General features: G+C 45.2%; 4 protein-coding genes and 1 long non-coding RNA gene across 9 annotated transcripts; 3 read left to right on the top strand and 2 right to left on the bottom strand.

The window, feature by feature from the left end:
- Nucleotides 1-15,480: 15,480 nt before the first annotated feature.
- Nucleotides 15,481-57,919, top strand: LOC116943225 (phosphofurin acidic cluster sorting protein 2-like). 3 transcript variants are annotated; one of them, XM_032955908.2, is made up of 25 exons: nt 15,481-16,013; nt 28,991-29,078; nt 30,743-30,823; nt 32,169-32,294; nt 33,045-33,207; nt 33,979-34,064; nt 34,561-34,635; nt 35,231-35,290; nt 35,884-36,032; nt 37,399-37,492; nt 38,210-38,284; nt 38,962-39,083; nt 39,902-39,976; nt 42,327-42,450; nt 44,936-45,040; nt 47,337-47,443; nt 48,667-48,821; nt 49,530-49,640; nt 50,107-50,209; nt 50,515-50,557; nt 50,708-50,750; nt 51,088-51,268; nt 51,858-52,117; nt 53,388-53,501; nt 54,296-57,919. In XM_032955908.2, exons 1-25 carry the CDS (start codon nt 15,895-15,897, stop codon nt 54,412-54,414), a joined length of 2,778 nt encoding a protein of 925 aa, XP_032811799.1. In that variant the 5' UTR covers nt 15,481-15,894; the 3' UTR covers nt 54,415-57,919. The 3 variants fall into 3 exon arrangements, with proteins under 3 accessions (XP_032811799.1, XP_032811800.1, XP_032811801.1); XM_032955909.2 differs by having other exon boundaries at nt 37,399-37,483; XM_032955910.2 differs by lacking the exon at nt 39,902-39,976.
- Nucleotides 57,920-62,394: 4,475 nt separating this feature from the next.
- On the top strand, nt 62,395-85,538 carry LOC116943222 (kinesin light chain 1). 2 transcript variants are annotated; one of them, XM_076067695.1, is made up of 16 exons: nt 62,395-62,714; nt 65,937-66,204; nt 68,488-68,718; nt 70,584-70,662; nt 72,963-73,191; nt 73,673-73,760; nt 74,315-74,416; nt 75,688-75,861; nt 78,019-78,118; nt 78,802-78,863; nt 78,966-79,033; nt 79,940-80,048; nt 80,641-80,796; nt 81,397-81,530; nt 82,684-82,750; nt 83,032-85,538. In XM_076067695.1, the coding sequence occupies exons 2-16, from the start codon at nt 65,956-65,958 to the stop codon at nt 83,110-83,112; spliced, it is 1,929 nt and encodes a 642-aa protein (XP_075923810.1). In that variant the 5' UTR covers nt 62,395-62,714; nt 65,937-65,955; the 3' UTR covers nt 83,113-85,538. The 2 variants fall into 2 exon arrangements, with proteins under 2 accessions (XP_075923810.1, XP_032811796.1); XM_032955905.2 differs by having other exon boundaries at nt 62,396-62,714; nt 78,814-78,863.
- A 304-nt stretch (nt 85,539-85,842) lies between these two features.
- Nucleotides 85,843-90,901, bottom strand: PDCD2 (programmed cell death 2). Of its 2 annotated transcripts, none has more exons than XM_032955906.2 (5): nt 90,567-90,901; nt 89,052-89,613; nt 88,455-88,558; nt 87,650-87,763; nt 85,843-86,486 (listed from the first exon to the last, which is right to left on the bottom strand). In XM_032955906.2, exons 1-5 carry the CDS (start codon nt 90,759-90,761, stop codon nt 86,295-86,297), a joined length of 1,167 nt encoding a protein of 388 aa, XP_032811797.2. In that variant the 5' UTR covers nt 90,762-90,901; the 3' UTR covers nt 85,843-86,294. The 2 variants fall into 2 exon arrangements, with proteins under 2 accessions (XP_032811797.2, XP_075923811.1); XM_076067696.1 differs by lacking the exon at nt 90,567-90,901 and adding an exon at nt 89,959-90,330.
- Nucleotides 90,902-93,294: 2,393 nt separating this feature from the next.
- On the top strand, nt 93,295-103,882 carry LOC116943224 (rho-related GTP-binding protein RhoU-like). Its single transcript, XM_076067697.1, has 4 exons — nt 93,295-95,041; nt 97,997-98,055; nt 99,547-99,735; nt 101,810-103,882. The coding sequence occupies exons 1-4, from the start codon at nt 94,690-94,692 to the stop codon at nt 102,122-102,124; spliced, it is 915 nt and encodes a 304-aa protein (XP_075923812.1). The 5' UTR covers nt 93,295-94,689; the 3' UTR covers nt 102,125-103,882.
- A 19,428-nt stretch (nt 103,883-123,310) lies between these two features.
- Nucleotides 123,311-130,024, bottom strand: LOC142924838 (uncharacterized). The gene is made up of 2 exons (XR_012941933.1): nt 128,971-130,024; nt 123,311-126,126 (listed from the first exon to the last, which is right to left on the bottom strand). It is a non-coding gene; the product is annotated as an uncharacterized LOC142924838 (long non-coding RNA).
- Between the last annotated feature and the right edge of the window lie 4,651 nt (nt 130,025-134,675).

A 134,675-nucleotide genomic window follows, 5' to 3' on the forward strand; every position in this document is an offset into this window, starting at 1 on the left:
AAGCCATAAGTATCTGGGACGTGATGTCAAACGATACATTCCCACCTGAGGTGGCTGTGTAACGCGTCATTTTTGTTGATGTAACGTAATGGTCTTGTTCTGCTTTATTTTATCACGATAAAGGTTTAAAAACAAATTGAAGACGTTTGCCTCAAATGGGTTATTTTCATTGATTTCGCAAATCTGCTATGTCGGCTTTTGATGTCGTTTATATTATCTCGCAAAAAAAGTGTGCTTTTGGAAACACTCGGCCACAAATGTCCTGAAACTAGTTACTTTGTTCTTCTGTTTGTCGATTTTTCTCTGAAACATCTCGCAGAGTTTTAATGAACCCGATGCGAGTGGGGGGGGGGGGGTAAGCCTCTAATCCAGCACTTTGGAGGCGTGGGTTGGTAGATCACGCAGGTTTGAGAAACTCCAAAATCCACTGAGTTGTGAGTTGGTCAGAAAATGGCAATCCAGCAAGTGGATTGAACCAATTAATTCTAGATTTGAAGTTGTCGCGACTGCAATAATCCACACTCTTTGGTTCTTTCGGTAAAATTACGTAGGTAAAAATAAAATAAAGTTAATCAAATAACGACGTTTCGGAGGCAACACAATCTTCCGTCATCAGGTGTAACTAGCACAGCAAAATTTATTATTATTTTTACCTACGTGACTTTACCGAGAGAACCAAAGAGTATGAACCAATTAAACAGTTGTCAGTGTTCCATAATAGAGGTTTTTTGGGGGGTTAGATCGTGTAAATATAAATGTGTCGTTAAACCCACCACCACCCGACACAAATTCGTTACGAGTACAGAACACCGGTGTGTCGGAGAGTAAACCCACAACATTTACTATTCGAGTGCAACGTTTCGCCAGTTTTAAGTGTTATCTCCTCGTATTAATGGGTTTTTCTTTGGGAACTCTGGTTTCCTCAGTGATGCTTTGCTGGATGAATAAACGGCACTCTATACTCTTTGGTTCTATTCAGTAAAGTCACGTAGGTTAAAAATAAAACAACAAAAATCACGACGTTTTGGCCACAACACAAGTGGCCTTCATCAGGTGAAGGAACCAGACTGTCTCGAGGACAGCGCTGGAGTGAACACAGCCAAGCTCAGACCACGACCTTTAGGCTGTGTGAGAGGAATTAAGGTGCCTTGACAAAGGAATTAGCATAAAAAAATAGCATTTAATTGGCGGACTTAGCATGATGAACGGTGTAGAGGGGGTGTACATGTGCAGGTCGGCGAGGAGGGGAGGGGGAGTTTACTTATTGATGGTGTGAAAAGGGAATTTTTAAGAGCTGCGAAAGTTTGTGGTACCACTACTTGAAAAAATATACTGTACCATTGAAAATTAGTTTAATGTTTAGTTCGATTTAGAACATCTTTCCAATGGTTGCTTAATTTGAAACCATCTTCTCCGTTGAAATTGTGTCTGTGTTTGTAAATCTGAATTGCCTCGTGAACAAATCTCTGATAAAAACCCGTGGGTTTGCAAAGAACCTTGGTATCGGAGAAAATTATGTCGTGATTACCCACAGCGTTGTAACAGTGATCAGCTACGGCAGAATAATTCGTTCTGCCGTGTTTCAAATCTGATTTGTGCTCGCGAATTCGGTCAGAGACATGTCGCTTCGTCTCCCCGATATAGCAATCACCGCAGGTACAACTCAATTTGTAAACCCCGGGGTACTGTAAGTCAGGAATGACATCCTTCACGGATGGGAAGGATGACATCCTTCACGGATGGGAAGGATGTCATTCCAAGCAGACGTCGCGAGAGCTGAAATAGCTACTATTCTTAAGAATGCTAAGAAACCCGTTAGCAACATCAGCAAAGATGAATGCTCTGAACTCGCGAAATTAAAAGGGAGACATGATATAGTCATCCTCTCAGCCGACAAGGACAATGCCACTGTAATTATGGATAAAAACTCATACAACAATAAAATTCAGGACCTACTCAATGATGGTAGTTACTCAAAAATTAAAAATGACCCTACTAATAGCCTAACTATAAAAATCAACAAGATCATCACAAGTTCGACCTCCCTAATCGAACCAACTAAGCGTGCCTCCCTAAAACCTTCTGCTGCAAGACCCCCTAGATTCTATGGTCTTCGAAATATTCATAAAGAAGGCACTCCACTACGCGCTGTCCTCGAGACAGTCTGGTCCCTTCACCTGATGAAGGCCACTTGTGTTGTGGCCGAAACGTCGTGATTTTTGTTGTTTTATTTTTTACCTACGTGACTTTACCGAATAGAACCAAAGAGTATGGATCCTTGCAGTCACGAAAACTTCAAATCTAGAAACGGCACTCTAGTTATTAATTAGATATCTTGCACTGTGTTATATGTCACGTTGAATAATACAATATTATTTTCGGTGAGAGATGTTTCCAGTTTCCTCCGTTGTTGATATCGGTGTAAATCGAACAGCGAGCCATATGGGACAGTTACGTAAGCCTAATTACTCTAGACGTGTCGTAGCAATATACATTGATTATGCTAATAAACAACAAATCTTATTGTCTGGTATCTATGTATTTCCTTCTAGTGGGTCCGTTAGCTTATAAAAGCGAACATCACTCATTTTGTGCTACCTGATTTCAGCTAAAATTTTCTTATTAGCTTGACACAAATTGTACAATTGGTTATAAACAAGATAAGGCATCTTGTAGCAAGTAGCAGCAATATTTCATGTGTAACCTTTTTACATTTGTATTGCTGTGTGTTCTCCATAATTGGGCTTTTGTTGTTGTTGTTGTTAATTGCCCTCATTGCATCAGAGGGTGCTTAATGTCCCAGAGAAAGCTGCTGAAAGCTTGCATTGTTATTTCCATTTTCCTTCCTGCAAGGCCATCCCCGCTTTTTTTTTTTAAAGCTAATTTATGTTTTTTTTTTTGCCCACGAAAGAAATTACTCCCGGCATGTTTAGCTTTGCGTTGCACGTTGGTTACAGATTTTTGTTTAAGACGTACGATGGAAATGGGTGCGCGCTCTCACCACGTGTCGCGAGTGCGCCTCGATTGTTTGAGCGCACTCCAAATTCGCGGAGCAACATTTTGTAGCCACGACTTCCCTGACCTCCGACAACATCCCAAATTCATACGCGGTATGTCGTGCATGCCTTTGTCCCTCCCATGGGCCACGTCGGTGCAGGGTTATGTACAATTGGAAGAATAAATTATTTGCGCTGATGTCAGGCAGGGCCAGAGGAATTGATTACGCGTGTAAATTACGAATCTTATAAATGTAAGAATGGAACACTGGTAATACCAAATGGTAATGTTTTTAATGTCCCATAGCTTCGTGCCATTTTGTGCATTCCTGCCGAAGCATCCCATTTTCATTAAGTAGACACGGTTAATGGCTATTTTCTTATCTTCGGCCTTGTTCTTACATTTGCAAAAACATCTGCAAGTGCATTCATCATCATCAGAAGTAGCAACAACAATAACAACGATCGCAGCAACATCAATTTATTTGTAACATTTGTTTCAACAAAACATATTTTAAAGTGCGTTGTGAACATAAACATGCATATTGAAAATGTGCTGTTTAAAGGAAAACCTCAAACACATATTCTCCCTCTGACTATACAACTGCAGTACTGACTTGAAAATATTAATTTTCCGTAGATAATTAACAATAAAAAATATTCATTTATGGGCATGATAATCAAATTTCCATCGAGTTGGCCAGGTGGCTCAGAGGTCAAAAGTCAGTGAGCTAATGGTCTCAGCCCAGTCGCTAATAACTGTGCGCAACAAAAATTCCCATTACATTGAATTTGGGGTTACACTCGAATTTGCTACATTCCTGCTCTATAATTAAAATAAATCAAAACATGCATTCTCGTTTGCCACATAACGCGACAATATATTTTCAGAATGCATGGTAAATTGCTACCCCTACTGCGTTAGAATTTAAAAAGCATATTGATGGACTTTTCAGAAGTCCGGCGAACAATATTTCACGTGGGCCATTCTGTGTGGCACGTGGGGCGAATTATTTCTTGCACAAATGGAAATTAAAAACAGAGATTCAAAAAAATATAATCGTGCACAAACCTGCTGATCTGGACGAGTGTGATATGAAGGCAATTATTTGGATTGTTGAAAAAAAATCCTGTATTCATTTATTAAGATGAGACTCCACTGATATTATTTTTTTTAGCATTAAAAAGATTGAGTTTTAATTGCAGAGTAGGCAATTAATCACATTTCCAATTGTCTATAAAATACTTTTTGACAAGAAATACAAAACTAAGTATCCATTAGAAACTCGTCATACTTGTGCATGTTATATGCTCCTTTAACACGTGAATACCTAAAGGTATTTTTTTAATTTAAAGCTTTCGTGACTGCAGGGATTCATATTCTCGGTTCTTTCGGTAAAGTCACGTATTATTATTTTATTGTTTCCCTTCTACGTGACTTTACCGAAAGAACCAAGAATACATAAAGGTATTGTTAACGAATATAAAAAAAAATGCACAATTGGGCTTTTCTCAACAAGTTTAGCAAGAAACAAGCCAATTATGCGACGTGCATGGGACTCTACCGCCCTCTTGTGGAGACGCGTACGTAACCATCATCATCACATTTAACGACATCATCAGCTCTAGATTTAAAGCTTTCGTGACTGCAAGGATCCATGCTCTTTGGTTCTATTCGGTAAAGTCACGTAGGTAAAAAATAAAACAACAAAAATCACGACGTTTTGGCCACAACACAAGCGGCCGAAACGTCGTGATTTTTGTTTTATTTTTTACCTACGTGACTTTACCGAAGAGAACCAAAGAGTATAGACATCATCAGCCATGATCTATCTACCGTTGGATTAACGGTTCCCCAAGCCGTAATAAAATATATAATGTATCTCTCGAGCGCGTTCACTCCTTTAGCTGCCATTCCGTGGTCAGTCTCCATCATCAGCCATCATTCATTCTAACGTGTCCTGCTCAAGCCCACTTCTTAAGTCAATACGATGTCTCAAGCTTGCACATCTTTGATCCACGTATTCCTTTCAATGTCTCTCAGTGTAACACCAAGGAAACGCCTCTCCACGTTTGTCCGTGCACTCGTCAGCATTTGTTGCAGTTTATTTGTCAATGTTCATGATTCTGATCCGTGTGTTATGATAAATGGCTTTATTATCGCGACACGTTGGTATCTTTTTTATCTGATTTATCAAGTTTAGTTTTCAATAAGTCATATTTTCTTTTAACTTTTTTAAAAACACGCTTTAATTAAATGTACCGTACGAGTATTGGAGGAACTCCACGACTCCAGGAAGTGGCCCCGAAGCTTGCCATAACGTAAGGGACTGTGGCCAATTACAGCCAACGTAAAGCCGAAACATAACATGTAAAAAATAATATTTTAAAATACGTTTCTTTTAAAAAATTTATGATAGAATATAGTATTGTCATCAGTATGACATAAGTATACCAAGTTTGCAGTCGATACCACATTGGGAAGTGGGTTAAAATTGAGTTACAAGATTTGAGGATACAACAACAACAGTGAGTTAAATACAAGCGTGTAATAAAAAAAAAACACTCAAACCTGCGCTCGTTTGCCTCTTATCGTTCATCATTTGGATCTCGGTCCGTCTTTAACGACACAAGCTGCATTTGGCGTGAGAGCTGCGTCTGTCCTGCCATTGAAGGCGACAACAGAAATGGAGAAAATATAACATAACACATTAAAATATCAACATCAACCATCTCAAAATTCATGACAGCCACTGTCATCTACAATAAATTGCTCAATAACTTAACTACTTTGAAAAATAAAGACGGCTGCAAATTAATAACGCTGGGGTTAAGATCGGTGTGAGCATAACAAACGTGGTGTACTGCAGGGTTCGCTAAACAATTATACTGGTAGGAACCTCCCGGTTACACCAGCCCACAGGGGATTATTGTGTCCGTCCGTCGTGCATCCAAAAATCGGAGGGGTGGGGCTGGGTGGAGAGGGGAGGGTGGGGAGGGGAGGGGAGGGGCTGGGTGGGGAGGGTGAGGCTGGGTGGGGGGTGGGAGGGGTGGTGCTGGGTGGGGAGGGGCTTGTCACCCCGTGGTGCCCTTATAAAACTCAACGTTTAACCTACTCACGCCGGCTTGTGCCCGCCCTCACAGTCGGGCATATTTGCGGAATACACCACGTGGTGCCGCCGTTGACCCTGGCCATTGACCGAGCAACCCAACGTTCCTACCAGCTCCCTCCGCAGGAATGTGTTTAACATCTGTAGGAGGGACCCTCTGCTTGATGCAGGTTCATGAATATTTTTTCTTCAACAATCCACGTTTTAAATTTTGATTTAAAGCTTTCGTGACTGCAGTAATTCATATTCTTAGTTTTTTCGGTAAAGTCACGTTGAAGAAAAACAACAAAATAACAAAATATAAAAAAAAAATTATCACGACGTTTCGACCATAACTCAAACGGTCATCATCACCTGATGATGACCGTTTGAGTTATGAGAATTTTTTATTGTTTTATATATATTTTGTTATTTTGTTGTTTCTCTTCAACGTGACTTTACCGAAAAAACTAAGAATATGAATCCACGTTTTGTTTTACTTTGTGGTGAATAACTGCCCCTTGTGGCTGGCGCGTTCACGTGAACCCATGTCGTCCAACATTCGTTTTTTTTTAATGCATTCATTCCTACGCAAGTGACTCCACGCTTGTAATGTATCACAAACTTAATCATCAATACCAATCGATTAATAATTACACCACTAATAATGCAATGTTTTTGGGGTTGGGAGCGTTCTGTTTGTACTGTTTAAGCACGAGTGACTGATGATCGTGATCGTAATGCTGAGTGGTAAACAACATAATCCACAAAACAGGTTACGCACAGTGCAAAGTACGGTGACTTCATCACTAACTTCCGCGACAAGAAAGGTTGAGGCGACGGTAAATACCACTCCATAGGTCATGCACTGGCTTCGCTCGAGTCATCACGTGCCTTGCCTTTGCAATCGTCCCTCATTTGACACCAGACACGACTCACCTTTGGCCACTTGCACATTGGGCACTCAAACTCACCACTCACCGGATAACTACTCACCACTCACCAGACACCGACACTGGCCAGGCACTCACCAGACCGTGCACCACACACTCGGTGGTGGTGATGGGTCGGCGCCGGGCAGCATCGAATCAAACATTTTACACGAGGAGTTGTTCGGCCTTCGGCCACGAAAGTCACACATAAATTGCACACGAACGACGCGTTCACGCGAGCACCCGATGCTCCGTTTTTGTATTTTAAAATGAAACATCTTTTAATTGTATTATGTTTTGAATTAGATCATTTGATTTCTTCATTAAAAGATTATATCATCCGGAAGACTTCATTGAAAAGGACATTTCGTGTGAATTTTCTCTCGTCGTTAAGTAGATGGCCTTGCTGGGGGTTCGGTTCGATGCGGACTTTCACCTGTTTGGGATTGCGGGATCGAGATAAGGCGACGTGGAGCTGCATGGCCGTGCGAGAAGACCGCCGTCTGCAGATCGATTCCAATGTAATCGAACGTCTGTCCCTGCGCCTCCGTCGTTCATGCAGTGGGCGCGCGTAGGTTTGCAGCGCCCCCTGCATGAAAACGACGGAAAGTGCAGCGTTCATCACAGATAAAGTTGTGCGCTTATAACAGGTCCCTGCAGGGTGGGCTGGTAGGACAAGTCTCTGCGCTGTCTATTGCTGATTTTACACCCAACAGCACGAGATTTCACTTCGTTAAAGTATTGAAAGGGGACGGACGGACGGACACATTAATCTATTGCAGGCTGGTACACTCAGTTTACAACTTCGTTCCTACCAGTATAAGAGTATTTCGCAAAGGCAGTCTTCAAATCAAAGCATTACATTTCTCAGTTCACGTAAGCATCTGTTAATCAAAACATTATAATTCCCACTGCACATAGGTCCCGCACCAAAGTAACACCTTCGTTTTCGACTTCACGTAAAGCAGCTCCCCAAGCATAACAATTCCCATTTCATATAAGAGTTTATTTCATCTTTCGCCCCGTCTTGATGGGTAATTCAAATCCGGTTAATTTGTGGGAGGGGGGCATCTTCATTAACACTGACCAAAGGGCTATGAAGAAGGGCCATTGCCCAAAACGTCGCCTTTTATATACTATTTATTTCAAGGCCACAGCGTTATTGATGAATGTAATTGAGCTTTTGCATTACTGTGGGTGATGGGGATGGGGAGAATAGGCGGAATGGATAGTTGTTTTTACAAAATACAGATTATAACCTATTGTCTTTTGCCAAGAGAAAAGGTTTAAAGACAAGTTTTGCAAACAAAACAAAAGATCCATTCTTTAGACTATTTTTTCATGACCAAATGATAAGCATTTTTTTACTTATTCTTTGGGTCTTTCGGTAAAGTCACGTAGATAGGTTCAAAGAAAATAACAAAAAATAACACAAAAACTACGACGTTTCGATCGCAACACAAGCGTTCGTCATCAGGAAGAAAAAATAGGGGGGCAGCTGCTGAGGCAGACTGTTTACTTGTTAATGTCAATTCCTCTCACGTGTGCTCATCGGGCGTAGAAAGCATGGAATTCCCGTTTAATGGCAGCATTTTGGACACATTTCTAACCATGTACTACTTAATGTCACGTTCAGCCTCCGTCTACTTATCAGAGCGATTCGTCCTGATTAAAACAAAGTGTTTGTTTTCAATTTTGTTGTATCTCCTCGGTGAGGACCGCACGAGGCACGGCTAAATGTACCGATAATGAAAATAATTTGTTATCTGCTGCTGGCCAGTGTCAATTTTGCCTAATTGCCATTCGCGTGACCTTCAGCGAGGCTAATGTGAACGTCAAACTCGACACTGTCCTCCTACTTTCCCGTGGGTTTGCTAGTCGGTACAGAAACTTACACAAAAATAAAAATAAAACTCAACAAAATTCGTCAACAACACTGTGGTTCATAATAAAGGTTTGTTTTGGGTTAGAACGCGTAAATATATAAATGTGTCGTTCAAACCCGCCGCCACCCGACACAGCCAACTAGGAAGGGTTGTCACGTAAACTGAACATGCGGCTGTTAACGACACATTTATATATTTATGCGATTAAACCCAAAAACCTCTATTATGGATGATATTGGTTTTAAAATTGTAAAAATATATAACAGGCAACGTTTCAGGCAACGACCCTTCATATCGCACGTAAAATAGTGCTACGAATATGGGCCATTACCATCTTCCTGCATACGTGTTCTTTACGAATGTTGAGGGTTTCTGTTGTTGTCGTGACTGTACACCACTGCCAACGCAGTGTGAGAGAATGACTCACCGAGTACAGAGATTCAAATAGCCGACGGCAAGAAGTGAGTACATGACAGGAATGACACAACGCCAAAGAGGCCAACGAATTCACAGGACACTTGAATACAACGCCGCACATCATTCACCACCCGAATTCACCGATTGGAAATGGGGGAAGTCTTCACATGAGAATTGTAATGGTTGCATCTCAGTGTTTATTTCCCAGAGGGGCATTAGAAATGCCACGTCACTGCTTGCACACCCGACACCAGATGGGATTGAAACGACGATGTGAGACACAACTTTTGAATTGCAAGCGCAGTAAATGTGTCACTTATTTGTGGCGTCTTACTGTTCACAGTTCGAGCTACGGTGTTGTGAACAAATCAGTAATATGAGGAGCACAGACACTTCAGACGCACAATGAAGTTTGTGTCTTGTCGGCAGCTGCCCACTATTTTTTTTTTGGCAGAGGCAGGGCCAAAGAAGGAAAAACGCAGGTGGCATTTTAAAATAATATTAATATTTTAAAAAATCCAATACTTGTACTATATACAAGTTGCGTGGTGAGCAGCAGAGGGCAGTCCTTGCAAAATATATTGTTCTTGAGTATGTCGACGCTTTTGCGTATTTGCTCTTTCTCTCTCTCTCTGCATTCGCAAACTTGGCTGGCCAGAGTGCTCATGACTGTACCGTATGGCGAAATAATCCACATACGTGGGTATCCCGGCTCTCAAACAGCAGTGGATCAACAAAAGGCCCTACACGTACACGCCGTGTATTTTTCAACAGACAGTACATAAATAAAGTAAAATGCGTGTACAAACCCGACTTGGTACGATCAGAAACGACTGTATGAGGATGTTGTTACCTTGGAGAACTTGAGTTTTCCCAACAGTCATCAACAACAACAAAAAAGTATATTGCGCGTTTTGTTTGTACGCTGCCCTTCCTGGAATAACCTTCACGGGCAATTAAAATTCTTGGAAGGTAATTATGCTTCGTTTTAAGAGCCAGCTCACAAAACCTTTTTTTTTCTTAATGAGTACCCATTTTGAAGGAAGCTGCTACGACAACCTGTAATGGCTTGCAATCGTCATGTGTCATGTGCCAAACATGTTGCACGGCGTTTCACCGCACCTTTCTCGACAATGCGTTGCAATGCGTACTGTTAATCCGATCAATGATTGTCATATGAGCCTACGATTTAACGAGGGGGTGGCGCTCTTACGTTTTTCCAACTCTTGCCAAAGGGATCGAATATTTAAACAGTTAATTGACCCTTGATAAACAAGGTTAATTATATGTCACGTTAAAGCTGCGGCTCGTGTTTGTTGGGAGACGGGGAGTGTTTAGCACGCTGTGCAGTAAACTCAGGATCCGAGTTCAAATCAAGTTCATTTGTTTGTATGTTGAACTTCTTTCGCATCGCACGTAGCCAACCGTGCTAATAGGATATTCGGGGGAAGGGCAAGAAACTAAACACAAAAAGGAGTTCTGAAAAGTTTTAGATCTAGATGATTATTTTTAAACCCATGCAGTGACAACTCAAGCGACTATAATAGTCTCATTTCCAAGAGTCAGTGAACTGGGTCACCAACATGACAAAAGCGCGATAAAATGAAGTTACTGTACTCTACAGCAATGAAGTAAATGGAATTCATAAACAACACAAAAAACTAACCGTCGCATGAGAATTAAAAGAAAATTAATCATTTTGCGCACAGTTCGATTTCAGGAAATTGCTAACAGCAGTTGTGAGTGAGATCAAGCACTTGGCCCAAGGCAACCGCACCGACTTCACCAACCTGTTTTGACCATCGTGGTGAAGTATGGCCAGACAGCCTCGATGTCCAACATGGCATGAAGAGGCCTGTCACCCAGCTGTGGATTGACGAAGGGCTGTAAATGATAAGTTAATGATATTATATTTCTTCATAAATTGGGTACACAATATGCGAACAACTGTAATTTTCTGGGAAATTGATCGTGAGGTAAGGTGATCTTAATAATTGCAAGTCAAGTGCTCAAGACACGGAAATGGAGGGATTCATTTCCCACTGAATATTTCCCGGGTCGCTGGTCGGAGGTGGCACGTGTCCTCAGCCATCGCTAGAGGTCAACTGGATGGGGTGGACTGGGCACTGATATATTTTCCGTATCGCCAACCCGAAAAGGCCCGGTGAAAATGAAACCCTGCATTCATATCCATCATCGATTTTCATGGATTCGTTTTGATTTCTTGAGGGAATAGGATACCGTTCACTCGTACGGGGTAACACGCTACCCTGGTAGGCAGTTGCACTGCAAATGTGCCATTTGATCTCTAGGTGGAGTCACAAACCACACCTCTCGTACACTTTATCCTGCGACTATGCAACCGCATTAGAATTTCAGATTCAACACGAAAGAACTGATCATCATCATCAGTCGTGATCAATCTGCTGCTGGATGAAGGCTTCCCTAAGCCGCCATGGTCATCTCTCACGGTCTCGTGAGCATATTTCATCGCTCCATCTCTATTGTGGATGTTATTCCCTCGGGCGTGTTCACTCTTTTGGCTGCCACTCCGACGTGAGCCTTGCCTGCCGACGGCCTTAAACAGATTGGCCAGGGTACGTACAACTGCTTACCCTATTGTGAGCCCCATTGGCCTCTGAGAGGCTCATCTGCCTTAAAGGTATCGTTAGTAATACACCAGAGCTCCCCTTAGCCATCACTTTCAGAAGACCTGCTCATTATGTTTTCCATCTCCCACGATGATAACAGGGGGTTGGAATTTGGGAGGCGTATTACGTGTATTTAATACTCCTTATATACCACCTAAATTATCTGAATCTGTGTCTTCATTCAGACTAATTTCTTTTATTTCTTCATTAGCCGTGCGTTGGTCTTTTGTTGGTAGGCATCATCACGTCTGATGATTTTCATCCACTCATAGTCATCATCACGTCTGATTATTTTCATCCACTCGTACTCATCATCACGTCTGATTATTTTCATCCACTCGTAGTCATCATCACGTCTGATGATTTTCATCCACTGGTAGTCATCATCACGTCTGATGATTTTCATCCACTGGTAGTCATCATCACGTCTGATGATTTTCATTCACTGGTAGTCATCATCACGTCTGATGATTTTCAACCACTCGTAGTCATTATCACGTCTAATGATTTTCATCCACTCGTAGTCATCATCACGTCTGATGATTTTCATCCACTCGTAGTCATCATCACGTCAGATGATTTTCATCCACTCGTAGTCATCATCACGTCTCAAAAGCTTGCCTTTACTTATTGTCATATCTATAAATCACTTGGAAAATGTTTAACTTTTCACGAAAAAATATTTTGATTTAAACGAAATAGTTTAAAGTACGTTGCGTTAAGGTTACCTTTTGTGATTCTGTCACATGTTCATACCCCACTTCTCCTTAATTGCTCTCTCTCTCTATCATAAACTAGGTTGCTGTTTTTGCAGATGTTGGGAGTTCTACTCTTTGCTTCTCAACAAATGCAGTCCAACTTTGTCCCAATTTATTTATCTGAATTCTGTCTCCAGTTCGATTAAGTTATCATTTTCAAAATTGGATCCACATTTTGTATTTAATATTTGTCAAACCAAGGCGACTTTATTCTCAGTAATGCGTAATACCCATACTCTTTCAGCTATCGTACAGGTGTCATATTTCATTACTGCGTAAACATTTACACAGTAATGACATTTTGTCAATTATAAAATGATGCTTCAAACATCCTGCTGTTAAAAATCGAGATAAAACTTAAAAAATGACAGACCCATGAGCCTCCTGTCATACATATGTGATGGTTCTAGAAAACAAATGGACCTTAACAGAGATTTAAATATCAGAGAACATTGATTTTGTAGCTATTATTGGTCCATGTTCAGTATAGAGAACGAGCCAGAAAATAATATTCTAGTTGGGTTTGTACCAAATGCTGAAAATCTGAAAATCAGACATCGTCCTATCAGCATACTTTTGACGCGACAGAGCACTGAACTGAAGGACAATCACATCTTGAAAGTGTGCGGGAATAATGCATCATGGGCAACGTTTAAAAGTTGTACTGCAGCATCTTATAATTGCAGAAAGTATCCTGGGGTTGACCCCAGGTCAGGGTGGCGTGAGATTGTGGTGGATGAGGACAACATCAAGGTTGTGCAAGACATGGTTTTCAAAGATCACCACGTTACTATTGCACAGTTAGCCGACACCTTGGGCATTCGTGTAGGGGCAGTGGAAACAATCTTTTAATGACCGTCTGGGAATAAAGACGGTGTGTGATAATCATATTGGGTCCCCAAAATGTTGACATTCGACACAAAGAGGGAGCGTGTGATAATGTTTCATGGCAATCTTGGACAGATGAGACCTGGATTCATCATTGCGACCCCAAGCTCAAACGCCAGTCAGTCAATGCCGCGAAAATATCCAACATTTTCAAAACGCAAACAAATTAAAGTCAGAGTACTCACCAGGAAATATTATATTCACAAATTGTTGGAACGCTAAAGGTATGTTGCATATTGACGTCGTACCATGCAAGATGGCCAAATGTCAATATTACACAGACTTGCTCCATCAACAGCATGTTCCCGACAAAGTTATTCACGGTGACTTAAAAAAATGTTTTCAATGAAAATTGGATTGGAGAAATAACGGCATAAACATGAATTCAACGATATACATTCGCAGAATGTCTGATGACCCAGTCATTATACACCAATGAAAATACATATTTAAAAAATATATACAGTGTAGAGTACTGAATAAGTGCTTATGGAATGTCAGTGCAAAAATAAATCGTGTTTCAAACTACAATAAAGTGTAAAAGCACTCAGCGTGAACTTGATCTCATTTCATTATGCAAAATAAAAACAATGAGCGGTTCTGAAAAAGTACATTGTGGTCCCATTGCCTTCGGTCGCCATCAACATTGATTTGAGCAGAAGTGAGCGACAGCAGCGAGACATAGATAACTGTGGACCGGTTTGATCCTTATTAGGACTCATCAGCACAGAAGTCACCAATGCTCACAGCTGTCAAGGCTGCCTCTGGGGAATCATTATACGGTATGTAGAGTTTTCACTTCCGTACTGTGGGGCCCATTAGTTTGGCTAATGCCAACACGTATCAAATCTGTAAATTACGGGGCAAGAAACAATACCAGAAAAACCGTGAAGGCCGGAATTTTTTTTACAATAAGATGCAAAAAATGTGTAAAAATCGCACAGCAATTGTGCAGTATGTAAAAAAAATAAGCATTTTTCTGAAGATCTGCATTGTGTTCGTCTGGCCGGAGGCCACACATGTTTGTGTTGTTTTAACCCTTTGGTTTTCCGGTCAGCACTAGTATTGCGTTATAATGTGGGGACAGGAGGGGTCTCGTCATTGACAGATCCCATTGTCATTGAATTTCAGTGCGACAGGTGGGAGGCTGTGTGAGCCAGTTATGTCGGGAGCAGCAGGAGCATAAAGGGGACCGCCCTTCCTGCAGCAGGGGAGTGACCCCTCCCCCGTCCCTCCTGCAGCAGGGTGGCCTGACCTCCCGACTGCAGCAGGACACACGCTCCAGGAGGGGGCCTGGCCTCCCTCTTGCAGCAAGGGGGCTTGGCCTCCCTCCTGTCGAGGGCTGGGGGGGGACTCACTCCTGCAACAGGGGGGGGGGGGCTGGCCTCCCTCTTGCAGCAGGGGGGGGCCTTGGCCTCACTTCTGTAGCAGGGGGGGGCTGGCCTCCCTCTTGCAGCAGGGGGGGCTGGCCTCCCTCTTGCAGCAGGGGGGGGGGGCCTTGGCCTCACTCCTGCAGCAGGGGGGGGGGGCTGGTCTCCCTCTTGCAGCAGGGGGGGGCCTTGGCCTCACTTCTGTAGCAGGGGGGGGCTGGCCTCCCTCTTGCAGCAGGGGGGGGCCTTGGCCTCACTCCTGCAGCAGGGGGGGGGCTGGTCTCCCTCTTGCAGCAGGGGGGGCCTTGGCCTCACTCCTGTAGCAGGGGGGGGGCTGGCCTCCGTCCTGCTGCAGGAGTGAGGCCAGCCGCTCCAGCATGGGAGGCCTCAGGCCCCTGCTGCAAGCAGCACCCACGCCCACACCTCGCGCGCGCAACTTCCGCCCGCGAGTCTCCATCATTTCCGGTGGGAGGGGTCGAACTCTCGCGGGGGAGGGGCGGGGCCGTGTGCACGAGGCTCCCGCGCGCAGTGACCTCCTCCTCCACCACCACCACCTCATCCTCCTCATCACTTGCTGCTGCTGTTGTTGTTGCTGTGCGCGGGAGACCATAAGAGAGGGCGGCAGAGAGAGAGAGAGGAGCAAAAGAGGGGAGCAGCAAGCAGCCGCACGCGCTCTGTTGTACTGTGCTCCTAGGAGCCCCGCGGCGCATGTGCACGCGCGGCACACGCTCGGCCACCTCGGGGATTGAGGCGGCGTGGCGTTGCGGGGGGCGGGGTAGTGGTGGTGGTGGTCAATTCAGGTCAGGGCTAGGTCAGGGCTGGGGTCAGGTGTAAGTGGGGGGGTGGTGGTGTGAAGCGAGCCAGGCTGGAGGAGGTGAGGGCCACCACGACGGCGGCGGCGGCGGCGATGATGATGATGGCGGACAAGACGCGAAGTGTCGCCGCGGGCCCCGGCGCCAAACCCGTGCCCATGAACCTGTACGCGGCGTGGGAGGTGGACCGCGCCTCGCCCAGCTGCGTGCCACGGTGAGCGTGGGGGGTGGTGGTGGTGGTTACCGGGGATGGGTACGGGGGGGGGGCAGCGAATGGAGACTGTATCGAGAAATGAGGATGAGTGGTTATAACGAGAGGCGTGTGGGATACGTGAGGAATTGGTGGACAAGAGATGCCGTAGACTGTCGAGGGATGAGAGGACAGTAAAAGGGTTATGATGGGACAGGAGGGCAACTGGAGCGGCGACACGGTTCGGCGACGTACGGCGCGAAAGAAGTTCTACAGACGGTACAGGGATAACGGGATGGACACGGGGAAATAAAGATTGGAATACGGGTAGACAATGACAATGGGGGGGGGTTGGGGGTCGGGATACTTTAGAGGGTTCCTATCGTACCAAAGGGGAATATTGTGTGGACAGAAAGATGGAGGAGCCGTTGACAGGTGATAGAAGTCCCTGGGATGGAGGGACAAGGCATGTAGCAAGCAAAGTAAGGCGCACTCTGAGACAGCGATGTGGACAGGGAGTGAAGAGGTGTAAGTTGATGGTGCGGGGAACAGGTGAGAATAGGGAGATATGTGGGGATCTCGGGTAGACCTGAGATTAATTACAATTGTTATTGTGAATGTTCACAATGAATTGCAAGCACAAATGATAAATGTAAACAAAAATGCTGCTCTATTTGTGATTATTCTTGACCCCAGTTCTGATATGGGGAAATGAATTGTGATTCAGGAAATAAGGGACCCTTGGGCTGAGGTTCGGGGATTCTAGGATAAAAGTGGGACGGAGCTCGGGACGTCGACCTGGTAAAACTTGTACTTGTGGACGAACATAGAGATACAAGAACGAGGAGATAAGACGGTGGGCCAAGGGCAGACGTAGAGGTGAGAACCTTAGGAGCGAGAGAGAGTTAAGGATTCTGGAAATAATGTTCCCTGGGAAGAATTCGTGGTTGGGTGTCCTTGGTGAGTGACATGGAGGGACCCTGGTACAGAGAGAAGAGGGACGAAGGGGGGGGGGGCCCTGTGGGGCCGAGGCATTCGGTCAGGAGCTGCACAAATCGAGGGGCTCGTTAAGTTATTGCGCGGCCACTTAATTGATATAGTAAAATGGCTTTTTAAAAAAATGCTAAATTATTATGATGGGCAATGCGTAACCGTTTACACGAACTCACAATTTTTCGACGTGGATTTTAGTGTATTTACTTTTGACTGGTTATACTGTGCGCGTGCAATTGTTCCCTATGTTATTATTGTGTATGCAGTGTATAGTGTATCTGCATGTACTTTTGCCCGTGCCCTCAGTGTGCATTGTCCTGCCATGGGCAGCGTCTAGAGCTTATTATATATTTTGTGTGCTGAATATGAATCAAAAGTGTGCAATGATGCATTGCACGAGGATGGGCCCCATCAATCCATGACTCGTGCTCTTGTTGCAAGGCTGAATATCTCGGTGAGCAAGGAGATTAATTTTGATGGGGTTTTTTTTGGATGTGTTCTTTTGAGATTGTTGTCTTGCCATCTTCAACCTACTGCCGTTTATGCCCGAAGTAAAGTGTGCAGCTTGATATTTGGAATGGTTATTAATGCGGTGCTGGTGCTTGCCTTCGACGGGTGTTGCAGGCTTTCGGGGCCACGACTGTGAGCAGAAAGGGGCCCATGCAGGAAATCAAATGTTGTACTGTACTTGTATGCTCCCACGTCTGTGGTTACCTTGTCTTCACCAACCTGCATGCAATGCGTTGGATTGACAAAAAGGCTGTAAATATACACGATGGTCTGTTTAGCACGTAGGCTTTTGCGACCAATATCATCCATAAATGAGATCACGTAAATAGCGTAAATATAAATGCGTCGTCATCACGTCCATCCCTCTATTTAAGGAACGAAACAGGAGGATGTCTCCACAAATCTGGCTGTCGCCTGATGAAGCTAGTTGTAATTATTGGCGAAGCGTCGTACTCAGAGTGTAAATGTTTTGGATTTGCCCTCCAACACACCAATGTGCTGTAATAATAACGAATTGACATGTTCTGTTTATGTGACAAACCTTACTCATTCGCTGTCGAGTGGTGACGGGTTTATGTGTATATTAATGTATAGTCATGCGATCTAACAAAAAAACTATTATGGATACACGATGGTGATAGTGACGTTGCTTGGTTGGATTTTGACTTTTTACGATTAAATAATTGCGGTCTGATTAATCCCGCAATATAGGGATTTCCATTATTTCAGGTGTATCCGGTATGAGTCACCTTGAAAAAAAATTGACATTACTATTCCGTATTGGTACGGACATGCTTTTACCGCGTTTAAGTACATTGTTTGCAGCTGTCTTGCAAAAATAGTACACGTTTAATTTATGTACGTATGCATTCATTTGAATCTTCATTTGTATTGTACGTGCTATTAATGTATTAATTTAATAAGTACATTTGACAGTAATTTACCATTACTTCGTGGATATTATGAATTTGTAATTAGATGTTCTGCTTGCCTACGTTCATTATTTTAAATTTCTACTCGCTGTGTGTAGTTCACGATGTGGCTTACATATTTAGTACAGCAATGTGGTGTATGTGGGCCCTTGTGTTTTTAATATACAGTATGTAACACGGGCCCTGCCTTTAACTTGTGACCATACACTTTACGTGTATTCAAGTGGACACGATTAATAAATTGTGCAATTTGTGTGGCTATGCCTCGTCCTTTGTAGTGCATTAGATGGACAGTAACAATGTGATTGCACTCTGGAGCTTGTAATTGCCACATTTCAGAATTTTTCTCTTTCCAGTACTCCGTTTTTTTTTTGTCTGATTACAGTGCTTTATGCAGGCCCATCTATGCCCATCATTTCACGTGGCTCAAGTACATGTAACAGCCCTTATTATTTTTGATCGATCCCCTTTATTACACGCTTTTATTGAACTCTCTGTCTGTTGTTGTTGTATCCTCAAATCCTGTAACTCAATTTTAACCCACTTCCCAATGTGGTATCGACTGCAAACTTGGTATACTTATGTCATACTGATGACAATACTATATTCTATCATATATATTTTTTACATTTTTTTGGATAAAATTCTGGGGATTGTGAGGGTATTTGTTCCATGGCGTTCGGGTCATGTGCTTTATCTTACTTCCCTTCACCTGTTCAGCGCAGGTTGGTGAGGGCAGGGCACAGAGGCATTACAACGCTTCAGTTTGACACGTAGGCTTTCACGACCAATATTGTTCATAATAAATGTGTTTTTTTTTGGGTTAGATCACGTAAGTGTAAAATGTGTCGCTAACCCGCCACCACCCGACACAGCCAATTCTGGCAAAATCACCCAATGGTGCTGGATGTAATTACCAATGCAACGTCACAGTACAGATTGTGTAAACGTTGTGTATTCACTCTCCCAGCACACCGGTAACTAATCGGCACGTTTTGTTTACGTGACAAACCTTACTGGGTTGGCCGTGTCGGGTGGTGGCGGGTTCACGGACACATTGTTATGGATTGAAACGCTTGTTCATTGCGGGTTGTTGAAGGTGTTGGGGCATGAGTACAGTAACAACAGTGGCTTTTGTAGCACAGCTCTCTGCTTGCAACATCGCCCTCCTCCCCGCAAGAGCCTGTTTCACGCATGGTCATTGCTAATCTGAAGCCTCTCCAACCTCAATCCTGCTACGTTACGTGACATCTGATGAGACAGAGGGGGTGGGGGCGCATTCCATGCGATATGTTTTGTTGCGGTGAACAGGGTGTGAGATGCTGCAGAGATTGCTGTGCGTGTCATCCCTGAGCACAACCCCACGGAAAATGTTGTTGGAGGTCACGCACCAATAAGGCTGTTGTCGATGGAAGTTTCGCTTCGCTTGATCTCTCTCACACACATCTAGCGCGAACTTTATAGTGCCCCAGTATTGTTAATAAGCTCCGCTTCACGGGAGCTTGTTGAAACTTTAAAGGGGAAAATTTTTTTAAACTGGCGTTTGAGATTAAGTAAATTATTAAATAACTTCACGGAAAAATTACTTCCCTAAACATACAATGTATAATGCAAATGTGTTTTAGTTGTACATACTGGTAAACACTAAATGTAAGACAGGAAATATTGTATAATACAGCATTGTCGAGCACTCCTTGCTGACGCAGCTAAGTTAATGTACATCGTTGTATTCCTAGTATTTATTATTTGCTAAAAACAGTCTTTTGGCGTCTTCTGGTCCAACACCAGTGGAGACTAGGCTCTAAGAAAAGCCGTCTCGGGTGTGGACCAATCAAATTCAAGGACGGTGCATATTATTATCAGAGTTGTCTCTTTTGTTTGCATTTTGACTGCTTGTGTTGTGGTTATTGCAAACATGATGCCTTGAATAAAGGTGTCAGTTTTTTGTGCCAGTTAAAAGGGTAAAACCTATTACTATTAATTTTTTTTACTCAAGGAATCCGATGAGCTATGAAGCTCTTCTTACACAGATGTCCAGTTGGGGTGGGTTTTAAGCGATGGTACTGGCTGGGTATTCCGAGAAATGGTTGAGCTTCTTCCGAGAGAGAGAGAGCCAAGGAGTGTGGCGCAGCTAAAACGCACACTTTTTTTTTACAAACCAGGGCCAGCGCATGCACGCACAACCGCGCACGTGCGCGACACGTCTGCTCGTCTTAATGTCGCGGATGCGTAACGGTGGGTCAGGGGAGGGGGGTCTGCGAGGATCGCTGGGCTTTCCGCACGGCTGTTGCTGTTGCACGCCCGCCTGTCTCCCGACGGAATGATTCCGAGTGAAAGAGCGATAGAGAAAGAAAAAATCCAGATGTTGGCCCACTTGGCCGATCAGCATGCTCGGCTTGCATTTTTGAGAGAGACACAGAGCTTGAAAGAAAATGCCGTTGCTGCCTTGCTCTGCGGCTATTTTTGTTTGCGTTCAAATTATGAGATCCAAATTAGTTGCGTGAAATTTGGTTTCACTTACTTTATTTGTTGAACGCGCGTTTTCGTTTTTTTTTCAAAGGCTTACGGGACCACGATCACAGTCATGTGTGTCTCTTAAAATATTTGGTTCTTCTGCTTGGGTTACTGTTTTTGTGGTCATTCTCAGCTGTGCATATGGGGCTGTCTGGTTGTATCTATGTGATTGCCTGAAGCACAGACTATAGATAAAACCAGAACAGACCAGTTCCTTTGTGCGGCTGTTCGTACATTTTCATTGGCCAGGTGTCTCGGATGGTTTTTTAGCGCTCAAGTCTGTATCCGATACGAACTCGGTGACAAGCGTGAAATTTCCACTTACGGCCAACACCAGTGACGAGTATCTCAACCAGTCCTGGGCCTCCCCTAGGGACGGTGTGTAATCAACGTCGCTACTGGGAAGACAAAAGCGGCCATGCGTGGTGTTGTCCACCCACCCCCTCGTGTGCCGTGCCAGCCTTCATAGGTGTTCGCTAACAGCACTCGCCCCAACAGTCTGTTCAGGATTTACGGGGGAACTTTGTCTTTGTGTATCCGATGAACTGAAGTACATGTTCATGTTATTACCGCATCTATTATTGATCATTTAATCCCATTGTTCTATATTGAGTCAAAGTGTGTGACATTGAAATGTGATTAGGATTCATGAGCACCAATTAATGGACAACATTAATTCTTAAAATTAAATTTAGTGTTGCAAGAAATATTTGCAGGTTAAGTTATTTCTGGCACTATGTAAAGGCCATTTATACTAACTATTGTACTGATTAATGTAGAGATTAAGTTACTGTTATATTTTTGTATTTCTCACCTCTGATTAGCACAGTTGTCTACGTACGGTGCAAAAGAGGTTCAACATATATACACATTTGTTTTCCAAGCAGCATATTGATTGGAAATGCAAACTTTTATATTTCTGATGTGCTGCATTTAACGTGCTGGAGCTTTCACAAGGACTATTTAAAAGTGATTTGCTCGCATTAAATTGTTTACAATCGCAGTGAGTACGTGAGTATAGCTCTGTTACACGCGATTCAGTACTGCAATTCGTCGAGATCCCCACAATTACATTGAGAGAATGAGAGGCCACTTGGATTGGGAACTAAAACAGGAGGAATCGTATTGACTTCAGAAAAGCAACCAGGTTTGAGCAGGATACATTGCAGGGAAGGGATGATGACAGATGGACAATACGAGTGATGGAACGACAGCCGACGAAACGATTTCACCTGAAAGGATGACTGTAGCAGTGATGGCGGCTATGAGATTAGCCCAATGCGAAAGTGAGATGGATCGTATCATTGCAGGATCGTAAGGAATGGTGACGGGTTGGGGAGGCATTCATCAAGCGTTGGATAGACGTCGGTAGACAGTGGTGATTGTGGTGATTGCGTGGCATTTGTACGCATAGTTATACTCAAATTGCGTTTTTCAGCAGAAAACAAATGTAGATTTGAGTGATTTAAGTGTTCTTGTCATTATTTGTTTCTCATACTGTACCAATATATTTTTGTTATGTAATTTATTCCTTGAAAAAAGTCCCGTAGCATTTCAATTTCTGTGCATGAATATACCTTTGCTGTTCATTGCTGTTTTCTTTCCTTGATGTTAGTGGTTTTACATATTTTCTTAGAACACGTCAGGTGTGCATGTTCATGGAATGTAATACACATCACTGCATGTGGCTTATTTTAATTGCTTTTGTTATAATACGCTATTTTTGGTTACCTAAATTTAATTAAATGGCCTTGGGTTTAGAATATTGTATGTTGGGATATGAAAAATATGTATATGTGTGCACTATGTCTACAATAAATTATTTACTATTGTAGAGGGAACATTTTTCAGCTGCGTACTCTTATTTAAATTACATGAAAAATTCTGAAATAACAGGCTTATCCTGTAAATGCCAGATGCCATGTTTGAATTCCAATACCTAGTCATTCCAGTGGTGCAGATTTAATGGAGGCTTTATATCGGAGAGATCCAGTGATTTTCTTACGTGGTCGAGTATAATTGAATGCGTTTCTTCAGGGTTGAATCTTGTTGTGATTTATATTCTCTGTAAAAATGAAAAATGTTGGCACTGAAAGGGGTGGTGTGAAGTGTGGCTTCCCATTAACGTAACTTCTCTACGTCTGACAAAGGACGCACTGCTACCCTCTGACAGTATGGCCTGCAAATTAATTCTTATTACACGGAGGGACACTAAAACTGCCCTTAAAGATTTGACGCATATAATTGGCTGCATGATTCGTAAAAAAGTGTTTGCCGTGAGATTTTTGTTGGCTTTGCATAAACTAACATGAGAATTACAATAATTTACAGCTCATTGCCATTCCACTGCTGCATGAAGGCCTCCCTATGGCCACGTTTGCCATTGGGATTCTCGGCGCATACTTCACCTCCCTGGCCGGGGCGGGTTGGACTGTTTGGACATCATAACAGGGAATCATACTCAGGTCACTGGGTTCATAACGCAGCACATTACCACTACGGCATGGCTCCCCTACACAAGAACACTGATATAAATAATAAACATGACCAATCAATTGATGAAATCCTCATCGTGTAATTGGAGGAGAGACTTACAGTCATTAATTTCTGATATCGCCCAACGCTGGTTAATACATTTTTTTTATTAATGTACCTAATTGGAAAAGATAATTACTGTGGTTGGTCACCTCGTGTGTATATTAAATATCTTAATTTGCATACTATGAAATAGTGCGTTGTACAAGCCTCTGCAATTTTGTAATTGAATGTGAAGACTAGACGTGAGTTTAGAGACTGGGTAATATTACAGAGACAATTAGTTCCAGTGCACCGACAGAAGCACATGTCCCAGCCTAGTAACATTGTATAGGGTGGCAACAAAACAAGATGGCAATGGGCCAATGCTTCATTCCTAGAACAGTTGCTTCATTTTAATGCATGTGTTGGTTATTAGGAGATTCTGGTGCTAGTGGCAATTGCTTTTGGCCGTGCTGTCGGTCTGAGCGCCTTGTGCATTATTAAAGAAGCGTAGTCAACTGGAGCTGTTTGCTCAATGAGTTTGGCTTGTCCTCAATGAATCCGTTCGAATACAAATCAGACTGGGGTTTGATGTGATGACGGTAATAGTGTTGTTTTTATATGTTTGACAGCTGGTTGTGAATTTTTTATGAAATTTTTTACGCCACCCATTTTTGCTTAATTTAGCATTTGCTAGCATTTGCTAAATTAATATTGCACGTTATTTTTTGCTTAAGAATGTAGTCCTGTACGCCTGATTTGCGAACATGTTGATGTGTTTAATAGCCAACTGTATGTGCAATTCATTACCAGTTGTTTTGAAACTGCAGTCTTGTTATATAATGGCATTTGGTAATCTGGTGCAGTCTCACTCATGCTGGCCAGTGTGTCAATTATTTATTCCGATTAAGCAATCGTTACATCTCCAATTGGCTAAATTAAAGCCTTTCATACGTTGAAAGAAATTTCATTGATTTTAACCAACTTGACAAAACTACATTGATGTCACTGTTTTATCTTAATTTAATATCTTGTTACACGCCTGAGACAATTTGAAAACACAAAACGCAGTGCAATGTGATTAGATGACCTGGTGCATTTTCTTCGAGAAGGGATATATCTGCAGGGTTTTTTTTTGTTGGCAAAATCTAGTTTTGATACGGAGAGAAATCTATTTCCTGAGTTGCACGATGGTCTTTATAAGCGGTACTGTGTCCAAAACAGGGCGGAGAACGGGAGATGATGTATTGTTCCCACCAGACTGCCCAAGGCCGTGTTTCATGACCCGTGGCAAAGTGGGAAGCACAAAATGCATTTTCTCTCAGCTGAAACGCCCTATTCAAAAGTGTCCCGTTACGTCGTAATGCACACTTGTGACTTTTGTTTCTGGTGGCATTGACGTCAGTCGGTAGCCGTTAGTGTGAATGGAAAGGACCGGTCTTTCCAAAATATATATTTAGCTTTTTTTTTAAAGGACATTCGTGGCTCATGTCATTCAATATGGAATCTGTTTCCAGAGATATAATAAGATTACTTTTGACGTTTTTTTTTTGTTTGTCATTGACGTATAGAATTCAAAACGTGCTGGTTTTGTCAAACATGTTGTAAATGCCTTACTGTTACGAGGCAGTTTATGGCCCATTGCGAAGCATTCAACTGTGTGTGTGTTTTTTAGCAACTGAGCAAATCGTGCCAAATATCATGGAGCGGTAGTGGTTTCTCTATTTCACATCATTAAAATCCATTCCATTCATTAAGTCAACTATATGCTTCACTGGGCAAAAAATGATCTTAAGAGCAATTATTTGTTATAATAGGGTAATTTGTAATGACTTGATATATGTTTTATGTGGAACGCAAACAGGACAATAAATATATAGGTTTTCACGTACTGCTTGGAAATTGATGATACAATGTTTATGTCTGCGTAAATTGATATTTGGCATTGAGAATTGCATTAATATTAATTGATGTCGGGAGTGTTTTTCCGTGGTGGTTTTGCCACAGCTACCGTTTGTGTTATAAAATGTGTTGTAGAGCCTTAAATGTCTGCCAGCAATGGACATCGAATCTATCAGGTTGGTACATAATGAAAAGCACTACCTACCACGCTGCCGCAAAGGCCGAAATTGGATTTTGAACCACAAAACCTTGGGTGTTGTGGTAACTGATCATTTTGCTTCTGCATGTATCCTGCTGCACAGCTGTCATATATTTCATTTCAGAAGCACCACTCAAATATGCTGCTGTTGCCAAAGGCACCTCTGAGAACACACTCGCCACGGGCAGCTAAATTGTGAAATTATTTGTTTCTAACAGGCTATTCATGTTTTTAAAAGACGTTAATATCTGCAATTCGTCAATTTTGTTCTGTTAACGTAGTTAAAAAGGATATGAGATGTGATGAATAGAGCAAAATAAACATTTTGAGGAAAACTCTGTGCTTGTAGGGTATAAAAGCCTCCCTCGTGCGTCCTGCCCATGGCACATTTGCGGTCAATTTGATGGCCTCAGTTTTACCCCATATCTGGGGCTACCAAACCGTATTGCATTCAGCGGTACATTATATGATATATCCAAATCACTGCGCTCTATGCAACCCGCCTTTAATTACTGCGGGTAATTTGTAATGGTATACCCGCAGCCTTACCCCGAGCTGAACTGCATGTGTCCGCAGCTAACCGTCGTAGCTGTAGAAATATTGTCAGGTTGTTTAGGTGGTGGGCACAGCTGAAGAGCTTTTTTCGAGGTGGAACTCGTGACTATATCTGCGTTAGCAATATTTTGCCTGGGGCGTAGAATCGTAGGTCGATTGGAGCTCTGGTGGGCAGTGATCTTCCTGCAGGGAGGGGGGAACCCATCACACTAAATGAACTCTGGCAGCCACATCCCTGCGCGATTCCATGAATGTCTGAAAAAAAACACTCATGGCTGTAGAGGAATATGGCTGTGGGACATCGGGGGTCAGTGGGGAGTCACAATCCATCGTGGGAAATGATATTGCAGGTCATAGTTCAAGAGCAGACATTGCGCTCCATTAAGAATGTATGTATAACATGACAAATTGTACTGCACAAGCCCTTAAAATTGGATTTTTTTAAATAAACAAACCAAATATTAGACGTTTCATTGTTTTCCTGTCATTCTGGTAAGGTTGGTGTTGGAGTTTTTCATAATATAAAAACACTAATGCTTTAATTCCTTGCAATGTCTTTTGCTAAATAATACCATTTTATAGTATGTACATTATGTTTGGAATTCCATAACCCAAAGCAGGGCTTTCTTCTAAGATTGTGAATTCTGCCCAACAAGACAGTTGTTGTTTTTACAGTAATCTAATCTTATATGCATTATTATATAATGGATTTCCTTTGCGTATATATTTTTTATATAGCTGTGCTGTTCCTTTGGAGTGCTGTTAACACAGTTGCCGATATAAATGCAATTATTTTTCTGTCATAATCAAATGATCTGCATTAATTTTGAAAATGGTGTATCCTACCGGTATGTTTAAAATAATTATTTGTAACCAGCTATGATAAATGATGGCATTCGTCACGCTGGTGAAGAGGATTAGTTTTACTAGAACCATTAATTATTTTTCGTAAACGTACTGCATTTTAATTTAAAAATATATAAAAATACTGACTTGACACAGTGCAAATATGCAGTGCGCATTCGCATTTTACTGGCGGTGTGTCCTCTTGCACGCTTATTGACAATAATAATTATAAAAATTCCACAGTATGACTATTAATTTATTTTGCTGAATGAGTTGTGAGATAAGTGTGGTGGCTGGGGCTTGCACATCTGAGCTTGTCTAAGCTCGGCACGTGTGATGGCTGCAGACTGCCTTATCTCATCCGGCCACAGACTTCCTGCTGGCATCCCGAAGCTGCGCTGCAAATGAGTGCAGAGCATTGCCCCCGGAACGCCTGTCTAAATTGTATTCGTGAGAGTGCCCCCGATAGCGCAGTAAATACTTGGTTTTCTTCAAGAGAAAACGTGGAAATGTGGCAAAGCATGTGACTGCTTTTTTGCACTAATGCCAGTAAATGAAACGTGCTGTTGTCTGCATTCCTGCTTGGTGACAACTGACACTCATTCTCAGCTGCTGGCTAAATCCTGCGAGTAGAATCTGTTTGTTTTGGAGGGGTGGGGGGTTGGCAGTAACCGTGGCTACTTGGGTTGGGGGGGGGGATCCAGACTGTTAAAGCGTGTGCCACATTATTTTGTAACGCGTAACATTGAATCGCCTGGCTTGACACAGTAATTGCCAGCGCTAGAGACCAATGCTTATACAGCACTTGTTTTAATGTTGTAGGCAAACACAGTGGCGATTGTCTTGGATATATATATACACTTGTATTGTGTGTACTGTGTACAGCCCTTTATCAGTCCACTTCTGGAAGAGGGGGGCCTCCTCACACTGTGGGGTTGTGGGGGTTATTTGACCATACTTCGCTCATGGTTATATACCATATTGGAGTATTGTGTAATTTAATGCACGTATTTATTGTGACAGGGTGGCTCATCGGCGAAATGCCCGCAAGTACGCTCGATGGGTGCATGGAATATATAGAGTCGCGTTCCCCTTGGTAGGGGTCTTTTGCTTGGTTGGGGGGCGGGCATTGTTTTTTTAGGATGGACACTGTGTTGTGATCCACTTCTATAATCCAGTCGTTTCTGTTGGATTTGCCATCGCGGTAATGGGCTTTGGTCACATTGTGCCGGATATACGTTTTGTCAATCCAATGTCACACGAGCCGAGGGTACGTACCATCAATGCTTTTGGCGGCTGGCGGCTTGTTAGTGGTGGCAATGGAGCGAGGGCGGGGTTTGTCTTTTGGAAAAAAAGAGCAGGACAATCAACTAAAAATGCTCTCGCAATTTACCACGGCGAGACAGGCGGAGGCAGCCGGCCTGCTTTGCATTCACAAAACACGATGCGACAGACTCGGCGGTGACCGTTCAGAGAGCCATCGAACACGATTTGCAACGTTGTTTCAGTGGCCAAAGAAAGTGACTGCCCGAAGGCATTATTGATTGTAAAAAAATAAATGTTAGCTGTCTGTTCAAGTGAGATAATTATAGAATTATTTACGAACTGAACTTGTTGGGCACCATTGTAGATTCGGACCGACAATCTTAAGGTCGGCTTTTATCAAAGCACCTGTTTCTTTCAAATAAAAGTTCTGAACGACATAAAATTCATTGCCTAATTGTAGGCTGAGAGACAAAACACTTTTTTGGGAATAAGAAAAATAGCCTGTTATAAATTTTAATTCTGTGCAGTAATTTAATATATCTTTCTGCATAACAATTCCCGTGTTTTTATGTTGGTAATTTGAAGTTATTGCACTTAATTTGTAGAGAGCAAAATATTGCACGCGTAAAGCAAATGCTTGTTCTACAAATCAGGAACATCTCTTTCATTTATCTACTGTGATTAATTTCTACATTTTGAAAGCTGTGTTGGTATACCAATGCACTTAGCTTACCTGATGTCTTTCCCATGTGTGGTCAACATGACAGGCTGTGCAGCCTCACGCTGAAAAAGCTCATCGTCCTAAAAGAACTGGACAAAGACCTCAACTCCGTCGTCATCGCTGTCAAAATGCAGGTTTGTAGCACCTGAGCGACGACGGCCAATAGATTGTGTAAAGTCCTGATGCAGTGGTGCTCAACCTCCCCCCCCCCCCCCCTTGTTGAATTTCGTTTCAACCAAGTACCACCTTGCCTGACCCGACATGGTTCTAAAAAATAAATGCATGAATAATGAACATCAATATTTTAACACAATTGTCCATTTTGTGAGGTATCCCAGCTAGCTAGTAACTGCAAGCAAAAATAAAAAAAATGGACGTTCTGCATCCATGACGCAATTTGTTCGCTCTCGCTGGTTACTCTTGAAGACCACGTTTACGATCAACGAGTTTAGAAAGGTATTTTATATCGGTCTAGGTTACCATATGGATTACATTTTTGTCATAGTTATTTTATCTTGTCAGATTCATATGCGAGTATTCACCAATGACTCTCATGTATGATATAATTTCACACATTTATACATCGTCTTTCGTACCCCCTGGGACATTGCCACGTACCTCCAGGGATCCGCGTACTCCCAGTAGAGAACCACTGCTCTAATGGATCCGAACTACAACTAAATAATCCTTGCAAATGATAAATGACACCTGCCATGCCAATTTCCACGTCATTTGTATAGAGGAGTGACCTTTTTAACATTTTTCCAACGATGTTTATTCTAAATGCTCATGACATGTTTTTTCAGCAGTGACGAGAGTTTTCTGTACATACGTGTGGTTTTTCTACGGGCCTGCAGGACACTATATATATTCCACAATGTGATCGTAACATGTATTACAATACCATTTGGCTTTATATTGAAATAAAAACAACCAAACAGTGGGTTTAATTATTTTCCAGAGATAAAGAGGCAGTCCGTCATAGGCACAGGAATAAAAGGAAGATAATTAGTATGAACTTGAACTGGACCAGGGTTTTGCCAGCATTAATGGCGAGTTGAAGGGAGTTCCAGACAATGGGGGTGATAAAGAGAGGATGCTACCACCCACTGAGCCAAGATTGACTGGGGTCTTCAACAAAAAGCTTTTGTGGTTGCAGTGGAGAGTGCGGGTAAGAATAGACTGAGATGAGGGGGAGAGGTATGCAGAGGCAAGTGCATGGAGGATCTTGAAAAAGGTGAGATCTTGAGTGATGGACATGGTGTTGGAGAAGACGAGGTTGATAGTTGGACCGTTGTTAGTGAGTAGTATACGGTATTAATTTAGAGCGGTCCGTGGATTCTATGAGCGACTTGAAGGTGGTTGAGGTGGAATGAGATGGCTCGTCAACATTGACATTGAAATCATCAGTAATGATGAATGGAGACGTTTGACTTTGGTGGAGAGTAGACAACGAGGAGGTGAAGGGAAACGTGCTTAAAAAGAGTTGACATTTTAGAAAATATACAGTCTGGTTTAGAGCTGACACCAATTTTCGCCACCCCCCGCCAGCCAGAGGAACGAGCGCACTCACTGAGGTATAGCCAGGGGGGGGACAGCTTTGAGAGTGACTCAAGCAAAGAGGGTGTGCCAAGGCTGAGGTGAGACAGAGAATGTCAACATGTTATACCCTTCTGCAGGAGATTGTAAACGTTGTTGCTTTGAATATGCGGCCCTGGTTTTGTTTTGGTGTGGCACTGTCTTGCTTTGTACAACAGATCAGAAGTGCTTTGATTGTGTTATTAATGTTTCCCGACAGGGTTCCAAGCGTGTATTGCGATCAAATGAAATTCCACTGCCACCAAATGAGACTGATCTGCAGCTGTCTTTCTCACTTCAGGTACGCACTGTTCTTCTGTAACTGTGCACAGCAAGCGTGTGTACTATTTAAATAAGCTGCAAATGTTTGCAACTAAAATGTTTTTTTGAACGCCCTTATGCGTGTCTTAGAAACCACCGTTTCACTGGATTTTTGGTTATAGCACGTGAATTTGTCCTTGTAGACATGACAGACCACAGATAGGATGGAAATTGTAGGTGGCAAGTGTAGTGTCCTCAACGCATACGTTTGTACAGCCACTTGTAATCCAAGTACAATTAATGCCACTGTAAAAAAAGGAATGAAACAGGAGGATCTCCACAAATTTGGCTGCCGCCTGATGATGGTGGTTGTAATTACTGGCGAAACGTTGTACTCAGATTGTAAATGTTGTTTGTGGATTTACCCTCCAACACACTGGTGTGCTGTACGAGTAATGGATTGGCATGCTCTGTTTACGTGAAAAACCTTACTAATTGTCTGTGTGGGGTGGTGGTGGGTTTAACGACACATTTATATTTACGCGATCTAACCAAAAAAAAAAACCTGTGTGATGGCCGATTAATACCGTGTGGGCTGTGTTATTGAGCATTTCCTCTCTCAAGCTTTTGCCATGCACTGCTACGGGTGTCTCGAGGAGTAGCCGGACGCGGTGGTATGTGGATCGGTAATCCAGATGGTTGGACGTGTATGTTGCGGACTCGCGAAGATGCGCTCGTAGCGGTAGCGCGGCGAAAGCATTCGAGAAGAAATGCTCACCGTGCAGCCCAACCCAGAAAACTGCACTCGGATGAACTGTGGTTTTCAGTTAATCTAATTAACATTACAGCTATGGTTTTTTTTCCTAAGTGGTATCACTTAAAGGGTAGAGCTATTACACTTGTACACTTGTTTTGCAGCTCTGTATTGCGAAATCCTTTGTTGTTGTTTTTTGCTGTTGTTGCATTGCTCTGTTAAGATATCTATCTAAAAACCCAACTGGTGATGGATATCCATTGTAATTTATATGACTACATTAACCTGCCCCCACGCCCCCCCCTCTCTGATTGGCTCACAAGTCACGACATCACATTTATCCCTTTATTTAAGACTGAAACATGAGGAGGATTTCTCCACAACTCTGGCTGTCGCCTGATGATGCTGGTTGTAATTTCCGTTGAAACGTCGTACTCGAAATGTAAATGTTGTGGGTTTACTCTCCCAACACACCGTTGTGCTAAACTAGTAAGGAATTAGCATGTTCTGTTCACGTGACAAACCTTTCTAATTGGCTGCGTCGGGTGGTGGCGGGTTTAACGACACATTAATATTTCTGTGATCTAACCCAAAAACCTCTTTTAATTATGTGTTGTATATTTTTTTACAGTACCCCCACTTTTTAAAGCGCGAGGGGAACAAACTGCAAGTTATGTTGCAGAGGCGGAAACGATACAAAAACCGAACTATTCTTGGATACAAGACGCTTGCAGTCGGGGTCATTAACATGTCGGAGGTAAAGTGCTGTGATGAATTATGAAGCTTTTTGTATTAATAATTCAGAGGTCTTATCGTGCGATATTTCTGTGCAGGAGATATGCCAAAGAATCTTGGAATGAATAGATAAAACAGCTAAATTAGTTTAACACGTAATTAGATTAAAATGTTATTTACATATATAGCAATTACAAAAATGTATTAGAAATTAATGGGCAGTAGCAGCAATATTGAGATGAGTGGCATTGGTTTTATGTAGCCTAAATTCTTCATGCTATGTGGATTCATAATGAACGTTTCATGGCCATGCCAGGATTTTTAAAGTGAAGGCACAAAAGGGGTGAGTGGCTCTAATGTGCCGCAATCATCCTTAGCATTGTGTTTAGACATCCCGTGCTGTAGATTCTTTCCTGTCTTCAGCATTACTTGTAAGTCAAATTGAAGGTGCTTGTCTCTTGTGCAATGGTCTATGGAGCTTTCGTTAATGGCCTCTATGTGCTCCATCACTTGGACATATAAGAAATCTACGTTGCCGATAATGTGCTTCGGCAAAACGCAATTGATCACTTTTGAAAACATCGTGCCAGCTTTAATTTTAGTGAGCGAACGAGCGAGCGAGTGGGGGCTCCTATGTTACGGTTAAAAAAAAAAAATCTTCTAACGTAAATAATTGTAAACGACAGACTAAAAGCCAAAGTATGAAAAATGGTATAAACCGTTCCCGCCCGTAGTGGATTTCCCATTAACGCTGTTTGTGGCTCGTGAGCAGGTAATGCAGTGCCCCACGGATGGGCGGCAGATGCTGAGTCTGCACAGCAGCCTGAAAGAACAGACAGCGCGCGTGGCCGAGATTGCAATCTTCTCGCTGTCCAGCCAGCCCATCGACCACGAGGACGGTGGGCTGCAGGCAGCACCAAAACGCAAGTCCCTTGGTGAGAAGCCCTTGGTGTTGTTGAGTCAGAGTTGTCACTCTTATTGCGAAATTTTTACATTTAAACGATAGGTCGCATTTTTAACAAATGTCTCATGAAGCTCGCCAAAGGTAAATCACCTTGATAATACCATACAATTCCATGACAAATCCACCATGAAGTATTGTTTGTATATATAGAGAGATTTTATTGTCATGAAAGAACCCAGAATACAAAGTGGATTTCAAAAAGGGGCCAAAAAACTGCAGATAACATGTGGAACAAACTCGAAGTAATACACACCTCTAAATTCGAGGGCATCTGGGCTCGCTGCCCTATTACGGTAAGGGTAATGATCGGGAGCAGTGAATTTAAGGGGGAGGGGAAGAACATTTAATTAAGGGGATGGGGGGGGGATGTAGTGGTTAATGTTAAAATATTCATTTGTAAATTTAATGCTACATAGAAGAAAAATTATTCAGCCATTTGTCAATCTGCTTCTGGATGATGGCCTCTTGATGCCACGTCGTTTGACCATAATCCACCAAGTTGGTCAGCGCTGGTTGGTGAATAGTTCATAGCACTGTGCAATATCCACCATGCCACCACAACATTGACTATAAATCAAGAGAATATTGATCAGTTTGGCAGGATTAAGCAAATTATTTTGATCGTTAAAGGTATTTATTTTTTACATGTCTCAATAATATATTTTATCACAAAATTGTAGGACCACTATGCATAAACGAAAACCTTTATAATATTGTGCTTGTTTAATGTGTGTTTGTGCAGAGCGCTCGCCAGACATGTACAACTTCTCGGAGGATGAGTATGAAAGCTTCTCTTCGGAGCAAGAGGGCAGCGATGAGCATGCGCCGGTGAGATCCTTTTGATGATGCATTTATTATACAGCATTCTCTTGGTACGCTTCACTGGCTGAGTGAAGAACGCATTATAAAGTGGTGGAGTAGTGCGCAGCGTGGGGGGGGGGGGCATACAGTAGCTTCGCTAGTTGAGAGGGCTTTTTGTTTTAAATCACATGCAAGATTAACATTCCTTAAGCTGGACGCTTATGCTTTGTAATGCTGAGTTTTTTTCCCACCTGAGCTCGTGTTCAGTTATTAATCCGTGAACTGTAGCCTCGGCGGTGTGCGCAAGACCTTTAAGACCACCACCATCGCTTGTTCATGAGTTTAACATTACGGTTACTTTCATGTGATACTTACAAATGCTGTCACATTAACTGGTAATGCTGCTGGCTTAGCGAACCCCCGTTGCATTTAATAATATTTTTGTTTGTGGCACGATTTGTGAATTATTTATTGCCTCGGGGAGGGAATAATCACTCGGTGTAATCCTTTGTTCATTCTGTAGGATTTGTACGATGAGGATGATGATATCCGAAAGCCTAAACCGAGACGGAAAAACCAGCCCACGTCAATGGCACGGGTATGGGCGTTTGATGACGCATGCACTCGCAGGACAAACATACTTTGCATTCGGTCACGTGTCTGTAGCATAATGAAAGCAAAATAAACTTTAAAATAATTGGTAACTGTGAACGATGACTCAATTTTCCTTCACGTTGTCTCCTTGCTGCGTGTTGGCTGGATGTTTTGTCGAGAACACGTGTGTTTCAGTGTGCAAACATAATAAGCGTGTCGGCTTTGAGAGGCACTTTAAATTGCGAGAGAAATTTGAAGGTCAAAATTAATCGTACCCACTTTTTTTTTAAGCCACATTGTACGCGCTACTGTGTGGAAGTACCTTTGTACTGGCTTGACTCGGCCGTAATTGCTAGTTGTCTTAAAAAAAAAAGCTTCGCTATTTGGTTTCCAAATGTATCTTTTCTACAAAAAGAATGTTAATTATTTTCTTCCGAGGTTTAAAATTTAATCTATACGGTTCATATGAATACTTTGCATTTGTTAACACAGGAAGACGCATTGTAACAAAATGTTTACACTGCAATACAGATTTCCTTTGAGATCTTTGTGCTTCTGTTTTGACCCTAGCATAACGTGGTCTTCTGAATTTTTTTCAGCAACAAAACTTCAAACAGAAGTTCACAGCTTTACTCAGGCGATTTAAGGTCACTGATGAGGTAAGAGCAGACAGCATTTACATTACAGGACTCGTTTTTATGTGTTGCTCATGTTTGGATTATTAGAATGAAATAACTTGAAAATGCCTATTATTTATGATGGCATATTGGATTTCTCATGACCTCCAGGCTTCCTTCTTTTGAAGTATCTTGAATTTAATTTCCTGGAATGAAAAATATAAACCATGAACTTTCCACATTGGTGTTTCTGATGCGAGTGAAGCTTTTTCATTGTTAACTTTAAACGTCCTCAATCGTCATATCCCTAGTCCCGCGATAAACTCATGTTTTTTTTTAAGGTAACGACCAAAATGTATCATATATCCACCCCAACATAGGTTACTTTAACATTACGGTGCATTTGAAAATAGTGTGGTGACCCAGTGGTTGGTGTGTTTGCCTTTGGGCACCAAGGCCTTGCCAATTTTAATATATGCTTACACCAACCAAGAAAGTGCATTGGGGGTCAATATTAAAAGGAGGAGACCTCCTAAAATTATTGAGTTCTTAACAGTGACCTTTCCCAATCGATGTGAAATGCAACAGTGTTTTTTTTTCTCTCTCCGCGTCTTGCACTGTTCGGTCCACACCAGGTCCTGGACTCGGAGCCTGACCCACATCCCCAAGAGGTGGAAGACCTGGACTTCCTCTACAAGAGTCTGGACGTGTACAACCCCAGCGACAGTGGGCCTGAGATGGAGGAGGATGAGAGCCTTATGAGCACACCAAAGCCTAAGCTCAAGTAATGGGGGCCATGCATCGTGGACACTGAATAAACGTCGAAATTGACACCCATTGGATGCCAAAAAGATTCACTACACCATGCACTTAACAAGCGTGCCGTGTATCGTGTAGTGCTCTGCACACAGCATTCGTTGGAGGCTATACATGGTTATCTATTTTATCAGTACCCCTACTTGATTTCTAATGACACTACTTGCTTGTCAACAAGCCATTTAGTATTGTGAAAGCGATGACTCCATGTCTCCATATCTTTGAGAAGTGCTTCGAATCTAGTTTGTTCAAATATGTTAAGAGTATATTCAGATTGATGGAAGACATGTAGAGGTTTGAATAAAATGTGTTTGTTTCTGTAATTAATCTGTTATTTTAGTGGGGTGTCTATAAATGGATCACCCCGTATTACATATGCAAACACAACGTTCTCATTTTTGACTTGTAGCTGTAGCTCCAAATGCTGTTCGCAAGCACTTAAGGCAGAACCAGCACACGAGGGTGGTGTGGGACAGTACTATTCTTGGCCATATTGTGTCTCCCCAATGCTGATGTTTATGTACCTGTTTGTTTTCAACTTCTTTCGCACTGTACGTAGCAAACCGTGCTAGTCGGAGGTGTGAGGGAAGGACAACAAACTAAACACAAAAAGCAATTCTAAAAGAAATTAGTTTTCAATTTAGATTTAAAAGTGCATAGCTCCAGTGGCTTTCTAATATTGGAAGGAAGAGCGTTCCAGATGGCCGCTGAAGCGCATCTTTAAGCACGCGATACCTTACCAGGTACTCCGATGAGGCTGAGTAGACCTGGGAAAGGGGGACCAATTACAGGTTCAAATACCTCTTGCTTACTGATGTTATCCATGCGTGGCAATCAAAACTAGGTCGTTGGGATTATAACACAGTACACTAGCCAAGCAATAATGCATACGTACTAATGCACGTGTACTCCACACTCGCATATTATAGACTCACCCTCTTGAAAAAAAGCTGTAACTATGTGTCACTTTTAATGAAGTGTTTGTTTCTACCCAATTTTGACTTGTATTTGAAATGGCAATTAAAGTCCCTCTGTTGTACAGTTTATAGTTACGAGGATATACTTTAGGGTCCTTTTGCAGCTTACTTATAGAACGCTCGCCACTCGCACACCGTTACATGTCACATTCCACACCCTGCCGTGCATGCGCCATGCTTATTAAACCATTCTCTACTTTGAACGTTGCTAAACAAACCGAGCAGCAAAAAATGCTTTTAGTTTTCCTCTTCGTAAGGCTTTATTACTTTTGACAAAACGGCTTTCATGGTTTTGTTTTACAAGTCACGAAAGTTAAAGCATTTCACGTCCACTGTTTTTTTTCTCATGTCTTGCAGACCCTTTTTCGAAGGCATGTCTCACTCGAGCTCGCAGACGGAGCTGGGCAGCGTACAAAGCCTGCGCAGCCAGACACGCGAGTCTGTGAGTCCAGTGAGTGTTGGGTTGCCCTACACACACACACACAGAGGCAAAGGTCTTGCCCGTACAGCCTCCGTATACTGTCAGGGCAAGAGCTGTTTGTGAACACCTCGACTGAAGGTCAAATCGGCTCACAAGCAGGGCGCGTGTGTAGCCAGCACTGTGTGTGTGTGTATATGTATGTTGAACATCTTTCGCACCCTGTCGCCAATCATGCTAATCGGAGTGTATCGTAGGGTAGTGTATAGTATGTTTGTATGTTGAACTTCTTTTGCACCGTACATAGCCAGGCCATGTTAATCGGAGGTGCGCTACGCCCCACCTATTGTCACCCCTAGTGCTGTGCGCACCGCACCTAATGTTGAATTTCAAATAAAATCAAAAGTACATTCAATGTTCAAGCAATTGTTATAGCATAAGGCTGTGTATGGCTGAATCGACCTAGGGGAGGTCAAGGATAGGTTCAGATATACGCCACTGGTGTTAGCCGTGGCCAGATTCGAGCAAAGTCTGCTAACCACTACACAACCGCTTCCCAAACAAAGAAGACTGCCATGACACACACGTGTGTGCATGTGTACGTTCGTGCGGTTTTTTTCACCTCTTGTTTTGTAATTTAAGCTCGTGGGAGCTTTGTGCTCATGGATATGTACACTTGAGGATGACTTGCCATAGTTAATTTGAAAGAGGTGTTTCATTATTGCGTATACCTTTTTCCCCAATTACCAGGTAGATGGAGAGAGACCTAAGCCTTCCATTAGCAGGCATCAGTTGGGAGAAACCATCGCAGAAAGCATTTCCATGGTAAAGCCGGCTTGTTTTGCATGCATGCTTGACGCACATTGTATTTTTATAGCTTTTAACATTCACATTGAGATATTGGCAAAATGTATTTGCAATTGCACAAAATATGAACAGTTGCATTCCAATGACAATGATGAAATGTTTGGGAGCGTGTAATGGTAGCTGTATGCAATGACTCTGCAAGTCACATGCTGGGTGCACACACACACACCCTATTGCTGCTGTGTTTGTGCACTGCACAGCTTGCCATTGTATTCAGAAAACACCTAATTTCATAACAGGAAACTATGCAAAGTTCCCCATTGTATTTTGGCTTGAGCCCCTGTAGTTAAATGTGTTCGAATCATTTATTGTGATTAAATATTTACAATAAAATGTGCATTTGGTTGAAAAGTGACAGAGGCCATTTGGGAAGCTTTTTACTCCAGCAGAAAGTACATTTTCTTGGATTGGCCTCCATTTAGAGAACCAATTACTCCATAAAACATATAATGTAAAATTTTTAAAGGCCTCTGACATTTTTCTGAAACAGCTGAGCACTTTCATGCCATCGTTTGACATGTTAATGTTCACTTAGCACCGATGTGAAAAATCTGACCGTACAAAGCTAAATTCATTTTCCTGAGTAATTGCTCGGCCAGTATTTGTGAGTTTATTGATTGTTTTTTTCCAATCAGGAGGGCGAGGAGAGGGAAGGCAGTGTGTTTGAAATGAGCCTTCGGGAAGTTGGAATAGACCGTCTTCCCCCTTCTGCTAAAATCAGCAAAACCGAGTCGCTCATCATCTCATCATCCCCAAGGTAACGCTTCCTCAAACGTCCACGTAATTTCCCCCCCCCCCCCACCACCTCTTGCTGTAGTCATGGCAACATAATTATTTAGCCTCCACTGCCAGAATACCACCTACTTCTTGTTTGCTGAAAGGTGAGTTAGGCTTCTAAAAGGTCATATAAATAGCAGAATCCGTGTTCCTAAGGCTAAGTCATTAATGGTTGCATATATCTATGCATTTCATACCTGCTGACCTGGTCACATGGCATTTTCTTTATCTCTTTGCAATTCATTTTACTTTTTTTTATTTGCTGCTGCAGAAATAGGTTTAGTTTCATTATCTGAATTGCAGCACAGTGGTTAAATATTATGAAATGAAGCTCTGAAATGAAATACAAAAATACGCTTTTTTCATGATATTATTGTAAATAAGCCTATATTATTGTGTCTATATACACATCCTTCATTCATTCTCAAATATGACGACCTTTATTTTACTAAGAAAAATACAGATGAAAGTTGCGGTGGCTTAATACACACAATTGTGCTTTTAAAGTACTTGTGCCCTGAAGGTAGCACACCCATTCATTGTAATTGGGCTCGATTATTGTAAATATCAGCTCTGTGACATGCTTGTGGGTTGTACCGCGTGTTTGTGGGGAGAGTGGTTGTGGGGAGCGGTGTGATGTGTAAACATCGCCACTGAGGAGACAAAGGTGACCGGGCGTGTTGCTGGCCACCCCACCCCCTCGTGTGCCATGCTGCCCTTCACAGGTGCTCGCTAACAGCACTTGCCCCAACAGTCTGTGTTGGCTATACGGGGGATCTTTGTCTTTGTTTTGCTCAGCATGAGGTCCAACGTTCCTGAAGATGCTCCCAGTGCATGGGGTGAAACATCAGACATCGTGCCAAACAACACACGGTACAGCTCGGAATCACATCGGAGAGCTACACATCGCATGCACAAAAACCTATTCGCTGACACTGTGAAGACTGCATGTGCTGTGGTGATGTCAACGTTATATTTGTTTTTCCGACATCTCTTGAAACCTCAGTGTGCAAGGCCCTTAAAGATTGTTTCCACTTCAGTGTTCTTTCGGTAATTTGTGCCCATAGGTAATCTGTAACATCTTTAGAAGGATGGCACTTGAGTATTTGCAAACAAGCTCAAAGTGGAATGTGCTTATCTTTGTGTTTGTTTTTTCCCCTTGATTGAATGGAACCTGCAAACAGCCGACCGAGTGTATAGAGGCATAAGATGACGTTGCATATTAAACCTATACGAATTGAATATGCATACTGATGTTAGCATGCTGTATATTCAAATGGCCACTTTTGCACATTTTTATTCCATTACGAAAGCATTCTAAACTCGTCCACTGTTATTTATGTAAATTATAGCAGGAGGGTATGGGAAATCATTGGAACTGTGTTTATCGTTGTTTACGCAGACCACAGTTTCCTGTGGCTGACGTTGTATTTCCACGTGAATGGCACGGTGGCTCAAACTTTTGTTTACAGATTTTTATAAAGCTTGGTGGGAGCCTAGCGGGGTGGCATGCACAACCAAATGCCAGAGCATGTGTCGGGGCACAAAGGGCACATGCCTGACCAGAAAGGGCATGTGTGCCAGGCACAACAACAAGGGGCTCCAGGCCAGGCGAGATCACATTCCCTCCCCTGAGCTCTTATTTCTGCCTCACCCTGTGAACAAAACGCTTTTGTCCATAATAGAGGTTTTTGAGTTAGATCGCGTAAATATAAATGTGTCGTTAAACCCGCCACCACCCGACACAGCCAATTAGTAAGGTTTGCCACGTAAACAAAACGTGCCAATTTGTTCAGCACACCGGTGTGTTGGAGAGTAAACCTACAACATTCACAAAAAACACTCTTGTATGGTTATCCTAAAAAAAAACTGGTGAACACTGCAGCCGGGTGATTTGTCTCCATTCCTAGCCTGTAATCGCAATTCAATTCCTATGATCGATTATGACTGCCAATGGGAACGGCGGAATAGTGGGGGGTGGAGCGGATTACGTGGAGCGTGACATGAAATTCGGGAGGGCCCGTAAGCCAGACCAGCCTGGTGGAATCCCTCTTGAAACATATTACATGGGCAAAATAGCGTGGTGTGCGGTGTGTAACATGAGTGGCGTGTTGTCTTTGTTACCATCGTCTTCTTTACTGTATTCAGCACCATCATGGTAGGTTTGCCATTCCCAGTAGACCAAGTAGTGGGCCAAGAAGCTTGAGTAGTAGTCCCTGTGTTTCTGAATGGTAAACCTGGTGGACCAAATATGAGTCCTGTTGGACTGGTAGGCCAATTCATAGTCCCAGTGGGCCTAATTATAGTCCCTTGGTCGCAGTATATATTATTGGAAAAGCCGGTGGTGTTCGTGGTGCTCCAGGTGATCTGAATTGGTATTCAACATAGATCCTTCTGGTCTGCGAGTTGCAGTCTAATGTGTAGCCTACACATTGCCAATACGGTTCAATGGCAAGTGTTACAGCTAGATTTGTCCACAATCGCTATTGAAATATTTAGCCGATGCGACAGATATGCTTTCCGTTGGCACTAGGCTGCCTGGAATCCGCCAAACCCGCTATTCTGGCTGGCTGCGATCAGCTATGGTCTGCTAAGCTAAGCATAGCCAAAGCTCTGTTAAGCCAGATTCACCACCGTAGGATCACAATAGAATGCCATTATATTGCATATTCCCTGGCAGAATCCATGTTTGAATCACCTTCAAACGAAAGGGAGATTGTTAACATATTAATTGCCTTTCGAAGAATTGTGATTCTTGGAAGAAAACTAAACTATACTCTTTGGTTTTTTCGGTAAAGTCACCTGATGACAGACGTTTGTGTTGCACCCGAAACGTCGTGATTTATTTTATTTTATAGCTACGTGACTTTACCGAAAGAACCAAAGAGTATGGATCCCTGCAGTCATGAAAACTTCAAATCTAGATTAAAACTAAACTATGTTTTATTTTACCAGGTAAGCGCCACTGAGCCACTCTTTTTCAAAAGCGACTTGGTCATAAATGATAGCGCGTCGAAGTGGCTTATCACGTGAAAATTTATATCAGCCAAATTCTCTTAAACGCATGTTGATTCGTAACGTAGAGGGCAAAACCATAGGACCCGGATAAAAGTCCACTCGACCACGGGGGAGAACACGCAAATTCCGAATATACCGGCGATTGCGGGGCTACACCTTGAATGTTTTGGGTGAATGTCTATTGCCGTGCTGTCATGTTTTGCAGCAAGGTGGAGTTAAAGCAACAGAGGCGAGCGCGCAGCACGTCCTTGCGGGAGCGCCCGTCGGAGCGCGGTTTGCCAGAGAGGGGTGACTCGGAGAGGTCCCCAGAGTCCCTGCACGCCTCACAGGTTTGTACCGAGTGCAGTTGCATACCTGGTCCAAACCATACGGTTTTACCCGTATTCTAGTACAGAGAAATTGAGTTTTCAGGTCCATACGGCATACAGCCATTTCGAAACGGGCGCATTTTTTTTCGTATATTTGTGTTTCTCCCTTGTGATGGAACTTTGTAGGATGAACGTTGACATTTATAAGGACACGGGGTGACCTACAGGGTCTGAATTGGTCTGTAATAAGGTAGGCACTGATAAGTGGTTGACAGGTATGCGGTTGCGCCACCCAGTTGCAATGTAAAAAACGCTCTCAACCAGTGTGACCACGCTCGCTGTGTACGGTGAGAAACTCGTCAGACGATGGGGGGAGAGCGTTTAAGCTGGAAAATGAACAGGAGAAAATGTCTCTGTTCTGGTAATTGCCCCAATTTGGTGATATATGCATTTATTAACATTTAATTGTCAGAAATTACTGAACAGATCAAACATATGTCAGTAGTTAACCAAGTGCAAAAATGAACTGTTAAAATTACGAATATATTTTTAGGTGGAGTGCATGTTGTACCCTCATAAACACCCAAAGGCAGCTGCTCTCCTTATGTGGTTACAAGCTGCTTTGTGGTGATTTGTGAATCATTTAATGATAGGATCAAGAAACCAATGTAATCATTCTTTGCACAGTTTAGAATGCTGGGTGTACACTTAGAGTTTAAAAATAACCCTGCATAATCACGCACATGCACACGCGCGGTGTTATTTTGTTAAAAAGGTAGAGCAGAATTGTGGACCACAGATTGCCGGTTCTTTTACATGTATATTTTTTAATGTTGAACAAGTTAACACCATGGGTGTAAAATAAATTCCGTTTTCTTTCACTCGACAATTTTAATCATATGCCCATTTAATTAGAACTAGTTTTATATTTATGAAGGAATGTAATGAATTTATGCAGGGAAAGAATACAACTGTTTAACACGCAACCATGCTACAATTGAAATGGTGTCAACGTGTTCTTAGCTCTTTCGGTAAAGTCACGTTGAAGGGAAACAATAAAATATATAAAACAATAAAAATTCTCACGACGTTTCGACCATAACACAAACGGTCGTCATCAGGTGTATGATGACGACCATAACACAAACGGTCGTCATCAGGTGTGTGATGACGACCGTTAGTGTTATGGTCGAAACGTCGTGAGAATTTTTATTGTTTTATATATATTTTATTATTTTATTGCTTCCCTTCAACGTGACTTTACCGAAAGAGCTAAGAATCTGAATTACTGCAGTCACGAAAGCTTTAAATCAAAATTTGGTGTCAACGTGATTAAACTGGCAGCTTGGTTTTGGTGAGAGCCAGAAGCTGTTGCTACTTCCCAACTGAAAAATAAGGTTTCTGGAGATGTTTCTTTAGCTCCTCATGCTGGACTCTCTCAGAATTGCACCTTCACGAGGATCTTTATACTCTTTGGTTCTTTCGGTGAAGTCGCGTAGGAATAAAATAAATTAAATCACGTGACGTTTCGGGCGCAACACAAGCGTCCGTCATCAGGTGGGACAACCACAGCAAGAAACTATTGCTGGAGAAGTTCGCCCACTTCAGAAATTGTTTCTTGCTCTGGTTGTCCCACCTGATGATGGACGCTTGTGTTTGTGCCCGAAACGTCGTGATTTAATTTATTTTATTTTAAACCTACTACGTGACTTTACCGAAAGAACCAATGAGTATGGATCCCTGCAGTCACGAAAACTTCAAATCTAGAGGATCTTTATCTTGAGTACATTTAAATGCTCTTGGCAGGTTTGTTAACAAGCAAGTTGTATCATGTACTGCCATCAAATATTCACGAGATGGAACGTTAAAGTATAAATTGTGACGAATTATTTTTCAAACCAAGTCCTCGCATTTAGACTGCAGTGTTCTGCTTTGGCCAGAATGCAGCTGACCTCATCAGATCTCATAAGCTCAGCGGGATTTTGAGCCTGGATATTTTTACAGATGAATCGCCGCCATACACAAATAGGGTTACGGAATTTATATATCGTGGGCAGCAGAGGGCAGTGCAGCACAATCCATTGTTGCACTACACCTCAATGACCCCAACACTTCCCTCCACGTTTCGCACCGGCTAGTGCGGTGAAGTTTCGTCAAGTAACTCCCGTGATCCGCACAGTGTGTGTAGGCCCGAATCTCGCAGTGTGTTTTATAAAGGGTTGTGCATATATAATCAACTGCGATTTGATTATTCGCATAACGGAATAAATTACAGGTGAAGTGATTTCTGTATGTTTTGAGCCGAGGAACCGAACGTTTAATGAGACTAATTAGACTCTAGTTATCTGAGAATGGACCAATGACTCTGTACCTGGTTCTGCATTAGTAGTGGCAGAAATTACACTTGATTTTCCACTTTAAAATCTTTCTGATAAAACAATGCATGCAAACCGCAAACAAATAAGAGATTTGGAACTGATTTTTTTCTAAAACCCCCCTTTTTCAGACACCCAGAAAAACTGTGTACGATCAACTCAATCAGATCTTGAGTTCCGAGGATCAACTTCCAGAGAGCATCATCCTGGTCAGCACGTCTGACTGGCAGGGACAGGTACGGGAAAGAGAACTTATTAACATTATAGTTTCTTTATCTTTGGGACCTTTTTGCCAGTATCAAAATGATGAACTACAATGCATATATTGTCAGGGCATGTTTGTTTGCATGTTTTGCCTCAAGTACTTGTGGTTAATGCAGACTTGATGCCTTGCAATAGGTATCTATTTGTTGTTTGAACATCTTCACACCTGCTTTATTGCCAGAAAGGGTAAAGCCTATTCTTATAGTTTCCTTGTTTTTTTTTATTGTAAAACGTTGTAAAGATGCAGCCCTACAATTGCTTGCTCACGCCATTCCTGATGAAAAAGGCCTCCACTAGAGGAAGCTGTCGCAAGACCCTCTAGAAAAGGGTATTTTTGGCCTACTCGTCCGCAATGGCCAGACATCTTGAAAAGTGGTGGCATGTACTCACCACGCTTTACCCCACAATATGTGACCTATGAGAATGGTCTTTACAGTGGATCTTGAGATCGAATCAAACTGGCGACCTCTGACTAACAAGACCAGTGTGCTAAATATTACACCTCGGCTCAGCAGCAGCAGCAGCTGTATTTATCTGTAATCTAGAAAGCCTCTGCAATTTCATGGCGCAGTAAACTTATAAATGCAGTACACAGTCATAATTGAGTGCTTTTAGAATCTGCTTCTGTTGAGCTCCTCTTGTAGGCATGCACTTAAGCATGCTAAATATGCTAATCGTCCCAACTCGATTTGCTCAGTTTTCCAAGCTCTCTGAAAAAATAAAACGTGACACTAATAAACATGTGACTTATCAAGTGAAATTTGCTTCGCAGAAAATAAATACCATGTAAATGTGGTGGTATATATTCTTGGTTCTTTCGGTAAAGTCACGTTGAAGGGAAACAAAATAATAAAATATATATAAAACAATACAATTCCAGACATACAGTACCCTGGTGTCTACAAACGAAGTTGCCTCTGTGGTAGTAGTTACATTGGAGAAACCACACGACATGTCTCGGACTGCATTCATGAACACAAAGCAGACCTTAAACACGGTAGGACCAACACCTCGGCCGTGGCAGATCACTGTTGTAATTCAGTAGGCTCACATGACATTGACTTCTCCAAGACAGAGGTTCTTTGCAAGCCATCTGGCTACCATGAGAGATTCGTTCATGAGGCTATCCACATATACAAACACAGACAATTTCAACCGAGAAAATGGATTCTGGCTTAGCAATCATTGGAAGGATTTGATCGACCATTTCAGGTCTTAGTTGATCACGTTTACGGTGGCTTTCAGACAGCATACATTCATTTTTCGTCTCCCCCCTCTTTTTCGAACATAGATGGACTCGTCCATCTAAACAAACTGTAAAAAACGCTATCCGTGATGATAACGTCTAAAAATAAATAAATACAAACCGCCACTTCTTTCAAATGTTCTTGCCGTTGGTTTTCACACCTGATGATGACTGTTTGTGTTGCAGTCGAAACGTGAGAATTTTATTGTTTTATATATTTTATTATTTTATTGTTTCCCTTCAACGTGACTTTACCGAAAGAACCAAGAATATGAATTACTGCAGTCATGAAAGCTTTAAATGTGACGGTATAGTTTGCGTAGGTGGATTGTCCATATTGCTACGAACCTGGCCTCGGCTAAAATCAGTGGCTCGTGATGTCTAAGCCATTTCTGAGCCCACCCAACCCCCACCCCATTCACACACCAGCACTAATTAGTGTGGTAAAGTGTGCTCAGACGACTCCCATGATTGACACATTGTAAGGAGGTCTTTATCGACCAGTGGACTGATAAAGGGAATTATTGTGGTAAATCAGAATTAGGGAGACAAAGGCGTGTGGACATGGCGCTGACTCTTCCACAACGTTTGGATGGTTTGCTTTTATAATACTACTAACAAGTAAAAAAAACCTTCACTAACAGTGCATGTCCAACCTCTAGTGAGCAATAAACATTATTGTAGGTGTCTGGCATGTCTACATGTGTGTGTGAGAGAGCAGCGATTGTGTAGCGGTTAGCGTGCTGCGCTACAAACCTGGCGACCCGGCTTAGATTCCCACGCGTGGTAAACAATAGTGACGATTATCTGAACCGGTCCTGGGCCTCAGCCATAAATCAGTACTTGGTGCGGTGTGTAAACGTCGCCATTCGGGAGACAAAGGCGGGCCTGGGAGTGGTGCTGGCCACCCCACCCCCTCGTGTGCCGTCCCAGCCTTCATAGGTGCTCGCTAACAGCGCTTACCCCAACAGTCAACTAAAGGCTATAAGGGGGATCTTTGTCTTCGTTTTGTGTGAGAGCAGTATGTGGCAGAGTGCCTGCAGGAGAGGGGCCAGCCTGTGGTCTGCACCTGCTCCTCTGCTGATGTGCAAGCCGCCTTCAGCAACATCGTCTCTCGCGTGCAGCGCTTGTGAGCAACTTCATTCAATAACATATCCACTAATCCGTCTGTCTCTTTGTATATTCATCAAACGGTATATAATGAATCCAAGGATTAACTCGAGGATAAACATCACGCTCAGTGGCTCTCCGCTGTGACTGCTTATGTATTTGGATTATTAATGAGTGTTATTTTATGCGTGCCCTCGAGGAGTTATTGTGGTATGAAAATAACGTGAATGTGTTTGGTTCACATGTCTATCGGTTGCTGCCAAAAAAATATATTTGGCAACGCAAAGCAAAAAAACATTTGTGAATTACGGCTACTTGCATCATGCAAGGCATATCTCAAAGTGCTTGTGGACCATATGTGAGGCATTTAAATGAAACTATTAAACATTTTATTTTGCCAGGTAAGGCCCACTGAGCTATTTAGCTATTTTTCAGAAGCAACCTGGCCACAAATGCTAGCTCAACGATGTGGCTTATCACGTGGAAATTCCCAGCAGCCAAATAACTCTTAAACGCATGCTTCTACTGCGCACCCATAAATATATACCCTCTGCATGCATTAAAGGGAGGAAGGTGGGTTGGAAAATAAATGTCAAATTAATATTCACTTTCTCTTTGCCAACCCGAATTTGTGCTTTGGCATATTTGGTATCCTCATTCCAAGAGGCATTTTCATTTGATGTATGAGAAGCAGATTGTTTTATGTTAGTGCTTTGAGTTTCATTTTGTCTTTGATGTACCCATCACAAAGAAATGCAGTGTTTATAAAAAATATATAGTGTTATTTAATCTCAGTCGGACAATCTATATATCTGTTAGTTGTTGCAGGCGTGTTATTTGCAGGACCAGGAATTGATTTTGGTTTAAATAGTTTTATATTCAGATTGTATTTCCTTGCACAGGAGCATAAGTTAATTGTTGCATGCAAAACAAGGGTGCTTGCAAGGCAATTCATCGTCTTTTAAAATGTGTTAAGTGCAGAGAACAAAATCTTCCTTTCATGTGATTCCCAACGGGTAAAATAATCGCATTCAAAATAGAAAAACACCTTCATGATAGCGGTTTAAGCTGATCTCCGACCACTTTCCTATCACTCTGAGGGATTTCTCGCTTCACCAAACCACCATTTTAAAAATAAATACGATGTATTTATAAAACGGATATAAAATTTGAAGGTAACAAAAAAAAACACATTTGAAACTTTTGTTGTGCTTGTCTCTTCTCCGTTCATCTCCATGACAGTTGTAACACGAACGCACAGACGCCTCACCCGATCCGACTGGCAGTGGCGGGTGGGCAGAGTTACCTGAGTTATGTGTTACGGCACTTTGTGGAACAGCTGTCAAACAAGACGCCCGACTGGCTCAGCTACCTCCGCTTCCTGCTCATCCCGCTCGGTCTGTCGCTAAGCCAGCTTGGAAACAACCATTGTGCCCCACCATAGAGAGTATCCTGGAAAAGATATCTGTTACCTTTTCTACGACCAAATTACCCAGGATGTTCCCAGTCTCGTCAGATCTCGGAGCCTGCGTAGTACTTTGAACGGTTGACCACCGCGCACAAACGGTTTGTCATAGGGCCTCCTCGGTGTATAGTACACCAAAACGCATTGTTGTACTGTACACCTGCCTTCGCCAACCCACACTGACTGGTATGGAGACGTACCGTCAAGTGGCCTTCATGATCCACAGATGTGGGGAGGGCCTCATCCAGCAGTGGATGGGCAACAGTGATCAACATGTCAACCTTAAGTTAAAATACAAAGGCTCTGGCTATTATTGCTCAAGCTGTCTGCCCATGGCCTTTAGTTGTGATGTTTTTGTTAGCGAGTTGAAGTTGGTAACCAACCTAGATCCTCGACCAACTTTTATATTTCGCACCGTACATGGCCAACCGCAAATAAATGTCTCAATAAATATTTATCACGAATCTGTTTTTTCTGTATTCGATCTATTTCATCATGTTATTTTGCAGGCAGGGATATATTTACCATAAAATTAAGCAACCTTCAACAAATTGTATTCCATGAAATTCATCGATTTTTTTTTTAATGCAAAGCATGCATTCTTTGCCCAACCGCCTGAAACATGCCTGTTCACCAACAGCTCCCCACCCACTTGCCAAGTACCTGGCCACCATTGATGGCAAATACGGCAACGCTTTCATGGACGCGTCATGGAGGGAATTGTTCAGTCGCGCCGAGGCTCCCATCACAGGTATTCATTCATATCGCCCCGGCCCATATTCTACTGGCTTTATGTAACATTGCATCAGTGGGAAGATTTTTTTTTCCAAAGGCTCCTTCTTAGGTTGGGATTCTTAAGTACAAGTTTTCACGCCTACTCCTTTGATTATATCTTTATTGGTCCTGAGCCCCCCTTTCACTCGCCCGCTTTGACGAGCATGCTTTAAAGTATTGTCAAACAATCCTCGTGACTGACACGGCGTACGGAGGCCTTCATTTGGCAGTGGATTGACAAGGGCTATAGGTTATTATTATTATTACCGTCTTGTACTTTGCACGTGCTGAATAAATGTAAAAAAAAATTATCACCAGGTTTGGATTTCACGTTCGCCCTCGATGTACAGAAATGAAGCTGCTGGTACATGAACGAAGCTGCGCTCCATTGTGTTGTTTGTGCTGTTAAAAAAACTGGTTAAAATCCTCGTGTGTCCTTTCAGAGCCGCTGGACGTGGCGTCGCGCGTCCTGCAGTTTGTAAGTGGAGCTGTGGTCACGCACCAGCTGCCAATTGCCGAGGCCATGCTCACGTACAAGCAAAAGAGGTGTGTAACGGCCGCACGCACTCACCTCTCCGTACACTGGCACGATATCAAGCAGGCTCGTCACCTGCATAATTTAGATTACGCGTGTCGCTCATGCGAAGCCAATACGTATTGCTGCCACACTTAGGTTTTGTTCTACGGGGTGCAGTCTCGGAGCTGTACTTGATCCAATTTCACGATGTTACATTTTTTTGGTCTCAAATGGAAATTGCTCAGTTTGTACTCGATAGGACATGTCTGATTTCGTTTCTATCTTCCTTCCAAAAAATGTGTGCATAATATATTGAGGGTTTTTTTCCCAACAGCCCAGATGAAGATTCTTGCCAGAAGTTTATTCCCTTTGTCAGTGTAAGTGAAATTCACCTATTACTTATTTTGCATGCATATTTTTCTTAAATAATGAGCATTTATCGAAAGAAAGGTCAGTATTTGTATGATGCTGTGCCATATGTTAAGTCAACAAGAAACAGAAATCTTATCTAACGTATTCGTTTACAGGTTGTGGTTGTCGGAATAGTGGAACACTCTTTGCCCGGATCAGGTAAATACCTTTGTTAAATTCACAAAGCAAACCTTAAGTAACGCTTTAGTGCTTGAGTTAAAGAGCCCACTCTCCTCCAGCCACCCCTCCCATGCCCTTCTCTTACTCCCCGAGTGAGTGAGTTCCCACTTGCTCCGCCAAGGCCTCTTCCCCTCACTCGGCATAAAAACAAGCCACCACTTTATCCCTCTCAACTTAACAGTCGATTTCCCCCCCCCTCCACCAACCCCCCCTACCCCCCTTCCATCTTCCCATCTTACCACAATTAGCAAAAGCTTTTATGCCCCCTGTACACCGCGGGGCTGTCGTATTTACATCCTTGGCCATGTTATTTCAGGCGATTCGGACGATGGGATGCTCGCCACTCCAAGTTCAACGGCCCTCACCTGTACTCCTCCCTCCACGGGCTCTGCGGGCAGTGGGCCCACACTCGGCCCAAGCCAGGGAGTGCCAGCGCGAGAGGTGGTAGCTACTCCGCCCTCGTCCCCGTCCGTCACCAGTGGACTGACTGCCTCGGGGTACGATGCTCGCGCGACGATACAGCCGCACTTCTGCTGCGCTCGTGTAGACTTGCATCAGTTGCCCCCCTCGACGTTTAATCCCAGTGTGCTCATTGGAAGAAAATTGTTGACGTCTCTCTGCCTCCAATCATATACATGTTGCCTATTAAATTTCCCTTTATGCTTTATTATTATATTTTGTATCCTTATCTTTCAGTTCCTCAATTTATCTCCCGAGTTCTAATTAAAAATAAAATATATTTTCGACGTGAAAACAGGCTCATCGATTGAAAAATCGATGTTTATGTGCACAATATATACGTATGGAAATGTCCATGTAAGAATCAGTTATGCAGATTTTATGTGCATGTAAATTTGAGGCTAATTAAGTCAACAAACCTTTACAAGTGAGACCAAAAAAACCCCAATAAACATTACCAACACGTTGGTAAAAACAAGACGGAAATGGAAATTATTCAATCGAACGACCCCCAAATTGTACCAATTCGTCAAATACCTAATAATGTAGGCAGACAAATCCTTGCACACGCGCAAATCCTTGGGCTGACGGCCCGCTTAACCATCGCTCTCGTATCCCTGGATTCAGCGCATCCGGTGGCGGTGGATCGCATGCATCCAGCCCCGGCACGGAGCTCATGGGGCTGCAAGTGGACTACTGGGCGACTCCTGCCGGCTGGCCTGCCGAGCGCAAGGCCGGTGGGGAGAAGCGCGAAGGGCCGGCCGCCAAGAATACGCTCAAGAGCAACTTCCGCTCGCTCGTCGTGAGCCGCCTGCCGTCAAGCGGAGACAGCCTGCCCACCGCCACCATGTCCATGACCGTCGTCACTCAGGAGAAAAACAAGAAGGGTAAGGCAGGCGACGGAGCTGCGGAGACGTCGAAGCGGTCCGCCGTGTTTGTTTGTCGCCCCGCAGCGAGGTGCAGTGGCCGCCACCGTTTAAGTTGGTGGTACTTAACATTCACTGCAGCCTTGCATTCGTTTGGTTCTCAATCAGTCGTAAAATAATGTATAGTGTTAACAAATACGTAGGGTTTGATGGAACAAAGTAGTTGTACTCACGTGCCCGTGGTTAATTTGTGTTTCGATTATTTACCTTCTAAAAAAAATACGGCATGTCTCGCGCCACCCAGAAAGGGGCATCTCGCACCCCCAGGCGGTACGTGCACCCCAAGTTAACAACCACTGGTTTAAATACTGGCGTAGGTTTTCGCGTTTGTGTGCTGCGTGGTTCTCCCGAGTTTTGTTTTTTGCGAGTTGTGCAGAACGCGGAACAATTTGCAATTCAACCTGATAACATAGGAGAGCTGACCAACACCGTTGCCAAAACTGATTGCCGTTGCATTGTTAACACCACAGTTTTGTTTCCTTACCACGTCCAGGATTTGAGTTCCGCCTCGCCTTGCATTGTGAAGGCATTTCCGCTCTCCATTCCTGTGGAGCCCCACTGAGCTTTAACTCTTCCCTTGAGTGCCGGAGTGTGTTATATTCTTGAAGGGCATTACACTTTTTTTGTGGTAAATTTTGTTGTTGTCAGCAGAGGGCAGTGCAGCCAACATATATTGTTGTGCTGTATTATCCTCCCAGCGTCCTTTTCCCTGGCTTTACAAGCATGGTAATATATTTTCCAATAACCCTCATGATCCATGGCAAGAGACCGCTCTAAATATGCAATGGTTTGACAAAAGTGCTTCTTCCTATGGCTGATGTAGATGTTGAGCAACAACTAATTTTACCTTCAGATGATGGAGCCAGTGTAATTGCATCAGGAGTGTAGCCCAGTGTGTCGCTGTGATACCTCCTTCGTATTTGTGAATTGTGCATTGAGCTGTTGAAAGTTCCATGGTCTCTTCTTGGTGACCACACTCGAACACTGGATGGAGAGTTTTACATTTTCCATTTATGCGTCAATAACCACATCTGCCATGGTGTGTGCGGATGCGATTATGGGTTGCCCCATAAGCTTCGCGGAAGATAAATATCCGTTCTATGCGCAACTGGATTTATTGACAATGATGCGGTACAAAAAATTGCCTGCGGTCCATCTGTTTTGTCCATGTGACCACTTGTTGAATGCGTGTTATTTATCACCACCCCTCCCGCCGCACGTGTCTGTCCAGTGATGTTTCTCACCAAAAAGCCCAAGGACAAGGAATCTGAGCCTAAGAGTCAGGTCATGGAGGGGATCAACCGCCTCATTTGCACAGCCAAGCACCAACAGACCATGCTTAGAGGTGTGTTAATTCTTAACGTTTAGAAATGTCATCGTGATGTTTTTTTTTCAGACTAAAGGACACGAATGAATCAAATACAAGGGTTATTTAAGTCTGCGCATTAAATGTGTTTTCTTCGATGTGAGTGATATAGTTGGGTTATTTGATTTTAATCGTTAATTATCCAAACCACAGTGCTAATCATGAGATGAACAAGGGCATGCGTTTCATGAAAACACACCCAATGTAAAAAAAAATCATGGTCTATATTCTGATTTGAGTAGTTAAGCATCGTTACATTTTGATTTAAACCTTTCGTGACTGCAGGGATTCATATTCTTGGTTCTTTCGGTAAAGTCACGTAGAAGGGAAACAATAAAATAATAGAAAATATAAACGGTAGGACAGGGTTATATTCTATTCTTCCCTATGGTATTTTGTCATGTGCAAGGGTTTTATTACAGCAGTGATCAGGTTTTTTTTTATAAAAACAGAAGAAGCATTGTCATGATTAGATATCTTATTTTGCTGTTTATAAGATTGTATTTGCACAAGTTTTTGCAGGTGTCCAATATATCTTTCCAATGTGCATTGGGCCTATACCGTGTTGTTCGGCACGATATCTGTCATTTATTGCCGCATGCTGGGAGGTTTTCAGAAACTCGGTTTGGCTCCTGCAGAAGCTCGTCAGCACGTGGAGCAAAAAAACGTCAGACATGATGCCAAACAACACGCATTGCAACCTAAAAACACGTCGGAGAACTGTTACGAGTGCATTTGACGGAGGATTTTCACACGATTCTTTTCATCCACAGTGACCATTGACGGAGTGGAGTGGAACGATGTGAAGTTTTTCCAGCTGGCAGCTCAGTGGTCCACGCACGTCAAGCACTTTCCTGTGGGCGTCTTCGGCTACTCCAAACCCACCTGCTAAAGAGGGGCACTGCTCCCCCGCGGAGGCTGCCCGAGTCAAATTCAGTGTTCACCAGAACCGAAGGGACCCGGTTCAGCGTAGTCGCGGAGATACGAGAGAGCTTAGCGACGTAAAGCTGCCTATTTGATGAAAGTGGCATAGTTAGCCCAAACTCGAAGGCTTCATCGTGGAACATCGTCGTGGAATGTTGTCTTCGCATGCGAACACCTACTGCCAAAATAACCTACTAATTTGAGGGTGGACCATTATAAGCTAAATGAGTGGCTAGTGGTTGCTTTCAAGGTTTTTTTGTGTCAAAATAAACTCTTTTGAAATGTACCTCCATCAGCTTCACTCACATCAAAGTGTCTTGGCCAAGTTATTTCAAGGGCAGAGTGCGCAGGCTGGCGTGTAATGTGTTTAGGTGTATGGCACTATAGTCTTAAGGGTTATTTTTGTTAACACGGGCATATGTTGTCCCTTTGCCTTAGCAGTGTTCAATATGTATTAAGTGTAATGTTCGTTTTTTCCATTTTTTTTTTAGTTTGGCCAGAGCACAACTGCACCATGTTTGTAATAAGAAAAAAAGGTAAATTTTGTGTTCATGGTTTGCTTTTCTGAGCCAAACACATGTAAGGTGTCGGTGTGTGTGTATATGGGCACAAATTTGTGCAAATTGTTACTGTTACTGAAATATCATTTGCCCTAGCTGTTTAACTGTCGGTATGTTGCTTTGCACAGCATTGTTTTATTTTGTGTTGGATATACATTCTTGCCTCTGGTTTTTATTAATCAGAAAACAAATTAAGTATTGCACATTTTTGTTATTTACTTGAGCCTAATTTAGTTTATTACTTTGAAACGATGCACACATCTGAAATACTGCTGTTTTCAGCTGAACCAAATGCCGATTTCTTAACCCACACTGGCCTTTTAAGAAGAAAATAAATAGTTGTGCCGTTAAGTTCAAACAGCAGCATGCTGTTGAGATGGGGCAGTGTTGCAGTTTGGACAAGAGGTGGCATCTTTTTGCAGTTGTTTCCCAGCTCTAGAATTCAAAACACAATTCGCTTGCCTTTTTTGGCTCCTGTAACTTTTCACGAAAGCACAACATTGCTTCTTACTTTATTTTTCGATGTTTATTTTGTGCACTGTAAATTACACTCCTTGTATATATATAAACTGTCATTTGTTAAAATCTGATGTGTATTACTTCATGCGTAAGTTTGTGAAAGCACTGATTTTGCTAATTTGTCTTCACAAAAGGGCTTTTTTGCTACATATAAATGTATGCTCACTAGGTTTTACACTGCATAAATATATTGTTGGCTTTATTTTGACATCTGGACAATGTTGAGAAATGCGACCACAGGTGAAATTTTATGTACAGTGAGGGAAAAAAGTATTTGATCCCCTGCTGATTTTGTACGTTTGCCCACTGACAAAGAAATGATCAGTCTATAATTTTAATGGTAGGTTTATTTGAACATTGAGAGACAGAATAACAACAACAAAATCCAGAAAAGCGCATGTCAAAAATGTTATAAATTGATTTGCATTTTAATGAGGGAAATAAGTATTTGACCCCTCTGCATAACATGACTTGGTACTTAGTGGCAAAACCCTTGTTGGCAATCACAGAGGTCAGACGTTTCTTGTAGTTGGCGACCAGGTTTGCACACATCTCAGGAGGGATTTTGTCCCACCCCTCTTTGCAGATCTTCTCCAAGTCATTAAGGTTTCGAGGCTGACGTTTGGCAACTCGAACCTTCAGCTCCCTCCACAGATTTTCTATGGGATTAAGGTCTAGAGACTGGCTAGGCCACTCCAGGACCTTAATGTGCTTATTCTTGAGCCACTCCTATGTTGCCTTGGCCGTGTGTTTTAGATCATTGTCATGCTGGAATACCCATCCACGACCCATTTTCAATGCCCTGGCTGAGGGAAGGAGGTTCTGACCCAAGATTTGATGGTACATGGCCCTGTCCATCGTCCCTTTGATGCGGTGAAGTTGTCCTGTCCCTTTAACAGAAAAACACCCCCAAAGCATAATGTTTCCACCTCCATGTTTGACGATGGGCATGGTGTTCTTGGAGTCATAGGCAGTATTCCTCTCATCTGACCACAACACTTTCACCCAGTTGTCTTCTGAATCATTCAGATGTTCATTGGCAAACTTCAGACGGGCATGTATATGTGCTTTCTTGAGCAGGGGGACCTTGCGGGGGCTGCAGGATTTCAGTCCTTCACGGTGTAGTGTGTTACTAATTGCTTTCTTGGTGACTATGGTCCCAGCTGCCTTGAAATCATTGACAAGATCCTCCCGTGTAGTTCTGGGCTGATTCCTCACCGTTCTCATGATCGTTGCAACTCCACGAGGTGAGATCTTGCATGGAGCCCCAGGCCGAGGGAGATTTACAGTTCTTTTGTATTTCTTCCATTTGCGAATAATCGGACCAACTGTTGTCACCTTCTAACCAAGCTGCTTGGCAATGGTCTTGTAGCGCATTACAGCCTTGTGTAGGTATAGAATCTTGTCCCTGACATCCTTGGAGAGCTCTTTGGTCTTGGCCATGGTGGAGAGTTTGGAATCTGATTGATTGCTTCTGTGGACAGGTGCCTTTTATACAGGTAACAAGCTGAGTATAGGAGCACTCCCTTTAAGAGTGTGCTCCTAATCTCAGCTCGTTACCTGTATAAAAGACACCTGGGAGCCAGAAATCTTTCTGATTGAGAGGGGTCAAATACTTATTTCCCTCATTAAAATGCAAATCAATTTATAACATTTTTGGCATGCGTTTTTCTGGATGTTTTTGTTGTTCTGTCTCTCACTGTTCAAATAAACCTACCATTAAAATTATAAACTGATCATTTTTCTTTGTCAGTAGGCAAACGTACAAAATCAGCAGGGGATCAAATACTTTTTTCCCTCACTGTACATTGATCAGTTAATTGCCCATTTTCTAGAACCTGAAATTTGTAACAAAAATAATATTGTTTTTTGTATTGTGTTGTGTTGAAAGCTGTGAATGTTCACATATATAGAACTCTTAAAAGGAAAAAACGGATGTGATTGGGCTTATCAACATTGTATTTTGGAAGAGCCAGTCTTAAGCATTTGGGGCCTTGTGCAAAGTGTAATTTTGAAACTCCTAGTTCTGGCATTAGGGATTGGGAGATCTTGCACCTAAAGTTACTGTACATCTCTTAATATGTGGGTTGGTCATGGCTTATTTGCTCACAATTTCATTAAATATCCATTTCAAGCCTTGATGGGGCCTGGTGCTTTACACAAATTGCATGCCCTTTAATTCCGGCTCTTGTTCACATGTACATTTTTTTAATAGCTTGAAATGACGCATATCGCTCAACTGTTGCAATATATGCTGTTAACTGCTGTTTTACTCAAATATGTTGGTGGATTTTTTTTCTCATTTTATGAGTGGGTTGTGTGGATTTAGTGTTGGACAAAATGTACCGAATAAGTCTTAAAATAAAATGGATTCGATTAATGATGTTAACCGTATCAATGTTTTCTGTCATGCCTTTTTATAGTCTACATCGTGTTCATTGATACTCATTAAGTCTTGTAAAATCTGATTGATATGTGGCCAACAGCAGAGAAGCGTTTCCGAAACAAGGTCATTTTAGTCAAGTGGGATTGGGGGTTAGGACACGTTGCAAGAGAGGATGTTGCCCGATGGTCGAGGCTGACGATGGAATGGGCAGCCAAAGAAGGGGAATGACTTAAGAGAACTTCCACCTACAGAAGGGCGTAATGAAATCGGCACATGGGAACCTGCTATATCGTTGCATAACGAGACCATGAGAAATGACTGTGGCTTGTGCAGGCATTCACCCAGCAATGGTAGATCATGGCTGATTTATGATCGCTTAATAACTCTTGAGGTGGATAATGATATGCATATAAACTGGTGTGACTGTCAATGGGCCACATTACAACGTGTTTCAGGTGTACAGTGCACTGGCCACCCAAGCACTGGGACTTGTCATGTTGCATTATTGATGGAATCATATCACTCGTAAAATATTCAACAGGGTATGTATGGATTTGCTTTAAACAAACACTCGCATGTTGACATGATGAGCAGCGATACTTGTCCAGGGCACTATAGCGCAATGCTCATGTCTTGTGCGACGCAAAATAGTTTACACATGCTTATGCATTTTGTTTCAGGTCTTTTTATTTCTTTGGATGTTAAAACATTTTCAGGGCCTTCCTGGAAACGAATTTTTAAAACTCAGGCTTTGCGTGTGTGTGATTTCAGGGCAGTTTCCATTATGATGGGATTGGGAGGTAGCTTGTAACCGAAGTGCTTGGAGGCAAGGTTTGTGGAAAGGCAGAGTTGTAAGACCCACATCCACGGCACCGGGGTGATATCTTTAAGAAGCAGTACAGCCAAGTCGTTACAGGCATATCTTAGGGCGGATTTTGAGTTCTTGTAATGCAGGATTCTCCGGTTACTCTTTCTACTGTATGAAACAAAAAATTGGCATAACATTGCGATCAGAAATTATTTGAACTCAGTGGGGCATTCATGGGTAAGTGATGTATTACAGAAATTATGCATCTAACGATTCACCCTCGACTAATTGGGCAGATTGTCATGGATTAAGAAATCATTCTTATTGTCGTTGTTTGACTCACGACGGAGTGGCAAAAATGACCACCGCTGCAGATGTGGAACGATGAAATATTTTTTTATGTCTGGGAAATTATCAATTTACAATGAAATATCTATTTCTAAGGAAGTTATGCGTATGTCTAGGTCGGTGGATGAGCCAGTGGATATATTCTGGAGTCTGATTAATATATTTATCCTGCTTGTAATAGTCAGTAACTTTAAGTATTTGTGAGCCCTATTGAAATGTGAATTGGGCCCAGGCATGCATTAACCACGAAGTGGAATATTCTTAAACTAGATTTTTAAAAACTAGAGTGGAATATACTACATTTTGATTTAAAGCTTTCATGACTGCAGTAATTCATATTCTTAGCTCTTTCGGTAAAGTCACGTTGAAGGGAAACAATAAAATAATCAAATATATATAAAAAATAAAAATTCTCACGACGTTTCGACCATAACACAAACGGTCATCATCAGGTGTTTGTGTTATGGTCGAAACGTCGTGAGAATTTTTATTGTTATATATATTTTATTATTTTATTGTTTCCCTTCAACGTGACTTTACCGAAAGAGCTAAGAATATGGAATATTCTAATTATGTTTCCATTGACCTCCCGATTGCAGTTATACCCATAATGCAATGGGCCAGCAAAATTTTATAATTTTACTCTTAATACAAATTAGTTTACAGTATTTCGTAATACATTACATATTTGATGTATGGCTTGTCTTATTCAAAAGATACGAATTCATTGACCAATTAAAACACTGTTCTTCAGGAAACATTTTAAAGGTGTAATTCTCATCAGGCCTCATGGTGTAAAGAAGTGAGTGCAGTCCCCAACTCTTCTAAACTCAATCTCTCTGGCCTCTATGCAAGAATGAAGGGCATTTTTCCGAAAACGTTAGCTGATGACGTCCGCTTGTTTTGCGATCGAAACGTCGTAGTTTTTTTTTCTTTGAACCTATCTACTTAACTTTACCGAAAGACCCAAAGAATAGCTATAATACAATTATCCTTTTGCTGTATACACATTATTTGGTGGTGGTGCTGCTGCTGCGTGGCAGCGGTGCACAAGCACGATAAACAAAATAACTCAACACTACATTAAATGTGAAGACTGTTTAGATCAGTGGTTCTTAATCTGGGGTGAACGCACCCCCTGGGGGTGCGAGATGCCCTTTCTAGGGGTGCGAGGCATGGCCAGATTTTTTAGAAGGTAAATAATAGAAACACAAATGAAGCACGGGCACGTATATATAACTACTTTGTTTAATAAAATCCATGTATTTATTTACATTATACACGTTTTGACGATTGATAACCAAATGGGTGCAAGGCTGCTGTAAAGGTTAAGAACCACTGGTTTAGATTGTCGATGCCAGTAGTGGCCTTGCATTCGTGCGCGGGGTACAGGGCCCGGGTGGAGGGCGGGGCGAGGTGAAGGGCGGGGCGGGGTGAAGGGCGGGGGGGTGGGGGGAGGGCGGGGGATGGGGGTAGGGCGGGGGGGTGGGGGGAGAGAGGGGAGGAGGGTGGGAGGGAGGGGAGGAGGGTGGGAGGGAGGGGAGGAGGGTGGGAGGGGCGTGACGTCTCCACGCACGAACCCGGACCGACGCTCTGGGATGCGGGTGACGTCATTGCGCAAATGTGCGCGGTGACGTCACCACTGCCCACGTCCCCGCCTGCACGCTCGCCAGCCAGCCAACCAGGAAGGCAAACAGAGAGATTTTTATTGTTTCTAATACAGTATGGACGAACGTGTTCAGTTTTTGTTTGTGCCACCACTGCTAATACAGCTATTTAAATATAAAATAAGATAAGCAGCATCATCACCACCACAAACAACTTGGGTGGTATTTTCCGATTCACAATCTGGGTGGGATGATGTTCGATCCCACGTGACGTCACTGCTGGTGCCGCGTGCTCAGGTTGACGTCACGTTCGGGCAATCTTGAAACCGCCCCGCGTAACTAATAATTCACTATGTAACACGATTTTTATACTCTTTGGTTCTATTAGATAAAGTCACGTAGGTGAAAATACCTACGTGACTTTACCCAATAGAACCAAAGAGTATGGATCCTAGCAGTCACGAAAGCTTTAAATCTAGAACACGATTTTTGTTCCTAGGTAGTGTTATTTTATAAATGCTTATGCCTCAAATGTATAGAAAATTGGTATTATTCCCCACAAACTTTGCTTTTGTGACCAGGACTTTACGTGAAGGAATAACACAAATGCACGCCACGTTTTCTCTTTGAAAATAGGTAAATTTCAAAATATCACTGTCCTGGTCACAAAAGCAAAGTTTGTGGGGAATAACAGACATTTTCTGTACTTTTGAGGCATAAGCAATTAGGAGATAACACTACCCAGGAACATTTTTTTTTATTAATTTTGTTACACATTGTAATGAATCGTGTATTCACACTCAAGTGAGCCATAGTTCATAGTTCATTTATTTGGTATAGCCCTGTGAGCCATTCGGCTCTTGAATCGGGTGCAACCGCAACAAACAAAAAACATGAACAAGAAAACACCTTAAAGTGACTATGTGACTGTGCAAACAGAAAATACAGGGAAAAAAATATCAAAATATTCCTGAAATAGCACCGTACACCAACGCTGTGTGCAAAAATCCCAGTGGGATGCAAGTCAAACAACAACCACAAGACAACTAAGATTAAGGCCATCAGTCTAACTCCGTACTACAATAGACATAAACATGGCCAAAACTAAAAAAAAGTTTTCGAAATCACCAAAATAAAAGCCATACATCCAATGTAACAGTGATCATAGGGACTGTGACCGAATTTTTAACAATAAACTACATAAATAAATTATAACACCAAAATCTAGACTCTAGAGCTATATCTTAGGCCACTGAATCGCAGTGGCAGCTAGGGGTGTACAACTTCTCTAGAGCAGTTTTGAGAGAAGATCTCATAGGTAGTGATTCAAGTTGCAGTTTATTGGCAATAGCATTCCAGACCCTGGGGGCATCAATAGCAAAGGCCCTTCCGGTTTTTGTACGGCAATAGGGAATGTGAAGCTGGTAAATGAGCGAAGACCTGATACTTAAAATAAAGCATACGAACTATAAAGTGCTGTGTTTAAAAAAAAGTTACATAGAAATTACGCTCGCGCCTGCAACAAGAACACAAAAACGTCACGCGCCTGCGACAATCAACAACCACAAAAAAATGACGTCACGCGCCTGCAAACAATAACGCACACACCCAAAAAAAACCGACGTCACACTTCCGCAACAAAGAACACAAACAACAACAAATGACGCATGGCGCCTGTGAAATGACGTCACGGAGCCGGGTCCGCGGCGTATCGCGCGCGCGCGCAGGGCCCCCCCCCCACTCCTCCTCCCCCGCCATGTTGACAGAATCTCGGCCGCGAGCGGAGGAGCGGCTCAGCCAGCAGAATTAACTCTACGAGCCTCGTTGAATAACCAAAAAATAACACAACACAACAGCAACAACAAAATATAACAAACGGCGCGCGAGTGGGGGGCCCGCCTCCGCCTCCGATTGTTTTTTATTCATTTTTTTTGGGTAAAGATTAAAAGCATTTGGGAATTTGCAAGGATAATTAAACGAGCGAGGCCGGCGGCGGCGGCTGGCGGTGGCTGGCGGCAGCGGGACGACGACTCGGCTTGCGTGAGTGTCGCGAATGATTCACCCGCGATTAATCATTTACTTAATGACACGACGATTAAAGACGCCGCCCGCCGATGGCCACTAACCTCACGCGTCTCTTGTGTTTTAAGTGATATATTTTGATCGGTTTAATGTTGTCCGGACACGATCGTGATAAATTCTCCTCACGCCCAGTTTATTGCGATCATTAAATGTAACGTAATAAAAAAATGTTTTATTTTATCTTTACATGCCGCACGGACTACGTTTTGTTGTTGTGTGCCTAAATTAAACTGTGACTTAATATACAGTATTTGTGTTGGTGTTTGAATCGCACTATCACCCTCGTCTAACGGTAACCCACTTAAGGTTGGGGTCACGAGCTCGAAAGAGGTCGTGGTGGTGGTGGGGGGGTGCAGCACTTCATCATACTTGCTGCACTGCCCCCCCCCCCCACAAAAACTAAGATCCCCCGTATAGCCTTAACAGACTGTAGGGGCAAGTGCTGTTAGCGAGCACCTATGAAGGCCGGCACCGCACACGGAGGCGGTGGGTGGCCAGCAACCACGCCCGACCGCCTTTGTCTCCCCAGTGGTGGTGATGTTTACACATCGCACCAGGTACTCATTTGAGGCCGAGTCGACCTAGCGGAGGCCCAGAACCGGTTCAGATAATCGTCAACTGATTGTTGGCCGTGAGCGGGAATCGAACTCGGGTCGCCGAGTTTGTTGCGCAGCGTAGCGCTAACCACTGCACCACCGCTCCCCGAACTACCCTCGCCCCTCTCTGATTACCCCCCCCCCCCTTCTCAGCACATATGCCCCCCACCCCACACATTTAAGCCAACATGTCATACACTTCCCACAGGCCTTCAAATAACTATGCCACATAGTATGTGCCCCCCCCCCCTGCCAACTTTGCTGTCGAGGCCCCCCACTCTGGACACGTGTTCCCTCTTTAACTCAAGAGGTAATTTACTACTGCTGCAGCCCACCACCACCCACATAATTTTTCCACAAGACTTTTGCCCTCTTGTTTTTAAGCGCGTAAACATATCGCTTGTCTTTTAGCCTCTCACTGCACCATCCCGCAATGCTTGTGCTGCCCCCCTTAGAGCCCCCCTTAGAACAAGCCACGTGCTTCCTATCTTCCCATACCATTGCCTAGCCTTTAAGCCAGCAGGTCATACATATATCCTGCAAGCCCCAATCCCTTTCTTTACTTATCCCGTTGGACCCAACATCCCCCATTTATTAATTTATAGGACTCTCGCTCTGACCAATTGGAAACATCCCCTCCCACATCCCCTGACCTCTCCTGATGACATCTCCCTAACTGGAGCGGTGACCTTATCTCACCCAGCTCCTCCCTCCCGGCCATTCCCACACCAGATGGGTGCACACACCCCCCCCCCCCCCCATAAACTTAATTTGCAGAATCTTTATTTTAGACGAGAGGAATCCGATGAGCTATGAAGCTTGTTTTTACAGATGTCCCTGTGTACATCACAACCCCCTACCAATCCCCAACTGGAGCATACTTTTCACCAACATAAATGCCACCCCCAAAATATCTTATCTCCTGAATCACCTCTCCCACGTACAGTATTTATCTGACCCATGCAATGTCCCTTCCCTCTCCTGCGCTCACACACTGGACATTGTTTCTTAACTCCCGGACCTAACACGTGCCTCTTGCCCCCCCCCCCCATCTACAGTATTTTCACTTTGGGGACAATTTACACCCCCACACCACTGCTGTACACTGTGTCCTATCCCTGATCACTGGCGTACTTGAATTGGCACTATAGACCTGTTCTTTTAGAATATGTGCAATAGCAGCGTATAATAACGCCCTTGAATTTAAGTGCGGCTGACAGTGGATATTTGCCACTCGGAGCAGAGACATTGCAGTTTTGACTCAGCAGCAACACAGTTTTCCGGTTCCACTTGCGAGTGAGTCAACAAAGCATTTATTTGTCGAGTTCATGTCGTGTCTCTTTACAAAGATCATTGATTGTGTTTTACTGAACCACTCGTCCGGTTTGTCGGCTGCTTCTGCCTCCTTTGTTTTAATATGTCCAGGCTGAGAACATGATGCTTTCTTGCTATCAAATACAATGTAAAATATCCTGCAGTAACTTATGTGCAGTCGTGTGTACGGTGAATTTGTTCTGCTTACCTTGATATAATGAGAGATCAAGAAATGCGCATTTCACGCGTTGCCTGCAGTATTCCATGTTCAGAGCTATGTAAAGTGCATGGTCAGGATCATATCTTGCACAAATCCACGTAAAAAAGTATATGAATATACTAAATACATAAGCGCTACCCTGAAAGAAAATAGTACTATGTAACGTCTGTAAATATGTTTTAAGAGGCCGTGGTTGCAGTAAAAATGTTGTTTACGTTTGTGTACACAATTGTCACGTTTTCATTAGTAACATCCCAACATATTTATGTGCCTTGATGTTAATTAGATGCTTTGCAGTTGCTCATTTGTGTCCAATAATTGCTAGGCTGTTGTCTGTGCCGGTTTACGAACGTGTCATCATGCTCGTGCGCTGTACAACTGCATGACCGTCTGCCCTTCACAGGCCTCAAGACTCTGATGTGGCTCACTGGCCACGACTTACTAAGATCACGCTTCATTGACTTTTCCAGTGTCTTTCAAGCATGCCAATTATGATTCTGAGAGGTGCACAAAAAATAGGTCATTGATCTGAATCTGTATTGAAGGTCACCACACGAGTGGTTCTTACTGTCACAAGAAATAGTGCTCGGACACCCACAGACTTGCATTGCTCTATGGGCATCACAGCTTTATACGTGCCTTTTACTTGATAAGTTCGTTGTTTTTTTATGGTAAACAGATCTAACGCATTTTCACACGAGTCTAAGATGAATCCTAAAATTTCATACATTAGACCACTACATTGTGTTGTGACAGAGTAATTTTCTAAGAAGCTTTGTTTTTTTTTTATATTTTACATTCATCCCCATGTAATCCTCATTGTGCTATAGGCATGACATGAGACAATAATTTCATTCGAATCTCTCAGAGCAGTGCGATCCTTCGTGTTCGAGAACAGCTCCTAGAAGCAGATGCCACATAATTATCGCTTGAGATGCCCAGGAAGCTGTGCTGTTTTGTTCATACTGTATTCAACACAAGCGCGATGGAAAGCACATGCTATCTATTTTGTGACATGCGACATTCCCCTCTCCCGTGCTTGTTCACCAGGTGCGGCTAGCGGGTGGCCATGTCTTCCATGGCGTGCCCCAAGTCGGATGCCTCAGAGCGGCTGTCGCAGGAGGAGATCCTGTCGAACACGCGCGTCGTGATGCAGGGGCTGGAGGCGCTGCGCAATGAGCACCACTCAATCCTGGAGTCGCTCATCACCACGCTCAGCTGCCTCAACCGCGCCGACGAGGGCAGCCTGGTCAGCGAGAAGACCGGCATCATTCAGCACTCGCTCGACTCCATAGAGCTGGGCCTCAGCGAAGCTCAGGTGAGTCTCAGAACGGGACCGGGGAGGTGGTTACATTTGCCTTGCTGAAGCCGGCACGGATAAGATGCAGAACTACCGGCATGGTGTGCGTTTTTTTAGTAGCTGAGATCGATGCGGTTACAGTTTTCCAGTGTGAGGGCAAGTGGATTGTGTTTTTGCAAACGAACCACACTGGCATGTTTTCTTTCCAGACAGAAATGACATTTCTCTTTTACAATAGAGATCAAGAAATAAATAATGGGCTTTTTTTATGTTTCAGCGTAGTTCCAGGTTTGCATGGCATTAATTATATTGTGGCTATGATGTCAGTGCACACAGTTGCCTGCTCTTGAATGATGTCATAGGATATTTAATGTTCCTGTTGGAGTAGACCGTTCACTTTGGTAATGCCCTTAAGCATCGTTGGATAGGAGTGGAAATTACCGTTGACGAGAAAAAAAACGACTTGGCATCGGTTTGGGGGCATGAATCATGACCAGACGAACCATTTCCATCGCCTTCTGTACAATTGCTCTTGGCATTGTCACATGTCAAGGTGGTTATGTTTTCACCGATGTCTGACAGCCTTGCTGTCATTGTCAAAAGATATCCAACCTTTTAATCAGTGGGATAAGGAACCATCATCATGCAATATCTGTGTAGATGTAAAAAATAAGGTAATAAAAAACTCCTGTTTGAATATTGGTGTCATTTTTCTGCAAATATGCCTTGGCACCATTTTTGTCATTCTTGTGCTCCTAGTTGTTTGGGTATAATTCTGTTGTTTGTATAAATGCATCGTGCATTTTTGATGTGCATGTATCTGGTTTTGCTTTTGCGTTTAAATAGCCATGCCAAAGAGCCTTGCTTAAGCTTTTGTTTGCATGGATACAGAGGGAGTGTGTTGCTAGGTGTGAGATCACCATAGGGATAACTGACTAGGCTACAGTACAGTAAAGCCCTATCTCGAAAGAAATTGCTCGCAACGACATTTTCTTTTCACTGCCGTTCTTGTTTAGATACTGCACATGCATTTATCGTTTGAATGAATAAACCCTCCATTAAGTTGATATCGCTATGATTTTTTTAATCAAAATACATATTTATGGATATTATACATAAGCATTGGTTTTCTAATCTAATGTTATAATAAAAAACACAATTGTATCATTGTACAATTGTAGGGAGCCTACCGTATGATTTTTCCAAGTACTTAGGTGTGACCACACCGAGGTAGCACTAAACGTTTTCATGAGAAGAATGGATGCTGATGGATGGCAAGAAAACATTAAGGCCAAATCTGGTTTTCCTTTTCATGCAGACAATTACAATTTATCTCGGTAAGTTTAAACATCAAAGACATTGCCACATGCTTGAGATTAAGACTATTTGAACAAGAATTATGATGCGTATCCCTGGCAGCGTGATAAAAAATATATTTAATTATTTAAATAATATTTTCCCGATTTTCAGATTAATACAAAATTCGGGCCTAGATAAATAATTTCGGATGCTCCCGAAATGGTTTTGTTTTGGCTGATTCAGGAAGTAAATTTTGTATCTATTAATTCACAGGAAGTAATATGTTCCATTCATTTAACAGGAATTGATGTGAGGTACACCCTTTTCTTGCCAAAAGTGATGGCACTTGGCATTGGATTACATTACTTTTGTTCCTAAAAGTAATGTAAATTATCCGAGAATCCTGAAAAACATCTGACAATTTCCTTAAGCCAGAAAATATGAAAATGTTGAAATATTAAACCCATCCCTCATTAATATTTTTCACTTACATTTGCATCTTTACAGTGGAGTAAGTTTGAAAGTGCAATGAAAATGGTTATAAAACAATGTTCCCTAATCCCTAAGGGGGAAAAATGGATGGAATGCCTGTCCTACTTTAGATGGACATCCAACCGCAAACACTTTGACAGGCTTGCTGTCAAATCCGATAATGTTTTCACTTGTGAACAATTTTATTCTTCTGCTTCACTGCCGTATGAAGGTACTGGATTTGCAAATTTTGCTTCATAAGTGGCCCCCTCTCAGAACACAATGCGTGCCCTGTTGTCGCCATTAACATCTTCTTGAACTGGTCACAACTCCCAGCCGCATGACTTGCAGAATGTAGCACTTACGTCAGCAGGGACTCATGACGCACAAAAGATGATTGCCCTTGTTTAAAATGTTTAGGTCTGAAAAAGCCCACGGAGTATGTTGGCAATTCCGGATTGCGTCCGCCCATACCATGTCCCCCTCTGTACCCGCCGGCTGGCTCTCGCCCCCTTGTGCGGCGTGGTGCAGGTGATAGTGGCGCTGGCGTCGCACCTGGGATCAGTGGAGGCGGAGAAGCAGAAGCTGCGCGCTCAGGTGCGGCGGCTGTGCCAAGAGAACGCGTGGCTGCGCGAGGAGCTGGCGACGGCGCAGCAGCGGCTGCAGCGCAGCGAGCAGAGCGTGGCGCAGCTTGAGGAGGAGAACCGGCACCTGCAGTTCATGGGGCAGCTGCGCAAGTACGACGACGAGGCCTCGCCCCCCGTGAGTTTCCCTCCGCTGCAGTGTTTTATTTCGTCAGATTTCTTTTTGCATTTAAGTCATCGTTATGGTCCATTTCGTTTTCCCAAATTAGCCCAATTGTAATAATAGCATATCAATGGATTAAATCATAGTTCTCGCACTCGTGAGAATCGATTTTCATCGGTACGTTGTTACGTGACTGCCGTTTAACTTGGGCTCGTAGAAAACAACCGTAACAAAAGCACCAAAATCTATGGCACTGTTGTGTGAATTTTTTTTTGTTCTGAAACATAGCGCTGCCGCTAATTGGAATTGGTTTTTACGGCTCGTAAGCACAGTAATGCGAAATCTAATTGACACGGCACAACCATGCCTGGGAGAAAAGTGGAAAGATAGGTTTGGGTTGACGGATAGGGTGAGGGCTACCCCTTTGTTTGAGCGCTATTTTTCAGAGCAGCAGTATTTAGCACTCTAGTACAATTTATGTTGTATAACCTTTTATATAGGCATGTTTAATACATCGATATTGAACAACAACTTTGGTCGTGCCAAAGGCAATCTCAGAGGCAAAGGCTGCATTGTTTGTGTTTAATTTGGCAGTAAGACATGGGAGGTCACAAGTTAGCGCTGCATTGTTGTTGCCTCCGTGCGTATTGTTAATTTCTATTTTTTTGTTGGGCATGAGGGTTAATTTTGATACAAGTTTCTAAATGTGGTGATATCAGAGCTCTGTTTGAAGACATTCTCTGTTACTAGATTCAAAGCTTTCGTGACTGCAGGAATTACTCTTTGGTTCTTTCGGTAAAGTCACGTAGGAAATAAATTAAATAATAATAGAATACGACGTTTCCATTGCAACACAAGCAATCGTCATCAGGTACGAATGAATGAGAAAACAAACCTAGTAAACTTAGAAATGTAATGCAATACAATACAGAGAGTCGGCTAACATAACAGTCAACACCCTACCTGGTTGATTCCGTTCTTCCAGGTAGGGTGTTGACTGTTATGTGAGCTGACTCTGTGTTGTATTGCATTATATTTCCAAGTTTACGAGGTTTGTTTTCTCATTCATTCGTACCTGATGACGACTGCTTGTGTTGCAATCGAAACATCATATTCTATGTTGTTCTTGACATACACCCATGTTGTTGAGCAAGCTTTCAATATTAAATCCTTTATTGGCAATAACCACTACCTTGCCCATGAATTTTGTGAGAAACTGAGGATCGGAGCTGACAACAGCACTTTTGAAATTACTCTTGTGTCTTGGTGACCATATCGCTTCCTGTTTTAATTATCAGTCATTTGTTTTGATAGCTGTTAGGATGTTATTGCGTCACATTTGACAGCTTTGCAAACGGTGGGAGAGGAGGTTGTTTGTTGTTCAGCATGCCAACCCACACGTGTAGTTGTGTAATGGCGCTCCAGAAATAACCAGCATAGAATCTACCCAGAATCACAGGGCAGCATTGTATGTGTGGTTAACCAAGTGTGCCTGTCTGAGTACAAGTACTCTGTACTTTTTAAATAGTGGCTGTTCTATTCACATTGATTATATAGTTTTAAATATAAAAATGCTATACTTTATGAAGGTTTTATTTTGTAATATAGAGTTGTTTTGATGAGAATATTGCTTGCGTTAGTTATACATTTTAATTGCCCGTGTTGCGAGTTACGATGTTTCGGATCAATTTAAACGCAGAACATGCACGATTAAATACACCTGAAGTCTAATTTTGTATTTGTTTTAGTTCTCCTATCTGAACTGTTTGATGTGACTGCTCCTCTTTGAAAATGGATTACCAGCGAGTGAATTGTGTAATTGGAGTGTGGGGGTATACAGTATAGGGCCACGGGGGTTCACAGCTGATTGATCTTTACAGGAGGAGAAGGATGGAGAGTCCTCAAAGGAGCCCCTTGATGACCTGTTCCCAAACGACGAGGATGAGCAAAGCTCCAGCAGTGAGTGTCCGCGCGTCCTTGCACACACAGGATGCTCTCAACCACAGCCGGTCGAAGTCTCTCATCTTGCCTTTTTAAGCTCTCATTTATTTTTGAAATATCAGACAGATCTTTTGGTTGTTTGAAGTTGGTTTGTTGTGTTAACATTTTTATTTATTATTGAAAATGTGTCTTTCTAAAATTGGCTTCCATGTTAATGTGATCTGCTGTCAAGGCTTCTCTTTGCTATATTCCTTGTAGTTTATATAATGACTACACGGTACAATGTATGATGTGGAAGTCACAGCAAGTGGAAGCCTTCTGCCTTCTCGGAATTGTAAAGAACTCGTATCACCCTACAGTATTTCTTGCAGTGCAAGTAGCCTGAAGGTTAAGTGCTTTGTGCTGCAACTTTTTTGCTATTATTTGGGCATTGCTGACCACGGAAAAATGTGCAAACAACAAGCTCTTACTGTGGCTTATACGCCACGTTTCTTTTAAATTGGAGGTGTTTATCCCAGTGTTCTAACATTCCAGCTTCACATGCTTAAATTTTTGTTAAGATCTCTCTTGGCAGTTTTAACTGTTCACAGACGTAACCGTTTACAGCCGGTAACAGCTATGCTAGGCAGCGGCCTTGGAATGTGCCAAGTGTGACACGTGAATCTAAAGTGGCACATTGTGTTTATCATGCTCCTTTGTTTCCCTTCTGTTGTTGAGCGTGAGACTCGCGAGGGCTCTGCTCCTCTTCCTTACGGGGTGTACAATAAATCACCCAATGCCGCCGAGGGATTGCAATCTCTCCCATTCCAGACAACGTCTCCATTATTTGTGCTGCTCACAATTGTAGGCAGCATAAAATCGCTATTGTATGTGTGCACCTGATGTGTGAGAATTTGTGCTATTGCCACTTGTAGTTTGAACTGTGTGGCCAGGTGTGTGTGTGTCTCTATGCTTCATTGTTATCAGTGGTATTGGGTTTTTTTTCTTAATCTATATTGTATACTTGTTTAGTTTCATATTTGTATGGTAGTTCTTCGTGTTGTATTGCAGTATTTTGTGTGTTTTTTATATCATGTTACATTTGGCTGTTTTGTACAGAGACAGGTAATGTTTTGCCAGACTAGGATCCCAGGGAAAAACGTTTTCAGGGATGCCTTGAGCTCTACTACTGAGGAATAGGTAGGCCCTCCTGGTAGGGATATCAATCAATGTTATATCATTCAAATTAAGTGAAGACCCAGCAGCTTATGGCCAGCACATGTATTGCTTCACCAATGGTCCTACAGAATGTCCAGGTGAAAATAGGATAGGTTTCTATCTAACATCTTACTTGGTTAGCTGCAATGTGTGCATTAAATAATGTCCGAATCAAAGCTGAATAGCTTGGCAATGAATAAGTAATAAGGTTGAACAATTGCATGCAACCGGAATGTTAAGTCGATGCAAGACCTTTTTCGTATTTCCTTTATATCACCTTTTTGGATATTTTATTTGCTCCATAGCCATTTCAGAAGGCGTTAATTTAAATGCATGTTTCCATTTTCCCCACAGTACTTTGAATAATTATTTGATGCACTGTTTCCTAAAATGTAAAACGGCTTGCCAAACAGATAAAATGGTTCATTCCAATTACAATTTACTCACCCGCCAGCAACTAGCCAATAAAAATAGCACATTGATTCAACTAGATTTTAGATATATTTCCCGCATTTGTCCTTTCGCAGAAGTGATCCTCACATCATGAAGATGTAGAGCCTTTTATTTGGCACATTCCATTAAAGCATGCCACTTGAATTCAGCTTCCAATCAGGATTTATCTTATCCAATACAAGAATCTGAGCTACACCATTCAGGTACGAGAGGGGGAATATTTTCTACCTAGCAACAGTGCTTCTAATTTTAGCGCACTTAGCTACTTTTGTCAATACAAGGGCCTCTTGCCGTGACAGAAGTGACTAACGTGTGTTTTATTGTTGTTTTTATCCTGCAATATTCCACTGCTGGGCAAAGGTCTACATGTTTTCCATCCCATCCTTTCCTTAGTTGTTCTGGAGTATCTAGCAGTGGCCTACAAACTCTTTTATGGTTTCATCTCGCCATCAATGCATCCGTCTTCCCCCCATGCCTTCTATTGGTGTCCGTGGTAAATTTTGTCCAGCTGTGTTATGTGACCTGCGACATGTAAATTCCATCTCTCTGTAAGGCAAAGATTCCACCACCCCAAAATGAAAGGGTGAGAGAAAGAGGCAAAAAAGCAATCCATCCGGCACTGGCCCACCAGTGACACGTGCGTCCCCGGTGCTGTGCTCCCACCACAGTGACCCAGTCTCGAGGCATGTCGGGCGCGGCGGCGGCGCAGCAGGGCGGCTACGAGATCCCCGCGCGGCTGCGCACGCTGCACAACCTGGTGATCCAGTACGCGTCACAGGGCCGCTACGAGGTGGCCGTGCCGCTCTGCAAGCAGGCGCTCGAGGACCTGGAGAAGACGAGCGGCCACGACCACCCGGACGTGGCCACCATGCTCAACATCCTGGCGCTCGTCTACAGGTGGCTGTGCTGTGTCCTCGGCACTTTTTTCCGCGCGGCGTGGCTTAGATACTCGATCATGTGCAGTGCTTGCCATATTCATACTTTAAAATAGATTTTTCCGGGTTTTTCCAGTAACATTGAGCACAAAGTCAGTATGGACAGATAAGCACTCGGCAACACATTTAAAATGTGTTTTGACAACGCTAAATATGCACGGGTTAGACTTAAAGTTAACTAACGTGTGGATTCAGGGTGAATAGCGTGGCCAGTGATCATGAAAGATTTGTGATAGCTGTGGGATATAATGTATCCGAGTAGATTTCAAGTGAAGATTTGGAGCAAAGAAATCTACAACCCTGCAGGTGCATTGTTACATTTCAGGATTGTGAGCGATGGCGGTGGCTTGAGGTATTCTTCTAGCAATGGATTGCCCATGGCTAATGATTGTGATGACGATGAATTGATCTTTTTTCTGTCAATTGTGTGTCTATTTGTATAGGGATCAGAACAAGTACAAGGAGGCAGGGAACCTCCTCAACGATGCCCTAGCCATCCGAGAGAAAACCCTGGGCAGAGATCATCCTGCTGTGAGTTGCTTAATGCTACAACAGTCACTCGATTACTCGAGGGGCATGCACAACACGGAGCAAGATCACAGCTAGAGAATCTTATCTACCCTCTTTAAAAAAGTCAAGACAATTCTTGATAAGAAAGGTGTTTAATTGAGGGGCATGGTAATTCCATTGGTATTTTTTATTTAACAATATTTTACATGATGTCTGACCAGCTGGCGGCAGTGGTCAGAGCCCCGTGTCTCACCGATCAAAGGGCAGAGTTCAAAATCCGGTACGGTCCTTTTGTGCCTCCTGAGTCTCGGTAAAATGAGCACCACTTCGATACGCATCAAGAGTGGTTATCCTTTGGATAGTGACCCCCGTCATAGAAATTTGGAATTACCACCATTGTATCAGGGCTGTAAAATGGAGATTAGAATCAGAATATGTATTTATACTGGTGGAATACGATGAGCTATAAAGCTCTTGTTCACAGATGTCCAGTAGGGATGAACGCAATGCCATGCTTGAGTGAAACTTTTTTTTTATGAAAATGCATACATTCTCTTGTATTTGTTTTGCTTCAGGTGGCAGCCACTCTGAACAACTTGGCAGTGCTATATGGCAAGCGTGGCAAGTACAAGGAGGCGGAGCCCTTATGCAAGCGTGCGTTGGAGATTCGCGAGAAGGTAAAGGCACTGGTGCCCGGCCCACCTACTTGTCTGCCCCGTGGAATCGCTGCCATGCCTTGCAGGAGTTAGCAGATGCTCTTGATAAGAGAGCATTGTAAAGGATGCCATTCACACGGTTGTGAAAATATGTAGTGTTAAAAAGATTAATGCAAAGCAGTAAGCTGAGCATTCAAGGGCAAATACTGTGTTTGTGAATTGTTATTGATTTAAAATATATATGCGGAGTACATTGGTAAATATACAAAGCTCTACTTTTAAATGTCTGTTATCTCCCTGAAGGTAAATATATCTGATTGAGACAAATAGTCCTATAGTAACATAACATTCATGAAAAAACATTTCCTGAATGGCAGTCAGCCAAAATGTTGACGTCTTCATTGTCTCAGTTACAGCACAAAAAAAATACTTGTTATTTATATCAACCTATTTACGTATAATTTTGCTGGAGCACCAACTTCATGTCATCTGATATGCGAGTTGATATCCTAGATACATTTATTAAAAGCCCCAAATGGATTCCTAATGGTCAGCATAATGATGTATAATCACTACAGCATTAGTTAAACCGGTTAATGACTCCATTCTAGACACTTAAAAGCCGATTCATTTTTGAGCTGTCAACCACACACTGGTACCCGCATACAGTAGAACCTCGGAGATAGAACGTACCGGAACTCGAACAAATCGGTGTTCGAACGATATTTCCGAACATTTTTTGCCCCGGAAACCGAACGAAATTCGGAGGTCGAACGGCAATCGCAACTTGAAAGAACCTGTACGGCTGAGACGCGTATGGCCCAGCGTGCATGACGCTTGCCCAGACAAAGGGGACTCCCGTTCCAAACAATAACGCCACCACCTCCTTCTCCTCACCACCTTCCACTCAAGCCATCAACTCTCCTTACTACAGGTAAAGTGAAGTTCAATGTTTATTTATTTCATTTATTCCATATATTTATTCATTTGTTCCATTTATTGTGCTTCTTGTTTTTTGTATGATTTTATGCATGTAATTACTGTAAACTTCGTGTAAAAATGCTTTATAATGAGAGATTTCTTGTGTCTGGAACCAATTAATGTCATTTACATGAATTCTTATGGGGAAAATTAATTCGGTGTTCGAACAAATCGGTGTCCGAATGGCCTTCTGGAACGAATTAAGTTCGATCTCCGGGGTACCGCTGTATATTATTTCATAAATAAATGGTTTACATTTGAAATTGTGCCCGACATTGGCTCTGTTTGTGATGGACTTGCCACCGTGACAGGTGCTGGGAAAGGACCACCCAGACGTTGCCAAGCAGCTAAACAACCTGGCACTGCTGTGCCAGAACCAGGGCAAGTACGAGGAGGTGGAGACCTACTACCGGCGGGCTCTCGACATCTACCTGCTGCAGCTTGGCACCGATGATCCCAACGTCGCCAAGACCAAGAACAATCTGGTCTCAAGCTGCCCACACGCTCATTAGCACTCTACCCATGTGTGTTTTGATTGTACCGCATGTGGTTGTGGGTTGTGCCGCGTGTTGTTGTTTGTTGTGCCGCGTGTTCTTGTTTGTGTCGTGTGTTGTTGGTTGTGCCGCATCTTGGTGATTGTGACGTATGTTGTTAGTTGTGTCACGTGTCCTTGCTCCGCGTACTGGGAACTTATGCAGGAGATGAATTGAGCTGCTCACTTTTACCCTTGATTTTAGTGTTGCCCTCTAATGCTATATAATTATATTTAATGCTACATGATTATATAGCATTTTGTTAGGTTGCTGTATTATCGAGCGACAGAGGGAGAGGAAGTGAACATCTCATTTAATTTCTTGTAGAAGCTTCCAGACCTTGGAACAAAACTTTGGGCATTGTGATGAACAACACACAGTATCTACCTTAAAAATTCCCCTCCATACAGTGAGGGAAAAACGTATTTGATCCCCTGCTGATTTTGTACATTTGCCCACTGACAAAGAAATGATCAGTATAATTTTAATGCGAGGTTTATTTGAACAGTGAGACACAGAATAACAACAAAAAAATCCAGAAAAACGCATGTCAAAAATGTTATAAATTGATTTGCATTTTAATGAGGGAAATAAGTATTTGACCCCCTCTCAATCAGAAAGATTTCTGGCTCCCAGGTGTCTTTTATACAGGTAACGAGCAGAGATTAGGAGCACACTCATAAAGGGAGTGCTTTTAATCTCAGCTTGTTACCTGTATAAAATACACCTGTCCACAGAAGCAATCAATCAATCAGATTCCAAACTCTCCACCATGGCCAAGACCAAAGAGCTCTCCAAGGATGTCATGGACAAGATTGTAGACCTACACAAGGCTGGAATGGGCTACAAGTCCATTGCCAAGCAGCTTGGTGCGAAGGTGACAACAGTTGGTGCGATTATTCGCAAATGGAAGAAACACAAAAGAACTCTCAATCTCCCTCGGCCTGGGGCTCCATGCAAGATCTCACCTTGTGGAGTTGCAATGATCATAAGAACGATGAGGAATCAGCCCAGAACTTGTCAATGATCTCAAGGCAGCTGGGACCATAGTCATCAATAAAACAATTGGTAACACACTACGCCGTGAAGGACTGAAATCCTGCAGCACCTGCAAGGTCCCCCTGCTCAAGAAAGCACATACATGCCCGTCTGAAATTTGCCAATGAACATCTGAATGATTCAGAGGACAACTGGGTGAAAGTGTTGTGGTCAGATGAGACCAAAATGGAGCTCTTTGGCATCAACTCAACTCACCGTGTTTGGAGGAGGAGGAATGCTGCCTATGACCCCAAGAACAACATCCCCACCGTCAAACATGGAGGTGGAAACATTATACTTTGGGGGTGTTTTTTGCTAAGGGGACAGGACAACTTCACATCAAAGGGACGATGGATGAGCCATGTACCGTCAAATCTTGGGTGAGAACCTCCTTCCTTCAGCCAGGGAATTGAAAATGGGTCGTGGATGGGTATTCCAGCATGACAATGACCCAAAACACACGGCCAAGGCAACAAAGGAGTGGCTCAAGAAGAAGCACATTAAGGTCCTGGAGTGGCCTAGCCAGTCTTCAGACCTTAATCCCATAGAAAATCTGTGGAGGGAGCTGAAGGTTCGAGTTGCCAAACGTCAGCCTCGAAACCTTAAAGACTTGGAGAAGATCTGCAAAGAGGAGTGGGACAAAATCCCTCCTGAGATGTGTGCAAACCTGGTGACCAACTACAAGAAACGTCTGACCTATGTGATTGCCAACAAGGGTTTTGCCACCAAGTACTAAGTCATGTTTTGCAGAGGGGTCAAATACTTATTTCCCTCATTAAAATGTAAATCAATTTATAACATTTTTGACATCCGTTTTTCTGGATTTTTTTGTTGTTATTCTGTCTCTCACTGTTCACATAAACCTACTATTAAAATTATAGACTGATAATTTCTTTGTCAATGGGCAAACGTACAAAATCAGCAGGGGATCAAATATTTTTTTCCCTCACTGTATGTATGATTAGGATGATTTACCACTTTTTGAACTGAGGTTGGCTAGTCGGTGTAAACTTCTTTTTTGTGTGATGATGTTGCCAGTGTCCTTTAGTGCATTGTCCATTGTGTTACCAGGCGTCGTGCTACCTGAAGCAGGGAAAGTACAAGGATGCCGAGGCCCTGTACAAAGAGATCCTCACGCGGGCACATGAGCGGGAGTTCGGCTCTGTCGATGGTAATTCCCTCTTACCGAGTGCTTCAACGTAGTAATGCCCCACAACGGTTTTTTTATATTTCGGTAACAATGCTGCTTTTAAAATGTTTCCACCGTTGAAACCATCCTGAAAAGATGTATGCAGTTTTATGGCCATTCCTCGAGGTGTTAACTTTATAGATTCTTGGTTCTTTTGGTAAAGTCACGTAGAAGGGAAATAATAAAAAATAAAACAAGAATTAATAAAGCAATGATACATCTTATTTGCTTCACCAGCTGTTTTGCGTTGACTTGTTTTCGTGGAATTATTTGTAATGCTTGTAAAGTCAAGATTGTTTTTTTCCTCTCTTGTAAGTCACATCACTGGTTGGTAAGATACACTACTTTTGCTCACGTGCTTTTGGAAGTTCCACACCGAGACCTATGAGGAGTAAAAAAAAACAACCCACCTACGGATAAAGACCTTTCCACGGTATACTGCACCACACTGATCGGTGCGGCTTGGTGAAGAGGGTAAGGCAGAACCAGCTCTGATACCACTTGCCACTGACGTTAGCCGTGGCCTTCAATCGTACTTGGGTTTCTCGTTCATAGTGAAGTAAGCTATCTCCACCCCCATCTTGTGAGATATGTATTACGCTTTGAGTTACGCGTTATATAAACGGATGATTGATGTTGATTGCTTTTTTTTACGTAATATTAAGCTTGTGTTGCAGGTGAAAACAAACCTATATGGGTCCATGCTGAGGAACGTGAACAGAGCAAGGTGAGCTTAGCGTTCATATAAATAATGCAACGTTTGGTAGTCGTGGCATTGTTAAGGAAGCGCGATCCTACGTCATTCACGAGTGATGTATTTCGTCGGCAGGGCAAACAGAAGGAGGCACTCCCTTGTGGGGAGTACGGTGGCTGGTACAAGTCTGGAAAGATAGACAGGTAAATCTCTAATTGCCTTTATCCGTCATGCATTAAATGTGCGCTCACGGCTGAGCTCTTTAGCACATTGCCAAATGTGATGGACCGGCAGCTGAGCATTATTCAATTTAGACCTAACCTAATTATTTTTCTTTTATAAAAAAAAATACTTTTATCATTGGTAACGGGTTGTTAACACAATTGCTCAAAAACGAGACTCTGGAGGACTCAAAAGTTTTTGGAAATTGCAGGCGAGATTATGGTCCGTGACATCTTAAGTTTTCACAGCTGACCATAATCCAAATGCGGTTTTATGGGTTGGGTCTACACGTCATCTCTTCTCTCGAGCTATCGCCACACGCTGCTACGGGCACCTTCAGGAGTTCAACCGCTGAAGTGTGGGAAACCACACTCGGGATGTGCGACACGTGCGTGTGTGTGCGCATGTGTGTAGTGTAGCAGTTAGCGCATTGCGCGACAAAAGTGATTCGATTCCCGTTCACGGCTAACACCAGTGACGATTATTTGAACCGGCCCTGGGCCTCCCCTAGGCCGACTCGGCCTGAAATGAGTACCTGGTGCGATGTGTAAACATCACCACTGGGGAGACAAAGGCGGCCAGGCGTGGTGCTGGCCACCCACCCCCTCGCATGACCTGCTTGCCTTCATAGGTGCTTGCTAACGGCACTCGCCCCAACAGTCTGTAACAGGCTATACGGCATGTGTCATCACGCTAACAAAACACAACGTAACTGGTATTGGTGAAAATCTCAATGCTGAAATAAATACAATTGGCATTACACACAACAGCAACATCGCCGCCACCCTGTTGCGAAAACTTGGCAGGACCCTCCTCTAAAAGAGTCTGGAGAACCCAGCAAGGCCTTCTTGGGTAAAATGGTGGTCGTAATAATGTCTCGGTTGCAGCTACACAGTGACCAACACTCTGAAGAACCTCAGCGCTCTTTACCGGCGGCAGGGCAAGTTCGAAGCGGCAGAGACACTCGAGGAATGTGCCTCGCGTTCCCGCAAAAAGGTATAGTGGGGCAGCTTTTAAGGTCGCCAAACACTGTTTAAAGTGTACCAGAGGGAGATGACCTGTTAAGGGGGGTATCCCATTTGCAGTGTGGTGCTTTGTGCTGCATTAGTTAAGAGTCTGCACAAGCAATATATAATTTACATGATGGGAGGGGTGGATGTAATAGCATTTCGGTTAGAACATTGTTTTTTGTAATGATCAATTATTGGTTTACTAATTCAAAACTTAAATTGGGTGACAAAACTCATACGAAGTGGTATATGCCACAATGCTATTTAATATTTCTAAAAAGCCAACATGGCAAAGGTATTTTTTTGTAAAAAAAAAAATACAGTACAATGGCGCATGTCCGAATTACTGGGTGACTGAGGAAAAGGCAGATATGTGAATAGCTCACATATGAGTTAACACTTGCAGAATATTACGGTTACACCACACACAAATACTGCACTTGGGTGGGGGAAGTTAATTGACAAGGGCGGCGGCTATGTGACCGTTGGATATGCGATGGTGCTGCATTGTAAATGGTGGTTAATAAACGTGCACAAGCTCGCTCGGTCATCAGCTGGCGTGGTACCTCGCCGTGTAGGGTGTGCACCAGCCCAGGGTGTCGGACGTGCTCTACGACAACGAGGTGTATGAAAAGCGTCGTGGCCAGAACGGCACGGGCTTCAGTGAGTCGGGGAAGGTGGACGGAGATGCAGAGGCCAAGCGGGACCCAGGAAAAGTCCCAGAGTGCAACGGGGTATGTACATGTATGTTGAATGTCTTTTTCGCAACGTCCGTAGCCAACCGTGCTAATCGGAGGTGCGGGGGAAGAACTAAACATAAAAAGAAGTTATTAAGAAATGAGTTTTCAACATAGATTTAAAAGTCCATCGCTCCAGTGGCTTCCTAATACCGGAAGAGCGTTCCCGATGGCCGCAGAAGCGCATCTGAAAAACGCGCAATGCGGTGACCATCTTTCTTCAATGGCTTTCCAATTAGGAAGCTTCTGCCATACTTAGACATAGCCTGGGGCCATTGTGCATAGAGACACGAATTAAATTAAAATGTCATGGAAGGTTTCTATTCGTTCCGATTGTGGCTCTGGTATCTAAACTGATTTTTTTTACTAACAGATATATTAACATGTGTAATGGAATACTAATTTAACTCGTGGAGTTTTTCACCCCCCCAATAACCTTTAACGTTCTTAGTTCCCAGATCCAACATTTCGGCGATGCAAATTCGCAGCCGTTAAGAGCTGGGTCCATTTAATGCGGATATGTTAACCTGATGAAAGTTTCGAGACAATAAATAAACAAACTGCAATACGTTTAAAGTACGTGAACGTCGTGTACAGGAGGGAGGCGGTGGGCTCAAGAGGAGTGGCTCCTTCAGCCGTCTCCGTGCCTCCATTCGGCGCAGCAGCGAGAAGCTGGTCATGAAGCTCAAGGGCAGCAGCAGCAACAAGGAAGCCGACAGCAAGAACCCTGGGTTGGACATCGCATCCACCAACTCGCCAATGTTATATATTAGTTCACTTTAAAGAATTAACGAGTGTTCTGAAAACGTTAGAAGCTGCAGAATCTCCTCGTATGTATGGGGCATGGGGCGCTGCGGTGGCAAGATGTTAACTACCTTGCCCGGTATATACAGGTCATGGGCTCGATCCCGACACCTGACGCCTGTATATATGGAGTTTGCATGTCTCTCCCCGTGGTTGCGTGGATTTTCCTCCGAGTCCTCCTGCTTTTCCCTCCACATTTAGAAACGTGCTTTTTGAGTATTTGGCTGCTATAAATTTCCACGTGATAAGCCACTTCGTTGAGCTTTCATTTGTGGCCAGGTTGGTTCTGAAAAAGCTATATAGCTCAGTGGGCTTTAGTATGTTGAAATTATTTCACACCATACGCAGCCAACCATGCTTGTTTCGAGTAGGAGGATCAATCTAATACAATTCATATATTCAAAGGGGGGCAATAAACTGACTTAAAGAACTACAAAAACCATTAGCCTATTGGTGTACGTTAATCGTTTGTGGAGATCAGTGGGAAAACATTTAACATTTAGATCCCTGCCAAACAACCATGGAAGGTTTGGAGAAATGCTTCTCGACCATTGATAGCAAATGCTATTGAACAGGTAGTGTAAAAGACTAAATTAATTTAAATCACCATTGTGCCCAGCGTTTGCTTACATGGATTGTAAAGTCTTCCAATGAGCTAGCGTGGTTTATCTTTAAATGGTTGATTTGTTTTTATAAGACATGCACATAACTTCTCCTTTTACTGAGGGCAATGTACATTTGTACAGCCCCCTGTCAATCCCCTGCTGGTTGTACGTTTTTACTTCTTTCTTACCGTACGTAGCCAACCGCACTAATCGGAGGTGTGTGGTTGAAGGCCTCCACCATGTCATGTCAGCAATCATGTGGGATATTGACCCTACTTTACCACGCAGGTCAGTGTGGATTGGCAAAGGGGTGTGGGGGAAACCCAGGACTGATTCAGATCAGTCACCATTATTATCCATAGCCAGGAATAAAACTCAGGTTTTCGGGTTCAGGGCACAGTTGCGCGAACCACCGAGCCATTGCTGTACCCCCGTGTTTTAATACCATGTCCACGTGGGTTTTTTTTTATTGCAGCATGAAACGTGCCAGCTCTCTGAGTACTCTCAACGTTGGTCCCAAAGCCGAGGATGACGCCTACCAAGTAAGGCCAGCCCTGTCTCTCTCTCTCTGACACACTTTGTTTTTGTAGCCATCTGTTCTGGACACCCTTGCCCCCTTAACCTAATCTTCCGTAGTCCTTCGTGACCCTAATCAGTCTTGCACACCACTTACTTTTTGAAGCCTTATTTTGACATTTGTCACTTGCCTAAAAATACTGTAGAGTTTAAAATAGTCTGGTTTGAGATCGGTGTTAAGAAGTGATTCTTGTGTTGTGATCCTTTCCCCCCCCCCATCTCTCACCCTCTTCCTGGTGCTCTGCAGAAGTCCCTGAACAAAACCCAGGGTCTGAGTGCAAGCCACTCGGACCTGGCCCGGCGAGGTTCCATTGAGAGCACCAGCTAGGAATGTCAGAGCAAACATTAATGCACACACCTACCATTCTCTCCTCCCTCCGATAGATCCATTCACACATCTACACAGCCTTCCATGCCTGTGCCAATTTCATTTGTCCTATATGTTTTACCCATATATTGATATAATCACCCATTGCCTCTGTGTTCCGTGATTTTACGGTCGACTGCCTGTAGAACAAACTTGGAAGCACAGTTTTGTTGGTGGAATTTTGAATTAGAAGTAACGGGCAATTTACACGGTTACTTCATCAGCATATTAGTTGGTTGCAATTTAGAGTTAGAATATCAGCATTAAATGAAGGAGTGAAGTGTGTCTACAAGCCCTTGAGCCTGATCATTAAGATTGCTCGTTTTCATTGAATCGTTCATTTAAAAATGTTGTCTTAATTTTTTTTTTACAATCCCTGGGTAGCGAGAAAACCCACACTCTATACTCAGGATTCAGAGAAAAGTACAAATATATTTGAGATATATCCTGATATAAATGTATATATCTCAGAAAAGGACGTTTATGATTGCCTATTCACAAATGGTAACCTTTTGCAAGACGAGACAGAACCATTACTCATGTTGTGCTCACTATAAATGAGCAAACAGTGGTCATGCACAATTGAGTTCGCAGAACAAAAGTGTGTGATGTCTGTCGGGAGTCGGACACAGCTGGAATTTGCAGCGGAGTGTGTAACACCTAGGAGAGCTGTTGAAGTGGAACAGAATCAAAACGATGAAATAGAGGCAGACTTGGACGACGTGTGGAGTGCTTTCTGAAAACTGAACTTGATCATGAAAAGCAACGTACCGGATGTGCCTAAAGTCGAATGTTTTATTCAGTGTGTATTACCTGCTAAGACGTGTATCAGAAACATGGACATTAACAAAGAAAATGGAACCAACTAAAAAGTGTGCACAGCATGTAGAGGTGCTTGCTTGTAATTACATTGAGAAACACACGGAATATGTATCGGTTAAAGATAACATGCTGACTGTTACAAAAAAAAAGTGGGCTTGGAAAGGACACGTCGCTAGAAGGGATGATGGGCAATGGTCAAGAATGTTTATGGAGGGGCAGTCAAGGGATGGAAAAAGTCTTAGAGAACATCCATCGCGTAAATGGAGCAATAACATTGTTTCGTGTGCTGGGTGGATTATTACATCATAGAATTGTGAGAGAAGGCGATAACCTGGTGAGGACCTCGTCCAGCAGTGGATTGATCATGGCTATTGCTGACATTTGGCTTTGCTCCATATAGAAGTGATTTGTAAACGGACCTGAAGGACTTGGTACAAAGAAGAGATTCATCTTTTTGTTTCGAAGGCCTTTACCGGAAACACTTGACTAACAATCCCAGCTTCTCATAAATTATCATATCTTAGTCAATTGCAATGTAATAATTGCATATAGAGGACCTACTAAGATCATATGACAGGCAACTTGCGGTAGAATATAAAAAGTGTATTGCTGTATATTTACTAGTACTGTACTTTGTAAGGCAAGCATTAGAGCATGCTAGAGTATGCTAGAGTATGCATCATCTTTTCCCTCATTTTCTCAAAGAGAAGTGCTATGATTTTCTAGACTGTTTACAGTTTGCCATTGTAAATATAACATACATGTTTAAATTATTGAAATTTGTAGATAGTTTAAAAAAGTCGGGAGGCATATGAATAAAGAAATACAATTTGTTTAGCTTGTTACTAGTACGGCTCTTACATTTCAAGTGGCTTTTTGCCAAAGTGAAAAATCACCGGAGGCAGGATTACATTTGCCAACCGATAGGTTTAGAACCTTTGTCTCAACCCCAAATCCAACCCACCGAAGCTGTGTGATTGGATTGGCTTAAGTGCCTGCCAGTGGCCCAAGCTAACTGTGCTGCCCCCTGGCTGCTGTCTGTGTAGACGAGGGCACGTTGCCCCCGCCCTCCCCTTGTGTTTGTTCCGCGTTTTTTGTCCCGTGTTTCAACGCTGAACCATCCATCCAAGTGCGTTCTAGAATGTATCCGCTTTAAGACATGCAATGCAACATTTAAAAAAAACTGAAATCATTTTATCCTCAGCAGATATGAATGCGATTTCAGATTGTCCTGTTGTTGAGCAATGCTTGCACTAAATATGTAAAAGGAAACCATTAGTTTCATTTATGAAGTACTTAAAAAGTCTGTATTTTGTCACCTATGACCTTAAGATTTTAGCCATTTGTTCCTTGTTTTTTGGATGCTATATAGGCGCATGTTATCCTGTGGTGCCAGCCAAGTTCTCTGTCTTGAACGTACCAGTTCCATTGTGTAAACTGATGTAGGTTTGTAGTTTTGAAAGCATTGGGAGTAATATCGCTAGAACGTGGACCAGACATTTCCTTTGGTTACATTGAAACAGTTGAGTTTAGATGGCGATATACAATTAAACGTTTCAAAAACATGTCCCTGTTTTTGCAAGTTATTTACACAAGTACTGTTATACATTCAAGTGAATAGCTTCAAGTTGGGAGCTTCTTAAGGAACTGAAATGTATGAAGAAGCATCCAGCACATGGATCAAAACGTCGACATGAAAACACATTGGAGCACCAAAATATTGGTGAGCTGCAGATGTCCTGCCAAAAGTATAAAATCAGTTCTCAAGAAGAGTACACAGGTTATTAGTGGACTTCCAAATACGTTTATGGATATTTATAACACTTCCACTATTCAAAGATCTCATATGGGTGTGTGATGCGAATAACATTTTAAATTTTTATCAAGAGTGTTTTTATTGTACAAAATAATTTACAGCAGACAACGCTCTATCATGGAGGAGCAATTTATAATTCATCACGCCCGCTTGCTACAAACCCCACGACCCGAATTAGCTTCCCGCTCAAGGCCAATACAAGTGACTTATATGAACCGCTCCAGGGCCTCCCCTTGCTCGACTCGGCCTTAAATGAGTACCTGGGGTCGTCAATAAACATCGGCACTGGGGGATGACAAAGGTGGCTGTACGTGGCATCACCCACCCTCTTAATGTGACGAGCCGCCATTTGGAGGCGCTACTCGCCAACAGCACTTTCCCTTAGTCTTCAGGCTATGCGGGAGACATTTGTTTTTGTGACATCGAGGGACCGTGAGAGATGGCAACAGCTCGGGGGAAGAGTTCTTCACCCAGCAGTGGATGTAATGCACGTTTTAAACACTTGTCATTGGCGCTGCTGGCGTAGTCCCCCAGCGCTGTGCACAAAATCTTGCTTCCAGACGAACTCGGAAACGTACGCGTGGGGTCCGTCCCGCGGCGTGCAACTCCGCGAGCACGTGTACACCACCAAGGTGCCCCAGTCGATGCTCGCGCTCAGGCTGTCCACGTGCAGCTCGCTCAACAGCTGTGGCATCACCTGCAGGTGTGGTGGCGGCACACGATTTGGTAAACCGTACCACCAGGTGGAGCCCCACGCAGATAAAAATAAATGTCAACATTTGTGCCGTGCAGCTCTGGCGCATTTCGGTTTGTACCGCGCGTTGGAAGCTCCCAGGACATGACCGAACAACAAGCAGTACACCAAAATGTGAAAATCTGCTCGGAAGCGAGCACAAAGTGGTGTGTGAGATGCCGGTGCTTTCCGTCGAATGTGTGGATTTTCCCCAGATGTTCCAATTTCCCCCACATATACAACACTCATTAATGCAATTGAACATCCCAAAGCCGGACCCTGATAGATTCTTGAGACTTGGTGAATAGTTCCTCAATAAGAGCATTATTATTGATAACCATTACAGTATTCCTTTGTTATTCGCAAGCGATACGTTCCGGAGATGCTCGTGAATAGGAACTTTCGTAGGTAATCATATTGGCCTACGAATATCGCACGGGCAACGTCTGCAGTCGAGAAGTTCTATCTCATCACATAATTTAACCTCTTTATTCTCATCACTTTCTCTCGCGATGCAGTTCATAGTTTCATTTATTTGGTATAGCCCTGTGAGCCATTCGGCTCTTGAATCGGGTGCAACCGCAACAAACAAAAACATGAACAAGAAAACATCTTAAAGTGATTGTAACTGTGCAAACAGAAGAAAAAAACATCCAAATATTCCTGAAATAGCAACGTACACCAACGCTGTGTGAAAAAAATCCCAGTGGGATTTAAGTCAAACAACAACAACCACAAGACAACTAAGATTAAGGCTATCAGTCTAACTCCGTACTACAATAAACAAAAACATGGACAAACCAAAAAAACCTTTTCGAAATCACCAAAATAAAAGCCATAAATGCAATGTAACAGTGATCATAGGGACTGTGACCGAATTTTTTACAATAAACTACATAAATAACATGTAACACCAAACCCTAGAGCCATATTTTAGGCCACTGAATAGCAGTGGCAGCTAGGGGTGTACAACTCAAGAGCAGTTGTGTAGAGTTCCTGATGCTATTCGCGGATAGCCAAAATCGTGGATAGCAAGTTCGTGAATAACGAGGGAATACCGTGTTTGACGAGTTGTAAAACAATTTGCGGAGAAGTCTGGCTTCGCGACTATCACGAGCGTTTTCTACCTGGAACTCGAAAGAGCGGGGACTTCCACAGGAGCAGGCTGGGATGTCCGAGGCTGTGGCCACGTGTTCACTTGACACCCACAGGGGCTGTCCTTCCCGGCTGTACCGCAGCACCTGTTTGCACAAATGTCAGTCAGATCTTCACATTGGACCATTAACATGCGGGTCAAGGCGTCCCTGCAAGGGATGTTAAACCTTTCCCGTTCTGATGACGTAGGTGTACGTCGGGAGTTTTTCTTCCGTACACGCATGTCATCAGAATGGAACCGGAAGAAAATAACTTTGTCAGTATGGAAGCTCCTACAAGGCCATGCGGGAGGGCGTGTGGTACAGTTGGGCACCAGCTATCAAAGTGCGGTCATGTCGCTAGTTCTTTGCGGTGAGTACAATCTCTTTAAAAATAACGGTGCTATGCCCCTTTTTAGATAAAAGTAACGCTTAACTGCTTGCGCGATCCAAGATTCAGCAGTGAAAGAGACCCATCCTGGAAAGGAGTAATAAGGAATCAAATGAAAATTAAAATAGATCGTTACGATGCACGCTTATCATGCGACTGCTTATATTGCAGCCCCGTCAACCTTCGTGGATGTTCATTCTCCACTTCGGCCCTTCTAGTTTAGAACTCCCTTCCCCCACAGTCGATCAACAGATCGTGTGTGTTGGGGTAAAAGTGTGGGTGTGCTCCCACCCCTTCCAAGATGCATCCTCGAAACGTCTCACTCACGTGACTACCTTTTACTACAGGAGATGTTTTTTTTTCTGGGGCTGGTGCCAACAGTGAATAAGTGAGAGGGGTGAGCCGAACCTGCTTGGGGTCGCGAGCGATCTTCTCCTTGAAGAGGCGGAAGGCGCGGTCATCCACGCTTTCCCTGCGCGCCACGGCCTCCAGCTGCTGCTCGTCCAACTCGCCTGCATCACGTGCAGCAGGGGTAAAACCCTCATAAGGTCAACATGGAAACACCACAGCGATGTACCTGATGTATCATGCTCAATCCTGCTCAGCTGCAGCCATCATAGAGTCTACATTCAACGTGGCAAAAAAAAAAACATGATTGTTGGATGGAATTGCGATAATTCATCTGTTTGCAACGGAGGGAAATTGTAAAATGCCTACGACATTGTAACATTGGACCACCACTTGTTGCTGTAAATATTTTTTTCACTAAACTTAAAACGTGCAAAGGACAACCAGGTAGAACCCCAGATTAAGTATACAACTACAAAACAATAGCTATTTGTTTTTGTGTGCGTCTTCCTTATTTTAATCAGGTGTATCGTCAACAACTGGAAAGTCTCACACAGTAAAAAAAAGACTTGCCAACGAGATTATTCATCTGGGCCAATTCAAAAGCATTTAATCGATTAAAGTCGATGTGTCTAACAAAAACCAGCAGGGACGCACTTTCCGTGGCCGTCTTCAACACGCCTTGGTTTGCTGCGTCCGATGGAGCTTCCTCTTCCTTCTGCTCGTCCTCCACCTCCTCGTCATCATCATCATCATCCTCGGCCTCGGTTAAGATCTCCAACTCGGGAAAGAGGAAGCCGTGGTCGCGTTCGGGCGGCGTCTGCGTAGGCTCGGCCGCGTGGCCGCACTCGTGCTTGTGTCCGGCCTTCCAGTCCATTGCCTGGTGCCGCTTGCCGCAGTAGGCCGCGGTGTGGCACCGCGAGCAGGCCTTGGGGCCCGGGCCCCCGCACACGCGGCACAGACGATGGCTCCATGCTTCCCCTGCCTCCTCGGACTCTGCTGCTGCTGCCGCCACCGCCGCCGCCGCTGTCGTGCCCGAGGGAGGATCGTCCGGGGGCGGATCAAAGGAGTAGAATGGGTTCCTGCGTGGCAGCTGGCAGCGCACCACCCGCAGGCAGCGCGGGTCGTGCAACTCGGCGTAGCACGTGGGGTCACGGCAGCAGAAGAGCAGCAGCGAGCGGTGGAAGCAGTCGTCGCGGTTAGGAAGAGGAGCGTACACCTGTGTGTGTGTGGGGGGGGTCCCGAGATGGTGAGGGTTAGCGACGATACCTTGCCCGTAATATGGCCGCCACACTCTCACCGACGCTGTCAATGCAGCACCTGGTGCTGCTATCACTTAAAATAAAGATGGATATGCACAGGCCGCCCATTGGGGCATCTCATGATGTGACACAGGTGACCACCATCATAATTCCACCTCGCGACATTACACACGATCATGACGCTTCGTGACATCACACTGGCCACCACCACCATGATGTCCCGTGTCATTCATTGCACTGAGCACCAAAATGGCACCGACATCACGCATGGACCACCACCATGGCGACTGTCACTCACTGACCGCCGTCATGGCGCATGACGTCACAGAGCGATCACCACAATGGTGCATCATGACATCGCGCAGCGACCACTACGATGGCGTATCATGACGTCGTACAGAAATCATGGTGCATCATGCCATGGCGCAGCTACCACCACCATGGCACGTCACGCAGTGGCCACCATGGCGCATCATGACGTCACGCCGTGAACACCACCATGGCGCATCATGACGTCATGCAGCGAGCACCACCATGACACAGACAATGTCGTGACCACCATGGCGTATCATGACGCCAGACTACCACCATGGTGCATCATGACGTCACGCCGTGACCAACACGGCGCATCATGTCACGCAGCGGCCACCACCATGGCACATCACGTCAAACTGACGACCAACATGGCGCATGATGACATCACTCCGCGACCACCACCTTGGCGCATCATGACGTCACTCCGCGAACACCACCTTGGCGCATCATGACGTCACTCCGCAACCATCAATATGGCACATCATGACGCAATGCAAACGACCACCACCATGGCAGCACGCCGGTGACCACCAGCATGGCGCTGCCGCCGCCCACTCCCAGCAGCACCCCCCACAACGCTCATCCCCGTCCGCACCTGCAGCAGGAAGGCGCACGTGTTGGAGCACCGGCCGCACGCGAGCTGCTCGGCGAGGCCCGGCAACGGGTCGCGGCCGAGCCAGGCGGGGCGGCCTCCCACTTTGCTGGGGAAGTTGGCGGCGCGGAGACGCCACGCGGACGGCGGCCGCGTGGCGAAGCCGAGCTCCACGGGGGCGCCGCGGGTAGCCGACATGGCGCGGGGTGCAGTCGGGGAGGAAGAGGCAGGGGTGGTGGAGGAAGAGGCAGGGGTAGAGGCAGGGGTGGTGGAGGAAGAGGCAGGGGTAGAAGAGGCAGGGGTGGTGGAGGAGGAGGCAGGGGTGGTGGAGGGGGAGGAGGCGGGGAAGAGGGGGCGGCGGGGGAATCGAGGGTCCGCGGTAAAGTGTTCTCGGTGTTTTAACAAGCGGAGGAATTCCCCCCATAGCTTTATTTTTATTTAATAATTATTTTATTGTTTCTGTTCTACGTGACTTTACCGAAAGAACCAAGAATAAAAATTCCCCCCATAGCTGTCAAGCCACGCGGTCGGACTCCGTAATTCTTTGCCCAGGAGGGAATTTTGAGTTTTCAGGTCAACTGCGTCCAGCCGTTTCAATGCGGGTACACAAACAGCTGTTTGTGTGCGATGGGACTTTGTAGGACGAGCGTTGGGATTTATAAGGGGCACGGGGTGACCAATAAGGTCTGAGTTGGTCTGTAATAAGTTAGGGCACTGATTAGGAGGTTGACAGATATGCATGTTGACCAATAGGATCCCATACAGACCAATAGGGTCCCATGTCCATAGCTGTCAGCCCATCTGGTTTATATTCTTTGGGTCTTCGGCAAAGTCACGTAGATAGGTTCAAGTTAATAAAAAATAAATAAAAACTACGACGTTTCGATCATTACACACGAGCGGTCATCATCAAGCGGTGGTCAGCTGATGATGACCACTTGTGTCGCGATCGAAACGTCGTAGTTTTTTTGTTCATTTTATTTGTATTAACTTGAACCTATCTCTGTGACTTTACAGAAATCCCCAAATAATATGAATTCCCGCAGTCACGAAAGCTTTTAAGTCAAGAACTGTACGGTTTACTCCTAATTCCTGTACAGGGAAATTAAGTTTTAAGGCCAATACGGCGTGCAGCCGTTTTAATACGGGCAACAAATGTCTGTGTTTCTCCCTTGTGATGGGACTTTACAGGATAAACTTTGAGATTTATTAGGGGCACGGCGTGACCAAAAGGTCTCCGATGAGCTATTGAGCTCTTTATTGACAGGCGTTCCAGTAAGGGCGGGGTCAACACGTTCCAACAATACAAAAACACACGATAGTGCAAAGGGGCCGTCCATAAATGACGTCACGCGATTTTGAACGATTTTTGACCCCTCCCCTTCGTCACACGGCGTCACAAAAAGTCAGACCCCCTCCCCCTCAAATATGACGTCACAAAGCTCTGCCCCCCCCTCCCCAATTTTTTTTTTATAAAACATGCTTCAAATCGCTTTAAACTATTGTCATTGTAGTGCGTATTTATTGTGGCGCTGCACTCTGATGTTGTAGGAGAAAACATTTATTAAAAAGTCTTTAACTAAGTAGAACGTTTTGATTTAAAGCTTTCGTGACTGCAGTAATTCATATTCTTAGTTTCTCTTCAACGTGACTTTACCGAAAAAACTAAGATTATAAGTAGAACGTGTTGTCTAAAGATGTTTTATTGTTCGTGTTTTTTTTGTTTGTTGTAGTTGCACCCGATTCAAGAGCCGAATGGCTCAGGACTATACAAAAATAAATAAACTGAAAAACTGAAACTGATTTAAAGTTGCGCATTTTGATGTGACGTCCAATTTCTCAACCCCCCCTTGTCACACATCGTCACAATTGTCTTACTCCCCCTAGGTGCGTGACGTCATTTATGCACGGCCCCAAAGTATAGCGAGGGTAAATAAACCACTTTAAAAAATATATATACAAAATCTTTCCAGGTCAAGCCGTGACTTCGTGTTGACTGTGAGCGGGAAGCGCGATCACCGCTCCCCTGCCGCTCGCGTGCGTGCGAGAATATCCAGAAGCAGGGCCACAAGAAGAGGTTTCTGGGGGGGGGATGGGGGGGTAGGGGGGGGGTCCTCTCTCTCTCTAATTCTGCGCCGTTCGGGAAGTTCCACGACCACGTGCGCCCAGTGACGCGGCAGGAGAGGGGAGCCCCAAGGGACCGCGGTGAAGCGCGTCACGGCGCCGCCACGTGTGTGTGTGTTCATTATTATTATTAGACGATTATAAGACGACGAGCCTTTTTTGCTCGTCCAAGGACGGGTGTATTGCAGTACATCTGAAACTTGCAAGCGAAAAGCACAGGCCGCGACTTGATATTCATTGCATTAATTCGTGTGCAATTTGTAAGGACGCGGTGGCACAGACTTATTTCATGTAAAGGTTATAATCCCTTGTTCATCATTACATTTTGACTGCAGGTATTGTGGTTAATGCAGACATGAATCCTCGTAAAAAAAGGTTTCAGTTTTGTTGCCCGAAAAAAGGGGGAAAAACCCTATTATTAGGTTTGCGATTATCTGTGCAAACCAAAATTTGTATACCTTTGACATTTAAATCCGGCACGTTGTTTTCAGACCAACCCCCCCCCCCCACCGCGTGAATTCTGTTGTGGCAGAATCGGTGTCACATTGAATTTCAACCAAGTTGGTATCCAACCATAGTATCGTGTACAGCCAATGTCAGATCCACTGCTGGATGGGTGCTGCCTCGCCAAAGCGAGGGGGTTTGAACATACTTCGCCGAGGGCATTGCGGTCTCGTGAGGATCAGGTGAAAATATATGAGCGGGACATTTTTTTTTAAACGAATAGGGCAGTTAATGGGGTCGTGAGCAGCGTTAATTGTATTAAAATATAGGCGACTTTGGTGATAACCTCCGAACTTGATGTGAACTAGAAGGCGCTTAAGTAATGGTTGAAGGGATTTAATAGTCGGCATATAGTGGGTAGGGTTATGTTAACTGCACGACTTGCAGCCACGTGCTATGAAGCAGGGCCATTGCCTGAAATGTCGCGAACTATATGTATATTTTGTATTTTAAGGCCACAGTGTTAGTGGTTATTTGTGATTGTGCTCCGCTGCCAACGCAGTAGCAGTAGCAGCATCACCAAACTTTAATGTTAATTAGACAACCGATAGCGGGAAGGGATTAGTTCATTGCAGTGAATGGGGATCCAACAGCAAGTGCGGAGTTACGTTAAATATGCAGGGCGGGGGGTTATGTTGATCGTACGAGGCGTGGTTATGTTAATCGTACGAGGCGTGGTTATGTTAATCGTACGAGGCGTGGTTATGTTCATTATTCGAGGCGTGGTTATGTTAATTTTAGGGCAAGTCTGGTTTGTGTCAATATATACGAGGCGTGTTTATGTTAATTATGGGTGCGGTTATGCAAATTTATGTTGGGCGTGCTCCCCCCCCCCCACCACTGCCGGCTCCGCTCTCCGTGAGAGGCGAAGTGGCCCACGCCGGGTCAGTCGCTCGGCGCGCGCGATCCTCAACAACGCCCTGACCACCAACTCCGTTCCTTGCAACGCGGACAAATCCCACGCGCTACTTTTTTTTTGGGGAGGGGTGGGGGGCAGGGGGCGTGGAAGAGGTTTCCAGGCGGAATGCGCGCCGTAGAGTTTGCGTGGTCAGTGTTTAACGCGCCGTCGGCTGTGGTTCGAGTTGCGTCGTCCGGACGGACGATCATGAAGGAGGAGGGGGGTGAAGGAAATCTCTGAAGGGCTCGCTCAGCGAGAGGACCTCAAGTTTGTGGTTCTATCACCAAACCTGGCCACGCTCTCCGCGTTTGAATCAGGTTGCTGGCGCGTTCCGTCACTTCGACTTTTATAAATTAAAAAAAAATCGTCATCAATTCATCCTCATTAATTCAGCAGCAGCAGTGCAACTTATCGGCGTTAGTTTGAATAAACGCCCGAGTGTTGACGTCAAACAACGAAGTCATCAGAAACCGGGGGGCATCAATCGACCAACAACTGCAGGAGCTCCTGAAGCAGGGTCAGGACGTGCAGCAGTGTTGATTGTTTATCAGCAGCAAGCGAAGCTTTTAGAGACGTCATTGGTCTCTGGCAAAGACACCCATGCCACCTTACTCCGACTACAAGCTTCTGACCGAAACAGAGGCACCCCCCGTGCCTCCCCGGCGGAGTCGTGGGTCAGCCTCCCGGTCTGCTGCTGCTGGTGGTGCTGTAGCGGGACCAGCAGCAGGACTTCAGCATGGTGAAGCAGGAGGCGGTGGTGGTGGAGGAGGTGGTGCAGGACACCAGGGCATCACGGTGGCAGCAGCCTTGACAAGTCCTGGCGGAGGGGAGAGGCGAGTCAAGTGCGTCCTGGTTGGAGACGGGGCCGTAGGCAAAACCAGCCTGGTCATCAGCTACACCACGAACGGGTACCCAACCGACTACGTGCCCACCGCCTTCGACAACTTCTCCGGTAACAACGGCAGCGTTAAGCGACACTCGTGTGTGGGTCGACACAATCACGGTCGTTTATTTAGACATGGAGGAATCCGATGAGCCGTGAAGCTCTTTTTTTTCGCAGATGTCCCGGACGGAGCTGGAGTCCGTTACAGCGGTGGCTGTTGCCGTCCTTCCTCGCGATTTGCTATCGCGGTGTAAGAATGGAAAATTCAGCAGACAATGATAACTGCTATAATTGTAGTTATTATTCACCCCATGGGAATGTTTGGGTGGGTCCGAGTCAAGAGTTGGCGTCATGGCATTTTTTTTTCCCTTAACTTATAATCGGGTGTAAAAAAAATTGCGCTGTAAAAATTGCCGTACGGTGTTCCAATTTTCGCCAGTGTTTTTTGGTTTTCTTGCCAAGAATTGGCAAGGAGAAAGGTTGGCTTCCGCCAACATTTGCATCAGATCAGTGCTCTTTCTGTTTGTGTGTTTGTACGTCAACTTGTATGTGCTCCAAACCCAGGAAAAAAAATCAAGGACTCCCGGACAGGGTAAAAAAATACGTGCCAAAAACGGTTGGATCAAACTTTTTAGAAAATGTGTTATTTTTTCTTTGAAGTGTGCTTGCCAATGTTACTGTATTTCAGTGACATATGACCCACATTTTAGTGACATGTGTTGGAAGAGAGGATGACTTCGTTACTCACCCTGTGAGTAAGTGTCATCTCGTGAGTAATTGTCACTCGCCCACTCCCCGCTGACCATTCCAGTCATTCAAGTTGGTGAGATCCTGAGTGGGTACCCTTTTACGGACCATCTACCATCTCCCATGGGATGGTGATGGCCATCAGTCGCAGAAAACGCCTCGGTGATTTATTAGGGTGTCTGGGGAACTGGAGTGGTGTTGATGCCTCTCTGCTCTGGTTACTGCGTAGGTGGTTGTGCTGTATGGCTCTCCAATGTCTCTTCGTGTTGTACTGCGTGTCACTCGGCAACGTGTTCAACGTTTCTCTCCGCGCGCCGAAGAATCTCCCAGCACGTGGAGCGAAACGTCGGACATCGTGCCGAACGACCCGCGCGCGACACAACCCAGAAACGCATCAAAGAGCTGACCTCTGATGTTTTTTGTAACTGTCGTGTGCTGTCGCCCGAAAAGCTGGGCTGCTACCGTAGCACATCGATGGCCGCCGGTGAGATGGGTGTTTTTTTGCGATGCCTCATGTCAGATGTGCAGCAACAAGGGTCAGCGTTTGGTTTCCAAACTTGTGACCCTTGTACTCGAGATGACGGGGGCGGGGGGGGGCGGAAAGCAGTCCCACTGAGCTGACCTGCCAACGGGTCATAACTCCCATTGGCGATCGCGCCCAGTGTTGAATTCAAAGTTTGACACACGAGCCGCTGTCCTGTTATTATTGGCTTGCGAGCGACTCGCCGTCTGCCTAAACTGGCACGACCTCGTGCGTTCAGTCACCCCCCCCCCCCCACCGGAGACTGGGGGAGGGAGGGGGGGGCAAAAGAGAAAAGAACAACTTTGGAAGACATTGGGTCATAATTCTCATCCTCCAGATACAAAGTACATTGGCTCGATTGTCTCTCTGCTGTTTAAGTATTTTTTGTGTGCCTGCGCTATTTCCACGTATCAAGTTGCACTCTGTTTTTTCCATTTGGTTCACTTGGTAATTTTTCTCCGTCCTGATACCCTTGGCTAGGGCATTCTCCCCTATTGCTCAGTCATGAACAGTTAAGCACATGACGCAGGAAACCATGCCGACGCATCGTGGTTTGCTGCTAATAAGGCAATGAATGGGTGATTGTAGTGTGGCAGTTTCCTTGGTCTTGCTTGCTGAGTCTCCACGCTTGATTGGATTACAGTAATACACTAAACTGGTCACACGGCGCATTCACTCACAGGGTATTCGATGGCGACCTGATTACGGCTCTCCTACAGCGCTGCCGTAAATTCAATAGATTTCTAACTTGATTTATAGCTGACTTTTAACTCTGGGTTAAGCAGTGGTGTTTATAGAAGCAGAATTGTGGTGGGGGCGCCGGTAGGGTTTAGGTGAGAGGGCAGAAAGATGTATTATATGGTACACTATTACGTGGAACTGAAAGAAAATTGTGTGATATTGCCATTCACTTTTATTGGCTTCACGTGGTGTTGGGAATTTGCCAAAAACACATGGCACATCACTTAGCTCAGCACCCCTGGGTTATAACAATTTCCATTGCTTGACTTTTTTTTTCTTTTTCAAAAGCAGTCTTAATGTATTGGAAGTGGGAGAAAATTAACACGTGAATCATGCCAAGTCTCATGCAAATGTAACGCAAGGACGTTCCATCCGCAGGTGGGGGGAAACGCAGCGGTTGGGTTTACGTGTGCGTTGGTGGTTTGGCTGGAAAAATCCATTGTGGAAGCATTGCGTATCGTGATTTCCACAACTCGCACACCGCACGCACTTGTGAAATTAAATATTTGTTTTGTATTTTACCAGGTAAGGCCCACTGAGCTATGTAGCTCTTTTTTCAGAAGCGACCTGGCTATCATAAATCCAAATTCCAAATTTACAGCAGGCGTCTAAGTCGGGATCGAACCCACGACTTCCTGTATACCAGGCGAGGGAGATAACACTTTGCCACCGTGGCACCCGAAAACAAAAACGTGTGTAATGGTAACGGCACAAGGAGCCATGGGGAAGTCAGGGCCATACCGTGTGCTCCCTGCTGATTATATTACAAATAAGCGGCAGTGGCACGCGAGTTCACGGAAAGTGACCATGCACTTCCGACGCCACTCGCGTGACTTCATCTCTCCCCGTGCGCGAGTGAGTGACGCGTGACAGAGTGGGCTCCTTCACGCGCGTCGGTGTCAAGAAGGGGGGTCGTCCCGGGAGCCGTGTCGTGCCGCCCTCACCACGATCCGTTCGGGTGACTTAAATTTCGGTGTTTGTGTTCCTGCCTCTGCCCCCATGTGCCCATGCAGCTGTCGTAGCCGTGGACGGGAAGCCGGTCAGACTTCAGCTGTGCGACACTGCAGGCCAGGTGAGTGGTGGAATACTTAGCTGTGCGACACTGCAGGCCAGGTGAGTGGTGGAATACTTAGCTGTGCGACACTGCAGGCCAGGTGAGTGGTGGAATACTTTGCCCGTGCCTTGCCTCATCTTGGCATCAAACGTTCACAATTGAACGGCGCATATCATGGCACCTTGTGTTGTTGTTGCCAGTATCAAAGTACAGTAGGACCACTCTTAATAGGTTTTACCCTTTCTGGGAATAACACAGGTGTTAAGATGTCCAACCACCAAGTAAATAACTTTTGCAAGGAATCAAGTCTGCATTAACCACACGTACTTGTTGTGAACATGCAAACAAATATGCTCTGATAATATATAGCATTGTCTTTAAAACTGATTGGCTTACACCAGAGACAGCTTTCATTATGGCCTTGTCTCACCAGTGTCAGACTAGAGAATGCCAAAATACAAACAGTACAAAGGCATTGCACCTATCAAAGCAGTTATAGCTTGGGTTGAGCAGCTATATCATGGGACCTTTGATAATTATAATAAGAATAATAATCAGGGCTTAATTTCCACCTAGTTTTCCGCGGTCAGCTACCAGGCACATATTTTTTGTGGTATCTTGGTGGCTCCGCGGTGTCCGTGAAGGGCACTTGTCTATAACACAAGAGAAACAAACCATTTGTCTGGCACACACACTGCTGATGATTCCGGAGAAGTCAAAACCGGTCCAGAGCATTGGATGACAGACTAACATGGATTATTTTTTGTATCTATATTTATTACGTACATTTATTACAGCACGTACATTTTTCCTTTAAATAACTATTTTCCACGCCTATTGGAGTGAATTGTCGCACGACGTGCATTGTGCTCCACGGTGTTTGTGGATGTTTCTTCGACGGAATACGAAGAACAGCAGCGGCGTTTATCAAACACACACCACAGGCTGCCCGAGCAAGGAGCAGCCACACTTCAGGAAAGTTGCGAGTCTCCTCCAAGCGAATTGATTCCTGGTGGTTCATTTGTTAGGTATTTAATAGAATCCCAGAAGTTAATTTCCCACTTCCTCACCGATAAGGAGGCGTTCCACTGTGAAGCACAATGATTGTATTAAAGCCGGCGCAACTGGCGGCGACCAACTCTGTACTGCGCCTGCTGTTTGTTCGCTACAGAATATTTCAGGGGTCGGCAAGCGTAATAACAAGAAGAGCCATTCTTTTTTCCGAATTCGGTAAAAAAAAAACTCAACATTGCAAGAACCGCAATGCAATGTGAATATTTTAAATGTCTGTCATTAGTGTAATAAACAGCATTTATGTCACCTTACTGAAGGGAGCAAACGTAGAATAAAAAAAAACACCATAACCATTGTCCAGCGTGGTGTGGGTATCTCTTCGCTATATTTAAACACCACGGCGTTTAAGGGGCGGATTATTTGGTGGGGGGAGGCTGCACGGCCAGCTGCGACGAGCCTGACCTTGTGACCTCGTGTCGTGGCGCCCGTGGACAGGACGAGTTTGATCGCTTGAGGCCGCTCTGCTACCCGCACACGGACGTCTTCCTCCTCTGCTTCAGCGTCGTCTGCCCGGCGTCCTTTGCCAACGCGGCCGAGGTGTGGGTGCCTGAGATCCGGCGGCACGCGCCTCGTGCCCCCATCCTGCTCGTGGGGACCCAGTGCGACCTCCGCGACCGCGTTCAGGTTAGCAACCGTAGCAGGGGGGCGGGGGGGGGCCAGTGTGCACCGCGATCGTGCCACTGCTTCACGACCGCTGTGCGGGGTGGGGGGGCGGAGAGAGGGAGGTCGCTTCTTTTCTTCTGCTGCTCGCACGGCCGAAAGTCTGGGATAGCCCTTCGTTTTGCATCTGTAGTATTTTTTTTAGACTCTCATTAAAAAAGGCGTGCTGCAGTGGCGCCGTGCTTATCACGCTGGACTTGCAATCCAGAGGTCGCCAGTTCGAGCTGCCGGCGTAGTTTGTTGAAATAATGGTACAAGTTTCTTAAATCCTCCCACCTCTGTTCGCCCAGCAGTATAAATGGGTACAGCACAGTTAGTGCATCGGCATGCCACTTGTGATGGTGTAAAGTGTGGGTGTCCTCACCTCGTCGAATATGTCTGGCCAGCCTTAAGTAGGCCAAAATATCCAATAGAGCACGGCCCACTGGTGGACCCTAGTGGCCTTTAGTGCGGCCCCTGACAGTACACAACATGTGACAACACCCCCTTGCAGGCCGTGTGGTGACCCCTCACACTGCTTATGTCCTATCAGTGAAAGTGCCCCCCCTCTGAAAACGAGTAAAAACACTGCTATAGGTGCACCTCTAGTGGAAGCTCTTCCACCAGCAGTGGCATGAGCAAGCAATTGTCCGGCTGCACGTTTACAACTAATTAAAGCTGTAATACAACCCCCGCGTTCCTTTCTGTAATTGATCTGATAAGCTTACATTTACGCGTGCTGTGTATTTTATTTGTGTTTGCCGTGTTATTCTTTCGTGCGTGTGGGGAATTCACCGGCGATGTTTATGTGCGGCTGCCTCGACCCTCGACCGGCGAGCCGCTGGACGGCTCCAAGAGCCGTTCTGGTGAATGTCCGAGCTTCTAGCAGCGAATGATTGAAGCAGACAGCGCAGGCATTCGTAGTTTATTATTCCGAAACCCAGCCTCACAATGCGGAGCTGCCCCAACTACGCAAACCATGGGGCTGTCTTTATACTCCATGGCAAGTGCACTGAAAGACAAACCCGGTGACCTGAGTTTGATTCCTGGCCGTGGCTAACATCAGTGGCGGAGTGATATCTGAAACGGTCCTGGATCTCCACTTCCCCCTTCACCAACACTCATTGGACATTGTGATGAAGTGTGGATGGTCAAACAACCGTTAATGTGGGAGGCCTTCATCCAGGAGTGGATTGACAAAGGGGCTGTATAATAGTCATCGTACTTAAACATAAATATCGTGCTTATATATGCATTGCCAGACTTTACATACTGTATTCAATAATACAGTACTGGCGAAAGTAGTAATAATAATAAAAACCATTAAACAACATAATAGCAGGAATATATTTATAAGTCGTTACCATAAAAGTCAACTGCAAACTACTTCACGAGAAAGAAAAAAAACACTCCGGTGAAAGGCGCTCCGATCGAATAAGTTGACCCGGTTTTTTTTGCTCAGAGCTGGGTAAATAATTGACTTCCAACACACATTACCGAAAGAGCTTTGGAAAGAACAACAATCCGCCTGTAATGGGCAACTTGGTTGGGGGTGTGCACCTCACTGCTGCCCAACACAATCCCTTGCTTACCGTACCGGAAAAAAACGCAGCTTGCCCAGCGAGTAGCGCGCGTTTGCCGCTTGTTACAACGGGTTTGTGGTTCGAGCTCAGCAGCCACCCTGGTTAATACTGAGGGTTGAAATATCCGTAAAAAAAATTATGCACCTTGGGCTTCGCAGCGAACGTCGTATGGATATGTATGTATGTTGAACGTCTTTCGCCACCATACGTAAACCAAGCATGGTAGTCAGAGGTGCGTTAAACAACCCGCTGCCGTTATCCGAAGAAAGAGTAGGCCGCATTACTTAATCGGGAAGCCACATAACAACATCACCCCTCTACTGGCAGACTCATGCCCAGCCTGCCTTCACCTTGTGCATTGCAGGGCCCCCCTGTCGCGGGGTGCCACGATGTAGTGCCACGGGAGGCGAGGTGACGACGGTGTCGGTGACGAACCCCCCCCCGCTCCTGAGCTCACTTCGCTTTCACCGTTCCAGGTGCTCATCGGGCTGGCGAAGCGCGGCGAGAGACCCGTGACGGAAGCGGACGCGCGGCGGCTGGCGGAGCAGACGGGCGCACGGGCCTACCTGGAGTGCTCGGCGCTCACGCAGAAGAATCTGAAGGAGGTGTTCGACGCCGCGATCCTCTCCGCGCTGGGACGCGCGCCCGACGCCGGCGGCCGGAGGCCCAGGCTGCAGTGGCGCGGAGACCCGGGGAGCGACGGCCGCCGCAAGAGAGCGAGGACGCTGGCGCCCGCTTGCCTGCGCAGCCTCTCCAAGGCTTGGTGGAAGAAGTACTCCTGTTTCGGATGATGATGATGATGATGGAGGGCTGGGTGCTGCTGCAGCGGCGGCGTCGCGAAGGTCCCGGAGGAAAGTTCCAGCGCAAAACAAAGAAAACAAACTTTCATCGAAATGCCTTTTCGCCTCTTTTTTGACAACACGTTCTTATTGCACAAGAATTGAATTCGGTCTAAGGTGACGTGATGGTGAGGCGATGCGCGTTTAATTTAAGCGTTCAGGTTTTATAATTGCGTTGAAGCGAGCGCTAAACGTATGGAAGGGTATTGTAAAAAAATGTTAAATTGCTGTTTTAGTGTTGAGAGGTTTTTCTCGGCTTTACCTGTCAAGGGTCATCACTGGTTGGTGGCCAAACGGGGAGGTTGAAGAAGTGATCTTTCCACAGTGTAAAAAGCCTTATGAAAACAATGAATATATGTGTATATACAGTATATTGTATATGGACTGTCGGTGTTCAATCGTCCGACTTGTGGTGACTTCACTAATTGACTCGATGAGAGAGAACAGACTGGTGTTTCTGTAACCCTCTTCATTAAGCTCGTTTAACTTTAGCAAATGGGAAACGAAACGTACAATTTACACGAAATACTTAATCCCGACCTGTTGTTTTTGTTGTTTAAACTGCAATATTACCTGCAATAATATTCAAGACACTGCTTTTGCAGGCGAAACATATTTAACTTTATTTTGTCGCTAACACATGCGCGTGTATTTGAAAATGCTTTATCAGTAGTTTAAACGCGATAGCGAGACTCGCGTGAAGAAAGCTAATGCAAGTCGACTAAAATAACGACCTGTGTCTTGTGCTAAGACACGCACCTATGTTATCATTATGCCTCATTATACCTGCCACTTACTCCTACAGTGTTACGACTTTCTGTACGTCCTTGCGCATGTGCCTGTTTTTTTTATTATTTCCCCCCTCCCGTTGCTGATTTCTGGATGTGGGAACAAACCTTTCGACGGACTGTGAAATCTCTGCACTTTCATTCCTCGGGGGGGGGGGTATGGAGGAGGAGGCGTTCATCCCCTTTTCGCTAATTTAGCTTTTGATTTTGACGTCGCCTCCAAGTTAACGCTTCCTTTAATGAAGCCGGACACGAAACGGTAACACTGCACCATGCACACACACACACACTGCACCGTGCACACACACACTGCACCGTGCACACACACACTACACCTTGCACAAACACACATTGATCCACTCTTCACCCACGTGCCCCCTCACCCCGCCGTGTGCATGGTTCTATCAACCTGCGTCATTTCAGGGTGTGGGCCGGGGCGGATTTTAACATATTGCTCAACATTGCCGATGTTCATACGTACGTTGATTATCATTGAATAAATCTGTAAAAGAATTTAACTTTGTTAAAAACTTCCAAATGAAATGCTGCTCTCTTTCGTGTTTTAAAATTGTCGCAAACCGAAACAAAAACGGGCGCTTTCATTCAACGGGGAGCGAGTGTGGCTGCCGCCTGATGATGCCGGTTGTAATTACTGGCGAAACGTCGTACTCTGATTGTAAAATGTCGTGGAATTGCTCTCCAACACACGGGTGTGGTGTACTGGTAACGAATTGGCACGTTCTGTTTACGTGACAAACCTTACTCATTGGCTGTGTCGGGTGGTGGCGGGACGTAACGACACACCTACATTTACGCGATCTAACCCAATAATAGAAATCTGTATAATGGATATTGGTCGCGAAAGCCTTCGAGTTAAGCAGAGAGAGAGAGTGAGAGAAATAAAGTCGCTGCTAAATTCCAAGTTCACGGAGAGACATGATCATTTATCTTCCTCGTCGTTCCACGGGCCCATTGTTATTTGTTCTCCAGATGCCCCATCGCCTCCACCCCCACCCCCTGTCTCCACTGCAATGGAAGTCCCTGCTGCAGTTTTCTTGCATCTCCGAGATATTTCCATTGTGACTCAAATTTTCACGCCTGTCGTATCGCGTACTTTACCGTCTGGAATTGGCGGTGGGAGTGGGGGAATGGGGCAATGAGTTGTGGCAGAGGTTTGTGTGTACGCTGTGTGTGTGTGTGTACGCTGCACACCCCCTGCCGATATGGCCACAGTGCGGCTGTTTGCGACTTTTAACACAATGCATCATCATTTCGTTCGGGTCGGGTGCTCCCGCAAGTGCAAGCCGTCTTAAAGGAAATGAAATCGCTCTGGTTTATGCCACACTCGAGGGCTCTTTCTCTCTCAATCTGGAGGTTTCGTATTGCTGAGATGTTTTTTGTGAGTGTGTGGAGAAAGGCAGAGGGAGGGTTTTTTGCCTCGGGAGCTTTCATTTCCACAAGTTTTTTTTTCCACTTAAGCGGCCTGAACTTTATGACCCATGATGATGTCATGGGAATAGAATTCGGATAAATGCTGATTGATTCACAGGGGGTCCTTTCTTCAGCTGCTGCTCATTCAGTGGCTAATGCATGGGTGTCCTTTTGAGTTGCCTGCTTGCTCAGTACCCTACTTATTTTCCATATTTCGTGTGTAGATTTTTGCTTTCTTTAAAATGATATTCCAAGTATTGGGCACCAATCCTTAGTTTGGCAGAAGCTTTCCGTACAGTAGTTACGGTATGTGGCCCTGATTCAAACCAATTAAAATCTAGTTTTAAGTAAACAGCCCCGATGCAAGTGCAGCTTCTTGCAGGTGTGACAAATTGGATGAATAATTTTGGGATATTGTAATCCATTGGCGGTGCAGCGCTTGGGATTGGCTCATTTGCTGCACGTTTGTGTCTGCTGGCTCATTCCGTCGGCTCAGCAGGAAGCTGCCACTAAAAAAAAACCACCCGAGTACTGGCTTCTTGACTCAACGCCCGCACACACGCACACTACACAAGCAGCACAACGACGTCCCTTACAAGAAGCTCAGCAGCAAGCACTCCTCCACAGCTTACCACGCCTGTGGGCCCGACAGCAGCGGCAAAAGCGAGAGCAAGGAACCAGGGCCAGGTTAATAATGATCCCCCTCTGCGGGTTGCTGCCTGCCTGCTTTGTTCCGAAGGATGAGCGGGCTGGGCGGAGGAGTATGGAAAGGAGGTGGGTGGGTGTTGTTTTGGAAGGAAAAGTGGAACACTTACAGAGTTTCTTTACCGCTAGCCGCATTTGGCCGATACCCAACACAAATCACTCCCAAACTCATGTGTTTTCCTCTCCCTCTTTCTCCCCCAAATAATAAAAAAAACCACACTCTCCTTATCTCCTCTGTTCTTTTTCGTGCAATTTCCATTCTCTCAACTTTCTGTTTGAACTGTTTTTCCCATTCTCTCTCAGCTCTAATCTGTTTGACAGGGGGGAAGAGGAGGGGGGGCGGACAGAGTTAGCCTTGGCGTTCTGGTTATCAGTTATCGCGCTTGATCATGCCGTGTTGCTCAAACAAAATGACTTTGCGCGAGATCTTTCAGAGTCATTCTCCCTCTCTCTCTCTCTCATCCTGACTTGCCTCTGTTTCGGAGATCAAGGCGTTTTAGCCGGAGATCAGTGGCAGAAGATTGCCGTTCCTCTATAGTTCGTTAGTGCACGCGAACACACACACGCACACAACAAAAACACAGTGGCCCCTATTATGCTCAAGTGGTACGGGTTACGTTGGGAAAACGCTTACCTCACAGTGAATCCAGCAGCTATTAACATCTAAAAACCCAGGGAGGGGGGGGGGGCTCGCTTTCTGAAAATAAGGGGGGCTCAGAGGTTTTAATGAAGCTGTTGAAAAGGCTAAAAGGGAAGCGATCCGTTTCTGTTGTGTTTTCGTGCGGTGTCTGTGGCCAATGCTCTTGGTGATTCACAAATACTGTCGTGACTGAAGTGCTCTACTATGATGGGGGGGGGGGACCCAAACATGGGAAGATCCGAAATCTAACGTAATCGCCCTCTGAAGCTAAAAATAAGAACAGTCCATCTGAATCATGCACTGTGCAGGCTGGCTGTGTAGAAAAAACACACGCACGCACGGTTTGTTTATGATACGTTGCTAATGAGTTTACTGATAATCATTCAAACTTCCCCTTCCAGCAGCAGTTACTTTTGTTGTTTTTCCTGTGTGGTCCAACTTCTCAAACAGAACTAACTGTGGCCTCTTTCACTTTGTCCAGACGTGTGTGTACAATGTGGAAAACTTTACATTAAACGTTCTCACTTTTTTTTTTAGGAAAAGGATGGGGGAATGTATTTATTTTATTTTAAAACGATCGTGAGTCATGTGCGTTGACCGTGAGAATACATCAAGGCCGTAATTATAATATATATTGGGGGGGGACACATATGCTCAAAATGTCCCCCCCAATATGTTGCTATAAAATGGATTTCTGTTTATATGATTGTGGTTATGGTTGTACTTTATTAATCCCTAATCTCTGCCATTACATACAATGAAACAAGAAAAGGTAAAAAAGAAAAACCAGAGCAATGTAATACAAAACACTATTAGACATTATTGTTAAAAAGTCCATCCTATGTGTTGGTGAATTTTTAAATATTTTAGGCAGGAAATGGCAGGAAATTAGTTTTAAAATGTAGGTTTTTTTCTGTGGGGGGACCCCCAGGCCCCCTGGGAGGTTTAGACCCCCCCCCCCCCTAATGTTGACTCCATGGCTACGGCCTTGGAATACACACCTGTCAATCAGTGCCCTACCTTATTACAGACCAATTCAGACCTTATTGGTCACCCCGTGCCCTTATACATCTCCACGTTCATCCAACAAAGTTCCATCACAAGGGCCAAACACAAACAAATAGACACAAAACTATATTTTTTTTACTCAATTTCCCTGTGCAAGATTACGGGTAACCCGTATGGGTTGACGAGCATGAGAATGTGTTAATTTCAGTCATGGCCAAGACTTGTTGTGACTTTGGGCGAGCGTGAAATTACATCTGTCAACAACGCATAACGTGCTCGCGTGTACACAAATCCCGTTGGCGCGGATTCGTTTTTTTGTTTGTTTATAACGACGAGGAGCAGCCGACCGATCTCGTGCTAGTTGAGTCATCTGCAAGTCCTTCTGCGGCCCTCCAGCCTAGCTCTCAGCTATCTGCCGTATGTGCCCTGTTCTACTCAGCCAGGTCAGCAGTAGAGCGAGCAAGTGTACTGCAGACACGTAGGAAGGTTGTGAGTTCAAATCCCGTTTGGGGGTTGTTGACTCAGCCCATCATCTTTAGGGGGTCGATAAAATTTAGACTAGATTGTGTAGGGAAGTCAACTGGTTGTCCCTCGAACTCAATGCTCACTTTGAGCAGGTAGTCACTTCGAATTTGATTTACATTACTCAACTTTGCATCACATTACTCAATTTTGCGTCATTAACCGCTCACGACTATGAGTGTATGTCTGTTACTTTTGATTTTACCATCTTCAATGCGTTCGTAATTCCCATGACAACGGGAGAGGCAAAAATAGCACAACGATGAGCAATGCGCCCAAAAAAATCTACGAAACTAAATTCCCCTTTATAAAATTCAAATTAGTTTTTTTCATAGAGAAGGCGTGACCTGATTTGGGGGACAACCCGAAACGTTCCATGCTTTGTCCGTGAGCTTTTCTGTTTCAGACACTTTAAGACAGATGGTCGAATTTGAATTTTTTTGTTCGTCAAAATCATACTTGTAATTATTTATTTGAAAGACATTAATTTTCATCGTCATCGTCATCATCATCATCAAACTATTACTGATGTATTTTGAAAAAATAACGTGCCAATCATTCCACTTTCACCTCAAAAAACCATAACTAGCATGAGACAAAAGGCACCATCAAAGTTTGTTGATGCATCGTTACGTGAGCCTGCAAATGCCCCTAATATATCACGAAACGCTTCATTTATCACCATCATCATTGCTTAAAACGACAAATGCCACATGTATCTACTTTCCAGGAAAATCCCTACGCTGAGCACGTCTTTTTTTTAGCACAGTGTAAGTTGTCGTTCTCTTTAGAAATGTACAATAATAATCATCATACGGCCGGTGGACATATTAATTCATCCCCCTTCTCTAAGCATCAGTGATTCAATGAATTGTTGTCATTCAGGGTCACAATTTCGATTCGATAATCAATGCTTTTTTTGATAACACTTTGGCGGCTGCAGGTTTCACCCTATTACGATGAGACGATTATGAAAACATCAACTATGGATTGAACGAGTGATTCAATGCGTGTATCGTGAGTTTAAGATTCAATCGATGTCGCGAATGACGAACAGATGCGGAGTTTCTGCCACGAGCAAACAGAACGCCTGCAGGACATCAGCCCTTTATGCATAGAATAACAGTGCCATTAAAATGCTTAATTTAAAATCAGGTGAAAAAACCCTTGGGCCACATTGAGGGCAGGAGATTCAACAGAGGGCAGTGCCGCATTAACCACCGTTGTGCTGTACTTTGCCTGCGCATCTATGTGCCCTGCATTTAGCAACCAGGCCGTGGTGAAGTATGGTCAAGTAACCCCCACCACCACCTACACGGTGTGGGGAGGCCTCCATCTAGCAGTGCAAAGACAAAGGGGCTGTACGCACATGGAGCTCTGTTGATACACTGCCCGACTGCCTCTTGCATGGGAGAGCTGGCAAGGCAACCCATGTAATGCGGCGGATGGAATACTAATGAGAAGGGCTGCGAGTGTGCAGTAAGATTAAAAAGAGAGCATAATGATACACAATACGGACTGCACCGTGCAAGCAGCACGCACAATTATAAAAAAAAACTAAACATCGACTTGTAATTACGCTGACTTCATAATAACATGGGCATATGAAAAAGCATACTGTGACAAATAAATTACTGATTTCATTTAATGGAATAGTAAATAATACTGGGGTGGGTGGATGGCGGGGGTGGTGGTGGTGGTGCAGCGGTTAGCGCACTGTGATCTGAACCTCGCAAAACTGAGTTTGATTCCCGGCCATGACTGATTACATTAGTGCCGAGTGATTACATTACTGGTGCTGACCCATTTCCCTTCACCAGCCAACACTAGTGAAGCATGGTCAAACAACCCCAGCAGTGGATTGTGGACTTGAACAACAATCATAATTTTTTAAAAAAATTATGTGTTTGTCTTCTGTAAAAGTATTATATTACTATGCGTGGCGAGATGTAAACAACCTCGCCTAATATGCAGGAGGTTGTGGGTTCCATCTCGACCCTGAGGTCTGTATATTTGGAGTTTGCATGTTCTCCCGTGAGCGCGTGGATTTTTATCCGGGTCCTCCGGTTTTCCCCTCCACATTTACAGTAGAATCAACATCACGCGTTTATAGTATTTAGCTTCTGTCAATTTCCATATGATGAGCCACTTCTTTTAGCTATCATTTGTGGCCAGGTCGCTTCTTAAAAAGCCCTGTAAAGCTCAGTTGGCCTTATCTGCCAAATTACAAATTAAAATGGTTTAGTTTAAGTCTTAGTTATGAATAAACTTTCAGATAACAGAGATGGACTGTAGCAATCACTCTCACAGTGATACTGTAAGGTTTGTTATGGTGAAGTACAGTCAAACAATCCCTCTCTGTAAACAGTTCGAGGGGGGGGATAACTCTGTATGCACAATTGACAAAGATAATACCTAACATATATGAAAAAGAGCTTCTAAGCTCATCGGATTCCTCCAGTCTAATTAAAGATTATCATTCTGAAACATCAGCAGCATGAGCGGCAGCAACCGGCAGCTACTCCATATAATCGAGGGATAATTTGAGCTGCTCCGTTCAATTTCTGAAAAAGCTCCCGGTCACGTGGGGCGAAACGTCAGACATCGTGCCGGAGAGCACGCGTTCCAACGCCGGGAAGCCAGAGCTCACCACGAGTGTGTCTACCTGCAGGCACCGGGTGTGCTTGGCAGCTCACATCCGCGCTTACAAAACCCACGAAGCATCCTCTCTCGTCTTTTCATATCCCAACATCCTCCACGTGTATCGGTGTTTTACACAGAACAGCAGTTTTTGTGGGAGTGCGGTGATGAGATGGTGGTGGTGGTGGTGGAAGGTTATGACTTTTTGCAGTATTTGTTTTGTACAGCCTTTGTGTATTTTCAGTTTTATGTAGGCTCTGCCGAAAACAGATCGGAATACTCGACGAATTTTTCTTTGCGCAAACACATTATGGTGCTTCGCAATTACGCGCTGCCCGCCTGCCCGTCCGCCTTGCACGCCCGTCGGTTGCATGGCACAGCAGGGGACATTACGGGCCGGCTGCGCGGTGGGAAATAAAATCAAGGTGTGGGTCACGAGAGACAGCGAGATGCGTGGGAACACTCGCAAGGGTTTGTGTGTGTGTGTGTTCCCACTGGGGGCCACGGCTTTGGCAGGAGGAGTCGTGGGTTTTTTTGGGGTGTGGTGGTGAGTGGGGGGGGTGAAGGTTCTATGGTGTGTGGGGGGGTGTGGTGGTGAGGAGATTGGGTGAAGGTTCTATGGTGTGTGGGGGGGGGTGTGGTGGTGAGTGGGGGGGGAGATTGGGTGAAGGTTCTATGGTGTGTGGGGGGGGTGTTGGTGAGTGGGGGGGGATTGGGTGAAGGTTCTATGGTGTGTGTGGGGGGGGAGGTGTGGTGGTGAGTGGGGGGGGGGGTGAAGGTTCTATGGTGTGTGGGGGGGGGTGTGGTGGTGAGTGGGGGGGTGAAGGTTTTATGGTGTGTGGGGAGGTGTGGTGGTGAGTGGGGAGGGGATTGGGTGAAGGTTCTATGGTGTGTGTGTGGGGGTGTGGTGGTGAGTGGTGGGGGGGTGAAGGTTCTATGGTGTGTGTTGGGGGGGCAGACCGTTGCTCGCAGTTAAGTTGGGATGAAGTCAAGTACCGCCTGAGCGATGGCTCCCGTCTTTTTGTTTTCGTCTTCTTCTTTTTCTGTTTCCCAGATCCCTCGCTCTGTTTTTTCCATTATGCGCTGTAGGTCTCAACCCAGTGGCCTCCGCATATCCCCGATACAATCTACACGCGGGTTTACTTCTTTCCATCAGTGTATTGGAATGTTTGTAATGTTACGTATTTTTTCAACGGTGCTGTGTACTGTTTGTGTGTGTGTATATACAGTAACGTGGATTTATAATGATGATAATAATCTTACTTTCTTCTCAGCAGGCGATTGAATAGTCTGACTATAGTTGGAACCTGCAAACAAGTTTGATTAAACATATTTTTCAAAACAAGGGAAAACTGTAAGATCTGACGAGAATGCTGTTGGCGTTTCCAGGATGTAATGATTAACGACCCTTTGTGGAGTATCTATAAACGAATCACACGACTCTGTGTACACCGATATCACCCCCTTTCTTCTCTGACAATACAGTCCCAGCGGAATACTAACCCTTGTGGTGGAAGTCGATGCCACTCCTGCTATGAATTATTTGTGAGCGGCACCGCTGTTTGGCGGGGATGTAAAGCAGATGGCAGGCCATTGGGAGACTACAGGTGCGTGAGAACCTGAGTTTGAATCCTGGCCAGGGTTGACACAGTCTGGCCGGTTCCCCTTAGCCCGGTAAATTGAGAGCAGCACCCAGAGATTCTATACTTTGGTGTGAAGTCCCTGTTTTGGTTGCTCAGTTGTTGTTGCTGCCGTAAACATTTAACGTCCCACTGTTGGGAAGTTAAACGCAACAACAAACGGTTATAAAGAAATTAGTTTTCAACCTAAAAGTGCCTCGCTCCGGTGGCTTCCTAATATCGGAAGGAAGAGCGTTCCAGACGGTCGCAGAAGCAGCGCGTCTGAAAGCGCGCGACGCCCTGACCGTCGTCTTTGTTTGATGTTCTGGCCAGGTCGTGGCGCGTACAAACGCGTTGGTTGTTGTCTTACCGCTGCCATCTCCTCCGCCATCCTCCGCTGCTTCTCTTGCCTCCTCGCCGTTTCCACTTTGCAGTTAATTTCATCAATGTTTGTTGTTCTCAGTTATTCTCGTGACACGTCCTGGACACCTTCGCTTGATTTATTTTGCTTTAACAGCAGCGGGCGGCGGCGGCATTCATGACCACCGTTTCCCTTTCGTTATTGCTTAATTCCTTAACCCGTCTCTTCGACTTACGGTATACTCCTTTCCTACGTTTTTTTTCTCTCTTTCTGTTTGCTCAGATTGACAAAAAAAAGTATCAAGTCTTCATGCCCCATTGCTTCGGCACGAGAACGCCGGCATGGTAGATGGATATCTCCCGTTTATTTTGCAGCGGCAGAAATCGAAGACAACGCTTTAACACGTAACAGGCTTTTACGACCAATATTATTCATAATAATAAAGGTTTTTGGGTTAGATCGCGTTATTTATAAATGTGTCGTAACCCTCCACCACCCGACACGGCCAAACAGTAAAAAATGCGTCACGTTGACAAAAGACAAAATTGTTCACTACTTTAGCCCACACCGGTGTGTTGAAAAGTAAATCCACAGCATTTACAATTTTTGAGTACGACGTTTCGCTGGTAATTACATCCAGCATCATCGGGCAATTCACCCGATGATGCTGGAAGACAACACCTTTGTTGTCACAGCGTGGCCGGGCTTCGCTGGAATGAATACCAACCCCTTGCCATGGGTATAGGGTTCATTGCTCTGGCATCGCTGTTGCACAGCAGCAGCAGCAAACATTAAACAGAATGTGCCATGCAGGATATTCCTATTTAACGTATGCACGACGTGTACTGCATAAAGGCACGGGGGGGGGGGGGGGTTGTTTGTTTGCAATGCGAAGCAAGACAAATTACATTCTCGCGTTTCGACAGCAATGGAAATATGTTTTTGTAACATTTAAATTACAATATGTTTGTACTTAGGTTTTTCTTTTTTAAAAGAGGAAAATTCCTGGACAGCAATCTGTATGTTGGACCTCCACAGCCGTATAAGGCATCAAGAGCTGGCTGACCATTGATGGGCATTTGCTGGGCGCTCTCGAGGGAGGCATTTGAAGGCAAAGACAGAATGCTGTTGGCCCTCTCTGGGGGGTGGGGGGGGGGTCCTGGGCCAAGAGAGTGAAGAGGAAGTTGAGCTGGAAGCACGAGACTCACTCGACCTCTCTGAGCCCCATTGACCCCCGAGGTCACGGGACCGCCACTCACTCGACTGCCCGAGTTGAGGTTGAAAACGCGTCCAGTCTCGTCCGAGGCGGCACTTGGTCGCGTTGCTCCGCTCCCCGTGCGGTAGCTGCACCGACTCGGCCTGACTGGCCTTGGAAGCGGCGGCACACGCGGTGTCTAACGACACGATGCACGCACGCCTCTGTCGGCGCGTATAAGTCACCGGACTCGACGACTCTGGCTTCACCATAACGCGAAATAAACCCTTGGCCTCGTTCATTCCCACTCGTTCACGCATCGCGCGACAAACCGCTTTGATGCCAGCTAATGCGACGTCGTCGTATTAGTGATTTCCCTCCCCCCCAGTCTTCAAATGCCACTACCCCCCCCCCCGTGCCCCCCATTCTCGAGGCGCTTTAATCGGCCAGGAACGCGAAAGCGCCCCACGCTGAGCCGCGCGCGATGTTCGGCATAAAATGCCAACAGCTGTTTGAAACGTTTCGAATAGCTGCCTGGCAGCAGCTGGCTCTGTCGCACAGGGCACCATCGGGGAAGCAGCAGCCAAGCAGCGGCAGCACCATCAGCGGGGTGGCACTTGGACGCTTAATGGACAAGCGTGGCATTGGCCTGCTTTTGAAAGACGGAGAGCCGTATCCACGATGGCTCGGCTAAGCTTCCCCGGGTTGCGCGTGACGGAGAGTGGGAGAGTGAGCCACGGCTTTGAGATCAGCCGCATGCCTTTGTAGGCTTGTGCGAGCTGTCACCAGCTTATAGGTTGAAACCTCATCTCTTTAGAACTCACTTTTTCTGCGTGTGTTTAGTTTATTGTCCTCCCCCCGCACCTCCGATTAGCACGGTTGACGACGTACGGTGCGATAAAAAGTTCAGCGTACAAAAAAAAAACAAAGATCCCCCGTATAACGTTAACAGACTGTTGGGGCAAGTGCTGTTAGCGAGCACCTATATATACACATACATACATTCTAGCATGCCTTAAGAAATCTTTCTGATTGAGAGGGGGTCAAATACTTATTTCCCTCGTTAAAATGCAAATCAATTTATAACATTTTTGACATGCGTTTTTCTGGATTTTGTTGTTGTTATTCTGTCTCTCACTGTTCAAATAGACCTACCATTAAAATTATAGACTGATCATTTCTTAGTCAGTGGGTAAACGTACAAAATCAGCAGGGGATCAAATATTTTTTTTCCCTCACTGTATATATGTGTGCCGTTTATTGTTATTACTGTTTGACTGCTGACAGCACCGCGTGCCAAATGTTTTTGGGTCAACGGTGAAGTTTATTTTGTTTGTCGCCTGTCCCAATTGGCCTGCTGCTCCGGAGCAGGAGAATCAATAACGCAGTAACGTCAGTGTTGTCGTTGTTATTGTTGTTGATGTGCGTGGAGAGCTCAGGACGGTGGTACACACGCCGTCGAGCACAAATAAGGCACGCGTCGTGAAAACTTGAGACCAGAGTTCCATCTGCAACGAGCCGGTTGTCTGCACGTATTCCCCCAGCACTCGTATCCGTTTGTATTTTTTTTTGCATCGCACCGTCTCGGCCTAGCCACTGCGGCGTATCGACTTGAAAATGTTCGCTGACCCACGCTTGGCAACGTTAGGTCTGCAAGTTGCTGATTTCTTTTTTTTTAAACAAAATTTCCCACCCACCATCTTCAATCTCGCTACCTCGGTAACCTAAACTCTGTGCTCTCTGTCACCCAATCCCGCCTTCCCCTCCTTCTCCATTCTCCCGACTGCCCCTCCAACCACCCCTCCACCACCGGGCATGGCTCGGAGCCTCACTCTTCGCTATTTAGGTTACGGGAAGTGAAGGGGAACAAAATGTCAACGCGACCACAAAGCCGGATCCAGATGCCGGGCAGGGAAAGACCGGCACGGGGCACGGGTGGCACGTGGAAGTAGATGCGTCCCGTGTTTATCACGCACTGTTGTTTTTATTTTTGCAGTAAAAATCTAAAAATAAAGGCGCAGTCCTGCAATCACTTGCGCCCGCTACTGCTGGTGGAAGGGCCATCAACTAAAGGGAGCGTCAGAGACCCCCCCCCCCCACCCCCCTTTAGAGGGGTGTTCTGGCCTATTCTTCCATGCTGACCAGATGTCTTGAAAAAAGGTGGAAGTAGCCACACTTTAGCCCACCGCACCCAGCCTGCCGATCGCCTTGGTGGACAGAAGCTGGTGGTGATCTTAAGGGACTTGCCGACTGTTAACTGCCGTGCCAGGAGATCCAACTGGCGCTCAGCACTATACCGCGGCAGTGCCCCTTAGACGGATTGTGGCATCGCAGGACCGTGATGGATGGCGATGCAGGGAGGCCTTAATCCAGCAGTGGATGGACTCGGGCTAATGATGATTCCAGTTGTTATATGAAACGGCCGAACGTTCAAATGTGAGGCTTTCCTCGATAACTAAAATATGTATTTCATTATTATTATTGAGTAAGCTTGTCTTAATATCGATGCCAATTCTACTGCCATAACAATTATATATTTCTGTCTATTATTAGGGCTAATTTAACTTTCCGAATAATGTCATACTTTACACAAAAGAGGAAATTCATAACCGAACACTCAATGGCAGAGGTTCATGAGCCAATATTTACATTGAATAGCTCTCAAAAAATAAACAATATTGCCGTGGCTCGTTCCAAAATTTGTTTATTTTTGGGGTTCAGTTCAGTGGCGGTGCTCTGGAGTGTGCAGGCATTGCAACTGCACCGGGGCCTACGGCCCAGAAGGGCCCAGGTGGCAGGCCCCGAGGAGCGGGTTACATTTGGACATGCGGGTGGCGGGTTATTTAATTCCTTGCCCCAGGACCCATGCGAACCACGCCACTGCTCACTGTATCACGTGCACTCCGATTAGCACGGTTGGCTACGTACGGTGCGAAAGAGGTTCAACATGCACAGCAGACACACTGAAGCTCTTGATTGAGCGGGGTATTCCAACCACGAGGGCTTGAATCTATGCCCGCAACTCGATCCGAAACGTTAACTTCATGTGCAGTTTATTTGAACAATTGAAATACATTTTGATAGCCCGATAAAATTATTTGTGATTACATTTTTCTGCCTTTCTCCTACCCCCGATGACGAAAAGGTCCCCTCAACTCAAATCTCCGTGGCGCGTCGTGTCACATTGCCCCCCCCCCACCCCCCCTTGTTGCCGGGCCCGTGGTAACTAACAGTGATTGATGTCCTCCGTGGCGGCTCTCTCGCTGTGTAATTAACCGGCTGCGTCGGGGTTACGGGAAGCCCGAGGTTGTTGAAGCACGAGGAGCCGGCAGCAGCAACAGCAGCAGGTGGCTCGCCTCCGCCTTAAACTCGCGAGGCTGTGCGGCGGAGCCTGCGGGCGTGCGAGGGGTGGGGGGCACCGGTGACGTCTGAGAGGTCGCGCGCCACCCCGTGCCCTGCCACCACGTGCCCTGCCACCCCGTGCCGTGCCACCTGGCGTCGTGCCACCCGTGCCCTGCCACCCGTGCCCTGCCACCCGTTCCCTGCTACCCGTGCCGTGCCACCCTGTGCCGTGCTACCCCGCGCCCTGCCACCCTGTGCCATGCTACCCGTGCCCTGCCACCCGTGCCGTGCCACCCGTGCCCTGCCACCCCGCTCCGTGCCACGCCACGGAATGACACTACGACCATGCCGTTATGCGTGTTGAACTTCTTTTCGCACCGTACGCTAGCCAGCCGTGCCGTTCGGAGATGCCGGGGGGAGGAATACAAACTAAACACACACACACAAAGGCATTTCTAAAGAAATGTGTTTTCAATCTAGATTTAAAGTGCATAGCTCCAGTGGCTTCCCAATATCGGAAGGAAGAGACCCATAGAGACCCACGGAGATCCAGAGACTTGTATAAAACCATACGGACAACACAGCGACCTATACCCATATGTATGTATGTACGTTACATGTTGTTGGCTTGGCACAGCCGCCGTGGTGGCATCACCGTCACTTCGTGGCGAATGTTGGATACTGGTATTGGTTGTTGTTGAACGAAACAAGATATATCTTGCTGTACCATGCTATGCCACGCTGTGGAAAATTGGGGGGGGGGGGGGGGTGTCATCCTCGTGTGTGATTATTATTGCTTAGATTGCAAAATAGAGGAGCACACGGATTAAACAACAAATGGCAAACGTAAAGACATCGTCCATAACAGAGCTTGTTTGGGTTAGATCGCGTTAATATAGATGTGTCGTTAAACCCGCCACCACCCGACACAGCCAATTCCTAAGGCTTGTCACGTAAACAGAACGTGCCAATTCGTTACTAGTACAGCACACCGGTGTGTTGGAGAGTAAACCCACAACATTTACAATTCGAGTACGACGTTTCGCCAGTAATGACAACCAGCCTCATCAGGCAACAGCCAGATTTGTAGAGACATCGTATTGACTTCACGAGGGTAAGTGGGTTTGGCTGGGACACGCCACTAGAAAGGATGATGATGATTGACGGGAAAGACAGGCGGCGGGGAAGCGAACCCCAAAGGAGGGAACACGCCCAAGAGGGTGACCACCGCAGGGGTGGAGTAATGAGATCCAGTCCATGTGCGGGATGACGATGTCGGGAGGCCTTAATTCGGCAGTGGATAGACTCGGGCTCATGATGATGCCTCCAGTTGCAATGTGAGTGTCGCGTTGTCGTGTGTTGAGCAACTTTCATCCGTTTGGAAGGTCTGTGGCTAGTAGTGCATCACCCTGTGCCAGACAACAGCGTCACCAAACTACTTCAGAACTTACTTTGACGGACCTCTGTGCTCCCACAAGTGGTCAAATACCCATCATAAAATGCATAAAAATGGCAAACAGTTGAGCTAAAAAAATCCAGATTAAGTGACATCACTCAACACACTTGTGTATGATTACCTGGATAGCTGCCCAGAGTCGAACCCAGGCTCTCAGCGGTGCTGGCTCAGCCGTGCTCTGACCCCTTAGCCACCCAGCCACCTCAGGCATGCACTTCTTAACTGCAGGAATTCGCTCTCCAGCTACGGTTCCGTGGACGATTTACCTTGGTGCTTTGCCACGCGGTATGGCATTGATTCTGACATTGGAAAATGGAATAGCATCTTGTTTGGCCGACAAATCACTTATTTTCAATTCCCAGTTCCAGCAAAGGAATCCATTCCTCTCGACTCATTTTTTAAAAATTTCTGAGTTGTGCTGCTTATTTCGTTCCAAAGATCTGTAAGCCGCATTCAACGCACGACCAGTCTGCACCTTAATAATTGCGTCACCTGTTATTTATAGTTAACACGCTGTGTGTGGCTAAGAGTCCTACCTATCATTGAATAATAACAATTGCTACTTGTAATGGGCCATCCTACCTATCATTGAATAATAACAATTGCTACTTGTAATGGGCCACACCGTATTCACTCACACATACAGGTGGGAAGGCAGCGGACAATGGACGTTGAACTTCTTTCACACCGTATGTAACCAACCGTGCAAATCGTAGGTGTGGGGGAAGGACAACAAACTTAACACAAAAAGCAGTTCTAAAGAAATTAGTTTTCAATTTAAATATAAAAGTGCATAGCTCCAGTGGCTTCCTAATATCCCAAGGAAGAGCGTTCCAGACGGCCGCAGAAGCGCATCTGAAAGCGCGCGACGCAGCGATCGTCTTTGTTCGACGGTGAGCCAAAATCCTCTGCTGCGAGGATGACCGGAGACTGCGTGATGGTTGACGAGAGTGAGCAGGTACCAACAATTGCCCAAGCTTTACGGTCCTATATGTAATATGATGGGGTTTTTTTGTTTGTTTTGCTAATTAAATGTGGGAAGGAAACGGGAACACCCGGATAAACTCCACACACGTATGAGAGGCGGGGGGCTACGGGCATCATTCCGCCCTGTACAGACGAAAGAGGTTGAGTCCGTATTCGCTTTACCCCCGTTCTCCTTGCAAGCGAGGCTATGGCACCCTAGCGCCCACGGGGAGAAGTTCGCCCAACGTTCGCGTGATCCAGCATCCCGCGCTGCATCTGCAACACGTGCGCCACCACCTCGCGTCGTCAGCTCCTTCTGACAGCCCCCCCGCGAAGCGTTCACGCCGTCTCTCGCCCTGTCATGCAACCCCGATGGCTTGCCCACGTGCGAACACGGGTTACCGAGGCACGGAGCCGCCGTCGGGAATACCAGCGTGTCTAGTCGGAGCAGTCCGATTGTAGTTCGGGAGGTTGGTTTTGAAGTCAGAGGTCCCGATGGCGGAGGAGGTGTATCTAAGGGGTTGAGGTCGCGGGGTTGAGTTTTAGAAGTGTAACAGTTGCCGTTGAATCGCAGCTGCACGAGACTCAGGAAAAAAAAAAGACGTGGGGAGATTAAGCCCGGCAATGATTGACCGTGTTGCCGGGAATTCTGCTCGGACGAGCGTTTTCTCGTGGCGCGTATAAAACGTCCCACGACGTTTGCGTCAAGGCGAGGATCTGCAGCGTTCACACACTCCCCCCCCTCCTCCATCTGACAATGGACAGGGACCCATCGATATTCCGAAGTGGGGTGGGGGGGGGGAGATTTTGTTGTTTTTGGCAGTAGAACCGCGAATCCGGGTACAAGGGCGCACACGGGCGCACACCTTGCATCGTCGCACTGAAGTCATCAGAACATTTAGACCGCGGCTTCATGACGTTTTGTTTGTTATGTTTGCAGGCGTCCAGAGAGGTATCGCGTGAGGCTACGCGATTCAATTGGCTTCCTTATTCTGAATTCATCGCTTTGCCTCTCTCCAACTCTCATCGCCACGTGGCTCACGTGCGTGTGGTGGTGACCCGAGCTCGATTCACGGCCAACACCCAGTGACGATTATATGAACCAGTCCTGGGTCTCCCCTAGGTCGACTCAGCCTCAAATTTGTACCTGGTGCGGTGTGTAGTAAACATCGCTACTCGGTCGGGTGTGGTGCTGGCTACTCAACCCCCTCGTGTTATACCGTTCCGGCCTTCATAGGTGCTCGCTAACAGCACTTGCCCCAGCAGTCTGTAAATGCTCGAACGGGGGATCTTTGTGTTTCTCATAGATGTTCGCTAACCGCACTTGCCCCAGCAGTCTGTTTAGCCTATACGGAGTATCTTTGTCTTTGTTGCGTGTTTCCCTTTGTGTCCCTGCCCGCGTGTACGAACCTGTGTACACAAAACGCGCGTGCGCGCTTTGTGTACACAGGTTCGCTCGGCACGTATTTCCCAGCTGCCTTTTATTTTTTTTACTTCTGACCGCCGACCAATTCCTCGGCCTTCCCCTCCTGACTCTGCATTCCTCCTTTGTTTTCCTTTAATCGTAGCACATCACAGGAATCCTGGGCCCCCGCGTGAATAATCAATTGCAGGGGAGTGTCCGTGGAGAGCCCTGGTGTCGGGAAATGGCTTTGCCAGGTGGCTCCGTGGTGGCCAGGTGTGGCTTTCAGCCGCCTACCCCCCCCCCCCCCCCCACCACCACCTCCACCCTCTCCATCCGCGTGCCCCTTGCGTCCTGGGTTCCGAGAGGTCAGGGAACTCTGAACTTTCTCTGCGGGCACACAAGGCGGAGACGGAGGACTTGGCCGTTTCAGAATTACAATAACCAGGCGGTAACGGTCAAGGGGCAACCCTGAAAATCCCTTGCTCGCGTCACTGCTGGTGGAAGGGCCTCATCTATCAGGGGAAGCTCTCGAGGGTATTTGACCTACTCTTCCATGCTGGCCAGACATCTTGGAAGAGGTGGGAACACCAAACAATTTACTCCACCCAACCTGCTGCCGAACGTGCATCGTGTACCCATTAAATACTGCCGGGCGGAGAGAGCCAGGGTGTGATGACAAAACTTGCTCATGTCTTTGCACCTCCGCACGGGCAGATCAAAGCGAACCGGCGTCCAGTGTTGTTGCCCATTACAGCACGGAGGCAAGACCCCCCTCTCCCACCCACCCCACCCCCGCAAAAATAGAAAAGAAAAACCCCAAAGTACAAACAGGAGAAGTGAGGCTTCTAAATGTGTGCGTGCCGTGAGCCCTTTCAAGGAGCCCGTTAGCGCACTGAGATGCTTATCGCCAGGACTTTCTCTCTCGGGCTGCCGTGGCAGCAAGGAGAGAGAGGAGGTAGGAGGGGGGGTTTGAGTGAGGGCGATGCCGAGCGATTGTCCCTCGTTCCCCTTGGCCAGCAGCGTCCTGTTTATCAGGCTGCCGCGACCTCGACTCGGCAATGCCAAACACATGTTGTAATACTACTGTACGTAGCAAGCAGCCTGGAGATTTTTTTGTGGATCATCTCTCTCGCTCGCTCTCTCTCTAACTCGCTCGCTCGCTACGAAGCGAGTCTCACGGTATTGTGTAACGCTTACAGCTGCTGCTGCTTTGGTATTTTGTACATATGTCGGTGAACTTCGCCGTCGAGTTTCTTGCGATGCAGTTAATGCGGCCTCAAGATCGTCATTTTGTGACGTTAGGTTTTAGTATAACGTATGTCATCGGACTGAACAGAAGTATTTTTTTTCCTCCAAGTGCACTGCTGCTATTCATTCTTCAACCACAACTTTTATCCACGCACGCTGCCCTACAAACCAAGGCCCTCTGTCGAAACTAACAGTCATAACGTTGTCTCATATCAGTGGGAAGTCGCTCATTCTTCTATGCTCTGCCAATAGTTTAGAACTCCCCCACGCCTTCTGTGTTGTCAACTCCTGGGTCCAGGCTCAATAACCTTCCTTTCATCTTCTGTGAACGACCGCCAGCCCCTCAAACGTAAAAAAATATTAATAAGTGCCCACTGTTTCTTCTGCACAGCATTTGAAGATGTGGCAGCATTTCGGCGGGCTGTAAGTCTACAGTGTATTGTATAGAGTCACAAATAATAATATTTAAGTCGATAAAATCTTCTTGAGGTTGGGTAGCAGTGGTGTAAGTTGCCTAGCGCATGCCACTCTAAACCCGGCTACCTGAGCTTGATTCTTATATAAGTGGCGAGTGATATTTCAATTGGTCCTGGGCTTGCCACCGCTGCACTTACCCACGCTGACCAGGATGATGAACCATTATCAATTAACCCCCATCAAGATCGACATGGCATGGTGTAGGCAATTCATCCAGCGGGTCGAGTTGACAAAGGGGCTGAAAATATACTGAAGCTGCTCGGACAGGTTCAGACTTTTGCTTGCTAAACGCGAGGGATGGGGGCAGATGCAATCACTCCGGCTTTCCTTGTTTATCAAACCAGGCAAACATGCCGAAAGTTGCCCCTGTGATTAGACCTGTGGCAGAACCACCCCCGGGGGTCCCCCCGTATCACGCGAGATCTGAGTGAGGTGACGTTCGCCCTTGCGCTAGGATGTCAAACACCGGGTATATTGATGGCAATCAAACAAGAGGCATTAAGATGTTCAACCACCAAATAGATGCATACTACAATGCATCAAGTCTGCACGTTTTCGCCACAAGTATGCGTGGTTGGACGCGTTTAAACGTCTTAAAACCCTGTTTCATTGTCAGAAAGTGTAAAGCTTATTCTTATTTTTCCACCATAACTTTGATACTGGTCGAAATAATAAAAAAGAGTCCCATATAGACCGCGTATATTTACACGCGCGCCGCCGTATCGCTATTTTCAGCTTCGCTGTTAGATTTCTGCATTTGACGTCTGCGATATCGACGCCACTAAAAATGCGCCACCACCACCACCACAACTAGTCACAAGATCAAGGTCCTTGGCACCGTGCGGCCTAACGAGCAAATAAACAACTCGCAACGAGCCGCTGTGCAGCCTGCGTCTTGCAGGGGAACGCACGAATGGTTATAGCGGCAGACGTTTGACATTTCGAAACTAGAGAAGAATAATGTATTTTTGAAGTTAGGGAGAGTGTCTTGACAGCGAGCGATGATGTTTTAGTGGCCTTGATGGGGGCCGAATGCGCGCGAGTAATGTGTAATGAGTTTGTGCTACGGTGTTGTCTCTCTGACTCTCTCTCTCTGTGTTTAATTGGGTGCCATATTTTATAAGGAGTTCCCTTGCCATTAAACGTGTTGTAAATTAGCAAGCGGCATTTGTATTAACACGCCTGACTCCGCTGATGACACGCAGTAGGTTGAAATCGACCAAGAGATTGCTTGCTTGAACAAATGCTGCTTGAAGAGTATTGGCCCGGAGAGCCCACACAGCCTCATGGACTAAATACACATTTGTGTTTATGTGTGGAGACACAGAGTTCTGCTTATGTTTACTCTCATCCTTAATGCTCCGCAGCAACACATCACAAGTTTGTTGATGGGATGAATTAGTTATTTGCTTAGTTTTCTTTATCACGTTTTTTTGTTTGGTTCATGCTATAGATGAGCCGAAGAGGTGGAAGTACAGCCATCATTGCACAAAGTAAATAAATACATACAGCCATTCGTCTCCGTGTGAAAATCGTTGTTTAGTCTCCTTTAAGCATTTGGGCTTTCCATTAAGCAACATTACCCAGCAGCAAATTGACTCAATGGAGTGGAGGCCGAGTGCAGTGGACAGCGCACTTTTGCGCAGTGAGCCTAACGACCCGAGTTCTATTCTCGACCACAACGAACACGAGTGGCGAGTGATAACCGAATCTGTCCTCGTTCCAGCCCCCGCCCCCCCTCTTACGCAAACCTTTGCTGACCAGCATGGTGAAGTATGGTTAAGACAATCACGTGACTGACACGGTGTGAGGGAGCTATTCGGACAGCAGTGGATTGACTAAGGGCTGTGAAGTAAAAAATATATATTAAAAAAATGTAATCAGACAAACTGTGGACCTGGTGGTTTCCACCACGGCCGGCTGGCTGGGTTTGTTATTGAGGGCATGAGTGGGAAGAAAGAGCACGGCTGGACTGTGCGTCAGCGCTGTCAGGCCAGGGTGTTTGAGAGATATTTTGAGGGGGAGCAGTGGACAGGAGTGATTAAAGAAACCTCCCCCCCCAAAAAAAGTGCTTGACGCAGCAAACTGCAGCGCCGGTATCGTCAGGGGTTGTGGGAGAGGTCACGCCGAGCGGCCTGACCGCATCACTTTGGAGTGATGGTGGTGCGGTCAGGCGGCCCTGCCTCCGACATGCCCGTGCCACCTTTCGTGCGCCGCCGTGTTTACGAGGCCGCGCCGGTGACGTCGATGGTTTATTTTTAATTTTTTTTGCGCTTTCTCGGCCCGTTCGTGTGATCTCGGCAGAAGATGTCCGAGCTGCTGCTGCTGTTGCTGCTGCTGCTGCCTGGTGGCACGCGACTGTCCCGTGAGGTTGGTCCTGGGGGGTTGGCTCACTTAGTTCAGAGCGCAACGCTGTGCGCCGTTCAGATGTTTGAGAGCCTGAGTTTGAATCTGGGCTTCACCCGACGGGGATTACAACTGGGTTCTTAAGGACGGTGGGGTGAAGGTGTCGGCCTGATTCGGCATTGACTCCACACGAAAAAAAAACACTAAATGTATTCCCCAATGGTTCCACCAGAAACTGTCACGTTAATTTTGCCCAAATTACACTTCTGAAAAAAAAGATGGAACATCTTGTGAAGAATCGTCCTCCCATTGTGGGAAAGCGCACACTACCTAGTTGTGTGGGTACAAAATAAATAAAAAAAAGTCCCTTGAAAGGAATCGCACGGGAAAAAAAAGTTTTAAAATCTCTTTCTGTGAGAAATTATTATCTGACACGGAGTGAAGCACACGCTCGGCATCGTCTCGTGGCAACCACAATCACAAGACAAATTGTGAGAGACAACAACAGCAAACCACTCGTTTAAACTCAAAGGCGCTTGGTGTAAATATCTCATGCGATCGTGCAAGTATTCGTTTGGCATGTTGCCACTTTCGAGGCGTAGATTTGTGAAACGCTCAGTTGTGCTGGGCTGAAGTGACCAGGAATGTGTTAGTGAAGGCACTGCCGTTGTGAACCTGTCTGTGTGGACCTGTCCCTGCGTGGACCTCTGAGTATGTATGTTGTACTATGTATGTTGTACTATGTATGTTGTACTATGTATGTTGTACTATGTATGTTGAACTTATTTTGCACCGTACGGAGCCAACCACACTAATCGGAGGTGCGGCAGAAGGACGACAAACTAAACACCAAAAAGAAGTGGGTACTATTCACATTTTCTGGTTTCCTCCAACATGCAAAACACTCATTAAAATGGAATTGACCAAGCATATCACTGCAGGTCCCTGTAAAATGGAATCCTGCGTCTCAGTGAGGCTTTCTTGGACAGACAAATAACTTTTTTTTACCAGTAGCTTCTTTTTAAAGACGAACAATATTTGCACCATCGTTAGCGCTAATTTTTTTTAAGTTCACGTTTTTTTATTAACAGGTATTTGAATCTCCTTGCAAGGTTTCAACTGCCGTAGTTATTTTTCATCCGTGGAAGTTGATTTAAGCACTGCTATAGTTGTAACAATCGGATGCCACTGGGAGGAGTATCTAAGGCAACGTCCTTGAGTGATCTATCATGGAAAGAGATAAATTCGAAGCAAGGCCATGATTATTCAGATTATTTTGCTGGTATAAACGTGCACGTAATAATCCACTTCGTTCAGCATTCATTTGTGGGCAGGTCGCTTCTGAAAAATAAGCTAATAGCTCAGTGGACGTTACCGGGAAAGATAAAATAAAACTAGTTTAGTTTTATTCGTATATATGTTAAGTGATTTGTCTACCTTTCCTATACTTTGCACTCCTATCGTGTGTTGCACTTTTTGTTGCTGTAACGTTCTTACCCGCCCCTACATCTGGGAAAAAAAGAGTTTTGTAGCTCATCGGATTCCTCCAGTATAAACACACATTCTGATTCTTTGAGACAGTTCACGACACATAGACACGGGAGAGTAGTAGTTTTTGTGTGTGTGTGTGCCCATCTCCTGCTGCAGAGGCGAGCTTTGTTGAGGCGCAGTAGTCAGGGGGAATCAGCAATCTCGAAATCTCTGGGTCCGTTAACAATCGTCACGGGGCCCGCGGTGTTGCTGCAGCCGTCGGCGGAGATCCAAAGTGGGGCAATTGACTTCTCTCGCTCAAGAGCGACCCGGATCTGTGAAGCGACGATGCCGTTGCACGCGGGTCGCACTCACCACCACACACGCACACACAGCGACAATGATCCCCACCCCCCTCCCCCCCGTGTAGCCTTAACAGACTTGGTTGGGGCGAGTGCTGTTAGCGAGCACCCACCGATGAAGGCCGGCACGGCACACGAGGGCTGTGGGTGGCCAACACCACGCCCGGCCGCCTTTGTCTCCCTATTGGCGATGTTTACGCGCCGCACCAGGCACTCATTTGTGGTTGAGTCGACCTAGGGGAGGCCCAGGACCGGTTCAGATAGCCGTGACGGTCAACTGGGGTGCCTGAGTTTTTACCCCTCCGCAAAGCCAAAGATGCCCCCTGGGGTATAGCCATAACAGACTGTTTGGGGAAAGTGATGTTTAGCGAGCATCGATGTACCGCTCCCCACACACAACCACCACCACTAAGTGGCGGTGACGTTACCCCGGCGCTTGTGCCAGGCTATGTGCAAAGACAGACTGTTGGGGCAAGGGGCCGTCCATAAATGACGTCACGCACCTGGGGGGGGGGGGGGTCAGACATTTGTGACGATGTGTGACGAGGGGGGGGGGGTGTTTGAGAAATGTGACGTCACATCAAAATGCGCAACTTTAAAGAAATATAGACAACACGTTCTACTTAATTAAATAGACTTTTTAATGAATGTTTTCTCCTACAGAGTGCAGCGCCACATTAAATACGCACTACAATTACAATAGTTTAAAGCGATTTGAAGCATGTTTTATATATATTTGGGGGGGGGGGCAGAGCTTTGTGACGTCATATTTGAGGGGGGGTCTGACTTTTTGCGACGTCATTTATGGATGGGCCCCAAGTGCTGTTAGCGAGTAGCACCTATGATGGCCGGAACGGCACACGAGGGGGTTGGTGGCCAACACCACGCACGGCCGCTTTTATCTCCCCAGTGGCGATGTTCACACATCGCACCAGGTACCGATTTTAGGCTGAGTCGACCTAGGGGAGGGCCAGGACCGGTTCAAATAATCGTCACTGGGTGTCGGCCGTGAGCGGGAATCGAACCCGGGTCTCCGGGTTCGTAGCGCAGCGTAGCGCTAACCGCGACACCACCGCTCCCCACACACACGCACAGAGACGTCATTCTTGTGAAGTTCTCCACACTTTGTGTCGTCACACATCGGCTGTTGTCAGTACAGTGGGGACGTCGGGTGTCAAGCGTCACATTTGTTTAAGAGTAGCGGTGTGGGGGGGCGGGAGAGCACGATGGTATTTGGAGTTGCGGTGTCGCGGGTAGCGCACTGCGTGATAGACCTGGCGACCTTGGCTTGAATCCCTTGTCACCGCTCACATGCAACTGAATTAGAAACGACACTAAATAAATATATCTTTTTTTAATAATAGGGTTTTTCCCATTTTTTCTGACAACAAAACAGAAACCTTTTTTTACAAGGATTCATGTCTGCATTAACCACAATACCTGCAGTCAAAATGCAAACAAAAAACATACTATGATACTATATGATGCATTGTCCTTGAAATTGATTCGTCCACACCAAGGGACGGCTTTCTTTTGAGCCTAGACCCAATTGGTGCTCGACCAGATGACGCCAAAAGGCGTACAGCTCAAAGACAATGCACTACCAAAGTAATGAGGGCTCGGGGTGAGCATCTACATCATTAGACCTCCTTTGCCAGCATACATTATCATAGTATTATTTTTTGTTTGCATTTTGACTGCAGGTATTGTGGTTAATGCAGACATGAATCCTTGTAAAAAGGTTTCAGTTTTGTTGCCAGAAAAAAATGGCAAAAACCCTATTATAATATTTTGGTACTGGCAAAGGAGGTCTAATGATGTAGATCTTTTTTTGTTTTACCAAGATAGGCCCGCAGAGATGTGTCGCTGTTTTTTAGAAGCGACCTGGCCGCAAATCGTAGTTCACGAAAGTGGCCTGTCACGTGGAAATGTACCGCAGCCAAATACTCTGATGGCGTGATGTTGATTTAAAATGTGGAGGAACAAAAACCGGAGGACCCGGAGCAAAATACACTCTACCATGGGGAACAGAGACACGCAAACTCCAACTGTACAGCAGGCGTCAGGGTCGGGATCGAACCCACGACCTCCTGTATACCAGGCGAGCTAGCTAACATCTCCTAGCCACCATGATGATGATGAGAGAGAGACACGCAAATTCCAAATATACAGCAGCAGGTGTCAGGGTCGGGATCGAACCCACGACCTCCTGTGCACCAGGCGAGCTAGCTAACATCTCCTAGCCACCATGATGATGATGAGAGAGAGACACGCAAGTTCCAAATATACAGCTGCAGGTGTCAGGGTCGGGATCGAACCCACGACCTCCTGTGCACCAGGCGAGCTAGCTAACATCTCCTAGCCACCATGATGATGATGAGAGAGAGACACGCAAGTTCCAAATATACAGCAGCAGGTGTCAGGGTCGGGATCGAACCCACGACCTCCTGTGCACCAGGCGAGCTAGCTAACATCTCCTAGCCACCGCGGTGCCCCCTTCGTGCCGTGTGGTGCTTGAACCCGGCTTTGATCTCCTTTCGTGAACCCGCACTGACGGGCATTGGTGAAGTATCGTCAAACACAACCCCCCCCCCCCCCCCTTGGCCAACGAGTCATGGGGAGGAGGCCTTCATTCATCCAGCGAAGATGGAGACAGGGCTACAGACGAAAGTATCATGAAACACGTTTCAATAAGGGCATTCAGACCACAGGAATTCCCCGATATACGTCTCCTACGTTTACGTTGCTTCGCAAATACGCCGTCACTTTATCCTGAATATCACCACCTGATTTGCGTCGCCTCAACTCCACGCTTACGTTGCCGACAGTAGCACCGTCGTCATCGTCCGTCTTTTCTCGTTCCCGTCGTCTCTCGGCCTTCGTCATCCTCCACCTTACTACCCCGTCGATTTACGTCGTTCAGATATTCGTCGTCGAATATCTAAACGACGTACACCCGGAGTGTCGTTTCTGCGCCATGAAGAAAAACACACACACACAGCAGTTAATATGTATATGCCCTTTAAACAAGTGCCGGTGCTGTTGACGTAAGCTCGAGCATTTGGAAGAGATCACGTTGTAGAGTGAAGGCTGTATGGAATTGTTTTTGTAACTTAAGGTGCAGGTGCATTTCACCAAAAAAAAAACATCTTGGCTTACGAAGTCCACGTGGACAGTGTTCTTGGCAATTCCCTGTTACACAACGAGAACAACACTTTCGGCATTGCTCTGCAAACTCTACACAAGTTTAGTTTACGAGAAAGAGTGCTGGGCTGATGACGACCGCTTCTGTTGCGTTCGAAACGTCGTGATTTGTTTTATTTTATTTCTAACTACGTGGCTTTACCGAAAGAACCAAAGAGTAGTACTGGGCTGCTGAGCTATTCATCTGCCTAATTGTAGACACCATCAAGGAGTTATACGACACTCTTATCGAAGGCTAAGTGTCTGGACGCACCGTGGATATTGTACAGCGCGCGACACGTGGCGTTCCGCGTTTTTGTCTGCTCGTGTTCTCACGGATTTCATCGTAAAAAAAAAACCTCGCAGCGAGAGAGGCCATGCAGCTGCCCCAGAGTTTTGACGGGGAAAAGCCCACCCACGCACGCGTGCGTGTGTACACTAACTCACTCGCTCGCGAACGCCTTGGCTCTGCTCATCGCTGGGCAGATGCGTGAAGCGGAATGGCGCTGTGAGTCAGGGTAGCCCCCACTGCCCTGCACTGATAAGACTAGGGGGGGAGTGGGGGGAGTCAGGGAAAGTGGGAGGAGAGTTGAGCTGTACGAGATGAACGGTTCATGCGAGTTCTTTTTGTTATTATCAAAACCCATAAAGAAAATGAGCTCAAAGAATAAAAAACACGAGACATGTGGTGACGTCCCGTCTGGACGCATTTTTCTTCTTTTGGTGGGAGGCAAGGTCCTGGGTGGCTGTGCGCTCGCTCAAAAATAAATAAAAGTCACATCGCATCGAGTTTTGTTTGAACCCAAACATAGACGGAATGGGTGGGTGGGCCAGACAAAGTATGACAGATGGAGGCCGCCCTTCGGGGCCATCGCGATTGTCTCCGCTCGTGGTCTGTTTCCCGAACGTCCGATGACGTTGCCTGTGAACGGTGACCGATAGCCCAAAGACGCAGCATCGCTTCCAGGAACGCCCCGACGCTTATCGTTGAATAAATTCGCGGTCGATCAAAATCGTGTAAGAAGGATTCGTCGCCAAGAAAGGGAGGGACAAGGCAGTGCCGGATGAAGTTCGTGCGGGGCCTGTATGATGTGTTATCAAGAGGCCCTAAATTAAAAAAAAAACGTTAATATTTGCATAGTAAAGTAATTGTATTTTTTCATTTGCTATACAGCCAGATAATTACGACAAATCGCTAACCTTAAACACCCAGTCGCTCATAAAAGTTGAAGGCAGTATAGTACTATAGTAATAGAGCAAGTGCAGAATCACTGAACCGGAATTTATAGCTTGAAAGCATTTAGCGCGGGGCCCTTGAAAGTGTGGGGCCCGTAGCTACTTCTACAAGTGTAGCTACTTGTGTTACTAGGACAATCCGGCACTGGGACAAGAAAATAATCGAAAGAAAAAAATAATGACTCAGAAATGGGCATCCAATTGTTTTGCTTAGACTTTCAAACTAATTTAATACCTCAGTGGGCTTCGTCTGGTAGGATGGGGATGGTCTCGTGTTGTATTTGGATGTGTTTCTGTGACTTGCTTACCTTTCTTGTACTTTTTTACTCTCATCATGTTTATGTTTGTTGTTGTTGTTGTAGAGTTATTACAACGACCCCCGACTGAACATCTGTGCAAAACGGAGCTTCATAGCTCATCGGATTCCTCCAGTATGAATACATATTCTGATTCTGAAGTTTGAACGCGTTAATGCACGAGCTCTCACACGTCCGTCCGTCTGTCCGTCTGTAACGATGGGGGGGGGCACGGTAACTGTCCCAACAACTACAAAGTTGTTTCGCTATCGAGGACGTACTCTCAGAGAAACTGGCCACGTCGATGGCAAGCGTCGTCCGCATTCACCCACATCGGAGACGCTCTCCGACCCCCCCTTCCACCCCCCACCCTCCCCATTGACTCGTCGTAGCCCCGCGAGGAGCGCCGTCCCTTCGCCCGTCGTGACCGCCGCTGCCGAAATTAGCGCGAATTAAAAAAGACTCCCGAGGACAAATAACAAGTTGAAAAGCGCGTGCCACAAGAATTCCCCGTGCCTTGTGCGTGCTGCGTCTTCCTTCTTTTGCTTATAAATCCAGCAACGTCGGGGGGGGGGGGGGGGGAAGGGAGACCGAGGCTTAGAGGTTCTAATTCGATCGGCCGCCCTGGTTATTACTGCAGGTGTATTATACTTGGAAAAAATATTAAAGATGCCGTGACGTAAATAACCTACCCCACACCGTGTTAGTCACGGTCCATTTTTGCCAAAAAAAATAATAACATGCACATTACATTTGGATCTACGTAGCGACCATTGCCCCCTACTTTGAAAACTTGTCGGGATCCTCCTAAAGACGAGTCACGAGATTCGGTGAGCATTTCTTGCGAAAAACGAGCGTAATAATAATTAATAATTTCATTCGGACGTGAGAGAGGGGGTGGTGGTGAAGAAGGAGACGGCGGGCGTCTGAAACCAGACGTGATGGGTCCATCTCCTCCGCCCTGGCCTTGAGCAGGACAGACGAGCCCATCCTTCCACTCGCCCGGGGGGATACGCCTGCTGGAGGCGTGCTGTTGCGTCTTGCCGATTTGTACCGTGAAACTGGAAACAGATGGGGGCCCTGGACCCTGAACGCCGCGAGAGCTGATTTCACGGTGGAGTGTTTTTTTGGAACCTGGGATGGAGAACCGGGGCGCGTAGGAAATGTCGCGGCGCGTGTCCGTGTGCCAGCACACACCCTGGAGGTCCCGCGGTGGCGAGATCTTAACTACCTTGCCTGGTATGCAGGAGGTTGTGGGTTCAATGCCGACCCTGATGCCCGCTGTATGCGTGTGGAGTTTGCGCGTCTCTCTCCCCGTTGGCAACGTGGGTTTTTGTTTCTGTGGGTCCTCCGGTTTTTCCCTCCACTTTTAGAATCAACATCACGCGTTTAAAGTATTTGGCTGCTATAAATGTCCACGTGATAAGCCACTTCGTTGAGCTATCATTCATGGGCAGGTCGCTTTTTAAAAAGAGCTATGAAACTCAGTGGGCCTTTACCTGGTAAGAGAAAGAATAGTTTCGTTCCAATAAAATTGTTTAGTTTAAATGTGAATCAGTCGCTAATCTCACTGAGATGATTTGTGCTCGGTAGGGCATGTTTGTGATTCAGCACTTTAGAGGCATAGGGTCGGTGGATTCGTGTAGTTTTGTGAAATTCCCAAACCTGCTGCTGGGATGTGTCTTTTTAAAATCACGGATACTGAGCACAGGACCCCCCCCCCCCCCCCCCGCTCCACAAAGCGCCAAGTGGTGAGCAACAAACAGCACAATTGAAGGCGTAATAGACGATAGTTGAGAGGTTCCTTGAATTGAGCACGGTTATAACACGGGAAAGAGAGGTGATGGGAACGGATTCCAAGAGGGAAGAGGGGGAGTTTGATGGAGGAAGCAAAAAGAGAAGCATGTTCAGCTATAGCAGGGTGGACGAACACGGTATGAGTGAAATGAAACAGTCGATGTGATATTGGTGGCTCGGGGAGATGGCACTACAGTACATGCTTGCCATGTGTGCTTGTCACAAATGAACCTGAACACCTTTCTGATCTCATCAAGGAGCATAAACCATCAAGCAAACTTCGGTCATCCTCCCAGCGGCTTTTGTCTGCTGGCCATCGAGCAACTACGGTCACCGCATCGTGCGCTTGCAGATGCGCTTGCTGCGGCCGTCTGTGACGCTCTCCCTTTCGATATTGAGACACCACCGGAGCTATATGCACTTTTAAATCATCTAGATTGAAAACGAATTTCTTTAGAACTACTTCCTGTGTTTTGTTTGTTGTCCCCCCCACCCCCCCGCACCTTAGCACGGTTCACTACGTACTGTGCGAAAGAAGTTCAACATACACACGGTATGTGCAGCGAATCTGTTCGTGTGCCTCATCCGTGGTAGACACATTTCATGTTCTCCCCATCACGTTCATGGCTCTTCTCCTGGCATTTCCCTTTCCACCCAACACGCCGAATAGCACTCATGAAAGACGGATTGGCGGAAACTACCCAAAGCGTGGTCCTCTGCAAAAAGCCGCAAACCTTTGAGTGAGGTTTTCCTGGATAAATCAACGTGTTCCACGTTAAAGCCGCAGTGCCACGGACACTTTTGAGAGGTTGGCAGCGCTGGGCCTGCTCAGGCTGAGGGGTTGGGGGGACGGGGAAATTTGCCCTGGGCCTCACACAAAAAGAGGTACCCGCAACGGGCCTATTTTATGTTACTCATGAACAAGGGTGGCTCTGATGTGGCATTCTTCACTGGGCCTCTAGCCCTGGGCATCTAGGAACTTCTGGGCAGCCCTGTGCAGGGGGCCATGGTGAGGCGATGAGATTGAGTCTGCAATGACTTGTCATAGGACCTGAACGCGCATGTGTGTGTGTGTTTTGGTTTGAAAGTGACCTGGTGAGCTGTTCTATTCCAGGAGCTGTTGGAGGAGGCCAACATTGGTGAAGTGTGACTCAGAGATATATTTGTGAGGTGTCGGTATCAGCCGAGCGAAGGCAGAATTAGCAGTGCGGTGAGAATCTACGCTCCCGGGGAAAGGGCTGCACTGTCGCATTAAATCACGTTGACGTGTTTGCAATTTGCTGCCGGGATCAGCGCCGTCTCCACGCGCGTGCAACTCGCGCATTGTGCACAGAGCTCCAGCGTGTCTCTCTCTGTGTGTGTCTCTCTGTGTGTCTCTCTGTCTGTGTCTCTCTGTGTGTGTCTCTCTCTGTGTGTGTCTCTGTGTGTCTCTCTGTGTGTGTCTCTCTGTGTGCATTTCTCTGTGTGTCTCTCTGTGTGTGTCTCTCTGTGTGTCTCTCTGTGTGTGTCTCTCTGTGTGTGGCTCTCTGCGTGTCTCTGTGTGTGTGTCTCTCTGTGTGTGTCTCTCTGTGTGTCTCTCTGTGTGTGTCTCTCTCTGTGTGTGTCTCTGTGTGTCTCTCTGTGTGTGTGTCTCTCTGTGTGTCTCTCTGTGTGTGTCTCTCTGTGTGTGTCTCTCTGTGTGTCTCTGTGTGTGTGTCTCTCTGTGTGTGTCTCTCTGTGTGTGTGTCTCTGTGTGTGTGTCTCTCTCTCTGTGTGTCTCTCTGTGTGTCTCTCTCTGTGTGTCTCTCTGTGTGTATCTCTCTGTGTGTCTCTCTGTGTGTGTCTCTCTGTGTGTGTCTCTCTGTGTGTCTCTCTGTGTGTGTCTCTCTGTGTGTGTCTCTGTGTGTGTCTCTCTGTGTGTGTCTCTGTGTGTGTCTCTCTGTGTGTGTCTCTCTGTGTGTGTCTCTCTGTGTGTGTCTCTCTGTGTTTGTCTCTCTGTGTGTGTCTCTGTGTGTGTCTCTGTGTGTGTGT

Source organism: Petromyzon marinus, chromosome 17, assembly GCF_048934315.1.
Source record: "Petromyzon marinus isolate PM22_M1 ecotype Great Lakes invasive population chromosome 17, UKy_Petmar_22M1.pri1.0, whole genome shotgun sequence".
NCBI classification, from domain to species: Eukaryota; Metazoa; Chordata; class Hyperoartia; order Petromyzontiformes; family Petromyzontidae; genus Petromyzon; species Petromyzon marinus.

Bases quoted from the DNA above. Each gene is read 5' to 3' on its own strand.
- LOC116943225 (XM_032955908.2), top strand. From the start codon at position 15,895: ATGATGATGATGGCGGACAAGACGCGAAGTGTCGCCGCGGGCCCCGGC. The intron at 37,493-38,209 runs GTGAGTGTTGGG...CCCAATTACCAG, and splicing joins CACGCGAGTCTGTGAGTCCA to GTAGATGGAGAGAGACCTAA. The intron at 51,269-51,857 runs GTACGATGCTCG...CCCTGGATTCAG, and splicing joins AGTGGACTGACTGCCTCGGG to CGCATCCGGTGGCGGTGGAT.
- LOC116943222 (XM_076067695.1), top strand. From the start codon at position 65,956: ATGTCTTCCATGGCGTGCCCCAAGTCGGATGCCTCAGAGCGGCTGTCG. The intron at 66,205-68,487 runs GTGAGTCTCAGA...GGCGTGGTGCAG, and splicing joins TGGGCCTCAGCGAAGCTCAG to GTGATAGTGGCGCTGGCGTC. The intron at 68,719-70,583 runs GTGAGTTTCCCT...TGATCTTTACAG, and splicing joins ACGACGAGGCCTCGCCCCCC to GAGGAGAAGGATGGAGAGTC.
- PDCD2 (XM_032955906.2), bottom strand. From the start codon at position 90,761: ATGTCGGCTACCCGCGGCGCCCCCGTGGAGCTCGGCTTCGCCACGCGG. The intron at 89,614-90,566 runs GTGCGGACGGGG...ACACACACACAG, and splicing joins CGTGCGCCTTCCTGCTGCAG to GTGTACGCTCCTCTTCCTAA. The intron at 88,559-89,051 runs GTGCGTCCCTGC...CACGTGATGCAG, and splicing joins GTTGAAGACGGCCACGGAAA to GCGAGTTGGACGAGCAGCAG.
- LOC116943224 (XM_076067697.1), top strand. From the start codon at position 94,690: ATGCCACCTTACTCCGACTACAAGCTTCTGACCGAAACAGAGGCACCC. The intron at 95,042-97,996 runs GTAACAACGGCA...GTGCCCATGCAG, and splicing joins CGCCTTCGACAACTTCTCCG to CTGTCGTAGCCGTGGACGGG. The intron at 99,736-101,809 runs GTTAGCAACCGT...TCACCGTTCCAG, and splicing joins ACCTCCGCGACCGCGTTCAG to GTGCTCATCGGGCTGGCGAA.